The following is a 112,132-nucleotide window of genomic DNA, read 5'->3' as shown; positions in this document are numbered from 1 at the left end:
TGTGCACCTGTAACTGAAAGACAACGTGGCGACTTTTGTCTGAGCATCGTGCGACGCCTGTACGAATGGATACCCCAAGAAGCCTTCTGACTACCTACACAGACCGGCTCTCGCGATGGTCTGCACATGAATGTCCCATGCTTGGCGCTCTCTTCCTGATGACATGGCCTTGTGAGTGTTTAAGAAGTGCCCCATAAGCAATTCTCTGGACTGCACTGAGGACGACCTGTTGAGTGGAATTAAGACAGCCCGGAAGAAGCAGTCGTCCGACAAGATTTCAGACGGCTCTAATGAGCAACCTTAGACAAAACAAGTGCTTATAGCCTCGATAAAACGATTTCCTGCACCTAATTTTTTTTCCTTTCTAGGCCGCAATTGGGTAAGGGGGTCGACCTATGTCCAACAGTGAGTGCCAGTGATTCTCCACTCCTTCCCACACGCTCGATGCGCTCTTGTGATCCAGTGAGTAGTACCCGGGCAAGTTATTGCGGACTCCCAGGTGTTAGTGTTCACGACCTGTTTTCCATTTTGGTGTGTACGAGTGGTTGTATACTCCAGACCGCACACTCATTCCATGCCTGTCCGACCAGTTTCGGTTGGTGGAGCGGGCTGTGGCGGCTGGCAAGGCGTATGGGGTCCTGTACTGAGGACTTCACCTCGTGAAGAGTCCATGCAAATTTTGCCAACAAGAAAGATGTTTGTCCTCCTCCTCCTCCTCCTCCTCCTCCTCCTCCTCCTCCTCCTCCTCCTCCTCCTCCTCCCCCTCCTCAGGCTAGTGAGTACACGCACCCGAGTACCAAGTACTCATGAGTACTGAAGTGCACATGAGTGAGCGTTTACAAATTGCTTCGTACTCCTGATGCCATAATCGTCAACCTGTACTGAATGTCCAGTTGAACGGCTGAGTCGCTTTGCTTTTGCCTCGCGTTGTCGAAGGGCTTGTAATCTTGCTGGTGGAGACGCTTTGCTTCATTATCCGTCTGAACGTTTCCGAATGGCTTCGATCTGTTTACTACCCGCTGCGCCGCTGCTCGTTCTTGCGAAGTATATAGTGGACGAGTTGACGACGACGGTGAACTTCATCCGCGGTGTATTGACGGGGGCGACCACTTCTCGCTACTGCCTAATTTAAGCTCGCGCTGTTGAACGCCCCAGAAAGAGCCGTTTTTCTGGTTACGGATGACGGCTTAATATATCGCTCGGTGGGCCATTCAAAGCTCTCGCCTTCATTTACGCGTGCTTCCCAAAGGGCGTAGGTCCAACGCCAACCACATGGATCAAATGCGCGAATTTTTTTCGTTAATCAAAGGGGTTTTTAAAGCGAAACTTTCCACGCCTTAGTGATGGCGGTCGTTGTTGCGCCAAAACACATTGCAGGGAAGACAACTTTACACAATGGATTTCACACGATGCTGACGATAGGAGAATGCGCATCAAGCGCCTCAAGAAAAAAGCCCACCAAAATCTTCCCTACTTATCATGACAGCTCCCAAAGCCCGTCCTTCCCCCCCAGCCGTCAATACGATTATTGGCGAATGACAACCCCATCCCTCACACTCACGGACTAAGAATCTTGGGTCTATCACACACAACAGATTTACACTCCCCACACTCAAGTACATTAAGAAATACCCAGCCCAAACTATCCACCTCATAAAACGCGTTGCCAACCTCCATCACGGCTTAACAGAACTGGACCGACTACGTTTATTACACAGCTTTATGATCAGCCGCATACTCTACCAACTCCCCTACATGTATATTACAAACACTCAAACAAACGCCCAGGATGCCATGCTCCGCAAGGCATATCGCGCGGCCTTGCTCCTTCCTCCCGGGGCTCCTACCAATCGCCTTATGTCCCTAGGCATCCATAACACAATCCCTGAACTTCTTGAGGCCCACCGGACAGCCCAACTCGCCAGACTCTTCACCACAGCCACGGGCCATTTCATACTCCAAATCACAGGGCATACACCCCTCACAACATCCACTACCCCCCAACCTATTCCACGCAACATCCGAGCTCTCATCCGCATCCAACCGCTTCCCCGTCACATGTACCCCATATTCCATGCCAACCGCCGTGCAGCTCGTGCAAGTCACCATGAAAAACTCCACCCCCTGCCAAACACACCCTGTACGTAGATGCAGCCAAATACCCACACAAACCGGCCTATGCCCTCGCGGTTACCGGACCTGACATCAACGTCCCGAAACACACTGCCACCATCTCCACCTCATGAGCAACTACGGCGGAGGAAGCGGCCATTGCCCTTGCGACCCCAATCACCGTCCTATCAGACTCGCAGCAGGCCATCGGCACTTCACCAAAGGCTTTATATCCCCCGTATCCATAAAAAAAACTGCCACCTACCGTCGCGGGAACCCCTGTGTAGATGCGACGCATAGGGGGTTCACGTTGCAGCGTTGGACAAGGAGGAACGGCGCTGGAACGATGGAGCGGAGCGGCGCAGGCACCGCGTTTTATAGCGCGCATAACGGTGAGGGGACGCGCCGGCGCCAGTGCGCCGGCGCGTCCCCTCACTGCCGCGGCTATGACGCAACACAATCCACTTTAATCCAATCCAATCCAAGCCAAGCCAATCGAATCCAATCCAATGCCCCTCGCGAGAGAGTGTTCGCTATCGGAGAGGAGAGGGGGTGAGCGGCGGAGAGCGCAGCTGGCGCGGCGAGGAGAATGGGGGGAGGGGTGGACGCCGACGACGACGCCGGATGCAGGGACAAGGCGAGTGAATGAGATGCCTTCGCATCTAAAATCTTCTCCAAAGCCCCCCGACCGACCCCGTGCAACTGGTGTGGACCCCGGCCCACACCGGCATAGGGGCTAACGATGCAGCCATGTATATTTGTAAATAAGTTATTTTTATGCCAACGGGCATTCTATCGCAAAAAAACAAAAAAAAACACGCACACGCTCGAGCTCTTACTTCCCGGGCCGCTGCTTCTCGTACACCTATACACGGGCCAGTCTCTCCTCAGTTTCAGAGAAATTGCCCTTCATTACCACCTCCTCCGCCGTACTTTCCCACCCCGACACCCACACCTATCTCCCGAGGCTGCCCACATGTGGCGGATACCACAAGCGCACACGTTCCCTCATCGTACTCAACTAATACATACGCATCCGCATCAATTCCACACACCCCACAGCCCCAAGTGCGGTCAGCTGGATACTCTGTATCACTCTCTTTGAGAATGTCCTGCGGACCCATACTCCCCACTCCCCTCCTCACCCCACTGGGAGCAGGCCCTGGGCAGCTGCGAGGAGTCCAGCCAAGTGCTGGTAACCTCCCGAGCTCTGGCGGTCGCGGCGGACATCTGGTCCTCCGCCATATATACAGGGTGTATATACAGGCCCCTACATACGTATAGTTGAATGTAATGGTGTTCCTTGGTGAATGCCGTGTAGCTTTTCCTCTGAAACCCGTAAGCGTCGTCGTCTTCGCGCCCCCGTAGAGCCGTTCACGGCGGGTGGCATGCCGGGACGCCACGAGTATAAGAGAGAGGGAGAGAGAGAGAAAGCTTTTTAATAGGCAGGCGAGGGGAGTTAGGCCAGCCGCCCGACTAGCTACGCCAGATGAGGGTGAAGGTGAGTAGCATCCACGAAAGTAGCCGGGATAAGTAAGCAACACAGCTCCAAGACTCGATTCCCACGCCATGGTACGGTCAATTGCCATCTTGTGGCCCCATGTTGGCGCTCGACACTGCCACCGCGTGCCGTTTTAGGATTCGGCGCAAGAAGAGGCAGAAGAAGACGTTTGAGGTCTCGCGGTTTCAGCACGCGAGCAGACTCGAAGCTCTTTTCATTCGGGCCTCAAGGACGAAGGTGCCCACAAGCTTTGGTCTCCTCCAGGACGCCTGCCATTTGTGAGGCCGCGAACCCAAGGACGAGCTGAATACCGCGTCAACGGTACGTAGTGCTGACGGCAGCTTTTTCCTCAAACTACGACCGTCTTTCTAACGTGATTGCGCGCAACAAGATTGGGTTCCTGCGTGAATTGGTGTACGCAGTGCAGCGGTGGCCAATAGAATTACCCAGTTTCTTTTTTCCCGCACTCATAGGCAGTATCCTTCAGATAGTACGTTTGTAGGCAGGTTACGCGTCCCCTTAATTCGCTCCTCATGTGAAGCGCCACCAATCATTTGCCTCATCTTCGTACACCGGGAAATGAAAACTCGAAAGGAACTGGACATATTGCCTGCAGCAGGCACTTTAACTGGTGGGGATATTTGCTGGTACTGACTTTTGATATGTTGTTCAAGCTAGCTTTGTTGTGACTGGTATGTCTGCCTCTGCAGGCAGCCAGGACAGCCGTGGTTAGCGTGGTTCCACCTCTGTCTTGTGATAGCTGAGTCACTGGTTCGGTCCCACCATTTTCAATGTTTGTCTTTTATTTTTATAAACTTTGCTCCTTGTAAATGTCACCGCCATATTCCTGATGTTTATTTATACAGAAATTGTGTTCTACTTAATTCTGATCCGCTGTGTGGCGGCATTCCGTCTTCTATGTTTATTGTCGCGTAAGCTAGCGCGAGTCAAGGACCCAGAGCCCTAGACGGAACACTCGTGCTTCTTTATTCGATGTGGTCGAACCACTACTTCATGATGATAATATTGCGCCGCGTGCCCCTGCCCGCTTGTCTACGTAGCGTCACCTTCACTCGTCGGCACTGCAAAATCTTGGGAGCCTTTGCCCTACCGAACGTGACCAGCGTCAGCTCCTCAGTGCCCACAGCAGTACATTTGAGGGCCTTAGCCACATCTTGACGAATGAACGTCCGTTGGCTTCCAGTGTCTATAGAAGTACTCGTACTATGAGACGTCGCCGTGCACCCTCTGCCCAGGCTCGGGCTTTCTGCAGTAATACGGACGTTGCTCCGGAGACTCCGCTCGAAGCCGTCACTGCAGTAGGCGGTGCCCCTTGTCCAGCTTGTACCTGCGGTGTCGATCTGGACTCAATACGGTCAGCCGGTCGGAGCACGTCACACAGCACGGTGAGGTGACGGCCGTTGCAGGTACTGCAGGTCAGGCTGCGCGACGCTCTGCATTGACGAGCCACATGGTTGCGACACGGCACCGGAAGCAGCAGCGAGCGTTGCGCAGTCGCGCCCTCTTCTCGGTCGCCGACAGATTGACCCGGCAGTCCGCCACCTTGAGACCGCGGCTGTCACACAAGGGACACGCCGGTGTGGCTGAAGACTCGGACTCTGCAGTCAAGGCCAACGTTGAGGGACCGGGTGTCTCCGATTGTCCGGGGGGGTCCAAGTCAGCGTTCGGGACAGATCGACGAGTCGCAGTTGATAGAGGCTGTCCTTGCTTCCCTTAATCGCGAATCTCAATTAGGATTCTTAAGAATTCCAGTCTCTTCTTCACCTAGCAAGCTTATCCTTGGCTCATCGAGGATTCCGCGGCGGATACAGCCGTCGACCCTTGGCGCAATTCCTTAACCATCTGCCGGTACATCAAGGTTATGTCATCGGGCAGGCATCGCAGAAGCACACGGTTAAGAACCACGGCATACTGCTCTTACGGAACTCCCAGGGCTTCCAGGGCGCTGACGCGGAAATGTACCTTGTCGTACAACTCACGGAGCCTGTCGATATCCGTTGAGTGACGTATCGGTCTGAATTGCAGCGGTTGATCGATATGCTCGTATAGTGAGCAACTCCGGACGGCCAAAGCGTCGAACGAGGGTGCTCACCGCAACGTCGTAGTTCGCTTCCGATAGTCGGATACCCTCGATGGCTCGCCTGGCATCGCCGATCAAGTACGTAAGCAGGTACTTGAACTTCTCAATTTTTGTCAGCTCAACGTTGTCATCAATGGTCACGCCGTAGTGATCCTAAAAAGCTTGCCACTCATGCAGAATTCCCGAAAACGCTGGAATCTGAAGTTTTGGAAGGGCGGCAGTCCGATTCCGTGACGCAGGCGCGATGCGTGGTGACGTGCCCTTTGGATCATGTGCTTAAACAGTTGCTCCCACGCTTTCGCTGGCTACGGGAGAGTTCGGCTGCAGCATTTCTCAAAAGCAACCGTGCACGAGAGACGACGTACGAAACCTTGCGGCTGTACTAAGCCGCTCCCTCGAGCTCTTGCTCCAGCGCGTCATCATCAGTTTCCTCGGTGATCTTCCCGGTGAGCGCCGTAAACTCAGCGTCTTGCTGCACGATGTAGTCGACGTGGGAGCTCAGGGTCGCCGCGTCGGGAGAGGGCTGCTGCAGCAGGTCATTCAGTGGGGTGAGAGCTCGCGTGACGCTGCTCCTAGCTGAAGCCGCCACGAGTCTTCCGAAGACGGTCGATCGACGAAGCCATGCGGGTGGTGCTCCGAAGGGAGATTTCCCGGGTAGATCGGCACCAAAGATGTCGCGGAAGCTAGCGCGAGTCAAGGACCCCGAGCCCTAGACGGAACACTCGTGCTTCTTTATTCGATGTGATCGAACCACTACTTACTGATGATAATATTGCGCCGCGTGCCCCTGCCCGCTTCCCCATCCTCTTCCTTTTCAAGATTTATTTAATACCTGTTTTTATGAGTTTTGTTTGGTTGGGTTTGGTTATGTTAGAATAGATCTTGGCTTAAAATACATACGAATAAAGCACGCACGAAAAATGCAGCTGCGTGGCAATGAATACCGACTGTAGTAGAAAAAAAAATCTTGCAGGATGGAAAGATGGCCGCCAACAGCCAATGGTGGTGCAGTGCCGGTAACATTTCGCGCAGCCTGCTTTGCGTGCTACCGGCACAATAGACACTCCCTTGTATTTCAGGGTATGGTAACTTGGAACAGGGCGCGCTTCCTTTCTGGGCCATCCTACGAGAACGTACAAAGGTTTCGATATTTACCGTGTATACATAAAGTTGTTCCTCCTCCTCCTCCTCCTCGATATTTACCTATAGGAGTTTTCACTAGTAGAAATAATGTCAAAATGTGCCAAAGCAAAGAATAGACAGTATTCCCGCGTCTTGTGTTCGGCGAAGATTTTCAGAAGGTACAACGTGCGCAGCTGCGGGCAAAATAAATCAGGGTCAGGGAGTAAACAGGAACAGCACTTTCTCGTGGTTAGCTTACCAGAAGGAACTCGCAACCACTCGCAACATAGTTATAGCGGAACATAGCGATTTATGCATCTTGCCGTCTGTTCCACGTGCGCTTTTCAGAGCTTATTGAGGTCACGGACATTGAAGAATCCGCGTACTGCTTGCACCCTCTTTTCACCCTAGAATTTCTAGTGGGGGTATCTGAGAGAATGCCAGACATTGCCTTCGTTGGTATGAAGGGCGGTCGGTGGCGCGATGCCTTAGTGTCCCACTTACTTCTGCCGCAGTAAAAAGCACCAGGCGAGAAAGACACTTACTTTTGAAAGAGTAACAGTGCTGTGCAAAGGTGGACCGAAAGGAAATCACCAGAATACCTTATGCTCACGCGGTTATATACGACGGAAATAACTGCAGGATTGAGTGAGTTAATTCGCTCAGATATGGCATGCATTTAAAAAAAATACTTGAGTTCTTTAAATGTGAGATTCTCGTCTAAGTGACCAATACAAATATTGGCAGATATGTCGTGGTTGTATCCTTTTTGAGGAATAGGATGGATAAGAAAATGTCAAGGTCGGTCGTTTAATTTAGGTTCTAATTATCGCGATACTCAGGAAAGGACGTTCCTCCTCCTCGTACACGTTGAGTGAGGGGTGCGAGGATAATAGGCACAGGGTGGAGGGTCAGCCCTTGGCTACTGGGAAGGTGGACATAATGATGACTATAATGGTGCATCACAGAAAGCTTCCCCTGCAACCGGATAAACATTCTATTCTCAAATAGCCATTTTTCTCTGACGTACATACCACCAGTGTACCCAATATTCACTGCCAACGTATGCCACAATAATCTTTTCAACGTTTTCAATGCTCTCTGGGCCATGGCTGCTATTCGAGGGAATGTGTCGAGCAGAAACCTGCTGTGTTTACAAGCAGGGGGAACTCGTGACATCGGGACGGAGGATAAAGACGAATGCTCGCTGAAACCGAACATTGGGAGATTCCTTCATGTCAGGAATATCTCTTGTATACAGCGCACGCACTCGGAAGTGTATGAGCGGTAGTTTTAATTGAGCCTGTGCAGCATTCGGGTGGCAGAGTTTCACAGGGTGTATACACCTGTACCACATTGCTGTATTTTTACAAGCCCTTTATCAAGTCTCCCATTCGCCAAATGAAAATCTCCAACCTTCTAAGGTAGGAAAATATGGGAGCCGAAGGTACTGACGAGGAATAAGACGTCATCGAACGGGACTTCCACAACGCAGCGGGCATTGCAACAACGACCACCAAAATTGCGGTGATGGCATTGATACCAGGTTAGTCATGTAGAATATGCTGTTGGGCTAGTTGGTGCTTTATGCCTTGCAAAATACAAAAAAAAAATATTGCGCTAACTGGACATTTTTTGTCTTCCTTACTTTGTATGTCCAGTTAGTGCAATATTTTTTGTTCATATACATTCGCTGAGAAGAATGACAAATTGTTCTGGTTGGTTAGATGTTGTGGTGCGATGCCAGACACACGGAATGGAAGAAAAACGGACGTGGGATGCGATAGTGGCGAGTTTTAGCTGACCGGTTTTGATGGTCCACTCCGCTCCGATAGCAAGCGGGAGCGCCATTGCGCATGCGTGGCGCGCATATCCGCGAACGGCGTTGGCTCCGGTTGCGCTGAGCGGGTCGCCGGTATCGGAGTGGAGACGGACCGTCAAGAACGGTCAGCTAAAACGCTCTAGTAACTCGATATTACGAAGACGTGGATCCTTTGCGCATTTCATTGGTCCTGAGCTAACTTTTGTAACAAACGGCTGATACGATTCAGTGGGAGGGCTCCTGTGTGATTTCGGGATCTTATTTTGGTGGTTTTTGCTATTTCGCCTATCGTGTAAACTGGCATCGAAATTAAAATTAAGATAGCGTACACTCAACCGTTTCTCTCTGCATGAACCCTCTCTTTCAGCTTATACTTCCGACCGGTTTCCCAATTTAAAATATCGCGCGCATGTGCGAATGGAGTCGCAATCTGCTTATCGGCTGCGTAGTTGTCTAGGTACAGCAACGCTGTTGCGCATGTGTGGAATCAAGTGCTGTCTTATTTCGCTTTGTTACTTTTTGAGCCCACGGCTGTAATGTACTGGACGTCTGTTGCGTCGTGTGTTTCCATTTGCGCGGTCAACGCAGTTCAAATTACCCTGCATGCAATTCGTTTTGTGATCAATATTTTAATCCATGCACCGAAATCAGATTATCTTAGTAGAGAGAGAGAGAGAGAGAGAGAGAGAGAGAGAGAGAGAGAGAGAGAGCACAAACTTTATGGCAGCAATAGTTGGGGTAACGACTAGCGATTTCCAGCGCTTGTAGGGCGCTGGTGACCCGAGCTGCTCGTTCAGCAAGTCCTCACTGGACTTGACTATAAGAGCTGCCCCGATCCAGTGCTCCTCATAAGAGTTGAAAGGGAATGAGTAATGGAATTATGGCGGTTATCAGGGCATTTGCAAATGGTTTGGTTAGGAAGGCATTTCAAAATGTTGTGGTTACGAGGGAATTTCAAAATGGTATGGTTACGAGGGCATTTCCCAATGGTATGGTTGCGAGGGCATTTCAAAATAATATGATTACGAGGGCATTTTCCAATGGTATGGTTACAGGGGCATTTCAAAATGGTATGGTTATGAGGGCAGTTCTAAATGATATGGTCACGAGGGCATTTCCCAATGGTATGGTTACAAGGGCATTTCCAAATGGTTTGAGGCTGTTTCAGGGAACATATGCGTTCAATCATGGCGTCTTCGCTTCCCTTTGCAGGTTTGCACGTTTGGGCATAAAGTAGCGTTTATCTTTTGCTTGCTCATTCTCGTGCTACGCAAAAAGCGAGGAGGGAGATTCCCAGATTCCTCGAAGAAATGTGTGTAGTATCACGCACTAAACGTTCTCGTTGAACCGCAGCACCACCGCTGACCACCGACACCCGGCGGCAATGCCAACGCGGCAGTGGATTCGCAACGTGGCCTTGCTGGTGTGGCGGAGGCTGGGCGTCCAGACGCTGCGGCGCCACTACGCCTCGCTGGCGTTCGAAGTCGTCTTCGTGGCGCTGGTCTTCTACGAGATAATGGCCCTCGACCGCGTTGACCTCAGGCGCGTTACGCGCCTCAACCGGTCACACGTGTACGTGGAAGAGCCCGTGCCTTTCGCGCGCCTGAGCCGCCAGGTTTGGGGATCGGATGGCGGAACTGGCGCCAACCCGAACCGCGTCGACATCGTGTACGGTCCGAAAAACGCATTCACGGAAAAGCTGCTCAACACGGCAGCCACGCTCTTTGGTGAGGAGAGCGGAAGTTATTTGTTCGGAAGCCGTGCTGTCGCGTAGCGCAGTACGCTAAATATGAGCTCTTTGCTCTCATTAATCGGAACTACATTTACATTGCCCGTACGCCCAGTGATCTCTCTGTCCTTTGACAATGCGTAACCACAAAGCTTGGGCCAGACGCGAAAATCCGCCCACACCGTAAGACTCAGTGTCGTACTTCAATTGCACTAAAAATGTTTTATTAAAAAGCTCTATAGCGACTTTATATACACTCATATCAGACTGCTTACATCGCCCGCACAAATTCTTCTCGGCAATTCATTTCTGCATGTAGTGAAGCGGGCTTTAAGGGCGCCCGGCAGATAGCGCCTCCTATGCCCTATAACCTCGGTATTAGGGGCGAAGCACCTTAGGACCTCGCTTTGCCCGGTGCTTGGCATCCGTGTACACAGTGTTGCGCGTGCGCGAGGAGCATTGGATTGGATAGGACTGGATTGGATTAAATTGAATTATATCGGATTGTATTGGATTGGAATTGTGTATACTGTACACACGCGTTGCCACTAATTTACATGCGCGAGTGGGCAATGCCGCGGGTGATTTACGGTAAGAACGATCCCCAGCGCTTCGCCCACTCGTCATGATCCACTTCGTGGAGCTGCGTGAATTTTTTTGATATGACACTAGTATTGCTACTCACAATGCCTTACCAGCAATGCAGTTGTGTATAGCAGTGAAGCGTACGTTAAAGGGCTTCGGTGCACAGCAGAGCGGCTGGGGAGAATGCTTATGCGCCATCCCGCAATGCCCGCTTGGAAATTTCTGTCAATATTAGCTGTGTTACCTGCTCGCTGAAAGCCAAAAGCTTGCTTTTACGCGAGACAGCATCGCTATCGAGGCGAAGTTGACACGACGCAGCTGCCGTAACGGTTATAATCGGTACCCTGATATGCTTTCGCTTAATTTTGCTTACCTTTGCGTGCAATTTCCAGTAAACCGCCAGGAGTGTCTCCTGATTCAGATTTGGGGGGTTTAACGCACTGAATCCACACCTGGGGTCGAGGCGTGCCGTTGGGTATGGTTAAGCTATGGGTTTCATACCCTCACTGATGACATGTTCGTTGTGCTGGCGGGAGGCTTACACGTGCACGTCAAACATCCTAATGCGACCTGTCTGGTGTCCTCACTGGTCGAGTGGATTGGCTTGTATGTTACACAGACAGTGAGATGCTTATGACGCGGGAGGGAAACAGACAGCCCCATGGTTTGTTCGCTAGAGTAAAGCTCGAGTCCAAAGTTTCATTCAGCTAAATGGCTAGGAAATATGCTCGATCGCAAATTACAAACAAGCGTGCTTTGTTTCGTGCACTCCGTCGACTGCGTCCAGCTTCGCAGGTCATCCATCTTCACAGAATGGAAGGTCACTAATTTTTCTTTTCTTTTTGTGCTTCTCGCAGCTGCCGCCCGGAGAAGCGTCAGATTCTTAGGTTTCGAGGACGCGCGAGGTGTGACCTCTGGTTGCCACAATGTCTGGAAGACGCTGCTTTTGTCGCTCAACTTCGACCTTGTGCTGGACAGGGTGTTGTGCGTCCAGTTCGTGGCCGACACTCACAAAAAGACCAACGATAACAAGAGCCTCTCGTACAATCTGGTCATGTACGTCCCGCCTGAGCTCATGCTGCAGCCGCGACTCGTCCTGGGTGTGCACGGCATGTTCGAGAACAACATGTTCACCGCCAACGCCGAAAAAATGTTCAAGATAACTCGTGAGTACTTATAGATGCAGAATTTTTTTTTGCAATGCAGCTGCGGATGGATAAATTCTGGGGGAAAAATGACGTTAATAATATATAGCCGGATATGTATTAAAATAAGTGCAACCAAAAGCTAGTGATGTGCGTTTCCTATTTTAAAGGAGCCATGAAGAGAAAACACAAGTTTGGTTCATTTAAAAGATTGCCTCGTTAGAATCATACTGACACCATTTTTAACGTAAACTTCGCTCCAATAAGCTACATAATTAGGAAAAAAGGGAATGGCTATGCGACCCACTAGCTCATTTCCTGCAACAGAACCTATGATGTCATACCAGCCAGCTCTGCGATTGGCGGAGGGCGGCAAAAGCAAACGCAAATTAGGCAGAGCTTATAAGCTTGCCGAACGAGCTATTCACGCTTAAATTTAGGGCACATTCTTTTGAAAGCCGTAAGAATGGCGGGACAAACAATGGAAGTTACGAAAGCACACGTAAACATAGAAGTACCGATGCGTACTGCTGTTGGTACTGCGCGCACTATGCTTGGTTTAGCTGCACAGGACTGCGGGGCTTGGGGTTGTCTCAGACGACACTGGCCGATTGACGCAAGCATTTATTTGTCGAGCGAGCACTGTTTCCCGAAACGATTATTTTCTCCCTGAACAAAAACAAGCCAGGTTTAAATACGGTCAAAAACAAACCAAGGCAGAAAACGGCTTGCCACGGTATGGTGGCGCCATCTAGGTTCACTAACGGGTAAACAAGGCTTGCTGCAGAGCGGTGATGTCATTGCAGACCGCGAAAACGCACGATTTAGCGGGAAAATAAAAATTTTAACTAAATAAATTATTTCTCTGTGAATAAAGCATCGTTTGCATTCGGACAAGCGCTGGGGCCACTATAAAACACAAAATCTTTCGAATAACACAAATTTGTATTTTGTTTTCATGGTTCGTTTTGGACAGTGTTTTTGCCGTCCAGATTAAAGAGCTCACGGAGCAACCCTTTGCCCGGTGTGTTTCGCGCCTCAGCGCGCACACATCATCACCAGTTGCCAGTGTTAGAGTGCACGGAGGGGAGGGGGGGGGGGGAACGAGGACGATGCACGTCCTCCCTCTCCACGTCCTCACTTAAGTACTCACGAGGAGCAACTTAAGGTTAAGGGAAAGCGAAACGCAGCTATAATGAAGCATAGAGCTCTGTGGGGGTATAACAAATATGAAGTAGTAAGAGGAATGTGGAAAGGAGTAATGGTTCCGGGTCTCACGTTTGCGAATGCTGTACTCTGCTTAAAATCAGACGTTCTATCACGCCTTGAAGTAAACCAGAGAACGGTAGGACGTCTGGCCTTAGGCACGCATGGAAAAACAACTAACGAAGCAGTTCAGGGAGATATGGGCTGGGCGTCGTTTGAAGTTAGAGAAGCTCAGAGTAAAATATGCTTTGAGATGAGGTTGAGGGCAATGGATCAACGAAGGTGGGCAGCTAAGGTTTTTAGGTACCTATACTTGAAAAGCGTGGACACGCAGTGGTTAAGAAAGACTAGAAGGCTAACGATGAAATACGGAAAGAACAGTGGGGAATCCAAAACAGCCAAGGTAACCAAAAAAGAGGCAAGGCAGATTGAAACAAATAAATGGAGGGAAAAAATGGAAGCTAAAACGTCGTTAGAGATGTACAGGGCTGAGAAGATGAACATCAGAAAGGAAAATTTCTACGATAATTCCCAGGGCAGTGCTTTGCTTTTTGAGGCTAGAGCAGGTTGCCTGCGAACTAAGAGTTTTGTGGGGAAGTATTCACAAAATGATGGGGTATGTGTGGTCTGCGGAAAAGAAACAGAAACTATGCGGCACATAGTGTTAGAATGTTAGGGTATCCATCCAAATCTACATGAAGGGAATATTGGGCTTTCAGAAGCCCTAGGATTTAAGGGTATCAGAGAGGCTGTTAACTTCAAGGCTGTCGAGGGGACGAAAAGAAGATTAGAATGCTGGTGGACGAAAAGCAGAGAGGGGAATATTGCCTAGGACAGTTACCACCTGTAACAGGGAAAAGAAAGTATTTCGGGCCTAATAAGCTTTAGTGCCTGCCCTAAGCAGCACTAGTATTAACCAAGAGTGTAAAATATGGTTATATTAGTCCTTTTTGGTAAGATGACATGTCATCACCCCGCTTCAAAGGGGAAACCAATAGGAAGCATCAATCATCATCATCATCAACGTTCAACCAGGCTTCACGCACTCACCTGTGACATATACCCGTCATGGTGGCGGGATATATGAACGTGGACATTTCACGGCTCGACGCGACCTCACTGCTATCCTCCGTGGCCCTGCAACACTTTCGATAAGCGCTTTCACTATTTCCTTCGCGTCTGGAACCACTGCGAAAGCTATAGTTATCGCCAGCACGGAGCGGCACTGCGTGATTTGCTCGTCGCACCAGATACGCCTTCCATTTTTGCTTTCTTTTTGTGGCCTTATTTTAAGTTGCCATCGAAAAGCGTTCATTGATGCATTCGAAGGAAAACTGGCCAATAGCCCCTACATAGCCTCAGTGACGTAGTTCGAGCCGTGGAATAACGCCAATACCAGAAAAGAAAGAAAAAATCTTTTGGGCTTGTTTACAAGTTATCTGATGGGCATAGAGCATACGTTTTGGCTGAGGTACTTTGCGAGCCCCTAATCTAAGTAGTGGGTGTGTTGGGTGACTACGTTCTGCAAGCATTTAAGATTTATAAAAAAAGTTGAAAAAAGTGTTGCAGGGTCCCTTGAAGCTCATGCGTCGCAATGACAGTATGGTATGCCTACAGCGTGGGGAAGAAACGGGTAGCTGCAAATTACAAACAAACGTGTTGTGCTTCGTCCACGCATTAGACCGCGCCCAGCTTCGCTGTCATCCCTCTCCGTTGATTGAGAGAGGTGATCAGTGCATTGAAATTGATATGATGCATCTCCGAAAATTTCTATTTTCTGGAGGCCAGGGTTTTATGGGTGCGTTGGAAATTGGCCTGCACAAAGGAAGGAGCACGTCTGATCACGTCTTTGCGGTGTGTTCACCAGCACCGCCTCACATATTATGGGAAGCCGCAGTACCGCACTTCTGGGCCATTTGAATGTAAAAATCATGTAAAGTGGTAAAATCAAAGCTTTTACAGAAACTTTGATTTTACCACTTTACATGATTTTTACATGAGCCTCTTACCGTAGTGTGTTCAAAAATATATTACCTTGTGTCTGGCACATTATAGCCAAATTTGGCTGCTCCGCCAATAAAATTCAAATTCATTCACTCATTTGAATGTGCGTGCGTTTTGTGGGGGCCCTGCCAGTGGTCAACCGGCCGGCTTTGGATAGGCCATAAAGGCAGAATACAAAATTGTTTTAGGAAAAAAATTGTGTTCTCTTAGGAACGCTGCCGTTTTTGTGGCAAACTTCCAACAACAAAGGTAAATATCGAGAGAACACAGATGTAGGAGCAGCGACTCGCCAGCCAATTATTTTTTCGCCATGCCTTTATGGCGTCAGGGGATCTTGTTTCTGTGATTCGCGGCGCCGACCACAAGAGAAATTATTGAGTGATTGTAATGGCGCCTCCAGTTCTGTTTTATCGTATCACTTCAATGCTAACGTAGAGTTAACGGGGTGATAAGTTTTCTGTTTTCGCTCTATCGTGTCCCATGCTGACGTCATATAGCGGGAAATTTGAAAGATTTTCGATATTTCTTGGAGTTTTACGGTTAAAGCATTTCGACCACCTTCGCAAGTGAGTTGCGAACAATGACTGAAGAAACAGCGGAGCTGCTGGTCATCACTTGATTTACCTTGGCCTTGCTTAGATCTGCTAAGGTTGGGGCCGAAGCAAGCGGCCTGTAACAACGAAGCAAGCGGCCTGTAAAGGGTGCACCCCTGCACACAAGGTCTTATTGCGGGGAAGCAACCTCTAGTACTAAAGAGTACGTTATACATATGGTTGTTCGTTTTCGGGTTATATATTTTAACACGAAAGCGTTTTATGGCGGGATACATCAAGATTTCACTGACGTCATATCCGTCACAGAAACGACGCCCGTACACCTTTGCCGAAGCGACCCGCCATCAGGACGTCGCTCGCCAAGCACACCCACGAGACGGCCGCCGACCCGCAAATCATGCTCAGCTGCAGATTTCGCTGCACATTTCACTTTCGTGCTTTACCGATTCCTATGACAGAGGAATCAACCACAGTTTTTCTCATAATTCTTGGCCTAGCACCGTCCTCCTTTCCACCTTGCAGCGCCGATTTTTGCGCGATGCCCGGCACGGCTGGAACCCACCACTGTTTAAGCTTGATTTTAAACAGCGTAAGTTTAAAAGTTTAAACAGCTTGACTTTAAAAGTTTAAACAGCTTCACTTTTCCGAGGCAATAAATGAGTTCAGCCACTTTCTCACCTCCCTCTTGACCCTCCAGTCCCTCCTAAGACACCTTTGCTCGTTGCACCCTTTTTGGTTTGAAGGTGAAACTTCCCTCCCCCACCTCCATCCCCCTTCCCACTCCCCGTCCTTTCGTCACTGGTTCCAATTGACGCCCAACCGACGGTGTAACGCGGCTAGATATGTACCGACAGGTCAAAAACCGGGAGCAGTATCCCAAGAATGGTAATGCAGTTATACCTGGATGTGCCGAAAATGACAAAAAATTCAAAATTTTTCGTTACATGCAGGTTTTCGTTGCATGCAGGTTTCGAGTTCAGGCTCGCGTGAATTAAATAGAAACGAAGACAAAGTTCTAGACATCAGTGACGGTGAACTCACCCTTCAAGTATTTATTTAGCAGTGAAAAACTGCGTGATTTCCGCTTGCTGCTTTCCCACACCCTTACTCACTACACGGCACTCGGAAAAAGCGAGGTCACTTGCACCCGTATTCACAAAAGTAGCTGAAGTATCAATGTTGCTTTTGACGCTCTTCGGTGACTTAACGCGTTTCAAGAACCAAGCTCAGGCTGAACGGACGCCTTTTCACGAACTCGGTGCCCTTTGCCGCACTCAAAATTGGTGAGAGGGTGCACCGGGTGGGACGTTCTTCTTTCTCGCCGGCAGAGACGTCATTTAAAATTGCGAGTTCGTCTCTGAAAGACAAAACTTTTCGTTTTCAGGCGGCAGAACTCATCACCGACGAACTGGCACGTGCACAGATGGCAGTGGAGACGAGCGACTATACACGCCAACAAGCAGGCCTAGCAGCTAACCGACAGCGCGCTGACACTAGAAAAGCACGGTAGTTTGCGGTGCGGGCGAAGTTCGCAAAATTAGTGCATTGGTCAAGCCGATTTCTCAGAAAAAAAGCGCAAGAAGCAATGGCTCGTCTTAAAAAGCTATAACGGTAAAATAGAAACATGTGGAAATCGCATAACTACCATACAGAAACATTTGGGGCTCTTTTCAAGAATACTTTACTGTGCCTATGTCGTCCAGTGGGAACAGCTGAGAGCTTTTCTGCTTTAAGGCATACCAACGCCTTTTCGATAACGTTGTACTTCGAACCTCTCACATCGTGGCACGTTTCTTACTGTTGCAGAAACTTTGAAAGCTCAGCAATGGCTAATGGACAATGCCCACATCTACACGCTGAGAAGCAGATCCAACATCACCTACGAAGTAAGTGATTCCCGTTATTATACACGTGTTCGCGGCTGGAGGCGACGGCGGCAAGTTGCAAGGGGCGCCTTGTAACCGAGTCCTCAACAATTACCTCTGAATGCGCTTGGTCTCAGTGCCTTCCGAACTGGGATAATTTTCAAAAGATGACGTTTACAAGAGCGATATGTTGTATACGGTTGACATTAAGGTTTTTGTCATGCAAAACTTCAAATTAAAAAAATTCAAAATTTTTCGTTACATGCAGGTTTTCGTTCCAAGTCAGAGAAAACGGCTTGTTCCTCGTAGCGTCCATCTGATCTTCAAGCTTAGCCAAGGTTAAACCGGCGCCTGGTGCGGTTGTGCAGTGAAAGCACTTATTCGCTCGTTTGTTGCAAGAAGAGGGGGAGGGGATAGAAGAAAATAGTGAAGACGTGTGGCGTCGGAAAATGATATAAGGAGCCGCTGGGTGCATCCAAATTCACTACACGTTCGCGCCTATACTGCGCCGAGCAGCGCCTGGGCTTTGTCCTGCAATGCAATTGTGTGCGTGTTCACTGCGCGCTTTTGGCGCGAAAACAGAGCTATAGCTCGAGATACTTGGCTTCACCGCTTTCAAAAAGTTAACTGCGGCAAATTTACAGCTGAATTCTGTCACTCACCTACATGTCGTGTACTAAAAAGCCTCGCTAATTTTTTAAGTGGATGCTTTCTTGGTGGGAACGATGGCGTTCTGTCAAAAACTAATGCATTTCCCCATAGACCCGTTGGCCGACCGAAAATATATACGACCTCTGCACACACGGCGTGTGCGTGAAACCGGCCTTCCACTGTGTCAAAACAGACACTTGAAAATCGCAAAAAAAGGAACGGTTCTAGATAAGACAAGACAATACACGCATCGAGCATGAACAAGGAGTACAAAAGTATACCTTTATCTCATATCAACTACGTATCGGTGTACATTTACGTCGTTCGTAGATGCGTTTACTTAGTGCGCGAGAAATTACCGCACGGTTTCGTTCTTCCTTTTGCAATTTGGGTCTTTTAAGGTTTAACGATCGATTGGACGCACTTTCAGCGAAAGTTGGACGCACTTAGAGCTTTCGAACTTCTCTCATTTTTCTTTAGGAAGAGATGGTAAGCTTTTGCGACAGCCCTTTTGACACGTCGCGCTGTCTCGGATCGAGCCGAACACAGCTTTGCATCGTGGTTGGTTACGCAGTCCCCGTGGTATTGCTTGGATTCGGCTAGTCTGTATGTTTTGTTATAACAACGAGTAAATACTTCTCAGTGACACATATTGCAGCATTTCCCAAGCCGTTTGTACCCCGCGAGGTTTCTTCGTTGCGGAACCGGTTTAGCGAATTTGCAGAATAAAAGCATTCGCCGAAAAACCGGGCACATTTCCACCGATATTATTGCGCATTTGAAGAAAAGGGACTGAAACGGCGCGTTGTTCTCGATATTGAGCTTGATGTCGCACATTTTCGCCCAGATCCACCATGCTTACAAAGACCGGGGCACGTGGTGCGTTGACCAACATTAACCGGCGCAGGCACATGTATTCATGCCAGTACGATGTGGCGCGTAATTGTATCGGTAAACAAAACTGCGCGGGAATACAACTAATACGATTCGACGTGGGATCTAGCTCGACGCAAGCGGGGTACGCCGGTGAAAAGGTAATTTCTAAATGGCGGCCACACTCGCAAATGAAATTGCGCCGGATACGTGTACTCGACGAGAAAGGGTCGAGTCGACTGGCGGGTTCAGCTACCTCGACCCCTCCCGCATTTATATGAACCCTGGCCAAGGAATCGAGGTAAGGGGAGCGGATCCGTTCCTGGAAAAGGAGTATTCGTGTTTTTACGATTCTAACACGCTCCAAGATTAAAGCACTTGAAATCTCAAACAGCTTCAATGTTCCCCGCTATACCTCTATTTCCAACAGCAGCTGAATAAGCAACCTTATGAAGCACAGTTTATTTTTTGGCTTCCACAGTTGCATACGCCAAATAAAACCTCCTTCTTCCAGGTACGTGGTGTCAGGTCTTTTTCGTCTGCGCGGTAAAGTCAGAGTCAAAAATTTTTTTTTCGTATTTTCCTGCGCGGACTTACCCGCGCGTCACAATTGGGGGTGCGTTAGAATCGCGCAAATACGGTATTCTGCTTTTCGCGGCCCGCCGACTCAGCCTCACGAAAGCGTCAACCTATGCCTACCCCCTGCCTCCGGGTCGACTGGACCTGCCACGACGGCTTTCCGACCCAACCCGTCCGCTTATACATGAGGGGGTTGAGTCTACAAAAACTTGTTTCTTTCGACTCAACTCGCTCTCGTCGTCTCAATGTAAACGGAGCTTACAGTTATAACATTTAGCTCCCTGTATATCCCGAACAGAAATTAGGAGATTCCTAGAACAACTTTTCATTTGCTCATTCTAAGATCAAACAGAGGAAGTATAATTGGTTCGCTGATTGTACACTAAAAGTTTTCCCACCCTTAAAGGTGCCACGAAAACAAACTGCAAATTTGTTCAATTTGAACGAACTAGCCTTTGGAAATTCACTCAGGTCCATCCCAGCCACGAAAGCCGTTTTTCAACAACAAAAAAGAACACAAGAAATATTGAAAAACTTTCAAACTTCGCGCTTCAGTGACGTAACGTGGTTCAGCACTGAAAACATAGTTGTCAGCGTGTTAACTGCGCGTTGGCGCTCAAGTGACTCCATCAAACCGACATAGAGGCTCCCTTTTTAAAGGGACCCTGCAACACTTTTTTCAGCTTTTTTTTTGAAATCATCTTAAATGCTTGCAGGACGTAGTCACCCAACACCCCCACGCTTAGATTTGGGGGTTGCAAAGTACTTTAGTCAAAAAGTACTGCCCTATGCCCATCAGATAACTTATAAACTCGCTGAAAAGATTTTTTTCTCTCTTTCCCGGTCTTGACGTTCTTCGACGGCTCGAATTACGTCACAAGGCCATGTGGAAGCTGTAAGCCGGTTTTCCGTCAGTTCGAGCAATGAACGCTTTTCGACAGCAACTTAAAGGAGCCATGAAGACAAAATACAAGTTGGGTTTATTAGAAAGGCTGCTTAGTCCCGATAACAATGATACCAATATCATCGCAACCTTCGAACAAATAACGGAGATATTAGAGAGTTTTAGTATAGCGGAAAGCTCCACTTTAGCGCGCCCATAGCGTTAGCGGACACGCTAACCATAGCATGACGAGGCGCTATCCGTTCGCGATTGCGGCCCGCAAAACGTTAATGATACAGCTAAAACGCTATACGAAAACTCCCTATTAAAGAAAACGTGTGAAGCAGTCGCGACTCCCTAGCCAATTTCCCGCAACTTTTCTATGACGTCACAGAACCTTGTTTGTGCGATTGGCGGCCGCCTAACTGACCTGTCGCGACGACACATGACTGGACGTCTGTAATGGGGCCTCTAGTTCCATTTGACCGCATCACTTGAATGCTAACGTGCAGTTAACGCACTGAAAATTGTTTTATTGTTGGCCCGTATGACGTCATTCTTGCTCATAACACGTCACTGGGGCGCAAAATTTGAAAGTTTTTAAATTCTTCTTGCTTTTTTTTCGTTAAAAAAACACCTTTTGTGGCTGTAATCGAGCTGAGTGAGATACTGAATCCTAGTTCTTTCAAATTAAACGAAGTTGTATTTTCTCTTCATGGCTCCTTTAAAAAAAAAGCCACAAAAACAAAGCAGGAATGGAAGGCGTATCTGGTGCGAGGAGCAAATCACGCAGTGCCGCTCCGTGCTGGCGATAACTGTAGCTTTCGCAGTGCTTCCAGGCGCGAAGGAAAGAGTAACATTGCCTATCGAAAATGTTGCAGGGTCCCTTAATTGCGATGGCTTAGGTCGGCGGCCACTAACAGCACAAACAAGTGACGTCATAGAAAAATTGCCGGGAAGCGGCTAGGGAGTGGCCACTGCTTCATATGCAATCCTCACAACCTCTGATATTCGTTCGAAGTTTGCGATAACATTGGTATCGTTGCGATTGGGACAAAGCGGAATTTTTATTCAACTAAACTAGCACTTGGCTTCGCGGCCTTGTTCAAGTGTCGCGCGATCAGGGTGCAACGCGGTGACGGAGAACGTACTGAAGGCTGGCGTCATCGACTTGCAGGCCTATGAAGGATCACTACCAGGACTGCCACCGTTCAACGACATGCCCACGTACCGCAGTGGCCTCTTTAAAGCCATGACTGTGGCGTTCTGCCTGCCCTTCATATTTAGGATAAGGGACGTCACCAACGAAATCGGCTCTGGCATGATGGTGAGCCACCTTTGAACGCCACGCGCTAGGCCAGGGGCTTTGAGCGAGAATGGTTTACTCTGTTGTCAGCAGATACCTGTGTTTGGTGACCGTAAATACGAAAACAAACGCCAGCATGAAAATTGTAAGGTGCGAAACAAGAAACTTTTTTGATGTCAAATATTAGCGAGATTTAGCTGACCGTTTTCTACTGTCCGCTCCGGTATCGGCGCCCGCTCAACGCAACCGGAGCCAATCCGCTCGCGGCCAAGCGCGCCACGCATGCGCAATTGCGCTCCCGCTTGCTATCGGAGCGGAGCGGACGGTAAAAAAAAATTCTCGCGCCTTCCCGCGAGGGGAACACGAGTAAATGCAGAGCATTGGGGCCTCAGTACTGGTTGAAGGCAGTGTTGCTTCCATCGCTTCTTCCGTGATGCTGGAGTAGCAGACACGAGTAAACGTGGGAGCGAGCGTCAACCAAGGAAGGAAGGAGCAACGCAGTGACTGAAGCACGAGCGACCGCTAGCGGCTTTATATTTGCAGCGCGCGCAGTAGACGGAGAGCGGTACGGGGGGGAGAGCGCGCATGCGCAAGCAGCGCGCGCTCTTCTACGCCCCACCGCGCTGCTATCACTCACCTGTTACGCCGAGACACGGCCGGACTGGAGGAGCGGCGAGCACGCACTTTCATATGAAAGTGCGCGCCCGCCGCTCCTCCAGCCCGGCCGTGGCCGAGACCGCGACGGAGCGTTCCGGGGGTGACGAGCGAACGGGCTGACTACGACGCATGCGCGCACCTGCTGTGGACGCGGAGCTGTGGACGTCGTCCGACGCAGGAAGAGGCGAGGCTAAGAAATGCTCTGCATTTAAAACGGTCAGCTAAAACTCTCTATGAGCGAGTTCTAGCTGACCGCTTTTTACGGTGCGCTCCGCTCTGATAGCCAGCTAGAGCGTCATTGCGCATGCGTGGCGCGCTTGGCCGCAAGCGGCTTTCGCCGATACCGGAGCGGACCGTCGAAAACGATCAGTTAAATCTCTGTTACTTCGGCGGAAGTACGCTTAAAACCTTGATAACCTTGAAAATCTGGATTTTTTTCTTTAGGTTTATATTGCGGTGTTCCATTTACAAGATGCCGGTGTGGTAAAGACGAAGCAGATCGAGAAAGCCGCCAACTCGATTACGGGCACCGATGACGCTTATCTCATCGGTGCAGCGATGATGATTATCGGAAATTTCTACACGTGACTTAAGCGCCGCGCCTGCCCAGTGAAGTTCGTTTTCCCTCCGTCGGTGGTGCCGCTGATGAGATCCCTCTTTTCAGCATCCGGTGTTGACGAATGCGTGTTGGCACGCCAGGCTCAACTGCAAACCGGTAACCATCAGGGAGCAGCCTTGGCGTGGATACATTCATAATTCTCAAATCTCGGCTGCATCGCCTTGTGTCACAAAACGACTACAACCAACCGTACCAATAAGTTCCTGACTTATCGAATAATGGAACTGACAATAATAAAGTTCTTGTAATGTCAAAGTGTGAAATTAGCAGTAGCCAAAAAGTCCCCGGATTGTCGAATTATTAAATCGGCAATTGTCAACAGCTTCTTGAAATGTCATTACTAAATGACAATTGTCAACATGTTACTGGATTGTCAAATCGCGGCTGCATGCCCTTGCAGCACCACTACCACGCACGCTTGCGGTACTTTTTGATGTGCATGTTTTCGTGTCGCACAGCCTTGTTTCTCCATATTTTAAAGAGATAGCTCGACTACTTTAGGCCGAAACCCAAAAAACGCCCCCTATCGTTCCGTAAATTTGACCTTCAAGCTCAACCAAGGTCATACTTTGGTGCAGCCAGCGCCTCTAGCGGTTGCGGAGAAAAAAACTAAAAGCAGCTTAAGTTCAGTCTTTCGTGCCGCCGCAACCTGAGGCGCTGGCTCCACAAAAGCTCAATGCATGTTCGCACCGAGGGCGCCGACGGTGCCGAGAAGCGTCTGTGGGCTGCCTGCGGTGCAATTCTATAGACACGGAAGTTTCTGCTTAAAACGTGGAACTGTCTGCAAAACAAACAGTCGTGTCGTGGTTATATAAAGGGGCCATGAAGAATGAAGACAAAACGCAAGTTTGGTTCATTCAAAAGATTGCTTCGCTGGAATCATACGGACACCACTTTTAATGTAAACTTCGCTCAAATAAGCTATATAATTAGGAAAAAATGGAATGGCCATGCGACCCACTAGCTTATTTCCCGCAACAGAACCTATGATGTCATAGCAGCCAGCTAGCTCTGCGATTGGCTGAGGGCGGCAAAAGCAAACGCAAATTATAAACTTGCTGAACGAGCTATTCGCGCTTAAATTTAGGGCACATTCTTTTTAAAGCCGTAAGAATGGTGGTACAAACAGTGGAAGTTACGAAAGCACACGTAAGCATATATAGAAGTACCAATGCGTGCTGCTTTTGGTACTGCGCGCACTATGCTTGGTTTAGCTGCAGAAGACTGCGGGGCTTTGTGGTTCTCAGACGACACTGGCCGATTGACGGAAGCAACGGTTTCTTGCGTCGGTTTCTTGCGGGACCATATATGTCGAGCGAGCAATATGTTTCACGAAGCGATTATTTTCTCCCTGAACAAAAACAAGCCAGGTTTATATACGGTCAAAAACAAACCAAAGGCAGAAAACGGCTTAACGCGGTATGCTGGCGCCAGCTAGGTTCACTAACGGTAAACGAGGCTTCGGAATCGGCTGCAGAGCGGTCGGCCCCTGTGATGTCATTGCAAATTATGAAAACACACGATTTAGCGAGAAAATAAAAAAAATTGAACTTGAATTGATTATTTCTCGGTGAATAAAGCATCGTTTGCATCCGGACAAGCGCTGGGGTACTATATATAACACTAATCTTTCGAATAAAACAAACTTGTATTTTGTCTGCGTGGCCTCTTTGGGGTTAAATCGCTAGATACCAATACTCCTGTATTTTACCAAAGCAAGCAAAACCGTTCTATCACTCCCCAAACTTGGTTTAACAGCGTTCAACCACGGTAATTTTTTCGTTTCTTCTCGTCGCAGCAACAGCAGGGGCTGATGGGCCTCTCTCCCAGCCAGTTCTGGCTCGGACACTTCCTGGCGGCGCTGTTTCTGGCCATGGTGGAGAGCGGCTGCGCCTGCTACTTTTTACTCTTCGCCGAGCAAGACTACGAGTGAGCCACTCTTGTGGTGTATGTAAGCACAGGAACGCGACGACGAAGCAGCGTCCGACCTCCGCGCTCCACGCTCCCTTGTAAAGCAGTTAGGTGTCCCTAAAGAAAAAAAAAACCCTGTCCTTAATTAATCCAGCAAGGGTATCCTGAAATGCTGCGAAGGGATGAAACGCAATAGGATGCACTTAAGATATATCTGCAGGGTAACGAGGCTTTACTGACGTAATTAAATGAAGAGCACTTTGTGTTCTTGCAGGTACGGTGACCTGTTGCATATAATGGCGGCTACGGCAAAGTAATCAGTGATCAGGCTTCTATCTTAAATCCAAGCTTTTTGCAATTCCATCAGGTATTTCAAAGGAAGCTTGATGTATAGAATTGGTCCAAACAGTAATCAGCTGTCTGAAAGTACGGTTACGGAAATGGTATAAACGACGGCTTCCCCGGAAGGCTTTCCGAGGAGTTAATTCCTATATATACGTCGCTCAGGCGAGCGTCGGCCGAAAATTTTGGGCTGTTTACCGCGCGTTTGTTTATAATTTACGGCTAACAAAGCAGCGTCTTCGCACCCCTCATCAACGGTGAAAGCTTTTGATATGTCTTTATAACACTACCTGACGCCGGTTGTATATTCAATATTCGCCGTCATGAAGTCGATTCGCCCTTCTGTGTTTGCGTTTTCGTGTCTCTTCACCCTCTCGTAATGCATTAGGACTCAGCCCTGAACAAACGTGTGCCTCGCTTCAGCGCACACGCACGCAGAGAGAGAGAGAGAGAGAGAGAGAGATGGACGGATGGATGGATGGATAAATGACGGACGCGTATTTGTGACGAGGTACCGCGGCTAAGCTGTGTGTAATGGTCATTTTCTGTTGCACGATAGCACACAGGTATGAAGTTCTTGGTAAACAGCACATCAGACATTCCAATTGGTGAGAATGCTGAACAACCCAGCTTCTACATACGTCATTGGAGCAACATCTGAATTTATTGGCTACAGATCACTAGCGCGATTGGTAAACCTGACTGAGCCCCAATTAATATACATCTCCATAGGAATGAAAGGCGTCGGGTGAACAGCGGATTTTCCTCCCAGGCCGCGACTCGAATACTGCGGGGACACCACCTGCGAACACCGTTCGCTCAACGGCACGTACACGAGCCTGTATGACACCGCTCCGGAGAGCACACGGTACCTGCAGAATGCAACATTTTCGCTCGTGTTCGTGGCTCTGGTGATCTTCAATATCTGTCACACGCTGCTCGCCCTTCTCGTCGCCTGCATCCTACCGCTCGGTGAGATTACGATTGTGACGGTGACATCATCTTACGCAAGGGTGTGCTCACGTAAAGGATATCTCCGTGAATCATACTTTCTGATTTTGTTAACGTAACGTATGTTTGTCGTGCACGGCTGTCCCATCCCGCGTTTCATGTGCAGCTCACGTTTCCTTCTTTAGCATACTGCATGGACAATGTTGTCTGATAGGGGAGGGGAGTAGCTTCGCGGACACCACCCTTGACTACTCTTGTCTAGCCGGCAGTGTTCTCGACATAATTCGATGTTTCCAGAAACGACACCACAACAGGTTAATGCGTGCAGAGGAAACGCCAGGGCATTCGATTCGCCGACGTTTGACTGTGCACTTCGTTTCGTAGGCTGCTTTTTCACCGCTAGTGTTTTCCTTTTCTTTATTGCGAAGCACAAGTTCCCTCCGGTAAACGTTAGTTTTCGAAGAGAACCTTGCTTCGTTCTTCACTGGGCGACATTATACGTCGCTGTTACAAAGTCCTTATCTCAGATCTGCTGTATTTGGAGAGAGATTTTAAAGAGGCCCTAAATAGGCTTTCGAAGGTCGCCATTTTAACCGCGCAATCGCTAGAGTACCCCTTCACGACGACGTATACCAAAATATTGCACCTCTGCGTATAGAGCATGGGACGCACAAACACGCAAAAAAGATCTTCCTTTCCTTGTTTACTTACCGATCCTCGTCGCCATTCTGCCACACATTGACGCAAGGTTTTGGCTCTGACGCAGCCTCTAGTCCCACAAAGCACTGAACAGTACGGCGCCGCTATGGGTGGGCCCCTTTGAAGGCTGTAGCCAATCAGCGCTCCCAGCTCTGGGGGAAACGCAGGTGCACGTTTCGGCGGTTGCGGCGACCGGCACTCCGGCACCGGCGGCACGGCGAATGATAGTAGGTACGAATGTCCATCGTCGCCGTCCGTCATACGAGCTTAGCCGAGTTTGTAGATATAGCGCGTCGTTTACAAGGTATGAATAGCGCTGGAAAACACGGAGCGCCCCTGCAGGCGAAAACGCCCACGCACGACCGCGGCAAGCCTCTGCCTGCGCGGTCGATAAGCAACCGATACTGCATACGATACTCCATACACCGCAGCAGCTGAAACGTCACCGCTTTCCAGAGCGGGACTATTGCTGAAAATCAGTTTATAAATGCGTGGAAGGGGGTGATAGTGCGGTGAAAGATTGCGCTGGTGATCGTCGTCGGTGCGTCTTCGTAAAGCTGTGACTGAATAACTGCGGCGAGGCTAATCCTTTTCTGCCCGAACCGGCCTCGGAGGAACCTGTTCGCCATGACAGCGCCGCATGCGGATACGCGAGCGGGCCGCTAGACGTCGGTGGAAATCTTCAATTACTGTCGTGAGCGAGCATGTTAATTGTGTCTGGGACCCCGCTGTCTAGCCTTCAAACGCTCATTTCCCCTATTCTAAAACTGATGCGCCGATGCAAGCACTGCCGGCGTGAGGAACCGCCGACTGGCCCTGCCCGGTATAATAGTGTGCGGAGCATGCGCGCCGGCTGTTTAAAAAAAAGGGCCCATCTCCCCGCGAGGCGGACTCGAGTAAATGCGTCGCATAGGGGGTGGGTGTATTGAGTTAACGGTTAGTGTTTGGGGAGTTGGTGGTAGTGAATGCGTTGTATCAGCAGCTTCTGGACGTAGTTTGAATGAGTCAAGGATATAAGGCGCGTTCGTAGCCTTTGATTCTGTGTCGGTTTTGTGGTGCAGTGGGAAGAGCACCATGTACCTCGCGTTCCGCCCACAGGTAGTGAATGCGTTGTATCAGCAGCTTCTTGACGTAGTTTGAATGAGTCAAGGATATAAGGCGCGTTCGTAGCCTTCCGTTCTGTGTCGGTTTTGTGGCGCAGTGGGCAGAGCACCATGTACCTTGCGTTCCGCCCGCAGGGTCGTGGGATCGAAACCAGGCGCCGGTAAGTATTATTTTTTTATATAGTGTAGGGGGAGGGGTGCGGACCTGTTGTTGAGAGCGAGGAGGGTAGCGTGATGCGTGAGAGGAGGAGTGGGGGAGAGGGCGCACCTGGAACGGCTGTTGCGGACGCCGAGGCACGCCAACGCCGGGTGACATCGTGAGTTAAAGAAATGCTCTACATTTAAAAAAGCGTGGCGTACCACCGAGCGGAGCCAATGGCTGCGCGTATCTCGAACGCGCAAGGGCGTTGTCCAGTTTCTGTAGGTGGTCTTGCGCCGGGTCGATGACGTCATAGCTTCCACATTGCCTTGGAGTTGTGAAGAAAGGGTAAAGGCTCCAGGCCTTATCGCAGGACCTTTTAATGAACGATAACTTTGCTGATACTCATGCATTTAAACCATTTTTGCGGCAGGACATTCCTTGGATAGCACTGCAATGATTGCGCACGTAAAATCGCAATCTTTGGTACCCTGTTTGGGCCCCCTTAAGGTATGCTGCGCCGATTGGGCATGGTGCACTTGCAAAACAGAATGCTGAAAAAAATTTGTTTAGCCACCATAAGTGTCTGTGGGTTGACGTTCAGCCAATAATCCAAGATTCGATGAAGGTGTGCACTAGGAAGAATGTTATATGGCCGCGTTGCACGCACCCGGTTGCACGAGAAACTGCTTTCGGAGCAGGGGGTTGCTTAATCGGTTTGTGCTATGGGTTCGCGATTATGTTTTGAAGAAATTAGAGGTTGGCAGCCCATGTGCAATTGCTACTGAAACATTATCACACCTCGCACTGTTTTTGTGAAACCTTTATTCGTCGATTTGTGTACTATAGCAGTTTTAGACCACGTAAAGCAATTGCAATTGCTTCACGTGGTCTAAAGCCATCAATTCGTGGCGCTTTAATTAAGTATTAATGCTTAATTAAACCGCCACGAATTGATGGCGGCTCATGCTTGTTGGTCTTGCACACTTCTCTGAAGCCGAGCTCAAGCCTGTTACTCAACGTGGACGGAACCTAAAAACGGGCTTTGAGCACCCGGCCTAAACTTCGTTATGTAGGACGCAGCACCGGCGTTCGTTATGAATTTTCGAGTGCAGCATTGACGTCCACGATCTGAGGCCTTAAGCAGAAAGTCCATAGTCAAAATTTAGATGACGATTTTAGATACGAATTGAAGCGTGCAACCTTTTTGATTAAGTCATTCATCCCTGCAGCGAATTCTGCTATACTCGAGGATTCCGTGGAACTACTCGAGGGAGCAGTCAATTTTGTTTGTCTTTGAAGACAAAGTAACGTTGTTTGTCATAACACCGGAACATTGTGTACGAAGCGAAAACGCGTCTGCGTCGAGACTTCGACGCACGTTAGCCATCCCCAGGTGGTCGAACTTAATCCATAGCCGTCCACTACCGCGCGCCCTATAGCCCAGGACGTAGCGACACCCCCCCCGTCTCCAAAGAACGAAAAAAAATCACGCATCTCCACGAATTGAATCATGATGAGTGGGCGCGACGCACTGGGGATCGTTCTTATCGTAAATCCCCCGTGGCATTGCCCACTCGCGCATGCAAATTAGTGAACGCGTGTGTACAGTATATACAATTCCTATCCAATCCAATCTGATAGAATTCAATTTAATCCAATCCAATCCATTTCAATCCAGTCCAGTCCAATCCAATCCAATTCAATCCAATCCTTCAACCTTTTACGGGGGCTGCAGCATACACATATTCGGTTTATAACACTGTGTACACTGACGCCAAGGCACGGACAAAGTGAGGTCCTAAGGTGCTTCGCACCTAAAACAAAACATTGATAGCATCATGGTCGCAAGTGCTGTCACTAATGGCTATTCACCGTGGACACGCAGGACGATGGGCGATGGTGCTTGGATTCGGCGCCTATTTCCTGGTGCCCGTCTACGACGACGAAAAGTTCGGCATCCTCTTCGGACAATCCCTGCTCGGCTACTTGACTGAAAGCAAAGTGGAGAAGCTCCGCAAGGCCATCTACCCGAACGTGGCGGCGAGCACCGTCCTCAAGATAATAGGCATCTTCGACGATTTCGAGAGTGCGTACCCCGGTCGTGGTGAACCGTTAGCGTTTTGTTACGAACTGGAGCACTTCTGCTCAAAAAGTGCTTGGTTTTTGTGCGAAAGTGTCCAACGGCATAGCTATGAACGTATTTGAGTTACCCACATAGAACTACGATCCGAACCTTTCTCTTTTTTTTCTTTTTTTTTTTTCGTTTTCATCGGCTTGCTGAGGGGGTGTTTTCATGAACCGGTGGTGACTTGTTTTGCTGTTCTTCAAATATTTTTACAATAAAAGAAAGGATAAAGCTATAGTGAGAAGAAAACAAAACCCGAAATAAGTTCGATACAGGACGCAAGAGTTTCCAGTAAGCCTTCAGAAGAAAGTCGTAGTCCTGACCAAAGTGGAAGAAACCGTAGATAACCACAGATTTAGCAGTTGACGTATTCAGGCGAGAAGCCCTATCGGAAATTTGTAAAGTGTCTCAGAAAACGAGGAAATGGAATGGATTTATAGGAACACGAAAGCGTCAGCTAGGAAGGAGAGACAGAATCGAACTGGCACAGCTGTAGAAATTGGATAACAGAAGCCAGAATAGTGACACTATACTCGTGACAACTTAAGAACGGCACCGGAAATTGCCGCTGTGCCTTATCACCGTAGCCGGATGTTTCTCCGCGCGGCGCAAGTAGGGCATTACTGGGAATATTTTGAACATGGCGTGAGCCGTTCCCGTATATGCTTATAAACGATTCCAGGGACTACAAACAAACTGCGTGAGACAAGGCAGACGATATCACGCATTCATAGCAAACCCCTTTCAAAACGCGCGCGCACTGACGTCACGGGTCCGGCGCTTTGGCGGAGCGATACACTACACGAGGTAGTGCCGTTCTTGAGTTGTAAGCGAGTATAGGGCTCACAGCGTGGCAACCACCGAAGGAACAATAACTAAAGGCGGTAGCTTAAAGGAGAGAAAGAAGCTGGCTGTTGCTACGTGTAGAGCGTATGCACTGAGAGACCAAGCTTGAAACGTAACGAATAACTTGGATGAGATAAATGAAGCAGCACAAAATGTCCTATGCTGATTTGTACAGCCATGTTGGGAGAGGAAACATTAGTGAACGGAAGAGCTTGGTTTGCGAAATTAACAAAGGATGAGACGGAGAAAGCACTCAATCGAACGAAGATAGGTATCGCCTCAGGCGGCTATGCAACAAGCGTGGATCTGTATTAGAAAAGCTGGCAATGTTCCTTGGTTTCCTCTAAACATTGGCACGATTAGCCTGGAAAAAAGGCAAGATAATTCTCCTTCACGGAAACGGTGATGCTAAAGAGCATAAAAAGGATCGACCTATAAGGCTGCCCCCTTTCGCATAAAAGGTATTTACGAGGGCATTGGAGAAACGCAAAAATGGCCCCCAAGTTTTTGAATTCAGGGGTAACGGGCTGGATTTAAGAAGGCTGCTCAGCAATAGATCACATTCACGCTATCGATTTAGTAATGAAGCAATTAGAAGAGTACAACAAACCTGTTTACATTGCATTTATTATAAACTGCCAAAAATAATTTGATACAATATAAATCCCTTCAATGAACGAGGCATTGCGAGTACGGGGTGTAGAATGGACGTACACAGACCTCATAGAGGACATGCATAACGACTGTACAAGCACGATACCCCTTCTTAAGAAGGTTGTGAGGTAAATGAAGTAAATAAAGGGTAAGTAAATAAAATGCGAAAAATTGAGAGCCCTGCCTTCAGAGCCCTGTGATCATAAAGTCCAGCGAAGCAGCATTGGTGGATGACGATGCTAAGTTATGTATTAGGACTTACCGTAATAAGTTCCTTAGAATGAGTTCTAAAACAATTTTCATATAATGGGACAGTTTCGACCAAACAAGAGTCTGCAACCATATTCCCACCGTAGAAGTGTAATTGACAGCAGACGGGAATTCTGTGAATTTTAAAACTTCCCTGTGAAGTAATCACGACCCGTAAAGGAAACTCGGCGTCAATACAGGTACCACAGATAAAACGTGATCCGATAGATGCCGGTCAGAACTTATGCAAAACAGCTTCGCTGTAACTCAAAATCATTTTTATCCTGAAAAATTGGATAAAGCTGTAGGTGTGATACCTTACACATTGCGTTCGCATGGCGTACCGCGAAGGGAACGAAAGAGTGGACGCGTATTTGCTCACTTCGGTGCAAATGTCGTCGAAAGACTACACCACCTCTCATGCACTTGTCCTCCAGTCTCGCTTCTCCCACGATAAACACGATAAAGATTCGTTCAAGTCAATTCAATTTTCTTGGGTTCCACTGCTCGCAATCCATACATCCGAACCGTTCTTTACAGTTTTACTTGGATTGGCGCCATGATGCCTAGACTCGGACGCGAGCCCTCTTTGTATTTTTTAGCCGAATCATTGTTTTCAACGCGTACCTCTTTATGTGCTACTGCAAATATGAAGCACAGATCTATTTTGAGACAAAATAACGCTGCCTATATAGTACCAAATATGTATAGACTTTTTGCTTAAAGATGCCTAATGTTTTGCTTTTGGTCAGAAATTTTGAAAAGTATTAAGAATATTTTCAGATTTAATCATTTGGAAAAGTTTTGCGTTGATAAACTTGTCAAATAAGTCTGTCACCTTTTGGCCAGATAGCTGAATCGACGGATATACGGACGGATATACGGACGGACGGGCGAACTTAAACAGGAAAACCATGCGTTGAATAGCCAAAAAAAGCCTACCTTTTTAATAACTACGACGGCCATTTTTAATACCCTAGATGTTAAAGTTTATAGTTCCGCCGTCAAACGTTACCAGGAAAAAATACGAAGAAAAAAATCACGCCATATCCACGGAATGAATTATGATAAGTGGGGCGAAGCTTGAGAGGGGGAGATCATCGGTAACCGTAACTCTCCCGTGAAAGTTCGCCCATTACATCATTAAGAAAGACGTAAGACTGTGTGCGTACATTGTACAAATCAACTTTTACTTTCGGAGTCAATGCTCCCAGGCCCAGACCTGGTGAAAGACCCCGCACCTCACCACAATTTGTCACGTAGGATGGGACACAACGGTAAAGAAATAACTTTTATTTAGAGCGAACTTGTGCCCGAACAAGACGAGAGGAAACGAGCAAAGGTCCTTGCGTCTCGTTCGATCTCCGAGAACGACTGCCTGCGTTCGTGGCGTGATCTCTTGCGTGATCTCCCCCTCGCAGTGCACGTGCGCTCGCGCCTCCGTTGGCGAACACAGACAAGCTCGCGCTCCCGGTGCCGAGTTTGCGCTGCCGGTTGCAGCCAGTTCTTGCGCGTGCAACGCGGCCCACTTCGCGACATCTCCGAAGGCATGCGGCGGTCACGTACCACGAGACACAAGGGATGGACAGACCCATGACTTAAGGAGCTTCGCCCATAAAAATACCGAGTGCAAGTGAGCGTGCGTCACGTGAGGAGCGCCCGGCGTCGGCCAGGTCGACCTTCGAGAACACACTCCCAAGCGTTCGTGCCGTGATCTCTCGCGTGCTCTTCGTTTCGCCAGTTCACGCGTGCTTTCACGCCCGAGGTGGGGAGCACAGACGCCGAGTTCGCGCTATAAAACCCGCTGGTTAACAATTGCCGCGGGCTGTAGCGCGTGCTATCGTGGTCCATTTAGGGAGAGATGTGAAAGGCTGCGGACAAAACGGTCCAGGCTTGCCAGTCATGAAGAACTTCCAGTGGCACAGTTCGGAAATGCGTGAGAGGTGCAACAGCCGGGACTTCGACGAAACGAGAGGGGCCGCCAGCTCCGCTGTTTCTCCACCCTTGCACCACTAGTGCAAGCTGCCACCGTTTTTTTTTTATTTCCCCAGAGAACGCCGACTGGAGCCTAGTGGGAACGCCTGCCCTGAGCGTGGACACGGTGACCGTCGCGGAGATGTGGCTGGCCATGGGCGCAGCAGCGCTGTGCAATGCGCTGCTCATCTGGTACCTGTCCAAGGTGCTTCCCTGGACGGCCGCCACACCACTGAGCCCCTTCTTTCCCTGCATGGTGAGCGAAGGTGTCGTCATGGTGCGGGTGTTATGGCATCGTAGGGTCATATTTCCACACACGTATACCGCACTCTCAAGGTGTCCCCTATTTTTGCAAAAAAAGGGAAGTATCAAAATTTCAAGTTTTGTTATCAATTGCACAATGGAAGGCTTTAGCGGAACGTTTTGTGACGATGAGAGAGCCTGCTTTCTTTTAGGAAGCCCTTCGCGGGTGTCATGGTGTCATATTTTCACACACGTATACCGCACTCTCAAGGTGTCACCTATTTTTGGAAAAAAAGGGAAGTATCAAACTTTCAAGTTTTGTTATCAATTGCACAATGGAAGGCTTTAGCGGAAAGTTTTGTGACGATGAGAGAGCCTGCTTTCTTTTAGGAAGCCCTTCGTGGGTGTCATGGTGTCATATTTTCACACACGTATACCGCACTCTCAAGGTGTCACCTATTTTTGCAAAAAAAAAGGGAAGTATCAAACTTTCAAGTTTTGTTACCAATTGCACAATGGAAGGCGTTAGCGGAAAGTGTTGTGACAATAACAGAGCCTGCTTTCTTTTAGGAAGCCCTTCGCGGGTGTCATGGTGTCATATTTTCACCCACGTATACCGCACTCTCAAGGTGTCACCTATTTTTGCAAAAAAAAGGGAAGTATCAAACTTCCCCCTTTTATTTTCGATTGAACAATAGAAGGCGTTATTGAAAAGTGTTGCTACAATGAGAGAGCCTGCTTTCTTTTAGGAAGCCCTTCTTGCCTATCTTAAACTTAGACCAGTGTAGTAATTTGGACGTGAGGGACTGTGACTCGATTCTTTTAGGGTTGCCGTGTAAGCGGACATCACAATTGCCATATTGTGCTTGTTGAGCCAAATAGTACGATATGCGCCTGTTCCTCACGCGTGCCTTTTCTCTGTTCAGTTGCATGTGCTGAAAAATTTGGACTGAGTAAATACACACCCCCACCCCTTTGCTATGCCCCTTAAAAGAATTAAAGCACGCAAATAAATAAATAAATAAATAAATAAATAAATAAATAAATAAATAAATAAATAAATAAATAAATAAATAAATAAATAAATAAATAAATAAATAAATAAATAAATAAATAAATAAATAAATAAATAAATAAATAAATAAATAAATAAATAAATAAATAAATAAATAAATAAATAAATAAATAAATAAATAAATAAATAAATAAATAAATAAATAAATAAATAAATAAATAAATAAATAAATAAATAAATAAATAAATAAATAAATACTTGTTTGTGCGTTTTAGGCTAACTGAAGTAGCCTCCGAAGCGTGGCGGTGGTGGAAGTAGCAAATATCCCAAAACCTTTAAAAGGATAAACCAAATGCAAACCTTTTAATTCATGAAACTGTGACTTCGTTTTCTAGTGAGGTCAGAGTGTATTAATGCCAGTAATATGCCATGACAGGGTATAATATACACACCATGATTACCGAAATCGTTGAGTTATACATTATTGTGCGCTGTATTGCTATGCTTTTAGTACTATCACATTCTGTGATGATTTTTTTTACACTTCAATGTACTTTTTAGCACGAAAGTGTTTTATAGCGGGATACACCAAGATTTCACTGACGTCATATCCATCCCGGAAATGACGCCAATAAAACGAAGCAAGCGGCCTGTAAAGGGTGCACCCCTTGCGGGGAAGTAACCTTTAGTACTAAAGAGTGCGTTATACTTGGGGTTGTTCGTTTTCGCGTTTTATATTTTAACATGAAAGTGTTTTATGCCAGCGCACGCCGAGATTTCACTGACGTCATATCCGTCACGGAAATGACGCCAGTACACCTTTGCCGAAGCGTCCCGCCTGCATGACGTCGCTCGCCAAGCACACCCACAAGACAGCCGCCGACCCGCAAATCATGCTCAGCTGGAGATTTCGCTGCACATTTCACTTTCGTATTTTACCAATTCCTATGCCACAGGAATCAACCACAATTTGTTTCCCAGCTGCTATGATATCTCACGAGATTGGCAGTATTTCTAAATCAAATGTAAATAAAAATAAAGTGTGCGACGCGCAAATGCGAGAAACCCGCCGCGGTTGCTCAGTGGCTAAGGTGTTGTGCTGCTGAGCGCTCGATTCCCAGCCGCGGCGGCCGCTTTTCTGATGGAGGCGAAAAGCAAAAACGCCCGTGTGTACGAGATTTCGGCCCACGTTAAAGATCCCCATGTGGTCCAACATAATTTGGAGCCCTCCACTACGGCGCGCCTCATCGCCTGGGAAGCGTCGGCGCGCTAAACCCCACAATGAATCAATTTAGTGCGGAAGGCCGCACAGAATACTTTCGGTTAAATGTGCCTGATAGTCTCGTTTAGTTGCGGTGTATGCTTCACCAAGCGATGACTCGCAACCAACACCCGAAATTAGCCCAGTTTCACTGTGCCCCACTGTGAAGCGGGCTCTGGGCTTCCCGCGTGCTCGCGGCTTGTCTAGCGCCCGCCGAACAGCGCGGGTTGGCGAAAAGATAGGACTTGCGCAGTCACCTAGCGGACCGTCATTCGGGGCTCGCCACACCGCCGATGAGCGGTCAAACTAGGCTTCCGTACTGTTCTGATTGGAAAGCGTGTGACGTAAGAAGCAATATATATAAAGGCGACGTTGTTCGGGACAACGTGAGGTCCAGGTGGCTGGGGTGGCGTTCGAACATGCGTTAACGTATTCCATCTCCGTTTGCCACCGCACGGACGAGATCCTCACGCGTTTTTAAAGATACTCCAATGGATCGTAAATAAGTTTTTTTTTTTTGGCAAAATATACAGAGAAGTTCAATTCAGCATTCCGTAATGCATTTTGTGAATTAGGTATTTCTTCGTCACTCGCAGCCGAGTTATTGGCATCTTGGACCGGCGATCAAGCACGTAGACGCTATATTGCCGCCAAGCGGAGTGACTAGTCCTAACCGCTTCGAGCAACCACCGACTGCACCAGTCATCATTGAGTGCAAACATCTTGTCAAGGTTCGTACTCCACGTGAGCTTTCTGCATAACCTGGGGCTCAAGTAAGACAAAGAACGCATACAGGATGTAGTTTGGTCTTTGTGTTTTTCTAGTAGAATTTCAAAACGATAGAAACAAAAAATAAGAAACTACAAAAAGAAATGCCGCTCATGGTGCGATTAGAATCCACGTCCATCGGATAATGCGGAGATCCCCGACAAGTTGAGGTACAGCGGAAGCTGCATTCCTCTCACCTTTCGGTTGCATTTAGATTCATAGAAGCGCAGCCATTCAAAGGTTAGTCCTCTACTAGCATAGGTTGCGCAATTTTCAAACGTAGTTTTTAAAGGGACCCTGCAACACTTCTTTCAACTTTTTTTTTTGAAATCTTAAATGCTTGCAGGATGTAGTCACCCAACTCACTCAGTCCTTAGATTAGGGGGTCGAAAAGTACCTCAGCCAAAAATTACTGCTTTATGCTAGCTCATCAGATAACTTGGAAACTCGCTGAAAAGATTTTTCTTTCTTTCCCGATCTTGACGTTCTTCGATGGCCCGAATTACGTCACTTAGGCCATGTAGCGGCTGTTGGCCGATTTTTCTTGAGTTGCAGATTGTTAATTGATTGTTGTTTGTAAGGTTTAACGCGCCGACGCAACGCACGCGATGAGTGGAAGCCTCCAGATTAATTTTGACCACCTGGGGATCTTTAACGTGCGCCGAAATCTCGTACACACGGGCGTTTTTGCTTATCGGCTCCATCAAAAAAGCAGCAGCCGTTGCCGGGAATCGAACCCGCGTCCTCGTGCTCAGCACCGCGGCGGGTCCTTCAGTTGCAGCAATGAACGCTTTTCGATGGCAACTTTAAAAGCAAAGCCACAAAAACAAAGCAAAAATGGAAGGCGTATCTGGTGCGACGAGCAAATCACGCAATGCCGCTCCGAGCTGACGATAACTATAGCTTTCGCAGTGGCCCTAGACGCGAAGGAAAGAGTGAAAGCGCTTATCGAAAGTGTTGCAGGGTTCCTTTAAGTCGTTCTGACAACTGGGGAGCAACTGTGGAGTAAGCGACAGTTAGCAAGCGGAGGTGCTCCTCTTTATAAGCACTGAGGACCTGAGATTGGAAAACGACTCACTATAGCTATGACGCCATCTGAAAACCAAATCAGTGTTTTTGATTTTCCCTCAACCTCTGTCTTACAAATGCTTACTTCACCGTTACACATCATACAAATAATCTCCAACCCGGCTCACCCTTAGTCCCTCGTTCAACTCGGCCTCACCACAACCTCAGCCACATTCGTGATTAATGCAGTGTCAATATGTTTTATGCTCAAACAGGGCACTCTTCAGGCGTGTCAAGCGGACACTTTCCAGAGCTAGCAATAGGTAATAACTTTAACCCACCGCGGTGACTCAGTGGCGAATGCGTTGCGCTGCTGAGCACGAGGTCGCGGGTTCGATTCCCGGCCATGGTGGCCGCTTTTTTGATGGAGGCGAAAAGCAAAAACGCCAGTGTGTACGAGATTTCGGCGCGCGTTAAAGATCCCCCGGCGGTCAAAATTAATCCGGAGCCCTCCACTACGGCGCGCGTCATCGCTTGCGCTGCATCGGCGCGTTAAACCCCACAATCAATCAATGAAATCAATCAATCAGGTAATAACTTTACGTGCTAGAATAAAGTCCCAACCGCATGGACACGTAAAATCGATGTACTGGCGCATCGGCGTACGCCGCTACCTTCACGCCGACCGACGTCGCCGGAGAGGACGAGTAACATAGGCCCCGCAACGCGCGCGTAAGCTCAGCGTACTCCGCTGCGCCATGCAGTGGGGCTGGACTACACCGGCCTAAGCTTTGTGGCCTCCAGTTCAACTACAATTTTACTCAAAAGAAATAACGCAGGCCTCAAACGCCCGCGTATTCCGCGCGGCGAGTCGGGCGGAGGGGAATCGACAGCGAGGGGACGACAAAAAGAAAGGGAGAGGAAGGGATGGTGGGGGAAAGGAGAAAGCGAACAAAGAGAAAGCAAAAAAGAAAAATTTTGTGTACAGTAGGCAAAGGTGTCACATAAACTGGCGAACACCTGCCGCCGCTCCTTTAGCGGAGAAAGCATTCCTGGTCTGGCAACCATGGCAGCCCGGCACCAAAATGGCAGGAAAATTTGGCGGGCACGCCAGCAGAAATGCTACCAAACGTTAAGAATTGATATGATTACTTGGAAGGTACAAAACCGTCCACCTAATTGGGCGTAACTCCCTTCCTCCCATAGTTGCTCGTTGCTTCACGTGTTTGCTCCCGTTATCTGCTCTCCGTGTTTTACAAATGAATTAGTTTTTTCCAAAATCATTAAGACAGAATATTTATCATTAGCTTTACTTGCCATGCGACCTGGCCTCTAGGAACATCACCGCCAGAGGTCGACGTCAGCAGCGTGCGTCCGAGTTTGCGTCGACGTCTGGCTGGCTCTGACTTTGGCGTAACAATCGCGTAGAAATGAATTCGGCGTACGCTGGAGTGCGCCGATTTTACGCGCGCTTACGCCGAGCTACGTCGATGCGCGAATGCGCGAATGCGTCGATTTTACGCGTCCATGCGGTTGGGCCTTTAAACATTACGCATAAGTTTACTGTTCAAACAAAACACGTACCCTCAGGCATGTCAAGCGGACACCCTACAGGTAATAACTGTAATTAAGGCTTGTGTTTGGGCAAGTTGGCTATACATAATTTGAACAAACCGCGCAAGGACGGGGACGAAATAACGGAAAAAAAGACAGTACAAGCGCTGTCTAGAAACTGGACATTGCTACAGAAGGAACGTGACTACATAGATAGAGCATGTCAGAGATAGCAGCGTCAAAATGTTACCCTCAGTGCGGTGTACATTGTCCACTTTTTATCTGTTTTCTTATCCTTTCCTTTTCCTTTTTTTTTTGATTTATTGCAAAGTTGTGACGTCACTTGTGTTTTCTCATATAGTGCGGAACGCAATAAAGTACGCCCAGTTGCTAGTGGGCGCGTGTACTGTCTTTTTTCCGTTCTTTCGTCCGCGTCCTTGCGCTGTTTGTTCAAGTAATAACTGTACGTGCTGATTTTAGACATTAGCGCATAAGCACAAAAACGAGGCGCAATAAGTGCGGCGCAACAAACATGAGGCACAATGCAGAAGGACAGGTCCTGCAGGCTGCCCAATACCCCTAGCGCTCAATGCCGCAGCGTTCCTGAGCTTATTTTGCCATGCAAGCAACGTCATTGTTGCATTTAGAGCCAGGCACATACCGCATTCAATCGCATCCAGTTGTCCAAGGATTGTTGGCGTTGCATGTCGTTCGAGGGCGGAGAGTTGTCGAACCTAATTGACTTGACAGGTTTTGTTATGCCGTGGTGCAGACTTTCGACACGACCTTGGCGTTGGCTGGTATAGACCTGACGATCCACAAGACACAAGTCACCGTTCTCCTTGGGCACAATGGCGCCGGGAAAACGACGCTGATGAGCATACTCACAGGTACGCTCTCTCCGGCCGCTTTTTTATGAACAGTGTGGGGGCAGCCTGGTGGCGGTTACGTGCTCAAAGGGGCCATGAAGACAAAGAAAAACTTTGTTCGGTTCGGACGAACCGAAGAAAGTTCGGTTCGGAAGAATCGGTACGCAAGAACTAGTTTCTGGTAACTTACTCAGCTCATTACAACCCCAACGGATGTTTTTTAACCGCAAAAAAACGGAAGAAATGTTGAACGATTTTCAAATTTTGTGCTACAGTGAAGTGTATGAACAAGAGTGACGTATTATAGACCAACACTAAAATGCAGTTATGTGTGTGTTAAAGGAGCCATGAAGAGAAAATGCAAGTTGGTTTTATTCGAAAGATTTCGTGTTTTATAGTGCCCCCAGCGCTTGTCCGGATACAAGCGGTGCTTTATTCACTGAGAAATTAACCAATTTAGGTTAAAATTTTGATTTTCCCGCTCAATCGTGCGTTTTCGTGGTCCCAAATGACATCACAGGAACCGACCGCTCTGCAGCCTAGAGTACCTTCATTCACGCATCCGCCGTACAGGGTAGAGACACGTATACGCTGGCGCCGCCATTTTCGGTTGCTCGCTCGCCGCCGAAGCAAGTAATTGTGTCAAAACCGCGCTAAAATTATCGCCGCAACGCGGTTTACTGAAGAAGTTTGAATCATATTGTCTGTTTCGCTTTGCTAGGTCTCGCGGGAAACGAAAAGAATAACGCGTTGAACCCGTTGGCCCAATTGCGGCGGCACGGGACCGTTCAAAGCAGACTTACTCAATATAGACAGTTGCGAAACTCCGCTTCACAATCCGGGCGGCGCTAGCCCCCCCACTCCGTGGAAGCTGAGGGGCAAGTCGACGCGCGCGGCACCTAGGAGATAAAAACGGAACTTCGCTAAACTATTATTATTCAAAATGCTTCTGTAAAATAAAGATTGCTTTTTAAATTAAAACACAATAATTACGTAAAATTTACTTGTGTTTTTGCGGCTTTTCTTTTTATGACTTACGGCCGCAGCCGCAAGCACTTGAGTACTGCTTCAACGTCCTGCCGACAGACGACAGGCTAGTCAACTTGCCCCGTGCTTGCCCCGGCGCAGGGGGGCAACCGAAGACCGGCTTCCGATACATAGGGCCTATGGGGAGTTTCGCAACTGTCTATATCCAGTAACTCTGGTTCAAAGGTTGTCTCCACCCTGTACAGCGGTGTTGGTTTGTTCCCGCGTTTCTTTACGTTCCGTAACCTAGATGGCGCCACCATACCGTGGCAAGCGTTTGGTTTGTTTTCGCCCGCATTTAAACCTGGCTTGTTTTTGTTCTGGGAGAAAATATTCGTTCCATGAAACTGCTCGCTCGACAAATGGGGTCACGTAAGACACCGTTGCTTGCGTCAATCGGCCAGGGTCGTCTGAGACAACCCCAAGCCCCGTAGTGCTGTGCAGCTAAACCAAGCATGCTGTGCGCAGTACGAACAGCAGAACGCATCAGTACTTCTATGTTTACATGTGCTTTCGTAACTTCCACTGTTTGTCCCATCATTCTTATTGCTTTGTAAAGAATGTGCCCTAAATTTAGCCCAAATCGCTCGTTCGTCTAGTTTGTAAGCTCTACCTAATTTGCGTCTGCTTCTGCCAGCCTCCGCCAATCGCAGAGCTTAGCTCATGTGACATCATAGGTTCTGTTGCGGGAAATGAGCTGGTGGGTCGCATGACCATTCCCGTTTTTCCTAATTATGTAGCTTATTTAAGCGAAGTTTACGTTAAAAGTGGTGTCAGTATGATTCTAACGAGACAATCTTTTGAATGAACCAAACTTGTGTTTTCTCTTCATGGCTCCTTTTACTGCACGTTTGCATTGAAGTAATACAATCATACGAAACTACGGCCCCACCACAATCGCCCCGTCATGTTTCTTGCGGTGGCTTAGGTTGGCGGCCGCCAATCGCACAAACAAGATCCTGTGACGTCATAGAGACGTTGCCAGAAAGTGGCCGCAGAGTTACCACTGGTTTTATGCTTCCTTTAATATCTCGATTATTAGGGCCGAAGCACCTTATAGGACCTCGCTTTGTCCGTGGTTTGTCCCTTGGCGCCGGTGTACACAGTGTTGCTCATGCGCGAGGAGCATTGGATTGGATTAAATTGAATTGTATCGGATTGGATTGGATTGGAATTGTATATACTGTGCACACGCGTTGTCACTCATTTACATGCGCGAGTTGGCAATGCCACGGGCGATTTACGGTAAGAACGATCCCCAGTGGTTCGCCCACTCGTCATGATTCACTTCGTGGAGAGGCGTGATTTTTTTGTTTTAAGTGTACGATAGAATATTCGTAATTGTTATCGGGACAAAGAAGTCTCTTTTTAATGAACGAAACTTGTATATTGTCTTCGTGGGCTTTTTAAGCTGCGCCAAAGAAACCCATCTAAGCTGACTATATAACGGGCTAGTTGGAGTTTGAAAGGCGCTAAAATAACTGTCCGGAGAGAAAGAAGACACCACCCCCCTGCGCTGAGCGGGGTCTTTTTCCGCGTCTCGTCATTTGCGCGCATTATACTCTATCGTGTAAAAAGAAACCAAGGGAAGGGAACTGGACAGGCACTAAATTATATGTTGTTTTAGGGGCGAAGCACCTTAGGACCTCGCTTTGTCCGGGGCTTGGCGTCCGTGTACAGTGTTGCGCATGCGCGAGGAGCATTGGGTTGGATTGAATTGGATTTGGATTGGATTGGATTGGACTGAAATGGATGGGATTGAATTGAATTCGAATTGAATTGTTTATTATTCCAAACGGTGAGAAATACATACAGATTAGTATACAGACAAGGGTCCCATAGTCAACAGACTGCAACGGGACCCTTGAATAATTAATACAAAATGAAGAATACACAGAAAGCAGCAAAATCAAAAAAGAACAGTAACTAAACGCAATGAACACAGCTTAGGCAGCGCTAAAGTAGAGTAAGAGAATGTGACAAAACCGGTTAAACAAAAATGCAAAAAAATACACGTAACATATTGCGATCACAATACTAATTCAAACAAAGAAAAAAGGTAAAAAGGTTGACAACAAAAAACACATTAAGTATACACTTGCATTACAACTACAATCAAGCTGAACTAAAAAAACTTGGGCAACGAAATGAACAGTAACATAGCAATATAGATAATAAAAACAATACATTCATCGATTCAACAAAAACGTTTTTAGCAAGTGTTTGAAGGAAAAGAATGATGATGAAGATTTTAGTTCTACCGAAAGACTATTCCAGAATCAGATAGCTGAAAAAGCGGATGTCATTTGACCATAGTTAGTATGGACTATGGGTGATAAATAATTTTCGTTGGCTGCAAATCTGGTGGAGTTGTTATTTTGTAATAGTTGCCTGTCAATAAATTGGTACGCTAAATTATTAACACGCAGCTGAAACAAAAACGTGGCTATGTTGTAATAGAATAAATTTTTGACCGATAAGACATTATTCTGTTGAAGCAAAACACAGGCGTTAGCACGAAATGAGCTGTTAGTAATGATACGAAGAGCCTGATTTTTAATATGTTGTAATGGTGCCAGATGACAATCATAAGTGTTACCCCATGCAACAATACCATATGTGATATGACTATGAACGAAGGCAAAATAAAGAGACATAAGGGCTTGGCGTGAAAAAAATGGGCGGGATTTTATCAGAACTCGAATGCCAAAAGCAGTCTTATTTCTAAGGTGATCAATGTGTTTATGAAATTTCAGATGCGAGTCGATGAACACTGCAAGAAAAAGGACGCTGTCACATGGGGTTATGGTACTCGAACAGAGAGAAATGGTTGGAATATATGACAGGCGCTTCTGGGGTGGCCTAAAAATCATAAATTTAGTTTTTGATGGATTGATTAGTAGGTGGTTGATGAGGCACCAATTAGTTACTTTAGCCAAAACAATATTTAGGTTAGACGTAAGATTGGACAAAGATGTATCAGCCGAAGATACTGGGGTGTCGTCAGCATATAGAACACAGTGTGAGGCATTAATGGAATCAGCAAGGTCATTAATATAGATAATAAACAATAAAGGACCTAAAATATAACCTTGCGGCACACCTTGATTAATCGTTTTAGTCATAGAATACGCATTATTAACCCAAACACTACCTTCCCTGTTAATAAGAAAATTCTTTAGGAAATTTAAAGCTGGTCCGGTTAATCCATAGGATTCAAGTTTGTGAAACAGAATATCATGATTAATAGTATCAAAAGCTTTAGTAAAATCTAAAAAAACAGATCCAACAAACATACCTAAGTCGAACGATTTTTTAATAAAATCCGTTAAAGACAAAAGTGCAAGATTAGTCGAACTTCCAGAACGAAAACCAAATTGACAGGGCCTAAGAATGTTGAATTTAGTTAGATAGTTATTTAGTCGATTAGCAAACAACTTTTCGATTACTTTACTAAGAGAAGAAAGGATAAAAATAGGCCGGTAGTTAGATATTAGGTGCTTGTCTCCTTTCTTAAAAACAGGAATAATTTTAGCACGTTTAAGAAAGCTTGGAAAAATGCCGAGAGCGAAAATCTTGTTGATAATGATGGAGAGAGGAAGAGAAACACAATGAGCAACAAGTTTTGTGGATTGAATTAAATTGAATTGTGTCGGATTGGATTGCATTGAAATTTTATATACTGTACACATGCGTTGTCACTCTCATTTACATGCGCGAGTTCGCAATGCCACAGGTGATTTACGCGTGTAAGAATGACCCCCAGTGCTTCGCCCACTCGTCATGATTCACTTCCTGGAGTCGCGTGAATTTTTTTAGCGCCTATCCACTCTAGCGAGTGAGTGACTGAGCGAGTTAGTGGAGCTCTTTTAAAGCATAGATGATACCAACCCCCAGCATTGTGCTCAGAACAACGCTGAAACTGCGGAGGAAGGAAGGAAATATAACTGCACAGAAACTTGGACATTTCGAAGTCCTATTCTTTTTAAAAAAGGTGTTAGATGTGAAAATATTACGGCTTTTATAATCGAAAATAAAGTCAACACATTGTCATGGACACGTTTCGTAGCTTAATTAAGAAACAAAGAACCCAGATTGACGGGAAAATGTTGCCGCTGACACGTTTGAAAAAAAATGGTCGCCATCCCGCCCTGCGAAAGTAGGATGTCCAGCGAAGCTGTTGTAAACCACTACAAATGTTGATGGGGGAGGGTATGAAATGTTTCTCGTCGTCTCGGCGGGCTTGTCGCTTGCGCTCGGCTTCTCTGGCGGCAAATGCTGAATGAATCATGCCTAGCCTGACGCATGCGCTCGACGTCTTGGGCAAGAACTGCTCTAGTTAGTGACACTAGTCCTGCATAGCCTTCAAACATATTCTGCAAACATAATCTTTAGCAGGATCACATGGTGGGGGGGGGGGGGGGGGGGGTGATCCCATTGTTCATAGGCGCCTTATCTATAAGGCGATTCAGATGCTTGTTTTGTGTGTTTTTTAAATGAATACTGGGCCCTATACTGTATGCCCGATTAGCCTGACGCATGCGCTCTGCGTCTTAGGCGAGAACTGCTGGGTCCTGCCTGGATTTTTTGTTTACGACACGAAATTTTCCGACCAACGAGAGGCTAACAGCTTCGCTGTAATAAAATCACAACATTGCCGAGAGCCCATTCGGTAGCCTAATTTAAAAAAAATCACACATCTCCACGCCGTGAACGATGCCGAGGGTGCGAAGCACTGGGACGCAAGTTGTGTATTGCCTGTGTGTGCCTGTGTGATGAGCGCCATCGTCCGTGCGTGCTGATGCACCCTGAGTTTTAAATGATTTTGAGGTGCAGTAAATGCACTGTAAATGACAAGCGCCACACGAAAGACAATTCGCGTCCCAGTACTTCACACCCTCGGCATCGTTCACGGCGTCTTTTTCCGCGAATTATCGTTAGATAGTTCAGGATTTTTGCTTTGTTTTTGCGTTTTGTACCCTTTGAAATGCGCGATCTTTGCTACTGCAGTTACTGACGCTTTCCCCAGTTGGCGCGTGGATTCAGGCCATCGATGGGTTCCAGGACTATAATGGTAACCTTATGGTTGGCCTGACTGAGAAGCTCTCTCTCGAGATAGCCAACCTGCGAGGAGACTGTGAAGGTGACTTTACGTGGTGTGCTCGTAACAGTCGTAGCTGCATTGACTACGCACTGATATCGTCCTCACTGGCAGCACACATCAGACAGGTCCACATCGACGAAGGCGGCCACTTCAGCCTGGGGAGTGACCACAATCGCATCAAGCTGTCACTCTCATCGCCCCACCAAAAACATGTGCGACAGCCTCGAAAACCTGCAAAGCGCTATCTGCCGGCACTTGCATACAAAACAGTTGCCAGCGGATTCGAGTGCAGCCCCATCCAGGCAAGGAAGGCAACGTACTTGGAGTTTGTCGATGAGCTCAAGAGAATCATGCGCAAGCATGAGGTTCGCACAGGCTCTCGTGGAGGCCCTCAGCGAAAGCGGTGGTGGGACAGGGAAATCAAAGAGGCCCTTGAAAAGCAGCGTGCGGTGAACCGGGCACACTGGCATGCAGTGAAAAATCTCACAGCCAGTGGATGCCTCCTAGCCTGGGAATAGTATCTGCGCTGCAAACGAGCAGTGCAACAGCTGGTCCAATGCAAAATCGCAGAAAACGACCAAAGGCAACTGGAGGAGATCACTACAGCAGGCCGCAGCAGCACGCGGAAGTTTTGGACCTATGTTTCCTCACTCGACCGCAAATCGCCACTGCCAAAGCTCCGAGATGAAATGACGGGTGACACAGTGCTTGATATACGTCGGCACCTCACATCGCATCTTGAGAGAATATTTGAACATACAGCCAACCAAGGTGACGTCCAGCACAAAGCCAGCCCGGTAGGAGAGCCGCCAAGTGAACAGGACTCGTACATGGCTGACTGCCAATGGGAAGTGACACCGCTGGCTCTCAAACGTGTTCTTGCTCGCATTGGGGCTCACACGGCAAGCGGACTCGATGGCATCCCTGCGGAACTGGTCAAGTGTCTGGGGGAAGTGGCGCAAGCACACCTTGCAACAATCCTCACCGGCATAATCCACGGCGACCCCATCCCAGAGGCATGGCTACTGGGAAAAGTGTCATTAATACCAAAGAAAGGCGGTGACAGCAGCCTTCTCAGGGATCACAGGCCACTCACAGTCACCAGCGTACTGTATAGGCTTTTCGCCCAAGTGCTTAAGGCCTGGATGAGCGCGTGGGCGGAGCAAAGTGGTCACCTGACGGAGCTGCAAAATGGATTTAGACGGGGTCGTCGGGTGGAGGACAACCTGTTTGTACTCTCCCAGTGCATAGAAATTGCACGGAAAGAATCCCGCGGCCTGGTGAAATGCTTTCTCGACGTCACTAAGGCATATGACAATGTCCCACACGGCCTTATGCTGCAGCGCATGAGCGAGCTGGCTATGCCATCCAAATGGATTGACCTTCTGCGGCGCTTATACACCAGCAACAAGGCAGCTTCGGAGAGGTCCACACGGAGCCAGTGGCAATACACCGGGGACTGAAGCAGGGGTGCCTGCTCTCCCCGCTGCTATACATGCTGTATGTAGCGGGGCTAGAGAAAACCCTTATTGCGTCGGGACTTGGTTTCACGCTGCCCTATTCTGAAGATGGACTCCCGCAAATGTGGACACTGCCGGGGCTGGTCTTCGCCGATGACCTTGTCCTGCTCGCTGGAAGTGTGGCTGAGCTACACGGACTTGTCACCGCCTCGGCTGAGCATCTGTCAACACTGGGACTGGCCTTCAACACGCGCAAGTCAGCGGTCCTGTGCTTCTCCGACCCAGAGGACAAAGCTCGCATTGTGCTGCTGCCTGGCGGTGAAGAGGTTCCATCGATGCACAGCTATTGTAACCTTGGCATCACTTTCAACACCACTGGCGACAAGTATGCTACACACGAGGCACTACTGAAAGAAAAGTCGAGACGCGCCAGCTGTATCCTGCGCAGACGGTGCTTATGGGGGTGCAACCGATACCTGTTGGTCCGTGACCTGTGGAAGTCGGTGCACGTCCCATGTCTCACCTTCGCGAACGCTGTGGTGTGTGTGTCTGCGCCAACACGGGGGTGGCTCGAGCGTGGTCAGCGAGAGGTGGGCCGCCTTGCCTTGGGCTGCCATGGCCGAGTGGCTGTGGAGGCCATACAGGGTGACTTGGGATGGTCAACGTTTGAGGCTCGCGAGGCCACCAGCAAGATTGCATTCGAAGAGCGACTCCGAGTCATGAACGACGAACGCTGGGCGCGGCGATTGTTCCGCTACATGGCATTCAAGGGTGTACGCACACAGCGGTGCAACCGCCTCTACAACCTCCGTCGAAAATTCGGCTTCACTACCAACCCGATCGAGGTGGGCCCGCCGCACAAGATCACGGAGAAGGTGCGCTCCAGGGTGAAAGAAGAGGAACGCGCTCACTGGCAGACCGCAATGCACCAAAAGTCTACCCTGGCACTATACCGCAACCACAGGCAAGATATAGGCCGGATGCGTGTCTACGACAACAGCAGCGGCAGCACACTCCTTTTCGAGGTCCGTGCGGGGGCACTGCGCACGCTGCTGTACTGCCGGAACTACGACAGCACACCAGAGGTTCAAGCAGCAAAGTGCAGGGCATGCGGCGACCACGAGGAAAGCACGGAGCACCTGGTGCTGCACTGCCACAAGCTGCGCCCACCCGCCAGAGTCAACGCCACTATACAACAGGCGCTAGGGTTCGAGGACGGCGTCGACAATGCCCTGGACGTACACACGACGAAAGAGCGACTGCAACTCTGGCAGCGATCGGTTCGGCTGGGTGCGGCTGTGGTGACGGTGCAGTGAACGCACGAGTGAACTGCAGTGAATGGTGACAGTGCAGTAGACGTACATACCCATGCAGTGTACCATATGCACAAGACTGCAGGAAAACTGCTACCTTTAGTTTTCTCGCTGGTGGGGACGGTGCAATGACTTTAGGCATTCAGCCGTTCTTTTTTTTCTTTTTATATGTATTTTGTTAACTTTTTCACCTGGCTTGGACATTTCGGTGTCCGCCCGATACAAAGGGTTTCTGGCCACAACGATCATCATCATCATCATCATCAGATACAGGAGCAAATATTTGTCACAGGATGAGACATGTGTTGTATGTGGCAGGGATAAAGAAACAATCGACCACATAGTAATAGGATGCCAAAAGATTCAGCCGGATAGAATTGGGGGGAAAGTCCTACTTCCTGAGGCACTGGGCTTCGCAATTGTTGGAAGCATTAACTGGTCAGCAGTAGGTATTACTAAGCAGCGCCTAGAGTATTGGTGGAAAACAAGCAGGGAAGTCGATAAAATAACATCCCAGCCAGGGGTAGCGGTAGGGCAGAATTAAAAAAAAAACCCTATTCAGGGACTAAATTTAAATTCAAACTACTAAGATAGGCTAGATAGCGCACGCCGTCACCCCGATTCAAAGGGGAGGCCTTTAATCATCATCATCATCATCACGTTAAGCTCTTGCGCACGGACAACTCCAGACATCGGCACGGACATTGCGAGGTCGTAAAGGGCTTCGCCCTTAAAAAAGCAATGAATGCAGAGGAAAAGACGAGATACGGCGGCTTTTCTATGTGTGTATTGGCTTACGAAGCGGTCGTTGCCTTTCCCCAGGCGTGTTAACGCCAACCAGCGGATCTGTAACGGTGGCCGGGCACGAGATCGGCAGCACTGCTGCCCGTAAGAGCGTCGGCTTCTGTCCGCAGTTCGACGTGTTCTTCACCGACCTTACAGTGTCGGAGCACCTGAGGTACTTTTCCCTGGTGAGTTATCGGCTGCCTGACTAAGGCTTCGTTGCCACACACAGCCACTGTTCGGGTCTTGATAAACTTGCGCGCTTTACGAAGAACTTGTGTCGACTGCGCTGAAGCTTGCAGCCGAGCTATATCTCCGCAAACATCCCCGCAGTAACCATCGCTTGAGAAATGGAGCGGAAAAACAGCGTTAGCTAATGTGTAAAGTGGGATCACTGTAGGCACGGAAGATTGCTTAGTGCTTGGCCAGACTGTTCCGAATAACGATGGGTCTGAATGCGCCAGTCAACCATTGCATTTTGTTCCTTTAAAGCGGCGTTATATCCAAGTCCAACCAACGATTCTATTTTGTTCCACTGAAAGGAGATATAGCCAAGGCCAGCCGTGGTAAGATACCATAGTAAGACTAGAATAAATAAAGAACGGTATTTAGAGACGCCTACACCACGGTAACACGGGAATGAATAAAGAACGGTATTTAGAGGCGCCTACGTCCGAACGGAAAGATCACGTATACATAAAATTAGAGAATATACCTGTAGATTGAATGTGTTTCAATACTCTTTCTTTTCAAACTCTATTAGTGAACGGAACGCGCTAAAAATACCAATATTCTCCGATTCTAATTTCCTATCAGCCATTGAAACAGCATTTTGAGTTGATGAAATAACCCATATATTTAACGTTTGCTTTGTACTTCATTTGGTTGTTTATTCTGGATATGTATACATACTGCTTTCGCCGCACTTCTGTGTTTTTTGCTTTTGTTACAATGCTGTACTGTGAGTGTTTAGTTTTCTCTTGTATAATGTTATGGATGATTTTAGTTTGGTTATAATTTGCTGTTTGTATTCTACTTCTTACTGTAATCCCCCTTCAACAATGCCCAATGGGCGATGTAGGTACTTGTAATAAATAAATAAATAAATAAATAAATAAATAAATAAATAAATAAATAAATAAATAAATAAATAAATAAATAAATAAATAAATAAATAAATAAATAAATAAATAAATAAATAAATAAATAAATAAATTAAATAAATGTATTTCGTTCCTTTAAAAGGGCGATAGAGATAAGGCTAACCGCCGCCACTATGACGTCGCCTTTTATTGTATAAAGAGCCAACGATGTGCGTAAAGCCAGTGTCACTGAGCGCACGGACGAGAGCGCTGAAGAAGCGGCATTTCGTTGCAGCTCAGAGGCGTGGATTACAGCAAAACGAGCAACAACGTCAAGCAGCTGCTCAGCCGCATCGAACTCGAGGACAAGGTGAACGCCTTTCCCGACGAACTGTCCGGCGGCATGAAGAGGAAACTGAGCCTCGCACTCGCACTGGTCACCGGCCCGAGCGTAAGATACGTGTTTGAGCGATGCACGCTTTTGGCCCAACTCTTCGTAATTCTCCGTGACATAAGTTGCATGCATAATGCGGCACTTCGCACTTTTTAAAGGATGCCAAACAGCTATCTTCTTCGTGCATACCCCGCATGATATTTATGTTTAAACGCCCGAAATAAGCTGCACATCACGAACATACATTCGGTGAATCTGCACATGTCCGTCCGAGCAATGCGGTTTCCGAAGCGGCGCATATCAGCAGGCTGGATGTGCACGGGAGTGGCCTAGCGAGTGGTATTAAAGGGACACTAAAGTGATTTGTAAATTAACATTGCGGGATTGCTAGCGCAAATTGTAGTTCGGAGTACGTAGGCCATGTTTCGACCACAGCTGAGGGAGTTTACGCGAATTTATTTAGTAGAAAAATCAACGCGAAAGTGCTGTCCTCCTCTCTGCACCCTCGCCCATTTTCTGTGGCGTTTTCGTGTGACGTCAGGAGGAGATGACATGGCTTGACAGCGCTACTCCACGGCTCGCCGACCTTCCGACAGAGTCAGCCGGCCCAGAGGTTAGTCCGCCGCGGCCGCCGACGAGTAGTCGCAATTCGTTCGCTCAGTCGAAACTAAGCCACGACACGTTTGAGAATGGAAGAATGGGCCTTTCTTTACTTTGTTAGTTTGTACACTGCATCAAGCTCTAAGTCCAGGTCGCTCCAAACAAGCGCTGCACAAGCGCACATTCGACGCTTCGCTGACTGGTACGCTAGTAGGAAAATCTAAGGCCACTTGAAGGCGGTAGAAGAGTCAGCGAAGTCAATATAGGTACTAAGGAAATAAAATCAAGTGAAACTTTTACCGTACAGGCTAAAACTATAGGAGCAGGAAGCACTTTTTTTTTGCGCTGGGTGAGCAAGCACAGCGGTCAGCAGCACGACTACACATCTGCGAACGCTTTTCCGTTTAAGAAATGCAATTGCTAGATGTGAGATGTTGTTGAAATTTGGGGGCCGCTTAGTGCACGAGCGCCATCACCTAAGCTGCCTGCAATGCTAAAACTAAATAAAAGTGTAAACTGGTTATACATTAAGAACCTTATATTTCCGCCGTCGACAGCGCTAGCCCGTGGCCGAGTGGTCTCGAGCACTATATAGGAATGATATTTTGCAAGTCGCAAGTTTGAATCCCCGAGGGCACTTTTTTTTTGTAAGCTGACTTTTTTCGTTTTCGGCCGATGTTTTCTATGATGAGTTCCCCATTTTTGGGCCGTAACGTTCACTGCTCCACGAGCGAGTTCACAGAACCCGCGCAGACTGACACTGACGCGCTAACGAGACCACGTTGGCGTGCTGTTGCCATAAGCACCGACTGCTTGCGGGCAGTGGGCACAGGCCAGAATTAGCAGACCCTTGGCCTGGTGCGCACACGCTTTTTACGATACCGGCATGAGTGAGGCAAGCTCCAAATATGGGGGGGAAACGCATGGAATTTGAGCGTCTGCGGTGACGCGGAGGGCGTTCATTCACTGCGTAGGCCTCGGAGTGATCGCTACGATTCCAAACCATCTTGGGAGGCTTATCTTAGGCATTTCATAGCCGACAACATGGCAGAAGAGCGGTATGGCGATTGAGATATCGAGAATGCCTATCCAACGATAACGTCGGATGTCAAGCATGCTGTTTTACATAACCGAAACCGAAACTTGTTTTAATGCTAATCCTGGACATCGTCCAATCACGGTGCACCTCCTCCCGTCGTCACAGCATTTAGTTGGTGCGGCCGCCGCAGACCGCGCATGGTAGTTTTTCTTCTTTCGGGCTTTATAAAATAATTACTGACTTATCAACCGGATAAACGATGAAAAGTGTGTTAATTTGAGCCAATCGACGCTGTGCAAGCAAACACGGGAGCTTGACAACTTCACTTCAGTGTCCCTTTAACTCAATGGCCTAGCGTCAAAAAATAAAGGCTTTTAGAGTATCGGCACTCTTTTCTCTAATTGTTGCGTGCCGCCAGGATTTTCATTGGGTGGTAGGCACCACGTGATATTTGTTTACATACGGGCGCAGCCATTTTGTTTCTGGGGACACCCCTCTCTCTCTCTCTCTCTCTCTCTCTATATATATATATATATATATATATATATATATATATATATATATATATATATATATATATGCTGTGCGGACGCTATAGTGGCATGTCACGTTCTGCCCGTCACAACCGGCGGCGGTTTCGTTGGGAGAGATGGCAACACTGCAAGCCAGAAACAAAATGGCCCTCAGGGGCGCTTCCGGGTGCACGAGTGGCGGTACTCTTAATCGTAACTTATTTAGTGACGCTAAAGTGGCCCGTGTGGCTAGTACACTCTATATAGTGCGGCGGGCTATTCGGCAGCCAAACCGCTTATCGGGGCGGAGACGCGTGTGGGCACGCGTCCCTTTCTGCTCATGTGTTCGGCCCTTTACGCGCCAACAAGAATAAAAGATGTTAAAAATCTCGCGAGGAAACTGTCAGATCGTGCGCAAGCAGCATTTTCACGGGCTCATATTAGCACGCACAATGGCCATGGTTAATATTGAAGTACGATACATATGGCCATGTATTTCGGTGGAGCGCACTGTGTGACCCGTTACAAACAAACGGGACACGTTTTTGCGGATAGTCGTCTACGAATGCTTACGCTTTGAGAAAAATTCTACGGAGCACTTGAACTTTTCTTGTGATGTGAGAATGCGGGAAGAATATAACGAGCATTGCGCTGCACTGCACCATCGCTTGTAGCAAGAACGTCGGTAGGTCGGAAAACATTTTTTTATGAGAACCTGCTCATTGTGTGCCTGCTAACTACGCACGGGGAAGGGAAGATGTTATTGCAAAACAAATATTTCGCAAAGTTATGCTAATTCCTTGCTGACTTTTTAAAGCATGCGTCGCCCTGCATTTACCCTTTCGTTCCTTACAAGGAAGGCTTCCTCTGTGGAACGGGTCGCAGCCAATGAGAGCTTGATTGCCGTTTTTCTCTCACGGCTTTCCTGTCGAGGCTTGTGCCAACGGCGGGTCTTTCGCGCAAAGCGCCGAGTTACGCTCTCGTGTCCAAAGCAAAAGGGCCCATCTCCCCGCGAGGGGGACTCGAGTAAATGCGTCGCATAGGGGGTGGGTGTATTGCGTTAACGCTTAGTGTTTGGGGAGTTGGTGGTAGTGAATGCGTTGTATCAGCAGCTTCTTGACGTAGTTTGAATGAGTCAAGGATATAAGGCGCGTTCGTAGCCTTTCATTCTGTGTCGGTTTTGTGGCGCAGTGGGAAGAGCACCATGTACCTCGCGTTCCGCCCACAGGTAGTGAATGCGTTGTATCAGCAGCTTCTTGACGTAGTTTGAATGAGTCAAGGATATAAGGCGCGTTCGTAGCCTTCCATTCTGTGTCGGCTTTGTGGCGCAGTGGGTAGAGCACCATGTACCTTGCGTTCCGCCCGCAGGGTCGTGGGATCGAAACCAGGCGCCGGTAAGTATTATTGTTTTATATAGTGTAGGGGGAGGGGTGCGGACCTGTTGTTGAGAGCGAAGAGGGTAGCGTGATGCCGAAGAGGAGGAGTGGGGGAGAGGGCGCACCTGGAACGGCTGTTGCGGACGCCGAGGCACGCCAACGCCGACAACGCCGGGTGACATCGTGAGTTAAAGAAATGCTCTGCATTTAAAAGTATAAGCGCGACCTTTTTCCGCTCGTAGACAGCGTACCGTCACCAGGGCCTACGTTTCGCAGCGTTCCCGGGCCCGGCGGGTGAGAGATATACGGGGCGTCTGGCGTGCGCAGGTTCTGATCCTGGACGAGCCGACCACGGGCATGGACCCCGACACGCGGCGCACCATCTGGCAGCTGGTGCAGGAGCTCCGGGGGAAGAAGACCACCATCGTCATGTCGACGCACGACATGGAAGAGGCCGATGTGCTGGGAGACCGCATCATCGTCATGTACTCCGGTCGGGTGGTGTGCAACGGCTCCCCCAGCTTCCTCAAGAACGCCTGCGGTGAGATTGACGAGGGACGCTGGGAGGGTGGGCCTAGTAGAGCAGTGCAAGAAGGGAAGGGGGTACTTTCCCCTGCGATGTTTTCTCCGTGGGTCGTAATAGCGTCACTAAATAATCTACACTTAACAGTGCCACTACTTCGTGCACACGGAAGCGTCTGGGGGCCATTTTGTGTCTGGCTTGCAATGTTGCCATCTCTCCCAACGAAACCGCCGCCGGTTGTGACGGGCAGAGTGTGACCGGCCGCTCTAACTTCAGAGAGAGAGAGAGAGAGAGAGAGAGAGAGAGAGAGAGAGAGAGAGAGAGAGAGAGAGAGAGAGAGAGAGAGAGAGAGAGAGAGAGAGAGAGAGAGAGAGAGAGAGAGAGAGAGAGAAGAGGCGCTCAGAAACAAAATGGCTGCACCCATATGTAAACAAACATCACGTGGTGCCGACCAACCAATGAAAGTCCCGGCGGCGCGTAACAATGAGAGAAAAGAGTGCCGATACTCTAAAAGTCTTTACTTAGTGACGCTAGGACTTAACATTGCTGCTCTTTAAAAGACGATGGTCTTCTTTGGCTATTTAAACGCGAAACATTTCATCTGCCTGCCCTGCGATTCATTTTTATACAGAAAGTATACATGTCGGCAAAACTTTTCCGAAATACTACGTCTCGTAGCATACTTTACACTCGCCAACACTGTTCAAGAGAAATGAGCATTTGAGGAAAAACACGAATACAGAACTGACACTGGTAGCGTTCTTTTAATTAAAACAGGCGGGGCTTGACTTCCGCCTTCGGAACTGAATAATGCGCATTAAAAACAGTGTTTTAACCAAACAATAAAAACAGTGCTTGCGGTTGAGTCTCGAGTTCGTGGCGGCCCTCCTAGAACAACGGTAAGACAAGGTCCCAACAGGTGGAACCTTTGAAATTGAAATGAATTGAGCAAACCTTTACTGTGCTTATCGTGAGCAGCGAGGCGGAAGGAGAAAGAGCGTGATAGGGGGGCTTGGGAGAGGAGAGAGGAAATTAGGTGACATGGGCAGCAGGAGGCTATCGACAGCAACTACAGCTGAGCGAGCAGATCCACGGCTAATTTTTGCCTTTCGAGTTTTCAGGAGGTGTAGCTTACCTGGGTTTTTATGGCGAAGCCCCTTAGAAGCTGGGGCTGTTGGCGTCTCCTGTCATTATCGGCGTAATCGTCGTTCGTCTCATGTAGTTACGGTACTAAAACACCGGGAAACTCGTTTACGCCTCGCGCTAGAACGCAACGCGTACTAAAAAAGCACCGGGACATTCGCTTACGCCTCGCGCTAGAGAGCTTCGTGCTTCAAAGACAAGAGACTTTTACAGCAAAGCTGTATACCTGTACCTCCCAACGGTTTCATCTCCGTTGGCAAAAACCCCAAGGTGCCAAGAATACACTTATACACTGCATGCTTCGCCCCTCACGAGGATTCATGTTCTGGAGATTGCCCGGGATTTTTTTTACTTCAGTGTGAATCGGCATCTTCGATATTTGTACTCTTAACTCGTTTCCAACTTGAAGACCGCAATTCCCCCTACAAACGCCCCGGTTCATAGTGCTGCAGGTCTTAGGCTCTGCGAACACATTTGACTGGTCTTTAAAAAAAACGCTTTTTATTACCTTTTGTAGTGCGCCAGCTTTCGCTTGTCTTAGTGCAGGGTGTTTGTGCCTTTTGGAGGTGGGTGTATGGGAGTTACTGCGGTCTGGCGTTTCTGCAATAATTTATAGGTAAAGCTTCTGCGTGCTTGATTCTTTTCCTAAGGTATTTTCGCCGCCGTTGTTGAAAGACCGGCAGTATGTTTCTCGAGCGAGCTGATTTGATCGATCGTTGCCCGGTAGGGAAGCGTGAACCCGAACGGAATCTAATACGCATATATCGTTATGCACATCACATCTGATCTCTTGCTTCCGCGCGATATGCGATGTGGGCTGGCTTTCCTCCTGTGTATACTAAGAGCTATCCTGCTTGTGTCAGTAACTTACCGTATTTTCGCGTGTATAACCCACCCCTACATAAATCCGCATCCCCCCTTTCGGCCCGGCGGAAAAGAAAGAAAATCCTCGCGTATTGCCCGCACATTTGATACAGGAACGGCTGCGCCAAAGCTACTGATAAAGCAACACATCACATACTATGTAGACAGGAAAGGCGTATATTTAGCAAGTATAATACACTGATTGCAAGGCGAAAGTCAATTCACTCAGTGTCACTACTCTCCCTAGAGCTCCTTGTTTGCAGTTGCTTTTCCTTAGTTGACATTTTGCCATGTTTGGTTTTCTGTTGCTGTGGAGAATTGGCCACATTGTTGGATGTTTGAGAAGCCGGCCACTGGATTTTTGTCGTGTCTGTATAATTCTCTTTTTCCTCGTAAGGCGGAAAATGTACAGACATGGTACATTTGTGCAGCCGACAGGCTGCAGGCTACGGCCCACCGGGCTCTGTCAGTGGCAAGTGTCTAATCTTTGAGACTACAGTGGCCTTCGAGCTCCGGATCGCCGGGGACATTTACGTACTTTGCTGAAAGTTGGCTGAGAAAAGGTGTTTGAAGACTCAGGTGTATGACCTCTCCTCTTTTAGTACGTTTCGGGTGATGTGGGAAATGTTGTCTTGAAGAGCGGGTAACGTTGGGTAATACCTTGGAATGGGCAGGGGAACGAGCCTTGGTGTTTGCCGGAAGGCCTGGAAGGCATTGCCAGTATAAGTCCGCCTGAGGGTGCATTTAGCAAAGTGGTTTACCCGTGGTTACGCACCTATAACAGACCTGCAACAGAAAGCCCTTCAATTTTTTTCTCCTGCCCTCTTCCCATCTGTGTCTGGCCATGCGTGGAGCCGGCTGTCAACAATAGAAGCGCGGAGAGCAGGTTACGGTTAAAATGTTGGCAAAGCAGGGTGGCAATTATGATAGATGCTACGACGATAATGTTTTTTCATCGTCATCGTTTTGCATCTGCCAGGCTATCAACAGAGTTGCCGCTCCCCTATCTTTTGCACCGAGTGTCATGTGCCAGTGTCGTCACGCTGTGTCAGCATCCCCCACTATCGTCCAGGCGTTGGCTACGAGCTCAACATCGAGAAAGCGCAGACGGGCCTCAACGTCCCCGGAGTGCTGGCCGTGGTACGGGAGGTGGCGCCCGAGGCAACTGTGAAAGCCGAAAAGGAAGGGGAAGTGTGCATAGCCCTGCACACGTTCAAGCGCGCCGGCTTTCCGCGGATGTTCAACGTACTTGAGACCAAGGGCCGCACGGAGCTGGGCGTTCAAAGCCTTGGCGTCTCCGTCGCCACCATGAAGGACGCCTACATCAAGTGAGCGCAAATCGTAGCCCCCGTATGGTCGGAACCCTTGCGTCCACCGAGGCGCTGTATGGGGGATGGTGACAAAGTTTTAAGTGCAGAGCACTTTAGGCGCTCGCCTTGTCGTCGTAGCTCGCTCGCTGGACCCAAGTATAGCCCTACGGCGTCCCGTCTAGCGGCTGTCGTTGCAGCGTCCCCCAGAGGCTTCGAATGCCAAGCAGTTCATATAGCCATAAGCGTTAGAAACTTGTGAACCGCTGGTGCTTGCCATATATCTCCCCGTTGTTTGACGCAAAGAAAACTGCTGGCACATTTGAGGCAAAATATGCGTAATTAACCGGCAGCGCCCCCGTTCATTTAGTTAGGAACGCTCGTTGGGTGTGTTTTTACGATAGTAAGCGAAACAAAAGTGGCAGTGCAACGCCCGCACTTGCGGGACGAAAAGCAAGCGCACACACACAAAAAAAAGCAAAAAAAAAAAACAGAACTCTCGCTGGCGTAGTTTTACGCAGGCCGCGCGCGAGCACTGCGAAGGCGGGAAATTTGAATTGCATTGGGTGGTAGCAGTGAGCGGATAAGGGCGGTACAGCCCATTATGACGAATCACTGCTCTGCACTTGCGGTAGCTTTCACATTGAGTGGAACGGCCTTAATTTTTTCGTCGGAGCGGCCCTTCTTTCCTGCTCCAACCTTATCTGCACGTGTAGAGTTGACCGTTCTATCCTCAAACAGGGGAAGGCAGCAGAAGGAGTTCAGTCTGTTCCCAATCTGTTGTCGAAGTAACCGTTACGAAGCGTACCTGCTGTCTTTAGAACAACTATTCAGACGTACACTGATCTGTCACCAGTGGCCCCTCCGCCCTCGGGACTTCTCCCTTATCAAGCTACCCGCGGGTGGCCCCACACACGCAATGTAGCATGCCATTTAGACGGATGGGCTCTTAAGGCACCCCCAGGCCCAAGGAATATCCAGGACAGGTAATTTAAAGGAGTATCAACGATCACCTTGTGAAAAAGCGGCGTGGGTTCTCGCCCACACGATACATTGCAAACTATACATAATAAAGGATAGGCTGGTGCTGCCTAGAGCTACTCAATAAGCTGCTTAGTCCCTCTACTGCGGTGGCTCAGTGGCTAAGGCTTTGCGCTGCTGAGCACGAGGTCACGGGCGGTTCCCGGCCGTGGCGGCCGGCCGCTTTTCTGATGGAGGCGAAAAGCAGAAACGCCCGTGTGTACGAGATTTCGGCACACGTTAAAGATCCCCAGGTGGTCAAAATTAATCCGGAGCCCTCCACTACGGCGCCCCTCGTCGCCTGCGTTGCGTCGACGCGTAAAACCCTAGAGTCAATCGAAGGAATCAAATACTTCTACTGCTACCCGCCGCCTTCGAAGGGTACAGTCAGGTAGTAGGCCAAAAAAATGCTGCAATCCAGAATTCCCTAATTTTTACTATCTCGCCCGAGCCACAAACGAAAAGCTTCTGACGCCTTAAGTGAGAATTAATTCGAACCCGTAATCGCGGTTCCTAGTTTGTGCTGGCCACGTTGGGGTGAGCACGAGCTTCGGATCTAAACAATGGAACCACGACGTTCTGTTGTCGCTGCAAGAGCGTTCTGGTTCGAAAAAGACCGCGTTGCAGGGCTGGGGTGGTGACAATGCAGAAGTACGACCTTACATCGTTCCAACAATGCCCGGGAGCAGCAAACAAATGATCTCGAATAGCCTGTAGGTTGTATTCACTGGCGAGACACGCATGCAGGCAACCATGTGAGTGCGCCGCCACTGGTTACGTCGTGCTCCGCGGCACGGCGGTACTTGTCCGTGCTAAGCACATGATGTGCGTTGGACGTTCGAAACTCTGCCCCACTGAACGCAAAGTAATGCCTCGATTCCAATGTGAGTGCGATTAATAACATCTCTAGAAACACTTCACAGTGCATGATTACCGCAGCCCAGACAAAATGAAAGAAAATGCTTATCGGTAGTCACGCGGGGCAAGCTTTTGTTCAGCGGTATCGGTTCGGCTCACCCCGGAGCGCCTGTTTTGCCTGTAACTGGTAAGCCTGACCAGTGGCTGCGCGCAGAAAAGAGCCGACGTTAGGAAGCTTGGAAGGCTACGTAGGAAGGCACATCTGTTTCACTAAAAAGAAAAGAGTTCGGTCCCATTCATCTATAGCGTGAAGTGTAAATTGCTTTTTGCATCTCATTCTCCGATAGTCGTGATGATGATGATGATGACGATTAGTGGTTCTTCCTTTGAATAGGGACGTCGGTTGTCAGCAACCGACTTGCCTGTTCTATTCCACTTACTTGCATACTTTTAGCTATCCTAATAAATCCCCCCCCCCCCCCCCCCCGTGCAGACCGTACCTCCAAAGAGTTTCACGTATGTAGAGCGTTGCAATACAGAAGCCGAATAACGCTGGATTTGTTGGCCTAAGTTTGTTGGAGCCGGCATTTTCTTGGCACCGGTGTTCAAGGCCGGCAGCCTAAGCAACCACGGACGACCGTGGGACGTCTGAAATACAGCCGAACATCTAATGCCCAGTTTGAGCGGCCACCGTACGTCCATGTTTGGATGTCATTCTCAACGTGGACATCCAGAAACGGATGTACAAGTCCGAATTACGTCCGCCAGTGGACGTAAAAAGTTACTGAGAGGCTTCAAATAATGGTTTAAATTTAATATAACAGCAAAAACGAAAAACCTACTTACCTTTGCAATTAAACATATTGTACATCAACACTTTGAGTTGTCTATTACAAGTTTCATGTGCGTATTTCTAAAATTAAGCGTAATCTTTTTACTTTTTTGAAGCACTTCACTGACTCCAACGATGATCTCTTTGGGGAACGATATATAGGAATTGAGAACCGCTAACGAATGATGTGAAGGAAGTTCACGGTGTTCATATATGCCGGTCTGCCCGGTAGTGTGTTGGTCTTGTGCGGTGTTAGTATTCATTGTAAGAACATAAGCTTCTCGTTATGTAATTCTGGAAATTTTTACTGAACATCTAAAATACATCCAATTTCTGACGTCCGACTGGACGTACATAAGTGTTAAATCCGGATTTCCCACGGATTTCCCCGCTTTCCCGCGGGGATTTCCCACGGAAGTACATCATGGTACGTACATCGGCCCTCAAACGGACGTCCTACTGATGTCCGCTAGAGCTGGAATGGACGAGCGGTGGAGGGCCGACGGACGTCCGGTGGTTGCTTGGGAGATGAAACTTTTTGCAATGCATCCACCAGCGTTACTTTAGTGCAACTATCACGAACGTTTAGCATACGCCTTACAAATAACAATAACGGGTAGGACTAAAGTCTACCAAGCTTGCCTTCGTCGATGCCAAGTGTTCTTGTCGAAAAATTGGCACTGCAGTGAGGCTGCTACCTTGCCCACAGTTCGGTCTTGTTTGCCCACAATATATAAAGTCTCGTTATGTGTACTTTGAAACTGAAAACCTATTTCGAAGTTTCTGCCCCTCACAAGCCGTCGTCGAGAATTAAACATTTGGTAGTCAGTTTCGGTTATATTTGTACTGTGCACCCTGAATGTGGCACAATAAATACCCATTCAAGTGATACCCCACCTGTCTTCTCCGCGGAAGTCCCATTAAGCACAGAGGGAGTTTAATGCACACCGTGCGACTGCACAGAGATACGACCGCCGCGGGGCGATGGGAAACGACGTTGGCGGAGGCTTCGGGATTTGGGGTGAGGGGGAGCCGCAACTTCAGGGCCATAGAGGTGGCGAAGAGGCGGCTGGAATGGTGGAGGAGGAAAAGCAGGGAAGAGATCGGTACGCAGTGGCAGTAATCATACGGATGAGAATTTAGAACAACGCGGTGGGGGGGATTTTGTGCTTCACTGTATTCCTCTTAATCAGTCCACAGGCATGTTTAGAAGGGTGGTTCAATAACTTACTCCTCTTATCTGTCTGCACATTTTTTCCCTTCCAGGATATATCGAGAGTGGGTTGCAAAAGAATCCAACGCCGTGGATCCCCGCAGTAAGTTGTCCTTTTAGTAGCTGCTTTAATATTGGAAGCTATATATAATAAAGGCTTAAAATAAGGTGCAGACCCCTACGATGGGTTTTAGCACGTACCGTACACGTGTGAAACGAATGGTACTCACTGAGGAGTTCATTTTACGATAAAACTGCCACACGAACCGTGCGATATGGACACAGGAGTTTCCTTCTGAATTACCAAAGCCGCGCACACGTTGTTTACAGCCACTCACAAATATGTGAAGGCAGCAGTGGGAACCAACCGTACGCAGCAATGATCCTGCCTGCCAGTGACGGTTGGTTGAAAGAGCCGCAGCTGTATTAAAGGGGCCCTGCAACACTTTCTTCTACTTTTTCGAAACCTTAAATGCTTACAGAACGTAGTCACCCAACACACCCAGCACTTAGATTAGGGGGTCGAAAAGTACCTTAGTCAAAAATTACCGCTCTATGCCCATCAGATAACTTAGAAACTCTCTTTCCCGGTCTTGACGTCCTTAGACCGCTCGATTTACGTCATTAAGGCCATGTAGAGGCTGTTTGCCAGTTTTCGTTCAGTTGCAGCAATGAACGCTTTTTGATAGCAACTTATAAAAACAAAGCCACAAAAACAAAGCACAAACGGAAGGCGTATCTGGTGCGATGAGCAAATCCCACGGTACCACTCCGCGCTGGCGATAACTATAGCTTTCACAGTGCTTACAGGCACGAAGGACAGAGTGAAAGCGTTTATCAAAAGTGTTGCAGGGTCCTTTCAAACGCAGTATAATTCTCAAATCCGTATAGCCACCTTCCTCCCCCTTTTTAAATCAATCAATCAATCAATCAATCAATCAATCAATCAATCAATCAATCAATCAATCAATCAATCAATCAATCAATCAATCAATCAATTCGAATGGAAGAAATTTCCTGTCGCCATTTGATCCACTCACTCTTAAAAAAAAGGTCGGGGCATTCACTAATGGAATACTAACAAGTTACTTGTCCCAGTATACACTAGGTACTTAGTAACTGGAGGTAGTAAATGTAGCACTTGTCATAATTACTAACCGAAGCAGGCAGTAAGCACCACTACCCCCCCTAGTAAAGTCCCAGAAATAGCACTCTTCTGAGCTACATGCGTTTACTAACTGGCCATGCACAACCTAGTCATAAGCACGACCTAAATCTAGTGCTACCACTTCCTACACTCAGTTAATTTACTAACCATGCAGTTGTTAGTGCCAGAGCCTACGTACAAAACCGCGGGGTAGTAAGGTTCGTAAGCAGTTAGTAAACACGGCCGTTACTACCTTTTTACGACCTTTTTTATTAAGAGTGCTGCAGGATGGTCGGTCCACAGCTGAGATTACCTAGGCCGTAAACCCAAGTGAATTAACAATCGCTAGGGCAGCGTTTTGCCACTGCCCATGAATTGGGGATGTTGCTCGATGCATAGACTGCCGAGGTTACAAAACTGATAGAAGCGACATGGGGAATGCGTTATTTTGGTTGGCGCTAAAGGACTTCAAGCGGTCTGCATTCAAAGAAGCTGTGGCCACCGAGGGTCACGTGTCACTTCACGTTCAGCTCCGGAACGTTAACAAATGGGGCGGAATTCTTAGTTTTATCCATTCGATAGCTCTTTCAAAGTGTCCGTTAGGAGCGAGCCCTCACTGGCTGAAAGCAGACGATCAGGTGTGACGCAGCTCCAACAAAGCGAGGCGTCGGTTTTCTGTGCGTGCCATTCAGGGGCCTCGCAAGTGCGGAAACGCCACGACTGAAACGGATGAGAAATGGACATTTCTGAAACCAGCAAACTAGGAATTCCGCCCGTGAGCTGGGACGTGCGCCGCAGTCGCTTCAGAAGAGTCGTCGGCCGATTTCGGCATTTTAACACGAAAGTGTTTTATTCCCGGATACACGAAGATTTCAATGACGTCATATCCGTAACGGAAATGACGCAAGTTCAGCGAAGCAAGCGGCTTGTAAAGGGTGCACCCTGCACGCAGGGTCTTCTTGCGGGGAAGCAACCTTTAGTACCAGAGGGTTGACGCTACCACTGATGACGCTACCACTGATGACGCTACCACTGGTGTAGTGTCTATCCAGTAAGGCGAATTACCTAGAGTGAAGGAATATAAATATTTGGGAGTGCGGATAAACGAAGGGGATAACTACTTAAGTACTTACGAGGAGCAACTTAAGGTTAAGGGAAAGCGAAACGCAGCTATAATGAAGCATAGAGCTCTGTGGGGGTATAACAAATATGAAGTAGTAAGAGGAATGTGGAAAGGAGTAATGGTTCCGGGTCTCACGTTTGCGAATGCTGTACTCTGCTTAAAATCAGACATTCTATTAGGCCTTGAAGTAAACCAGAGAACGGTAGGACGTTTCGCCTTAGGCGCGCATGGAAAAACAAGTAACGAAGCAGTTCAGGGAGATGGGCTGGGCGTCGTTTGAAGTTAGAGAAGCTCAGAGTAAAATATGCTTTGAGATGAGGTTGAGGGCAATGGATCAACGAAGGTGGGCAGCTAAGATTTATAGGTACGTATACTTGAAAAGCGTGGACACGCAGTGGTTAAGAAAGACCAGAAGGCTAACGATGAAATACGGAAAGAACAGTGGAGAATCCAAAAGAGCCAAGGTAACCAAAAAACAGGCAAGGCAGATTGAAACGAATAAATGGAGGGGAAAAATGGAAGCTAAAACGTCGTTAGAGATGTACAGGGCTGGGAATTGAACATCAGAAAGGAAAATTTGTACGATAATTCCCAGGGCAGTGCTTTGCTTTTTGAGGCTAGAGCAGGTTGCCTACGAACTTAGAGTTTTGTGGGATAAGTATTCACAAAATGATGGGGTATGCGTGGTCTGCGGAAAATAAACAGAAACTATGCGGCACATAGTGTTAGAATGTGAGGGTATCCATCCAAATCTACATGAAGGGAATATTGGGCTTCCAGAAGCCTTACGATTTAAGGGTATCAGAGAGGAAGTTAACTTCAAGGCTGTCGAGGGGACGAAAAGAATATTAGAATGCTAGTGGACGAAAAGCAGAGAGGGGAATATTGCCTAGGACAGTTACCACCTGTAACAGGGAAAAAAAAGTATTTCGGGCCTAAAGCTTTAGTGCCTGCCCTAAGCAGCGCTAGTATTAAAACAAGAGTGCAAAACATGGTTATATTAGTCCTTTTTGGTAAGGTGACATGTCATCACCCCGCTTCAAAGGGGAAACCAATAGCAATCATCATCATCAATCATATCATATCGGTACGTTATACTTAGGGTTCAATGAATGAATGAATTTATTGTTAACAAGGAAAGGAAAGACCACCAGCAGGCGTAGTTTGTCTGTTTTCGGGTTTTATATTTTACCACGAAAGTGTTTTATGCCGGAATACAATAAGATTTCACTGACGTCATATCCGTCACGGAAATGACGCCAGTATACCTTTGCCAAAGCGATCCGCCAGCAAGACGTCGCTCGCCAAGCCCACCTACACGATATAGTGCATGTCGGCATACTTTTATGCCATTACAATGTAAAGTGATGTGATACAATACTTTCTAGCATTATAGGCAAGGTTGAAAAAACTGTTTTACCTTACCGGGAATCGCGTTCTGACAACGCCGACAGCCCCGAAGGCCCGGACTTTGTTTTCTTCTTGAATTTTCGCAGTTATCGGTTATGAGCAGCTGGATGTTCCGTTTGTTCGAAAGACTGCTGAATGCAGAAGCTGACGCCTAGCTCCGACTCTTCGCGCTGCGCACAGGACCGGCTTTTCAAGGAATGGGGCGACGCCAGCAATGTTTCTTCCGGAGCAGTATCAAAAACTGTACTTTAAATCATGCTTTGAGCTAGTGTGCGCGATTTTAGTCTTTTATTATGATAAAAAGTTACGCACATGCAAAAATCTGGTGCGGACAAGCATGAAGAGTCAACCGAACGCAAAGAAACAGCAGGGAGGGCGAGCCCGAGTGAGGCAGACGACAAACGCGAGTATCCTTAAAGGCACATTCCCACTGGCGATTCGCCTCGTCGTGCGACGGCGCGCGTCGCGCGATGAAGCCATGAGGCGGTGCTCGCACATGCGACGAAGCGACGCGACGAAACGACGAAAGCGAAAACGATCGCCACCCTTGCTGTTCACACTTGCACGCGACGGCGATGTCGTTTTTCTGCTTTTCTTGCTATTGTCTCGCGCGCGGAGTGAGACTTCGCGGGAGTTTCGCCGCTTGTGGAGACACAGCATCCGGGAGCTTTGGCAGGATATGACGTCAGGAAGTCTCGCCTCCTGCTTCCGCTTCAAAAACGACGGCGCGACGGAGGCGAAAAAAAATTGGTCGAGACCGATCGCTCTCGTCGCGCGACGAAAGCGATGCCAGGCGACGAAAGCGACAGAAATTTTCGTCGCTTCCGCTCGCTTTCGTCGCAGGTGTGAACGGGCCTATAAGCCGGTGGCACGGAGACGCGCTTCCAGAGCTCCGCCCGTGGTCGCGCTCACCGCCAATAGGTGACCGGTGTAAAGCCCAAAGGCTCATGGGTACATTGTCTGCTCCCGCGCAGTTCCGCCACTTCCGGTTAGAGAGTTCTTCTGGTATTCCGTACGCCGACGGCTTTCACGCGCGCGTGTGCTTGCTGTTCATCTGTTTCCACCGAAAAAAAAAAACGCTCATGCATCGCACATTCATTGTGCAACAACGATGAAACCTACTAGGGCCTTCTCTGAAAGCTAGGCACTGTGACAAATAAACAACACGCACACATGCGCGTCAAAGCCGCCGGCGTACGGGAGGGCGTGGGATCTCGAACCGAAAGTGGCTGTAGCAGATGACGTACGCATGAGCTTTTGCGCTTTTTACCAGTCTCCTATTGACAAACACGGGACTTCCTGCACATCCCTTGAAGTCCCGCCGTTTTCAGGGCGATTACCCGCGACGTGCCCATGTCTTGATGAGTCCCAACGCCCTTGCAGCCGCAAAGTTGACGGATGAGCACGTGTCGGTGGTGAGGAGCCCCAGCGTGCTCCAGCAGACGTGGGCTCTGCTACAGAAGCGATTTAACTACTTGAAGCGGACACCCTTCCTCTTCTTCACTGGGTGGATTCTTCCGGTCCTCATCGCGTATCTAGGCCAGCGCATCGTGCAGACGACCCTCTTTGACTTCACCCCTGCGCTTAGGTAAGCTTGAAACAGTTTACCAACCCGGTTAAATTGCCCGACTATCGCAACGTGTTTCTCCTTTTCCAACAAACACACGTTATCTATTCTGCTTTTCATAACCCAAATATTTTGTTTTTAAGCTGTTTCTCTTGTTTTTTTTTACTTGAAGAGCCCATCAGCTCTTCTCTACGCATAGTTTTATTAATGTACAAAAAACAGTTTGCTGGATTTATAACATGAATAACACGAGAAAATAAGCTTGTTGCAAAGTTTCGTCCAGCGAGATATAAACACAAGGAAAAGAGATTATTTCTTGCTTGTCTCATTTATTTAAAAAAAAAAAAACCTCACGGAAACAAAAATGTCGCACCCGCTGGCCTTACACTTGGCAAGCTGAGGCCCGAAATGTGCTCCTCGCTTGACTGCGCAGTGGCGTTAATAGTCGCTACTGAGTAACGCAATGGCACTGAGCAGCTATTCATGCTAACAATCGGCGTGGCATTCGCAAATTCCTTGAAGTAAAACCAATACATACTACCGCTCACGACATCTGGTGCAGAGACTGACTGAGCGCCTCGAAAGAAAATTGGGGTTGGCCAAACGAGCCATGAAAATAGGATTGATTGGTGGAACGCTCAGGTATCGGAAGCGGGGGTGTTAGATTTGTGACCGAAAGAAAGCGGGAGACAGCGTAGCTGAAACTACTGCGAGAAAAGCGCTAACCACATGGAGCGATTTGTGCGAGCGACGCGACGAGCGATGCGATAGGGACCTGCAATCGCTCGTCCCTGTCTTTCGCTGCGGCAACCAAATGAGAGCGATCGCGAAAGCGACTTCGAAACGCGATCCCAATATTGCCGCACAGCGCCCAATACGATTATCGAAGTACACACGGTCGCAAGGTTTTTTTGTGTGCCTTTGTCACAAAAACTAGAAATAAACGTATTTCAGAGAGCAGAGGGTCGTACTTTTCTAGGATGCACTGTGCCGCCGCTCGCCCCTTCCCCTCGTTCTCTCCCTAAGCCGGAAGTTGCACCCCTTAAGGCTCTCCTATTGGCTTTTCCGGCGACTTTTTCCGGCGACCCAGAACTGAGCGATTCGATGAGCGATTTGGTCCGCGACGAAAAATAGTCCGCCGTTAGTCGCGTCGCTCCCAAAATTGCTTGCAGAATCGCTCCATGTGGTTAGCGCTGAAAAGGTGGAGTTAGGCTAGACATGATTCGGAGTAACCGAATGACTACCGTCGGCCGATACTAGACGTAAAGAAACACGGATAAACTGGAATGTTTGTTTGCGAAGAATCGGGAGAGGTCTTCGTCCAGCAGTGCTCATCACTATGATGATAGGGATGATGATGATACTGATTAGAGCAGCGCACGTGGGGAGCTTGTATGTCCGGCAACCTGACAGCGCAGCATGCGTCGGAGGCTCTCTCTGTCGCCCGCATTTCTAGCTTTACTTCTCGGTTGAAGCTAGGTACCGATTGTAAAGTCTGCAGGCAGTTTGAGCGTGTTGTCGAGCCCCAGTGGAGTCCAATGGCGGGGACTTCGCTGCCGCAGGTACATCGACTTCGACGTACGCTCGTACATCGGAGAACGAGACGGGCTGCAGCAGCCGGCGGTGGGCACCTTCATGCAGGAAACGGGGAGCAGCAAGGCATCCGGCGACTACCGCGTCCTCCTCGAGAGCGCTGGCCTCCACCCGGAGCCCATGAACGACGCGCTGGACAGGCTGCTCCGCAAGTCTCTCGACAACTTCTACGAGTACGCGGAGACATACGCCTTTGGGGGCGTCTTCAAGGGCACCCGGTACACTCGCATATATATAAATATATCGATCAAGATTCATTCCTTCATTGTTAGCTGACATTTTCGTAGCACGGCGGGAACCTTAGAGGAGACATGGACGCAAAATGCAAGTTTCGTTCATTGTAAAGACTGGTATGTCCCGATAACAATGAGACCAGTTTTATCGCGAACGTGAAAAACAGACGTTACGCTCCCTTCCTGAAGCAAGTTCAGAGAAGCGCGAAAGCTAAAAGTGCGTCCCACCTTCGCTGAAAGTGCGTCCAATCGATCGTCAAACCTTCAAAACCGTGAACTGCAAACAGGCAACGAACCGATGCGACGATATTTCGCACTCTCAGTAAGCGCTTCTACGAACAGTCTAAATGTGTGCCGATACGGGGTTTACAAGATAGAGATATACCATTGTACTCCGTATCATGATCGATGCGTACTTTGTCTTATCTAGAGCCGTTCCTTTAGCGCGAAAGTGTTTTATTCCTGTGTACACCAAGATTTGACTTACGTCATATCCGTCACGTAAATCACGCCAGTACAAGGAAGCAAGTGGCCTGTAAAGGTTGCACCCCTGCACACAGTGTCTTCTACGGGGAAGCAGCCTTTAGTACTACAGAGTACGTTATGCTTAGAGTTGTTCGTTTTCGAGTTTTATATCTTCACACGAAAGTGTTTTGTGCCGGGATACACCAAGGTTTCACTGACATCATGTCCGTCACAGATATTACGCCAGTACAGCTTTGCCGAAGCGGCCCGCCGACAGGATGTCGCACGCCAAGCACACCCACAAGACAGCCGCCGACCCGCAAATCATGCTCAGCTGCAGATTTCGCTGCACGTTTCACTTTCGTGCTTTACCGATTCCTATAGGAATAAACCAGTTCTTTGTGATTGTCAAGTAACCGTTTTGACACAATGGAGGCCCGGTTTAATGCACGCGCAGTGTGTCCAGAGATCTCATCGCAGCTCTTGAGTCGACCAACCGATCTATGGGGAAATTAGTTTTTTGACAGAATGGCATCATTTACAAAAAAAAGCTCTCGCTCTAGAATGGGGAATTTGTGATTGAAAAAAAAATGTCCTATCAGTTGACAATTTTAAAACTGTGGTTGATTCCTCTGTCATAGAAATCGGTAAAACACGAAAGTGAAATGTGCAGCGAAATCTGCAGCTGAGCATGATTTTCGGGTCGGTGGCTGTCTTGTCGGTCTGCTTGGCGAGCGACGTCATGCTGGCGGGTCGCTTTGGCAATGGTGTACTGACGTCTTTTCCGTGACGAATATGACGTCAGTAAAATCTTGGCATATCCCGGCATAAAACACTTTCATTTTAAAATATAAAACCCCAACACGAACAATCCTAAGTATAACCAGAGTCCGTCAATGCCTTTATGGTCATGAAACTTAGCCGTAACGCTATGGGGGAGCTTCGTACGCTGCCGCGCCGCGCCGCTGGTGTTGATCGGAGGGCAGCCGGGGGCGTGGTCAGAGCGCGTTTGGCAGAGAACGGACCACGCAGTAAGATAAAACAGACGCTCGCCGCCTTATCAGCAGTGCGCTTTCGCTGTACGTGTCGTGGGCCGCTCAAATGGACTCGTCATTTCGTGAGTGGCAAAAAAATGTGGTGCGAACGGGCATGCAGCTACTGCGTTCCTGCCTGCCGGTCTAGCTACAGAGCAGCGGCGGCCGCCAGATGCCCTCCGATCTGCGGTGGCGCCACTCGCGGTAGCTTTTGTCCCCGTACGAAACTTGGCCCGGAGTTTCATGACCAGAGAAGCATTGAAGGACTCTGGTATAACGTACTGTTTAGTACTAAAGGCTGCTTCCCCGAAAGAAGACCCAGTGTGCAGGGGTGCACCCTTTGCAGGCCGCTTGCTTTGTTGTACTGGCGTCACTTCCGTGACGGATATGACGTGAGTGAAATCTTTGTGTATCCAGGAATAAAACATTTTCGCGTTAATAAAGCGGTGACTCCCGAACTAGTTTCCCGCGGTTTCTAAATGAAGTCACACATTTTTCTTTGGGCGACGGAGGCCGCTCACCCAAGTTGCCTTCAAGAAACGCGACTGGGCTTTTGTAATAGGACATCTAGTTCCGTTTGATCGTATCACTCGCATGCTATCACGCAGTTAGCACACCGATAATTGTGTTTTCGCCGCCGGTAGTCTTTCTTGGGCTGCATAAACCCAGAAATTTTGGTCTGTCTGTATGTCTGTTCGTCTGTCTGTCTCTGTGTGACTCGATTCAGCAACCTGGTCAAAGTGAAACGAAGGCTGCTCAATAGCCTTACATACAACCAAATCTAAAGTCTGCGTCTGGTGTCAACGTTCATACTTCTCAGCACTGTTGAACAAGAACAAGACATTACGCAAAGATAAGGCAGAACTTCAATACACAAGTAATATTTGGATTGTTCCTTTATTGAAAAATTCATGTATTCTTGGTTTTTGCGATAGCGAATGAAATACTACATCAACTGCAGAAAACGCTCGCCTGCCATGTGGCATTTGAGAAATCGCACGGCAACAGCAACGAAAGGTTCCGCGATAGGTTCCACGCTCTGCTTGGAACGCACGTGGAATAGGGCAAACGTTGAAGTAGGGCGCCTCGATTCACGCGCGTCTCCGCCGTACTGAGGCGCTGGCATCGAGGAACCCAGCCTGTAGCAGCAGAATGCGGTAAATTTAAATTGAGTTGAGCAAACCTTAGTGTGTTAACCTTCGCAGGAGCGCGACGGCATAGGAACAGCATGAGAGGTGAGCGGGAAAGCAAAGGGAGGCATTTACTTGGCAAATGTTGACAACGACTATCGTATTTTGTCGACATTGGCAACGAAAGGAGGAGATACGCTCCCAATTTTTTTAGTGCTGGCCTCTATTGCGCCACTGCTGCTCATATTACGTCACTGCAGTGCGATATTTGAGGCTTTCAATGTTTCTTGCATTTTCTGCGGTTACAAAAACGTGTTTCGTGGCTTATGCAGCAGCTCGGCGAGTTACTTGTCATTAGTCCATTAAAATTAAACTCGCCGCGGTGTCTCAGTGGCTGTGGCGCTGTGCTGCTTAGCCCGAGGACGCAGTTTGGATTCCCGGCCGCGGTGGCTGCTTTTCTGGTGGAGGCGAAAAGCGAAAACGCCCGTGTGTACGAGATTTCGGCGCACGTTCAAGATCCCCAGGTGGTCAAAATTAATCCGGAGCCCTCCACTACAGCGCTCGTCATCTCCCGCGTTGCTTCGGCGCGTTAAACCCTGCAATCGATGAATCCTTTCAAAATAAACAGTTGTGTTCTGTCTTCATGCCTTCATGCTTCTTTTAAGAGCTCTTTACCCGGCTTTCTCCTCCCTCCCTCTCGACGCTGGCCCTATTTTCTTTGTCACGCGTAGCATTTTAATAGGTTAAATTACTTGGTAATAATGTGCAGCTCTCCAAACACCTAAACGTCTGCCGAAAGCCAATGAGCGCTTTATTACGCAGCAGGAAGCAGTCAAAAATGGCCACGGCGCGCTAAACCGTAGCAAAGGGGACTTCAAGGCTCGCTCACTCGCTCGTGCCGTCTCGTTGCAGCAGAAGCTGCTTTGTGAGCACGCGTGTGTCCTTTTTCGATTCAGCGCTGCGTAATAAGGCACTGCGGTGGATACTAGAGTAAACCCGTAACCTGTATAACCCGTATAACCCGTCTACGGCCTAAGCGCCCGAAAATCGCCCTACGAGTCCTATAGGTAGCGCAACTATGTCTCAGGCGAATAAAGCGGCAAAGAGCGCGTGGTTAAGGCAGGGCAGTCTCATCTGAAGTCACTTAACAACGTACAATGCGAGACTTGATTCATTTGCCGCCATATATGAATCCTGCCTCGGCATCCGTACGTACTGCCGTGATTACCGTGTTTACTCGATTCTACGCACCCCCTTTTCTCCGTGATGACCCCTCCCCCTCCCTCACCCCCACTTCTTTGCGGAATAACCTAACGAAATGGCTGCAACTTAAGCACAGATTCAAAAAATGGCACACACACACCGATCCTGTTCCTTTCGTGTGATATACTCAGCCACTCTCACTATTACTCGAAACCGTCCCGCACCACGAGCCGCCGCTCCGAGTATCGCAAGAAGGTCGCCTTCTCTTCCAAGAAAGTGGTTTGTAATCGAACATTTCCGGAATGACTTGGCCACAACGTCAACGTGGACCCTTCCCAAGCGCCTGAAATCCACCTTGCGAAGGTTAACGGGGACGCCTTCTGCAGTCGCCCCGTCGTGCAGTGTGTGTGTCGGGTAGTGTTGGAGCGCAGCAATACGAGACACAGCCGGGCTAGGCTCAGCGCTTCCATCTTGCCTGGCCGTGCGCGAGAAGCCGGAGATTTCTCTGCTCCGACAGCTCGGGCTCATCAACACAGCGAGCAAGCGTGGTCTGCATCCTGGGCATCGCGCTCTTCGTCGCAAAAAAGGGGTTGCTCGGATTCGCATGCAAACTCTTTTTCCGAAACCCTACCTGAAGGCTGGGGGTGCTCAGAATCGCGAAAATACAATATATATATATATATATATATATATATATATATATATATATATATATATATATATATATATATATATATATATATATATGCAATATAAGAATTGGCAGTCAAGAAGACATCGGAAAGCAAAGGGGAGGATGTAGTAGCTCAAGATAAAGAAGTTGGAAAATAAGAAAGTGGAGAAAAAATGCCCAATGTCTTGCATTTATCTTATCCAAAGACTATTACCGCTCCCTCTGGTCCTTACCTTGTCAGCTAATTTCTTTTTTTTTCATTCCTTAGCATCTAGCTTAATACTCGCCCGCATCCCTCCAACCTTTGCCTTTGGAATTCGATTTTATTTATTTTATTTATTTCTTTTTTTTTACTCCACGTGGTCTTGTGCCCCGTACGTCACTCATTTTCGTTTTTCAGTTTCAGGACAGGCCTGTTCCAGGAATGTTGCCGTCGGTGACATGTGCTATTTCAGTTTCCGGGTCATTGCTTTTTCTTTTGTGTGTGGGTTTGTGTGGTTTCCCTCCCTGTTTTTTTTTCTCTTTTTTCTTTTTCCCTTGACCTAGTTACTTCCCCCCTTCTCTATCTTTTCTTGGGACCTGAGGCTTGCAGATAGTTTCTGATAAGGACCCCACTCTCTCCGCGTGGTCTGCTTCCGGCGGTTCTGAGAACCTTCCCGTATGCCCCGCGGCGGGTCAACAAACACCCTCTCATCTTTTCTCTCCAAAAATTCCCCGAATATCAACCACCGGCTGACTTCCCTGTGACATACTTCGCGGCTTAAACTATACAACCTTCTTTGCCCCTCGGTATCTCCCCCGACATACTCCCAAACCAATCCGCTTTCTCAATTTCACATCCTTCTTTCCTTCTCCCCTCTCACCTGGGGACCTACCCCTATATAAAGCGTGCCAGCCAGGCGAGAGATTGCCCTGACGAAAGCAAGTCTCTTCGCTGAAACGTTGGCAACAATCGAGCTTTTACCTTGTTCAGTTTTTTTTCTTTATATATATATATATATATATATATATATATATATATATATATATATATATATATATATATATATATATATATATATATAATAACGTAAAATGCTTTTAAATTTGTGATTTCCGGCTTCCTTTCTGACAAGATTATTAGATTCTAGCCGGAGTCGATAGATTTAACTAGAAAATTTTTCAGTCTAGCTAGAGACAATTATTTCCAGCTTGCGGTTTTTTCTTCTTCTAGATGGATTGACAAATGCTAGCTGGAAGTAAATCTCAATCCAACTAGAAATGAACCAGGAACTGAATTTACAGCTAGAAATTCTGCCTCTTTCCAGCTACAATATTTCGAGGTAGAAGAAATTTCTGGTTCAATAATCCAGCTAGAAAAAAAAACATATATTTTCACCTGGGAATCTTATGATCAACGCTGTAGTCGTGCTCGCATCAGCTCTTGCCGCCGTACTGGTGGGCCCTGATATCTGCAGGATCGAAGCGTGGACGAGCGCGCTGAGCCTGGTCGGGCCCAGCGTGCACCTGAATCTGGTGGACACGGCGCTCCTGCGGACGTACACGGGCGTGTCGAGCAGCCGCATCCGCGCCGGTGTGTCGCTGCACACGCTGAGCGCCGCGGAGCTGGGCAGGGGCGGCGAGAGCTACGACCCGGCGGGCAGCCGGAGCGACCCCCGCGCGGCGCTGCTCGAGCTGCTGACCGACGTGAACGCGTACTGGGGCGTGCTGGCCTGCGTCAGCTTCGGCCTGCTGGCCGGCTCCTTCGCGGTGCTGCCCTCGGTCGAGGTGTACAACGACGCGCGCCGCATGCAGCTCATGACGGGCGTCTCCCCGCTCGTCTACCTGGGCACGCACTTCCTCTTCGACCTGCTCTTCTACCTACTACCCATGACCGCCATATACGTCGGCTTCGCCCTGCTCAAGCAGCTCTCGGCGCGATCCAGTGGTGAGGGAGTCCGCGCAGACCACGAGTGACTAATGAACTCATACCTCTAGCGAACTTTAGCACAGCACGAAGAAAGAAAAGACTAAACACACGCTCGACTTCAACTTGGTTTATGCAAAAGGGAACAGGAAAACACGCATAAATGTACAAGATTAAAAAAAAAAAAAAACACACAAGCACATGATTCCGCAGAAATGAAACGGCGCAATGTTTACACTCGCTCTTGTCACTTTTCCTTTGATGCACAAACAACGCCCGGTCACATTACAGGACATGATCTTCACCGACCACGAGTGTTGCTTGTGTATTTCTGGCTTAAAGGGACGCTGCAACACTTTTTTCAACTTTTAACTTGCAAGGCATAGTCACACAGCACACGTACACAGTACTTAGATTAGGGGGTCGCAAAGTACCTCAGCCAAAAATTTCCGTTCTATGCCCAGCAGGTAACTTGGAAACTCGCTCAAAAGATTTTTCTCTCTTTCCCTGTCTTGACGTTTTGCGGTAGCCCGAATTACGTCACTAAGGCCATGTAGCGGCTGTTGGCCGGTTTTCCTTCAGTTGCAGCAATGAACTCTTTTCGATTGCAACTTAAAGGAAAACCACAAAAACAAAGCAGAAATGGAAGGCGCATCTGGTGCGACGAGCAAATCACGTAGATACGCTTTCAGGTGCGAAGGAAAGAGTGAAAGCGCTTATCGGAAGTGTTGTAGGGTCCCTTACGGCTCTCCTATCGGCTAGTCGCCGAGGCCACTTCCGGGAGGTGAGAGATTTTTTCTGTCGACCCAGAACCGAGCGATTCGATGAGCGATTTGGTTCGCAACGAAAAGTAGTTGGTCGCTTGTCGCGTCGCTCCCCAAATCGCTTGCAAAATCGCTCCATGGGGTTAGCGCTTATCACAATGCCGTAAAGCTTCTAAAACGCCATTTCTGCTGCCTATGCAGTAATGTGATTTGGAGATCACCACTGTTGCGCACGCGCTGTCTTTCCCCAAGAAAAACAAGTCTGAGTCGGAACGCAAGCCTTGCCGCTGTTTTATGGTGCTCACTATTGTCTGCACTCGCCTCCCACCAGTGACATTTTCATAACCGCAGAACCTGGGCGCCATAACTGGCATACGCAATGTGGGAGTAACCAAATGGAAGGCGCAAAACGAAAGCACTGTATATCGGAGGCAGTGGCCGGGACAAGGATTGCAAAGCGAGACGAACGTTCATAGGGAGAGGAGTGAAGTAAAGGAGGTGGATGGGGGTGGGGGGGGGGGGGGGGGGTGCCTCAGGATGAGACGATTAATTGGGCAAAATCGCTTGTCTCCCCCGAATTGTTGAGGGCACTCTATCACCGAATCAGCTTATCCCAATAGCAGGGCTCAAAATTTTAATTAAAGCAGAAAAATCGTCGACAGGATCTGTTTTGTTTTCCGACAGAACTGCCAACCAACCAGAACCACAAATTGGTGCGCGAGATTGTTTGTTCGCCGCTACAGTTCTCGTCCTTACAGCCTTGCGATGCTTCAATGAGAAAAATTGGTTTCATTTCAGAGCTGAAGTCAGAGGTGTTTCGTACTCGCAGGTGCAAGGAGCGCTTTCGAACCACAGAATAGAGAAATATGATTTGGCAATACTGCTTCGTCTTTGGTGCCTCACATGTGACGAAAGCTGGGGTCTTTGAAGAAGCTTCTTTGCTCGACATTAATCACGGTCCCATTATCGCGAAGACCACGCTTTGTGCGACCAACGCTTGTTATATAGCTTGTATTCACTGGCGAGGGACGCATGTATAAACCGGAATATAGGTCGAGTTTTTTCCCAAAAAAATCCGCACAAAAGTCACTCCTCGTCTTATATAGCGGTCATTGGCAGAATGTAAATCGTTGTCTGGCAACAATGTGGAAGCGTAGTCCGTCGCCAATCGCCATTCGTGTCGGACTGCTCTCTCGCTCTATCAGGCCTTTATTTGATTTCGCTTTTCTCTAGTTTTTCGTATTTTACTCGTCTATTACGCGTGCGTGGGTACATTTCTGTACGTCTCTGTTCCGAGATGAGTGGCGGCAGTCGACGCCAGTTCACCGCGGCGTTTAAGCTGACGGTGATTGCGTCACCGAGCAGAATGGGAATATGGCGGCGTAACGCCAGTTAGGCGTTTCAGAGAAAAGTGTGCGGTACTGGCGGAGCCAGAAAGCTAAGCTGTGCGCGTGCAACCCCCGAAACCGATCGTTCTGTGGACGTCAAGCGGTGCACCCCGAGTTGGAGAACAAAGTGGCGGACTTCGTCCGGGAACTTCGCTCACGATCGCTCCGGAGGCCATGCGCGGACCGGCTCCGCGAACTGTACAATGAGTAGATAGCCGGCGACAACAAAAAGACCTATACGGGCCGGTTGCGACCGTGTCAAGCTGGGTGTCCTTCTCTGGGCAGTCGCTGCCCGACGACATGGGTACACGAGCGTTCAGGAAGTGCTCCATCAGCAACGCGCCTGATGGCATGGAAGATGACAGTGCGAAGCAGTCATCCTTGGACGACTCTGAGAGCTCGGACGAGTGACTTCGGCAGGCATAGTGAGTGGCAGTGACAGACGGGCGTCGAAAATAAATATAGACATTGTGAGTGCGCTTCTGTGCCAAATTATTTTTTTTGTCAACTTTTCCCACCTCAAGGTAGGGGGTCGACCTATATACCGGGTCGACCTATAATCCGGTTTATACGGTAGACAACCATGTGAGTGCGCCATCCCTTGTTACTTCGGTCTCCGCGGTACGGTGGTACTCGTCCGTGCTAAGTACATGATTTGGGTTGGACGTTCCAAACTCTACCCCACCGGACGTAATATAATGCGTCGAGTCCAATGTGAGTGCAATTAATAACATCTCTCTTGACACCACCGTTGGTAATCGGGTTGAAACGGAGCAGACGACGCACGCCGGTGTTTTTTTTTTCTTGGGTGTGCGGGCGCAGTGGCACAAACCGCGCCACGTCCGTGGGCGTTTCTGGTGTTGCCAAGCGAAGAAATTGACAACGAAACTTTTCAGTGAATACCACCTATAGCGCACTGGTACCGATTCTCGCAAGTGCGGTCATAGTCCCGTCAGTAAAGCACGTTATTCCACTAAACCTCCTTGAATGAGCAGGTGCTATTTCTCTATCGTTCCAGCGGCCCTGGGGGTCATCATGGTCGCGTTCGCACCGGTCGCCATACTCCTTCCGTACTTGGTGGCGGAACACTCTCAGATTGAAGGCGCCGCCTACGCTGTCGTCCTCGGCATCTTCAGCGTAGCAGGCAAGTGGAAAGAATAATTTTTTTGCGAAATAAATTTTGTAGCATCACTAACGGCCACGTCATGCTTGCTTTGTATTTAGCCTTGGTGCGGCGGTCCGGTGCAGGTAATCGTGTCTAACGTACCGGACAAACTAATTGTACCAAAAAAGGTGTGCATCGCTGGCGCGTGTCGCGATGGTTGTCGGCCCATCATCGCGCGCTCACAGCCTTTATATTTATTCTATGCTGGCCTGCCACCGAATAGGAGCAATGGCAAACATGCTGGTGAGAATTTTTCAATGAAATATAACACATACATCGAGGTAATTGCTTCGCATGCTAGACACCGTCCTTATCGTATTTCAGGATAAATAAATTGAGCCTTACTATCACGGGTATCATTGGCAAATCTTCAACGACTGTTGCACGTGGGCTGTCATTTTGCACGTAACCTGGGGAAAGGAGAGTAGGGAGAAATCAAACATCTTAAAAATGAGAGCCAACGTTTTTTCGATGAAGCCGTCCGCAGCTCAAAATGGCAAAGAACCACTTTTGCGCTGAAAATGTTAGCTACTAAGCCAGCGAGCAAGCAAGCGAACAAGCAAGAAAGCAAGCGAGCCGGGCGGTGTTCCTGCGTGGTGCACGGCGCATTTCCGGTTATTCTCGCACGTGAACATGTTAACATATGGCACATGTGTTCGTGCCGAGAAAGCAGTCTTGAAGAGACCCTCCAACACTTTCGATAAACGCTTTCACTCTTTCCTTCGCGTCTGGAAGCACTGCGAAAGCTACAGTTATCCCCAACACGGAGCGGCACTGCGTGATTTGCTCGCCGCACCAGATAAGCTTTCCGTTTCTGCTTTGTCTTTGTGGCTTTATTTTTAAAGTTGCTATCGACAAGCGTTCATTGCTGCAAGTGAAGGAAAACCGGCCAACAGCCTCTACATGGCCTCAGTGACGTTATTCGGACCGTCGAAGAACGTCAAGACCGGGAGAGAGAGAAAAATCTTTTGAGCGAGTTTGCAAGTTATCTGTTGGGCTTAGAGCAGTAATTTTTGGCTGAGGCACTTCGCGTGACCCTAATCTAAGTACTGGGTGTGTTGGGTGACTACGTTCTGCAAGCCTATAAGATTTCAAACAAGCTTCAAAAAAGTGTTGCAGAATCCCTCTAAGCGCCTCTGCAAAATGTTTTTAGCGGCGGATGTGTTGTAGGTGGAGCCTTTTCGTCCGTCTGCTGTAGGTCGGGCGTCACGCATGGTAGGAGCAGGTTCTCAGACCCAACGACAGAGGGTGCAGTGGTCTCGAAGGGGCGGGTTCCTCTTCCTCTCGCTAGGGGAGGAGGATGTGAGGCAGCCTCGCGCCTCTGACGTTTAGCTGCCGATTCGTTTGCGCGAACCGTAGAATTTGCGCGGTGACCGCGCTGCCGTTCTAGGGCGAGCGACCGTTGACGTTCGAGCCGACACAAGTAAGCCACAGCTACGCTGTTTCAGCAGATTTCACACGGGGTGGAATTGGGTTTTTTTTTAAGTTAGCCCATTTAAACCGAAGATTTCTTTGGCTCTGTTCTCATTCTCAAAAATGAGTAACTATGCCACATACAACAGCACCCTGAAAAATGTCACACGAAAGTTCATTTCAACTCAAGTACGTTACTATGAAAGCTTCGTGTAATGTCGATCCTCATCTATGCGTGGGATACGCTTCTTTTACGTCAATTAAATGCGTAAAGTTTAGCCGGCCTGCCTGTCAGTCGGTCACCCGAATAAGCAAGCGATGCCACTGGTGAGCGTGCCCCTCGATTGCTAACCCAGTGGGATATGGATCAGTGGCTCACAGTGGTTGATCAGGGATTATACTCATCGGTGACCAATCAGCGCTCGTCCTGTTGTTCCCTTTCTTTGTCCGTGTCTAATTTGCGCTTTCAGTTCCAATTATGCATCACAAACAGGCCCAAACCATGACCCTTTTGTTCAGTAGGCCAGTCGTGGAGGACTGGTGTGTAACGTGACACAGGAGTGACCCCACATATTTCTAGGGACTGAGCAGGATCAACTAGTGACCTACGGGTGTGTCCCCGGTGGGTCACGTGAGGTGCAGGTGAATCGCGTCACCCAAGCGAGGGAACCTCCGTAGGAAGGCTGAAGGGGAGCAGGGACAATGGTGTGGAGGAATAAAGGGAGGATGTAGAGGAGATTTGAAGAGGGAGAGCGGGGTACAGAGAGGAAAGAGAATGTTAAAAAAATAGTATAGTGATTGAAGGAGAATGTCGAGGAGAGGAGAGGGAAATGGAGAGAGTAGATGAGAGGGCGGAGAATAAGCGATGGTGAAAGGAGTGGGACAAGGAAGACGTAGAAAGGACCAAAAGTTTAGCTGGAGGTGGTCTGAGAGAAGTGAGAGCCGATAGGATGCTGCGGCCAAGAATGAAAGCTACCGTGCGCTTGGCTTTCTGAACTTGCAGCTAGCTGGCTTTCAGTAACGACGGCGTGCATTGCCTGTGCCCTGCTGCAGGCTTCGAGAGGGTACGCCAATTGACTGAGAACGCACTTTTTTTCCATTTGGTCGGAGTGTCACCACGTCATCGAGCTTCTTCGCCCTTCCAGGTCCCGGAGTGACCATCGCGTATCTGCTGGGAAAAGACTTCGGCCGGGACCCGCGGCTGCTGTTCACGTTCTTCCCGCCCTTCGCCATCTCGGCGGCCACCATCCGCACGGTGAACTTGGACTTCGAGGAAGCCACCTGTCACTACATCCGAAGGCAGAAAGTGGACCGCGACATGCAGCGCTTCTGCCAGGACGTCAAGCGCGTGGGCTCGGCCATTGTGTTTTGCTGCGACAGTGAGTGGGCCGTTGGCGTTGTGCGCCCACTACTCGCGCCGCCGAATCTACGTTGCAATTTAAACTGTTCGCGTCAAATCTGGAGGGCATAAAAGGGCACGCTTCGGCAACCAACGAACGTAATATGCGTGTAAAGAAAGGGACGGGCGAAGAGAAGATAGAGACTGGAGGCCACCGTTCCGAGATTCTGCTTCTTTGTTACTTCTTCATCTTCTTCTACAATGCGTACATATCTTGAATTTCGTGCGGTGAGGAAGTGGCGCCTATAGACAGAAAAAAAAACGATTGAATGTTACTGCGCCGATTTTAGACTTGTAGGTAACAAAGGAGGATTGAAGTGTGCGTGCGTGTGTGCGTGCGTGTGTGCATGCGTGTGTGTGTGTGTGTTGATGATTTCATTGTAGGGTTTAACGCGCCGACGCAACGCAGGCGATGAGGCGCGCCGTAGTGGAGGGTTCCGGAATAATTTCGACCACCTGGGGATCTTTAACGTGCGCCGAAATCTCGTACACACGGGCGTTTTTGCTTTTCGCCCCCATCAGAAAAGCGGCCGCCGTGGCCGGGAATCGAACCCGCGACCTCGTGCTCAGCAGCGCAACGCCTTAGCCTCTGAGCCACGGCGGCGGGTTGTGCGTGCGTGCGTGCGTGCGTGCGTGCGCGTGTGTGTGTGTGTGTGTGTGTGTGTGTGTGTGTGTGTGCGTGCGTGTGCGTACGTATGCGTGTGTGTGTGTGTGCGTGCGTGCGTGTGTGTGTGTACGTGTGCGTGCGTGTGTGCGCGTGCGTGCGTGTGCGTGCGTGTGTGCGTGCGTGCGTGCGTGTGTGTGTGTGTGTGTGTGCGTACGTGTGTGTGCGTGCGTGCGTGCGTGTGTGTGTGCGTGCGTGCGTGTGTTAGGCCCAACGCGAGCAATCGAAATGGAGTGTGCAGACTTACGGTGACTGTTCGTTGATGGGGGCCATGCCAACCTACTCTAGCTTGGCCAGGAAAGACAACTGTTAACGCGTCATGCGCGGTGTTAGCAACAAACAGGTAGTCCAGATATTTGTCCGAGTGAAACAGAACGCCAAAAACAAGAAACAACGAAATACCGATTTACACGCAGAGTTGAAGGAACACATCCGAAGCTGACTACAAGTAAGCAAAGTAGAAAAGTATTGGAAATTGGAAATGGATGGTGAACTGTTTATTGTAGTTGTAGAAAACGGAGTCACTCAAGATAGCTTATATGTGAGAAGCTGAGGATATAATGAACATAAATGCGGAGAAGACCAAACATTGAGTAAAGTGAATTGAAAAAAGATACAAAGGATTGCTTTGTTAGCATTTCAAAGTGACAGTGCACGAACAAAGGATAAAATGAGGCCATTTTCATGACAAGCTCACAGACTTGTTTGCGTAATAGAGTTAGCGAATCATTATATATGTGAGTACTGATTGTGTGTATACACTGCAATAAAAACATGGGGCACAAGCCACGCAGACATTTGGGAATAAAGAATGTACCGTGTCTTCTAGTTGACTTTGCGGCGCATGGAGTGGAACATGTCGCATTATCTCACCACAAGACACTGTGCTGTGAAGGATTTTGAATAGGAAAAGAATATCCGCCTTAGTATGCCTGGAAGTTAAGCATGCTAGCATTGGCACAAGATGTGATCAGGAATTTAATCGTTATGGGTAGCACAGCGATGGTTAAAGATGGATATAAACTTTTTCTGGACACTACTAATAAGCATAGTTTGTTTTGCATGTTTGTTTGTTCCACACCACCACCACCACTATCCCCACTACCACCACCACAACAACAATAACAGCAATAATAATAATAATAATAATAATAATAATATTAATAATAATAATAATAAGTAAAGTCTTAATATTTTTCCCCGTTTCCTTCTATTAATGCTTTTCCTAATGTGCTGCAGCTTTGTTTGACTGCATTTTACGTAAACAAATTTACCGGACATGCTACAGGAAAGTTCGCTGTGGCGGACGGGTCCGCTACATTTTATAATATGCTTCGTTAAAACGTTCACGTGTTAAAGAACAGGAACTGCTGCCAAAAAATATTTGTGCGAAATTGCCGCTTCAATTTCAAATTGTCGCGGTTAACTTCACTGTTCTATCTAAACATCCGTAAGAATGTTCTGATTCTGTTTTCCCAGTGAATCTAAGAAGTGCTTACCTTTGCAGCATTACTTGTAGTATAACGTGTAACTACCGTACATAACCGCATTGACTAGGCCACTCACTACAATGACTTGTCCTCAAGATGGATGCATTGTAATGCGACTTTCACAGCAATGGCCCCACTACCCGCGTATGAAATATTTAACACATTTAGAAGTACAAGAATCTAACCGAAATACGAGGATTTGAAGCCTGGTCTTCTGAGTGTGAAAAAATATTCTGTGAAGGATATGCATTGCACGGTGACCTCGATCGCCACTTCTGTTAAGGCTGAAAGTTTGGCTAGTTGGTTTTGACTCGAATACATTCTACCAGCGAAAATAACACGCCAGTGAAGAAGGATACATCGTCCTGTATGTACCTTTCATCGTCCGTGCCTTGTTTTCCCGGTAAAATATATTCAAGTCACTTCTGTACCTAATGTAACCAACTGTGTGGGGACTCACAACCTATGTAATCAAGTCACTACTTTACGTGTGCGCCGAAACGAAACATCTTATCAAAAGATATCGCCTACAGCCCTCATTTGGAACTGATGGAGGCACACCACGCTTGCTGGCTCCCCAGTGCCAGGAAGGACGAAGTAACTGCACAGTATTCCTCACTTACAGTCGTGCTGGGCAGGACGACCAAGTCGTGGCGGCCCGTTGAGCTCCTGTCCACCTCCGAGTACGGAATCCTACCGGACGTGCTGATCATGTTTGTCGAAGGCCTCCTAATCTTCGTGTACCTCCTATTTCGCCTGTCTGCCGGATTCTTGCCCAGCATGCAACCCCCGAGGCGCAAGATCACGCAGCAGAAGATAGAGCAGGACGTGGCGGCCGAGAGGTCGCTGGTGCTCAACCTTTGCGCCGCCTCGACGTTCTCCCAGCACAGCATGGTCGCCAACAACCTGCGCAAGAACTTCGGCGACCTGCAGGCCGTCAGGGGGATCTACTTGGCCCTGCGGCCCGGGGAGTGCTTCGGCCTTCTGGGCGTCAATGGCGCGGGGAAGACGACCACGTTCCGCATACTGGCGGCGCTCATCAGCATGAACGAGGGAGAGGCCTACATGCCGGACTTGGTGCTCTCCAGGAACGCGCGCACGGTACGAAGTCCGAAGCTTGATTCTCAATTAAGGGAGCACATTGGCCTTAGATCAAAAACTTAATTTTTACAGTTATGAAAAATTGGAGGACATATGCAGATTTTCATTCTGATTGTAGATATAAGGAGGACATATGCAGATTTTCATTCTGATTGTAGATATAAAATATTTGTTCTTGTGTAAAAGAGATGCATTCAAATTTATCCGCATTTTTACATTTGATTTTTTGACAGCTTTTGGAAAAAACTGCTAGAATGGCGCAGCTGAACAAGGTACCAGTGAACTGTGCACAAATCAAAGAGTGCAATAAGACTAATAGTATTATTCTATCTGGTCTGTAGCAGAAGTTACCACCGTTTGAAGATTGGGCTTGGAAGGCAAAACCGGTGTTTCTGGTTTCCACCTTTCAAGCTCAAACTTCAAACAGTCATAACTTCTGATACAGACCAGATAGATTGATACTATTAGTCTTATTGCACTCTTTGATTTGTGCACAGTTCACTGGTACCTTGTTCAGCTCCGCCATTCCAGCAGTTTTTCTACAAAAGCTGTAAAAAAATCAAATGTAAAAATGCGGATAAATTTGAATTCATCTCTTGTACACAAGAACAAATTTTATATCTACAATCAGAATGAAAATTGCATATGTCCTCCAATTTTTATCATCGTAACTGTAAAAATATTTTTGGTTTAGGACCAGTGTGCCTCCTTAACGGCGCTTTGCGGTTTCTTGCGGGTCGGGAGGAGTGTTGGATGGTAGCGCTCATTGTCGTAGTAAAGTTTCTGAGAGGCCATGTAAAGCCACAAACGGTCACACCTGGCATTAGAAAAACCGAATGCCTTCTCGATCACACGGTGCGTCAACGCTTCTGTGGTGCCGTTGGCCTACACATGCACACGGTGCGTTGTCGCGGTAGGGCAGTTTCGCGAGCATAAACCACTGTGCCCGAGTGGTAACATTTATCTGCGGCGCACAACGGTAGCCCATTGTGGCAGGTTCGTCGACTAGACCAGGAAATTTTGCTTTCCAAGGGTCCTAACCGTAAAGAGCTGTAGTCATTCACGAAGCATAAATCTAAGATCCTGTGTTCAGGTTGATATTTCGAGTGAATTGAATTGATTGAATGTGGGGTTTAACGCGCCGACGCAACGCAGGCGATGAGGCGCGCCGTAGTGGAGGGCTCCGGATTAATTTTGACCACCTGGGGATCTTTATCGTGCGCCGAAATCTCGTACACACGGGCGTTTTTGCTTTTCGCCTCCATCAGAAAAGCGGCCGCCGCGGCCGGGAATCGAACCCGCGACCTCGTGCTCAGCAGCGCAACGCCTTAGCCACTGAGCCACCGCGGCGGGTGGATATTTCGAGTGTATTCGGTTCCTAACGGTACATAATTCTACATCGAAAGTTCACTTTACGGGAGTCGAAACCCTGACTACGAGCCACATAGCTTGTAAAGGTCACGCAGAATATATTTCGGTATACGTTGTAACTAGCCTTCGAGTCACTTGGATTTCCAGGTTGTATAGAAGCTGTCACTTGAGAGCCTCCATAGGAATGTTCTCAGGATGTTCATTCGCCCCAGACGATTTTATTCAACGCTGCAACTGGTACCCATACACACAAATGGCTATTCACAGACTACGTGTATGGACGATCTGTTTTCAAATAATTTTAACAAAGCGACATCAGCCGGCAGCCAGGAGATTCGATACAGATCGCGCCCGTCCGCAGCCGAGTAACCCGTTCTCCCCACAGGCTATACGCGCCAGCTTGACTTCCGTTTCCAAGTGTCCAAGAAAATGTTTTTTTTTTTCTGCTTTTCGCTCTTTTTGCATCGTTCAGTGGCAGTCCAAGATTGGATACTGTCCGCAAGTGGACGCGCTGCTCGAGAAGCTGAACGCTTTCGAGACGCTCTTCATGTTCGGGCGGCTCCGCGGCGTGCCGGAAAAGCGCCTGGGCGCGGCTGTCGATCTCATCATCGACATTGTCGACCTTCGCGAACACGCGCACAAGACCTGCTGCCACTACAGGTGAGGGCTACGCTACTAAGAGAGAGAGAGGAAAAGAAAGGTGGATCCCGCGCATATGAGGCCATATAAAGCGAAACTTTCGGCGAGGTTCACATCGTCATTAATGTCGGTGCCCTCAGTTGCATAATGGAGTTCAAGTAGCAGTGTTTGGAATGATTGCACGGGCGTCGTGGCATAACTCGGTTGAGACGAAAGTGTGTGGGGCACGTTTGCTCGCTCGTCACTTCTGGGCCTAGTTCGAACGACGCTCGCCGTCTTTTATTGCCGGCCACTTTGTTTCCCTAAGTTCCCCTAATACCTTCGAGCCAGCATATATACCCAGCATACATACATTTGCGGTGTACGCGACGTTTCGTTGTTGGTAAACGCGCTCTGGTTCCGTGTGATAAGTTTATCGGGCCTGGGTGTCCTGGGCGCTGCGGGAGCGCTTTTGAGCTGTTGTGCTAGCGCGGGTTCTCGTGGTCTCGCGGTGGCGGGGGCGTTCATGATTTTGTCAGGAGCCTAGGATGCTCCTTTTCGCCACCAGAGCGGCGGGCAGGTGGAGCCGCCGGGCATGAGCCACGCATTCGCCCACGGGAACAGAAGGCAGCAGCAGACCCTCGAAAGGCCTCCAGAGGCAAATAAAGCATCTCTTTGGGGGAAAAATGGCCGACTGGCGCCTCTGCCAAGTAAAGGTCTCCCTTCTCTTTCCCGCTCACCTCTCATGCTGTTCCTTTCCCGTCTCGTTCCTCCCAAGATAACACGCTAGAGGTTTGCTCATGTCAATTTACATTTACCGCGTTCTACTGTTCCAAGTTGGGTGTCTCGATGCCAGCGCTGCCGTACGGCGGAGACGCGCGTGAATTGAGGCACCGTGCTACAACATTTATAGAACCACGCTTCCCTACTGCACGAACGTTCCAAGCGGACCGTAGATCCCATTTATACGTGTGCCAACATCTTGGCGGAAGGCGTTGGTGTTTTATAATGCAGAGACCCTTAAACTTATGGGCTTGTTTCCGTAGTTGCTAGTTGTTACCTGAATTGAGTATAGAAGGGGCATTGCGTTGACCATTTGTGTACCTTCTCTGCCGTGTACGAGTGTGGATGGTGTCACTCGAGTTGGTTTTTTTCCCTGAGTGGTGTGTGCAAACATGATGTGCCGGCGGAACTGCACTCAACGCCCGGTGTATTATATCACCGTACATGGTGCGCATAAGCGATGGTTTTGTTAATCGTTCCTTCAAGCCACTAATTTACGCTACTGCGTTTCATACATCAAGTGCAACGCTGTGAAAGGAGCCATGAAGAGAAAACACAAGTTTGGTTCATTCAAAAGATTGTCTCGTTAGAATCATACTGACACCACTTTTAACGTAAACTTCGCTCAAATAAGCTACATAATTAGGAAAAACGGGAATGGTCATGCGACCCACCAGCTCATTTCCCGCAACAGAACCTGTGATGTCACATGGGCTAAGCTCTGCGATTGACGGAGGCTGGCAGAAGCAGACGCAAATTAGGTAGAGCTTACAAACTAGACGAACGAGCGATTTGCGCTTAAATTTAGGGCACATTCTTTACAAAGCAATAAGAATGATGGGACAAACAGTGGAAGTTACGAAAGCACATGTAAATATAGAAGTACTGATGCGTTCTGCTGTTCGTACTGCGCACAGCATGCTTTGGTTTAGCTGCACAGCACTACGGGGCTTGGGGTTGTCTCAGACGACACTGGCCGATTGACGCAAGCAACGGTGTCTTACGTGACCCCATTTGTCGAGCGAGTACTGTTTCAGGGAACGAATATTTTCTCCCAGAACAAAAACAAGCCAGGTTTAAATGCGGGCAAAAACAAACCAAACGCTTGCCACGGTATGGTGGCGCCATCTAGGTTACGGAACGTAAAGAAACGCGGGAACAAACCAACACCGCTGTACAGGGTGGAGACAACCTTTGAACGGTCCCGTGCCGCCGCAATTGGGCCAACGGGCTCAACGCGTTATTCTTTTCGTTTCCCACGAGACCTAGCAACGCGAAACAGACAATATGATTCAAACTTCTTCAGTAAACCGCGTTGCGGCGATAATTTTAGCGCGGTTTTGACACAGTGACTTGCGTTCCGACGTTTATTTTTATTTTTTGTCACATCGTCGGCGAGTTCAATTCTAAATCTTATTTCTTTCCCAGTAACTTAAACACTACGCGCATGCGGAAATAAACTGCACTTATGGGTTCATTGGATGCACATCGTGCTCATTTGTGCGGGCCGATACAAGCGCGCACCGATGTTTGACCGGCAATGGCAATTTGACGCGGTTCTGCAGCATCGTCAGTTTACCTCGTTGATTCTAGCGAGAACTTTGTGTAAGAAAAACGCGTTATTCATTGATTAGTTAGCACAGCTGCTCCAACCAGGGTGAATTACCAACATGTGTTCACTTTCAACTTTCGTTTTCGCCGTTGCCGTGATGATCCACTTCTTTCTGGGCCTCTCTTAAAACACTCACCATGTTATTAATTCTACAGGGCCGCCAGCAGAGCAACGGGTTCAATTTTTACTGGAACAGTTTGGAACCGACTTTGGCACTGCACTGTGGAGTAGCCCGAAGCACTTGGTGCGAATAACGCATCATTTGTTATTCATGGGAAAGGCCAGAAAGCAGATTTCTGTACCTTAGAATACTGATTTCTGGCACAGAAACGCATAATACATATTTTAAATTTGTTATTCGCCCCTTTTTAGCCCAAATATATGCAACATTTTTGTGAATTCTTGTGCGTGATTTATTTATTTCTTCACTACAATGTTTCACCCCGGAAGCAAGAGTTATATTTTATTTTGGGATTGAAAAGAGAGCTCTTTAAGCTAGGCTCTTATTCGCAAGAGAATCGTGGATAGGTAAATTGTTTTTACATACGGAACCTTGATATGGCCTGTTTTTCTGTGGTAAAAAAAAAGGTGTATGGTATAGGTTAATGCTGTGACAAAAAACAGTACTAGCTCATGAGTTGGAGATTTGTGGCCATACATAAATGCATACAGAGGCAATACGGATTGTGTGTCATACACAAATATTGCAAGAGGAGGCTGACTTTCGCGGTTTAAAAACAAACTTTATTCATAGGAGAGCACCTCTGGTCGATTTCCTGGTAGGTTCCGACTTCTTCCTTTCGTTCCCTTCTTCCACCCAGTTTTTGCAGAAGTTATATGACTGTTCCGGCTGTATACACTTCACGACTGAACAGGACAGCACTACAATGTAGTGTCTTTTATAGCATGGGACACTTGGTGACGTTAAACCTTGCAAACAAAACCACACGACGCGGAAACACAGTTTGCTTTGTCGCGGTAACAAAGCCTTCTCGGGGAATCGGCTCAGCATGAAGCAGCGCGAGCAGGCTGGATGTAAAGGTGTCCACGCGCCAGCTCTGCCAGTTGACCATAGTGTACAAAGCCACCACTGACAGGTCACACATTCCTGGGAAGTTCATCAACGATTCCCCCCTGCCCTGTCTTCGGAATTCCTTGATCACCCGCAGGTACCTGCGGAGCCAGACAATGATGCCAAGATTCCGTATTCTCTCATCATAGGTGAAGCCCATGTCCTTCATTAACGTCCACAAGGTGGTTTTCGTGAAGTTCGGCAAGTCGTCATCTTCGTTGACAGCCTTTCGCACACAGTCCAGTGTCGGAATCTCCCTCTTGGCGTACATGCTCTGCACTTTCAGACGGATGGCATGGACTATGAAGCTGTCATGCTTGACGGTTCGCGTGCTTGATATCGTCACGTCGCGAGATCTTCTCTTTGGGGACACCAAATTCCCACGCAGACACTCCGCCTTCAATTTAGCCACGGTACGGGGAGATACTCCGGTGTCCTCGCTCACAACACTCAGTACTTCCTGCACAGATTTTGCCGGGAAACGCACCCTGGTACGGGCGTACACATTTGCAATTACTTGCTTGGCGTTCTTTGACAACTTTGATGTGCAAACCCTCGAAAAAATGCGTACAGGAGTCGTGGTCGAAGCTCGAAAGTTGGACGCCATTTTTTCAACGCTGCCTCAAAGAGTAAACAAAAAACGGCGTTCAAGGTTTGGCGGAGACCGAAAACCTGATACGAAAGCGACAAACATAAAATACAAAATCGCATATTTCGATCGTTTGTCCGGCAACACGGGCGTTTTTTGTCAAGCTGATGATAATTATTTATGCTTAAGGTTGCCGGAGAAGCATTTATTGTTTCTGCTTCACCGCAAGCAACCCACTACTTTTGGTCGCGGAAGCACACAGCGCAAACAAGAGCGCTAGCTTTGTCAGCGTTGCACTTGATGTATGAAACGGAGTTATAGTGGAACCTTTCATTGCTGTTGCCGTTTGATTTCTTAAATGCCGAGGTAGCGCTGGCAACAGCAGGCGACGGTTTTCTGCCGCTGATGTATTTTATTTGCTATAGCAAAAACCAAGAATCCATTTTTTTTTAATAAACACTGCAAATGTCACTTATGTATTGATTTTCCGCCTTATATTTGCGTAATGTGTTGTTCTTGTTCAGCAATGTTGCCAAGTATGAACACTGACACCAGACTTAGACGTTTAGATTTGGCTGTGAGTGTATAAGACTATTGCGCAGATTTTATTTCGCTTTGGCCGGGTGACTGAATCGAGTCACAGACAGACAGACAGACAGGCAGACAGACAGACAGACAGACAGACAGACAGACAGACAGACAGACAGACAGACAGACAGACAGACAGACAGAGACAAATTTCTGCGTTTTAGTAGCCCAAGAAAGACTATCGTCTTCAAAGAAATCGGTGGAGACGCTTATGCGCAGGAAAGCAAAATTGTACTGGCGGTGAAATGCCTTTGAGTACGGCAAAGTTGTTTCTGTCGGATTTGTGGGCTCCGCATAACCCACAGCGACGAGAGGAGCAGAAGCGGTTGCGATGCCTTCGGGGAGGGCGGCCGTGCGCTGCGGAGAGCACCCTGGCTCGCTGATGACTGCTGCGCCAGTGGGCGAGTCACCGGGTGTAGGGACCTTCGGCCGGACGACTTTGGTATGGTACCGCAGCTGGAGGAGCCGGCCAGCTGTGCTACAAGGAACTCGATGGGGCGCTCCCCCACGGCGTATATCTGGGCAAATCGCGTGTTCTGTTTCTTCTCCGTTTCACTACCGTTCCTCCACTGCCGTTTGGCGCTCGTGCCACTTTTATTTCGCGCCAACAATAAAAACAGCAGTTCCCAACTTTAAGTTTGAAATTAGATAACCATCAACGCTTATCTGTCTAGGGAGATATATTATAGCGACAATTGAATGTTCCCCTGAGGACTCGCCGGACTCCCTCGCTGTGGTGCGCTGACGGAGTGAGAGTGCTCTTGCAGTGGCGGAAACAAGCGTAAGCTGTCCATCGCCGTGGCCCTGATTGGCTTCCCCGAGGTCGTGTTCCTCGACGAACCGTTCGCCGGCGTGGACGTTGTGTCGCGCGCTCGCATCCACAAGGGGCTCCGGCCGATCAAGGACCGCAACAAGAGCACCATTGTCCTCACCTCGCACAGGTATCTGTCTAACTGTCCGCACTTGACCATGGTAAACACCGCAACTCTTCGCCGAAACGGGCACCCCGACGGTGAGCGGGAAGGGGGTGGTAGTCACTTGAGAGCGAAAGCCCTCTTACTACGGGTACCAACCCGGAAGGAGAAGAAGAATAAACACATTTATTTGGGAGCGGAGTTAGTTGGTGGTGGTCATCAGTTTGGCGGCGACTGCGGCCGCACGGGCGACCAGTGAAACTTGGGCCTCCTGGTCTGGTCAGCGCGACGCCGCCTCCCGCGGCTCACATGTGGTTATTTCTGGATAGGGATCTCTCGGGCATCCCCTCGTAAGGTGCTGAACGCCGAAAACGGCTCGGAAAGTGAACCTGACCTTCAAACTCAGTTAAGGTCAAGCCAGCCAGCGCCTCTGCGGTTGCGCTGTGAAAGCGCCGAATCGTTCGTGCCAAAAGGAGGGCTGCGGAGAGGGGATGGGTGGAGAGAGTAGAGGCGTGTGCCATCATAACAGTATTAACTCTATGATCATAACATGATACGAGGAGGCGTTGGCTGCATGCAAGTTTCCTTTCACGTTCGCGCCCAGGTGGGAGAATTCGCCGAGCAACGTCTGCGTTTTTTGCTGCGGTACAAATGTGCGAAAACAGAGCTACCGCTCGACAAACTTCGTTTAACCGCGTTCAACCACAAGAGGATGAGGAAAAGTACACGTTGTTAATTCGAGCCTTAAAAAGACACTGAAGTCAAGCTCTTGGTTTTGCTTGCACCGCGTACACTGGTTCAAATAAACCCACTTTTCATAGTTTATCCAGCCGATAAGGCGGCGGAGGAGTAGGAATAAGCTTTATTTCTATGTTCCGGAGTAATGGCAATGAGGGGGTTTTCTCAGTCCAGAAGTCCCTGGGCGGTCGCTGCCAGGCGGGCTGTTTCAACCAGCCGAAGCTGATCGCCGATACATGGCGTCTACGGCAGGGAAACGGAGAGCCGGTAAGGCGGTAGTTATTTTATAAAGCCGGAAAGGATAAAAACTACCATGTGCGGTCTGCGGCGGCCGCACCAAGTGAAGCAGTGACGTACATACGAGGTGCTACATGATTGGACGATGTCCACGATTAGAATTCAAATCAGTTTCGGCTTCAGTTCATCATACGAAACGTCATAGCAAATATCTAGGCAAGGAGGATGCAGAGAGGACGACATCATTTTCAAATTGAATGTTCTACTGAATGAAATCGCGTAAACGCAGCGAGAGTGGTCGAAACATGGCCTAGACACTCTAGACAATATTTTGCGCTAGTAATCCCGCAATGTTTATAAATCATTTGTGCCCCTTGAAGTACTGATGTCTGGGAACCCGCCTTGTAGGGGTTTTCCTCTAGTACGGGATACCCTCGCCTGCGCTGGCCTCCCGGGCCCCGTCCATCAGGGGACGCTGGGAGGAGAGGTCAGAGCTGGTCAGCCGTGCCACCCACTTTCGTATGTAGGTTGGGGACTAGGAGTAAGGGTCGGAGTTTGTGACACCCCCATACAGATGGTATAGGGTACCAGGGTGGGGCAGCATTTGCAAGAGGCGGGGTAGAGGTGTGGTGCGTTGCACGAGGCAAGTAGGGTATTGGGGGTGAGTGTTTGTAGCCGTCGGAATAATGTAGCTTCGGTTGTGGATAGGTGTAGGTGGGGTGGTGGGTATTGTTGGCGCCCGTGCCGGTAGTGGGCGAGTGTGGTGGCCCCAGTGTCGTGGGCTTGAGGATGTCCTTAGCTTATAGGTTATCTCCCTTTTGCGAAACGGTGCGGTGTGTACGGGCGCAGGCAGCGGCGTGTGTAAATTCCTTTCCTTTGAGGCATTCGTGGCCAGGGGATCAGACAGTCTGCAGCTCCGAAAGCTGTTTAATGTGTTTTAGAATATCGAATGCTGGTAGCGATATTCGATCAATAAATTGCGGCATGCAGCTTGGGAGTCTGTCAGTATAACTGTATGCTCTTCGCAAGTGGTGGAGGATATGGGGATAGCAACTTCTTGGATAGCAATATCTATGGATGTTTAAAAGGAACTCTGCAACACTTTTTCCAATTTGTTTTGAAATCCTAAATGCTTGCAGAATGTAGCCACCCAACACACCCAGTACTTAGATTAAGGGTTCGCAAAGTACCTCAGCCAAAAATTACTGCTCTGTGCCCATCAGATAACTTGTAAACTCGCTCAAAAGATTTTTTTCTCTCTTTCCCGGTCTTGATGTTGTTCTACGGCTCGAATTACGTCACTAAGGCCATGTAGCGGCTGTTCGCCGGTTTTCCTTCAGTTAGAGCAATGAACGCTTTTCGATAGCAACTTACAAAAAGCAAGAAAAACAAAGCAGAAATGGAAGACGTACCTGGAGCGACGAGCAAATCACGTAGTGCCGCTCCGTGCTGGCGATAACTATAGCTTTAGCAGTGGTTCCAGGCGCGAAGGATAGAGTGAAGCGCTTATCGAAAGTGTTGCAGGGTCCCTTTAATGGTCGTGGCTTCTTTCATTTATTTTCCGTTGGCGTCGGTTACACTGGCAGCGAGGGGAGATACGCCTGCATAGCGAGTGAAGGGGAGAAGATCGTACTATGCATGGATTGCTCGTGCCCTTGCTGCTCTTCGTGCCTTGCTATAGATAGGGTGCATGTTACGTTGGATTGGCGGTGCTTTGATGTATTGTCGAATGGATAAGGGAGCGCGTGTCTATTGACCTGGTTTTTGTGGGGTCGGAGGGTGGCGGAGGGTGGCTCTTTCCGTGGTGGTGAGTTGGAGGCGTGTAAGTTGTGAAATTCGATGCCCTCTTGGATTTCTTCCCACGTATTGTGGACGCCCAGTGGTAAGCTTTTCGTTGCCACTTTGCGGAGCAATTAAAGTGCTGTTTTGTAAGCTCGCCATATCCCGCTGTTCACTTTGGGTTGTTCGGAGGGTTTTGGGGCTAGGTACGGAGTATGGTATGCCATCAGGCTGATAAGGACGACTTGGATTATGCTGACAGGGTCTGATTCTTGGAAGCCAAATCATTAGTGAGCGATTCGATAGAATAGGTTCGTTAGTCGTGAGAGAGTGTTGGATTGGGAGGATTGCTTGGGCACCCAAACCGTCTTTCGGTGTGATGAGCCTCAGAACATTAAGTGGAAGGGGGGGGGGGGGGGGAGGGGGCGGCGTTAGGGACGGGTTGATTATTGATGCTGAGTTCAGGATCTGGTATGGAGTTGGCGCGCTGTTTAGGGTTTAGGTGTTCCTTCGTGCAGTGGAAGTAAATAGGATTTTTCGGGGGCACATTCCATTTTTCGGGGGCTTGCGAGTATTGTGGCGCTACTTGGATGGCACTTTGGAGGGAGCCTTGTTGGTCACCCATGGAGCCCGTAGGAGTCCAGCGTGTGAGATCTTTGGCGTATATGGCGTGTCGCAGGTTGGGCATAGTTTTCGACAGAGGAGGTAGGCCTTTCATGCTGATGTTGAACAGTAGTGGAGATATCACTGAGCCTTGTGGGGTTCCTTTAGACATAGTTTGGAAAGTGTCGGAACGGGCGTGCGCGATACCCGCTGTTGCAGTGCGACTGGTTAGGAAAGGGGCAATGCAGCCGTAGAGACGTCGGCCGCAGTTAGTGGAAGCGAGACCTTGAAGGATCCCTTGATGAGAGACGTTGTCAAATGATGCTTTGATGTCTATTGCCAGGGTTGAGAATTTGTGGTGATTTGTTAGTTTGTTAATATTCTCCTTTCAGTTGAAGTGAAAATCTTGGGGTGAAAGCTGTGAGGGCAATCCATACATTGTACCCGGGAAGTAACCATTGTTCTCGATGTGGGGTGAAAGTGGGTTGTTGACCATGTGTTCTGCGAGTTTTTCTACAGAGGATGCGAGGGAGATAGGGCGTAAATTTTGTGTGTTCATAGGGTTTACAGGTTTAGGTATGAGGGTTATATCTACGCGTTTTCATTGTGGGGTTAGAGTGCCAGATGACCCTTTGTTGTTGATGTAACCACAGAATTCTTTTTCTACGGTTAGACTAAAGGGCCACAAAGTTTTCATAAAGCAAAATATTGTGCGCGCTACATATTTTGAACAGCGTTCAATTGTGAAATGAGAATGCGCATGAGTTTGTGTAAAATTCTACACCTTCCAATGTCTTACACAAACTCATGCGCAACAAAACGGCAACAATTGATACTTTATGATAGGCGCCGTTTGGCTGATCAGGAGTTACCAGAAAAAAACGCAAACAGGGCGCATTCGGGATCTTGATGTTTAAACGTTGTGTCTAAGGAGGTGTCCTATGGCACTATGAGCATTCCATCACAGTGCCGTCCATCCGCATTTTCTTCGCCGCATCTGACACTAACCCAACCTGCCATAGCATAATTTAACCGAACCTAGATTAACCTAACTTAAGGGAACAGCACTGACAAGAAACGTTTAAATCTTCTAAAACTAAAACATACCTAAAAACCATGATAATAAAAACATAACAAAACAAAACAAAACAAAACATAACAAAGCGGCGGAATGGAACTACCGCAATTTGTACACGAAGATATATGACGTTACCGCTTCACCATAACTGCACGCATTCTGAACGGTCACGGCGGATATACGAATGCCGCCCTACGGAAAGACAGTCGTGGCTCTAGCGCCGAGTTGGAGCACCGCTGGGTGGTTCCCTAGACTCTACGTTCTGTAATCGTCGCATGCAAACTTGGCCTATATATATAGTTGGTACATTACGACGAGGAAAAACTGCGCAAGAAAACGAGGACAAAAGAAGGCGACTACACACACAGGGTGCAACCTGCGCACTGTGTCTCTAGTTTTCTTCTTTTGTCCTCTTTTTCGGCGGTTTTTTTTTTCCTTTCCCTAATTGTACTTGGCGTTATTTGATTCTATTTGACACACCCACTTCAGACCCTATCTATGAGTGCAGTTGTATCTTCCCTGTTCCTTCTTCCTCTTTCGACCCCTGGCCAGCAGGTCTAAAGTGCGCGGTGTTACCTGCCAAGACTGCGGGAAATACCAAGCACCCATGTGGAGTGACAATGGATCAATACGGAAACGGTTCGGTGCTGCTGATGTATGCCTTCGTTGAGATCAATGAAGCTGCTATAAAAAGGCTTCTCCACGATTTGCGGTTGACTAGCGAGTTTTCGGTTGACGGAAATCTTGCTTTTATTGTTGCCCTGCCGAGGGCGATGACATCACTAAGCTTTTAAGGCGAAGCTTTATATGGTTACGCGAAAGGAAAATTCGGTCCCGTGTACGTAGAAAGCTGTTTTTAAGGCGACTGCAAGCACATACGGAAGAAACTGGTTGGAGAGGAGTTAGGAGAGAGATCGTCTGGGTTTGTAGACAATGTAGCTGCACTTCCGTTGCTACCGACACCGTTACGAGGGCACGGCGCATCGGAGGGAGTGAAAAGGAGTCTATAGCAGCAGAGCGCGCACGCAGTGAGGTAGCACGTGTAGCACAACTCAAACGATAAAGGTGGGTAGAAGCGATGGAGATGCGGGCGGAGAAGCGTCAACGTGGCAACGGCACCGGCCGCACGTTACAACCTCGCTGGTTAGGCACCTAATTCTTTGCAGCCCTTTGATGGCTGTCTCTGGACTAAGCCGGTTGTCGGCGTAACCGAGGGAACGACGGCCTGGAACCGACGAATAAAAGAAAAAGCGAACGATGAAAGAAAGCAAAGGAGGAGAGTGTGGCGAAATTGGGAGGGGAGGGCGGTTCGCCGTGGCGGCGCGAGCCAGCGCTCTCCGAAAGTGTGCGGTGGGGCAGGGGAGGGAGCAATATATGCTGTGCCCGCACGGGGCGCTCGAGGGCGCGACGCTTGGCGAAAAAGTGAGGGGACGTGCGCGTGACTATGATGTGCGTTCGCTTAAGACGCTTTTCGCGGTTCCTTCCTGAGACGCACTTCGCGCCGCCGACGCAGATTCTCATCATTGCTGTCGTCAAAAGAACCCACCAGTGATTGCTGCCTCGGCGCACTGCTGCTGCGCCTAAATATCGCATTAGGGAGTATCGTAATCACCAGCCAATTTTTTTTTCATTTCCATATTTTTCCGTGGGTTAAGTAGCCGATATTTGCGACGGTCTCTCGTGCGATCACATCCGTCCTCTCTTTCCCGCAGCATGCAGGACTGCGAGGTGGCGTGCGACCGTATGTGCGTCATGGTGAAGGGCCAAATGGTCTGCCTGGGGACCCTGCAGCGCCTGAAGGACAAATTCGGGAAGGGGTGCACCATCCAGTTCGTGCTCCCGCACAAGTGGACCGGGAAACCGGACGCCCTTACCAGTGCGCTCGTCGACCAGTTTCCCGACGCCCACTTGACCGAAGTCCAACAGGTGCGCAACAGCGGCACCACATATGACATGTTATTTACGTATGACAATTTTGATGCCATCGGCGCTAAAGGAATCGCTTCCGTATGTTGTACGTGCTCTGCGTTTTGAGGAGAAACACACACAAAAGAAACAACTCACACGCACACGTGGTATATTGAAACGGGTTGCAACCTAAACGCCGCCGGAGGATCCACGCGGCAGGAGGATAAGGTTGGCTGCCGGCTGGCGCAGTGCGTTCATTTCTCTAAATAGTATAAATACATATCTGCGCCCGTACTGCCTCGTTGCGCTTTCTGGTTGAGGTGCCGTGTCGATACCGCCAGAAAACATGAAACTTTGCGGCGGCCGGCGGGAAGTTCGGATTGGTGGAACAGGTCGGAGAAGCGAGTGCGATAGCGGCGATGACCAGGGCCGTAGCCAGACATCTTGTAGAGCGAGCTACACTGGCCGAGGTTGAGCAGTTTCGCGTGGCTCCGGGAGAGCCGTGCTGAGCATGCGGGAGGAGCAGTGAAGTCACACGGCACACAGAACGTTGCTCGCTGCCCGGCGTCTCTCACACCCCACGCGCCCAGCGTCTTCGCCGACCTCCGTTAAGCACGTGGCGGCCCAGTCCACTTGATGATCATGCGAGGGGTGGCTGGGTATGCAACCGATGGCTCGGGCGTCGCAGCAACACCCGCGTGCGCCTGTAGAACCAGCTTAGCTCTGGGGCGATTGGTGACGCTGCGCCGGAGCCGCTTGATAAATATGTATGTGTCACATAATCCATATATCGTGCGTGTGTCATTGAAGCAGCAGTAAGCATGATAATCAAGCTAATCCTAGACAACTAGGAAAGATAAGAATAACCAGTTGAACCTCAGCTCACGCTACGTATATCCGGGTATATAGCAGAGCTGAGCCACCGCTAATTTTTTTTTCGGAGGGGGTTATGGATTATGCGAAGGGAGGAGTTTTGTCGAATGGAACACTAGGTCCCGCTTACGACTGCTGGAAAAAATTTTGGGAGGGGTTAGATCCCCCAAACCCCCCCTCTGGCCACATCCTCCCCTTTGCTTTCTGAGATTTTCTTGACTGCCAACTCTTATTTCTGTGTTATTTTCAACGAGCCCCTCATTTCCTATTCTGATTCGCTACATGCATATCGAGGGCCTCTGTTCTGGCAGTCTTGGTGCCATAGAAAGCTTAAGAGGGTTCAACGCTGATCGACCACTCTCGACATGTTGTAGACACTCGAGTCACGGCCCGGGGGTTAAAAAGAAGGTCCCCCTCACCCCGAGTAGTTCGAAGTGGCGCTGGCTACCAACCCCAAGCACAGGAAACAAAAACATCTAAACATAAACACCCCAGAAAGTGGAGGGGAAAATCGCCCCGCCGGTAGCGTAGTTGTTATCGCACCAAACCGGTATTCTGGAGGTCGTGGGTTCGGATCCCACCGGGCGAGCATTTTTTCTCCACTTTCTTTTTTTCTTTCCAAATTCTTTATCTGTTTCAATGACCTGCCACATCCTCCCCTTTGCTTTCCGAGGTTTTCTTGACTGCCAACTCTTATTTCTGTGTTATTTTCAACAAGCCCCCCATTTCCTATTCTGATTCGCTACATACATACATACATACATACATACATACATACATACATACATACATACATACATACATACATACATACATACATACATACATACATACATACATACACGCATGCATGCATGCGTATATGCACACGAGGTCGCGGGTTCAATTCCCCGCCGCGGCGGCCGTTTTTCTGATGGAGGCGAAAAGCAGAAACGCCCGCGTGTACGAGATTTCGGCGCACGTTAGATCCCCAGGGGGTCGAAATTAATCCGGAGCCCTCCACTACGGCGCGCCTTATCACCTGCGTTGCGTCGGCGCGTTAAACCCTACAAGCAAGCAAAATCAATGCATACATGCACGCATGCACACATGCATACATACATGCATACATACGTGCATGCAAGCACGCATGCATACAGCCTGCAAACGCACGATGACTGGCCTATGAATAGCTGGCTGCAGGCAAATTCACTCAAGCGATACATGTAGCAGATAGAGAAATCCGGAGATACTACGCAATGCGTGCACCCATTGATGGAGTCGTTGATTGATGTACGTATATCGCCTCTTTTGTACGCAGCACTTGCTGGAATATGGGATGGACACGAAGCTTCCCTGGAGCGTCATCTTCCAGAAGCTCGAAATACTGGACGTATCATTCGTGTTCGACCACGTGCTTGTTTCGGACAGCACCCTGGAGAACATATTCATCGGGTTCGCCCAGAGAGCCCAGGCCGCTGAGAGAGCGAAGGCGGGCTCGCCGTCGTCCCGCTCACGTCATGTTTTTTTTGCTATGAGTAGCAGGGCAACGACGACTGTTACAATAACGCCAACGACAGCAACCCGATTGTAACGGCGCGCTTTATGCTACGTAAATGTTTCTGAATTTTAGTTCGAATGCAACCTGAACGATTTATTTATATAAATGATACTTTGAAATCTGCTGGACAGTTAAGTCCTAACCACGAATGACAAGTTCGCCAGTATTCTACTTCGTATGTCTGCGTTGCTCAAATGATTCTTATGCATGATAATACCAATACAGAAAATAAGTCGAATAAACATTGACTTGTATTCCTTGCCTGGATTCGCAGCTTTCTTCTAACCGCTCGCAATACGCATGGCCTAAACATTCTGGCTTCTTAGTACAACGTTCCGATGTTAAACAAGAGTATGTTCTTGGGTCCTTGCTGTTTTTAATTTACATAAACAACTTGACTAACAACATTAATCAGAAAGTGCCCAATTCAGGACGATTGTTTTACTCATCGCAATATATCTACTGATAATGACATCGCTAACCGCCCAGCCTTTTAGCGCTTAACTGGTGTAAATTATCGCAAATGGAACTGAATTATAAATGTAAGTCTGTGCGCATGTCTCGCCGGCCTTCCGCATGTCCCAATTATTAAATGTTGTAATGTTGTAAATGTTGTAATGTTGCAATGTTATAAGTCCGGGGTTGATGGCCGCCGTCAGGCAGAGTTAATCTACCTTTTGCCTCTCTCCCGCAGTGGCGGTCCCAAGGGGGGGGGGGGGGGGGCGATGGGGGCGGTCGCCCCCCCCAAAGAGGTCCTCAGTTTCTTATTTTTAGTTTTTTTAAGCATTCTACTTGCGCGAAGTTAAATCCCTGCGGGTTGCACCGCATACGCGCACACGCCTGCATGGTTATCACCACCTCCGCAGAATTGGCGCAAGGAGGGGAGCGATTCTTTATTCGCCTCGCCTCCCTCTCCCCCCCCCCCCCCCCCACCAAAAAAAAAAATCGCCCCCCCCCCCAAAACCGATCTCTGGGACCGCTACTGCTCTCCCGAGACATGGTTTGTGTAAATAAATAAATGAAATGAAATTAAAGCAAAGCTTTCTACCTCTACCGACCAGCGGTTCTTTCGTGGCGTACGGCACAAGAAACTTTCACCCGCCGCGGTGGCTCAGTGGCTATGGCGTTGCGCTGCTGAGCACGAGGTCGCGGGTTCGATTCCCGACCGCGGCGGCCGCTTTTCTGATGGAGGCGAAAAGCAAAAACGCCCGTGTGTACGAGATTTCGGCGCACGTTAAAGATCCCCAGGTGGTCAAAATTAATCCGGAGCCCTCCACTACGGCACGCCTCATCGCCCACTTTGCGTCGGGGCGTTAAACCATACAATCAATCAAGAAGAAACTCTCAACGGTGCTGCGGAGGGAGAGGGCGGTTTGCACTCACGGAGCACACTGTAGATGGCGCGGCGAATTTACCCAGCGTTTGCCGCGCGCTCATGCCGGCGGGCACTTCGGCGCGACCCTGCTTTGTCGTCTGCTTTAGCATCGGTTGTTTTGGGCCTGTTTTGGCGCAGCTTCGCGTACATTGCGCGCTTCTTTCGCCCGGCTTGATTCAATTCTTCGACAGCAACCTCCTGGGTGACCCGGACACGACGGAATTAAGTGGTGGTACGGCAAAGATACGTTAAATATTGGTTTGCAGGGCAGGAAAACAATGTAGAGACCACATACAGACATCTGGCGGCGAGACAAACACTACATTTTGCGCACTGCTTGCCACGAATGGGACACCGTTTTCTAAATTGGTGAATAGCTATTCAGTTGTGTTATAACTGTGTTATAACACAACTGTGTTATAACAGTTGTGTTATGGGTTGTGGTATTAGAAAAGGCGAAAGGAGCGACTGGTCCTGAGAAATAGCGATTATAAGAGTTTCCTCAGCTTTCTCGCAATTCTCAAACTTACTAAACCAGTTTAAAACGCTATAAATAGGAATAGCTAAGTTCACATGCCGAATTGTTTCGGTGTCCGCGCTTGTGTCGCGCGGTGGCGTAGCCCCGAGCTAGCACATCTGGATGGCTAGGTTCCGCTGTTTCACCCTTCGAATGACGCTCCTCGCCGTTTTCTTTCTGGCGACGCAAGTCCGGGCTACAGCGGCGGCGTCCGCCACTCTAACCCTGCCATGGTTGACGCTTTTGCGTTCGGGACGCCGCCAGGTAACGGCATGCACAATCTCTGGTTTCACTCTCTGTAGAGCCACGTGTGTGAATTCAAGTGATGTCGCATGGGCAATTGTCGTGGGTGTCGCTTACAGCTCTGCTTTCCAACCATCTTCACAGCATGAATTGGAGCCGATTTGTTAGATGCGACGGCATCTCATTCACTCGCCTTGTCCCTCCATACGGCTTTGTCGTTGTCCGTCCACACCCCTCCCCCATTCTCCTCGCCGCGCGAGCCGCGCTCTCCGCCGCTCACCGCCTCTCCTCTCCGATAGCGAAAACTCTCTCGCGAGGGGCATTGAATTGGATTCCATTGGATTGGCTTGGCTTGGATTTGGATTGGATTAAAGTGGATTGTGTTGGATTGTGTTGCGTCATAGCCGCGGCAGGGGGTTCACGGCACGTTTCACGCGATGGGAGAATCAACCTAACGGAAACAACGGAACCCCCTATGCGTCACATCTACACAGGGGTTCCCGCGAAGGGAGGTGGGAGTAATTTTTTTCTTTAACAGCGCTGTTTGTGATGCGGGTTCACCTTACAATAACATTGGTGTTCATATTAGTAACAACGCATCTTGTTAACATCATGTTATGTTTAACACACGTAAAGCAAAGCGGGTTCTGGGATGCATGGCAGGAACTTCATGGCCCATGCCAAGCTAAAGGAACTGCTCTACACCTCGTGCATTCGTGCGCATTCGGAATACGCATCATCTATCACGGACGCTGGAAATAGTTTAGTTACTGAGTTTGAGAGCATTGAGAATCGCGCCATTTTATGCAATTGCAGCCGTGCCGCGAGCGTGACAAATATAAAATGAAGCCTTTATATTCCACTGCTCGCTCCTCGCCGCAAGATATCTCGCCTCGCACTCTTCCATAGAATTAATCATAACTCGCATTTTGGTTCGCGTTTAATAAATCCACAGTGGTCTGCTAGCCGAGTGTAGGTTGCCGCTTTCAGAGACCGTCTGCATGTCTGAAAGTCTGACCCACGCCAGTCTGACCCAGTCTGACCAGTCTCACCCACGCACCTTTTGCCGCAAGACAATGGGTAGACTATACCGGTCTTGCGATGAACAAACCTTGACGTGTGTTGGACACCACAACTACCCGGCGTACGATTTTTCTCTACGCGGCCGTGAACTTAATTGGGCACGCATTTTGGCGATTTTTGTGGCGCAGAACAAATTTAGACGAATAGCTGATAAGCAGAGGAAAGTTAGGCAGAAGGCTGTTGCTTTGCTCATTGCCATTAGCCTAGAAGACCTGGCAGTCGATGATAAGAAACCCGAGAAGTCTTGCCTAGACATCTTTTTTCTGCTAAAACCCACAAGTGTAGTCTGTCCTTCCGCGCTGCAGTGGTGGAAAGAAAAACGTGGCAGCACGTGCATCTGGGCTTCCTCCAAACTCATTTGAAGCTTTTAAGGGTGGAAGATGTTTTTCAAATGAATTCAGAAGCGCTGGTGCACCAGCTTCCGGCTGACAATCCAAGGTTCTGCGAAGCCATTGGAGTTTATATTGCTGACCTTTTATGAGCGAAGCTCCTCGGGGGCTGGGGCTATTAGCGTCTCCAGTCGTCGTCGCTGTCGTCGTCGTCGTAATCGTCGTTCGTCTCATGTAGTCACGGTACTAAAACACCGGGGAACTCGTTTATGCATCGCACTGGAACGTAACGCGTACTAAAAAAAAACACCAGGACACTCGTTTACGCCTCGCGCTAGAGAGCTTCGTACTACAAAGGCAGACTTTTACAGCGAAGCTGTATACCTGTACTCCCCTACGGTTTCATCTCCGTTGGAAAAAACCCCAAGGCGCCAAGAACATACTTATACACTGCATGCTTCGCCCCTCGCCGAGTTTCACGCTAGTGGAGATGGCCCGGGATTTTTTTCTACTCATTGCCTCACGATCAACTTATGGAAGCTGCATCATCGCTCTGAACAATGCATAAACTACCGTCATAACCATTCCGCTCTTGATGGAGCACCTGTCCTCCTACTTCAAGTGAACGCTTGTTGGATACGAAGGAGCTCTTTTTATGCAACAGAAATGTGTGTGTATTAGAGTTGACCCAGTGCTGAGCGACATTTTCTTGAACATAGTGGTCATTAAGCTTGCCGCCAGCCTAGAAGCAAAGTCTGCTCACGTGGGCCGATACGTTGACGACTTTCGCGTACTATTTGAAAGATTACGTCTATTCGGTATGATCTTTCCTCGACCTTTTTCGTGAATTAGGCCTTGGATTTGAGTTTACGTTTAAGTTTACGCCAAAATGTGTGCTCCAGTTTTTTTTTTTTTTTTTTTTTTTTTGTATGAACCTGACATTTTTGCCATCGCACGTTTGCTGCTAGCGCTGAGCCACCCCTGCTTCCGCACGCTTCTAGCCACTCAAAAGTCAAAAATCAAGGCATCGCCTTTGCATCACTTAAAACTGCCGTGTTGAAGTGATGCCTTGATAGCGCTCAAAGAAGCATTTAACAGCAAGCTCCCCGACTTCAGTGTGGGGATTTCCCACATCACGTAATGCCTCGCGCATGCGAGAAGCTGATCGAGCGCCTCCTGATCGGCCTCGGCTGATGTTCCTGGTCCTGCTTCACTGTCGAAACGGTTTGCCGTTGTCCTTTAGGCGCATACGCTGTCCCATTGGTTAAAATACGCAGTGCAGCTCTGTGATGTCGGCGTTTTTTGTAAGCCATGAAAACTCGCCAAGTACGCCCAAGTACCCGAGTACGCAGCCGTGTAGGCGGAAATCGCGTCCGGGCTAAGGCGTTGCGCTGCTGAGCACGAGGTCGCGGGTTCGATTCCCGGCCGCGGCGGCCGCTTTTCTGATGGAGGCGAAAAGCAAAAACGCCCGTGTGTACGAGATTTCGGCGCACGTTAAAGATCCCCAGGTGGTCAAAATTAATCCGGAGCCCTCCACTACGGCGCGCCTCATCGCCTGCGTTGCGTCGGCGCGTTAAACCCTACAATCAATCAATCAATCGAAATCGCGTCCGACACCAGCCAAGGTGTGTTCCTTGCAAGACAAGTATAGTCTACCAATTCTCTTGCGGCGAGAGCTGCGGGGGTAAAAAGTGGTCGGTGCGTGAACACCCGCCTAAATGAGCACAAATGGCATCTAAAAGCGACAACCCACACTCGGTTAGCAGACCACCGCCTCGTAAGCGGCTGTGGCAGAATGAAACAGCCATTTTTTCCAGGCATGCTGAGCAGACCGGCAGCGTTCAACATTCGGAGAATGGGAGGCGATTGCGTTAGCCAAACATCGGTAGCGCTCTGTGAGATGGAGTTTGCGTTCTTGTCCAGCATATGCTGTGAAACATGAGTGCTGGGTTGAACATGTTGCCCTCCCTTGTGCTGTAACTGTGGTTCGTACTGTAACTGAGGAAGTGGTTCGTTGTTGAGGCTTCAAAAGATGATTAGGATGTGGGAGAACGGGGCGCGAGAGTTTGCTCGAGTGGATTGCAGAAAGGCTGTGAATTGCGAAAGTTGGTACTGGTCCATTTGACAATGCCGGATAGTGAGACAGTGCTCTGCTCAGCCCGTTCTTTGCGACAGTTTGCTGCGTGCGCAAGGGCTTCATCCTGTGCTTCGCTTCGCGATGCTGTTGCAACAGGAGACGTGCGCCGCCTGGGCGAGGAGCCTAATGAGTGACCTTGTTTATGGCCGCTCGTAGATGTGGTTGTATTTACAGGAGGAGGAGATAGCCTTTATTACATCAGGAAGACACTAGGTTAACTGGGGGATGAGGGAGTAGAGGGTGGGATGTTCGTAGCTTGGGACATCTTGAAAATAAACCGTTCAAGTTGAAGCTGGTTGGCTCCTCACGAAGGCGGAAGAGGCCACGTGGGGTGAGGAGAGCAGGCTCACAGCTCTAAACTGCTCGCGCTAGACCGCCTTCTAGAGAGTAGCGCGCAATTAAAGTCAGCGTGGAGGGTTCCAGTGTTCGAGGGTCGATGTATGAGGAGGAGGCATTTGGAGGAGGGTTGAAGTTTCTGTAACGCGTAAATTTCGGACAGTGCCAAAATAGGTGCTGCAGATTGGCGGGTGTAAGGGACGCGCAGAAGGGACATCGAGGCGGCAGAGATGGGGTGTACCATTTACGGAATGTCTCTGGGGTTAGGCTAGCTTTTGCAAATTTGTTCATAAAAATTTCGGCTGATCTTCGGAGCGGGGGCAGAGCAGATAAAAAGCCGGTTGGAGTGGGGGTCTTGAGGCGGTTTTTTTTTTTTTTTGTACCGTAGAATGTATGGCTGGCGGTAATGACTCAGGAGGCGGAGGAGCCAAGCCGGGTAGCACCGGAGGACTGGAGGTTATACACTCCCGTGCAGCCGAGTGGGCTGCCTGGTTTCCCGGTGATGACTCCGTGTCCAGGCGACCAGTCGATGCGAAGATGGATGCCGCTAGATTTTAGGATGGAGATCTGATGCAGGATTTTGTTGGCAATGGGGTTGGTCGATGTGGGACTTTGTATAATCTTTAGGGCTTCGGATGAGTCCGTCAGGATGCGTATTTCTGAAGGGACGGAGGAGTGAAAGTCGAACATGAGCAAGTCGATGGCTTGAATGATGGCATGGAGTTCCGCTTCCAGGATGGTAGCACATGGAATATCAAGGGTTCATTTGCCTTGGATGGAGGGGAGATCAGGTGATGTCCATGCGGTGCCAACTAGTGGATGAGCTATGCTTGCGTCGGTGTAAATATCAATTTCGTGGGGGCGTTTACTGTTCCGGAGGGCGTTGATGCGGGCTGCGCGGACGGGGTGGGCGTTACGCGGACGGGATGGGTGGCCGCAGAGTCCGCGACATAAGGGCGGTTCCAGGGAGCCTAAGGCGGTGACATGTCGTGGGGTTGTAGCGGCTTGATATTGTCCCAAGCGATGATGGAGACACCTTGATGAGTTAATGAGCGTTTATGAAGGTATTGATGTACAACAGGTACTGTTACGTCGTCTTGCTACTTGCGGCTTCTTGTCGCGACAACCGTGCGCCGATGAAAAGCAACTGCTAGAATCGCTATGCCATCTGGAAGCTCTAGATTCTTATCGTTTGAGTAAGTCGGCGCAGGGCACAACTGCCCAGCGTGGGGCATGGATAGTGCCCCGCTTTGAAAACACTTAACTGGCCGGCAAAATGACAAGTCCAAATAAGGTTACCTTGGAATGCAACGTTTTATGACGCGGCCACAGTGCTCATCTGTGTTGCACGTGTCCTGCTCCTTGACTCCCCGAATACGCGTTCGGTGCGTAAACAGACGAAATGTGATAGGGCACTACTTGTGTGTTTCGCGTAGTCTTCACTATTACCATTCGACACTCCCTTCCTTCTCCAATTTTACTGAATCCTGGTGGGCTAGTGTAGTTCGTTTAGGGTAGCGTAGTGGCGTACTTATACAAGGCGGTAGTTAATACGAAATGACCGCCGTCCCGAAACCCTTAAGTGTAAACGCAATGCACAGAAAATAAACTGCGGAGCCGTGAAATCGATTACAAGAAAATAGTGGGAAATGTAACGAAAACCTACCGCCTGTGACGAACGTGAAATTTTTCCACCACCTGACATCTTACTCGAAGATGTTTCGTGCATGTTCCACAAATGTAACAATATATGGTGCAGAATTGAGCTTAGGAATGAAGTCGAAAACCAGAGACCCCCTCAGAAAGCTCAGCAAGCTCCTCACGCCCCGAATTTAGATGCTTCTGAGTCATTGCTACTTAGTTTAGATAGTTATTAGCTTCGTAGGGCGTGAAGAATACACAAAACAGACTAGGTTTCAGATCTTGAAGATACGAACAAACATTACTTTTTTATCAATATTCCAGCATTACCACATATGTTTAACTGACGTTGTATAGGTTGAAACGAACGTATCGAGACTTTCGAGGTCAACTTTGACGATAATATCATAACCAAGGCCATCTGGTCCGGAGAGTTCATTTTTCTGACCTTGCTCAAGGCCGAAAATAGCTCATTCATGTCTATTGGAGCACCTAGGACAACATGTTCGGAGCTCGGCATAGGCACTGTGATAATGTACTTTTAAAGCTATGAAACCTGGGTCATGGCACGCAGCCACGATTCCTCGGAACGACACAGAATCTCCGGAAAAGCACCTTTACTGGCCGTCTCGTTTTCAGGGCCCGATCCTGGGAGGCCCCACCGCGCACTAGATGAGTCGGTCGGTCAGTCGGTTGGTCGGTCGGTCGGTTGCGCGCTCCAGGGCGTAACTGGTTGCAACGTCCTATACCACCGACTCACTCCCCCATATCCGCCTGGAGCCATCGTAGCCAATAATTTTGCGCCAGAACAAACTAAACGTGGAGATATGAGCTCGCCCAAAAGCAAGTGTTTTTTTTTAAACGAAAGTGTTTTATTCCGGTGTACACAAGGTTTTACTGACGCCATATCCGTCACGGAAATGACGTCAGTACAACGAAGCAAGCAGCCTGTAAAGGGTGCACCCCTGCACACACGGTCTTCTTGCGGGGAAGCAACCTTTAGTACTAAAGAGTAGGTTATACATGGGGTTGTTCGTTTTCGGGTTTTATATTTTAACAAGAAAGTGTTTAATGCGGGGTACACCAAGATTTCACTGACGTCGTATCCGTCACGGAAATGACGCCAGTACATTTTTGGCAAGGCGACCGGCCAGCAGAACGTCACTCGCCAAGCACAACCACAAGACAGCCACCGGCCCGCAACTGCACATTTCACTTTCGTGTTATACCGATTCCTGTGACAGAGAAATCAACCAGAGTTTTTTTTTTTTTTCATAAGGAGTCATCTTCACCCCAAAACCAAATGTCCACAAGCGCTAATTCGTTCAACTGTCCTAGCTTTTATTACTCTTGCAGGAGAGGGAGCCTCAGGCAGGACGACCGTTCGTCGCAAGTCAAAACCAGATTCTATTTTTGCGAGCACCAGCGGGACTCCCGCGTCCTCGAGAGCTCGCGCGGCCGCGCAGCCTGTCGTGTAGGCTGGCTTGGAGGGGGCAGTGTTGCGGTGAACTGGTCGTGTGGTGACGTCGGAGAAAGGCTTTCCTTGGGTGTAGGTATAGGCGGCGCTGTCATCCGATGAGGAAGGGAGGTTGCTGCTTCAGTATTGTTTGGCTCACCAGTGCCTTCGCGTGGCGTGGCAGAAGCGGGCGAGGCGGGAGGTGGTCGGTGAGCGCGTGTGATGCCGTCGGGTTCAAGTCCGGTCGGTGAAGGTGAGGCTGCCGTGCTGCAGATGGAGACCAAGGTGTCGGCGTCGGTGGGAGCGAACGTCGCTGTGCTGGGTTACACGGAGGGTACCGTGTGTGGCGGCGTAGTATGTGCGAGCC

At 48.8% G+C, this 112,132-nt stretch overlaps 1 protein-coding gene across 1 annotated transcript; it reads left to right on the top strand.

Moving 5' to 3' along the window:
- The first annotated feature begins 25,101 nt into the window (after positions 1-25,101).
- Positions 25,102-103,298, top strand: LOC144146249 (phospholipid-transporting ATPase ABCA3-like). Its single transcript, XM_077678213.1, has 21 exons — positions 25,102-25,243; positions 26,340-26,539; positions 30,348-30,548; positions 34,388-34,566; positions 37,426-37,560; positions 40,932-41,049; positions 50,754-50,902; positions 52,092-52,247; positions 56,045-56,258; positions 59,320-59,575; positions 63,531-63,580; positions 68,541-68,745; positions 70,287-70,535; positions 76,513-76,982; positions 80,132-80,257; positions 82,774-83,070; positions 85,870-86,345; positions 88,189-88,376; positions 93,746-93,919; positions 100,040-100,253; positions 102,409-103,298. Exons 1-21 carry the CDS (start codon positions 25,128-25,130, stop codon positions 102,679-102,681), a joined length of 4,446 nt encoding a protein of 1,481 aa, XP_077534339.1. The 5' UTR covers positions 25,102-25,127; the 3' UTR covers positions 102,682-103,298.
- Positions 103,299-112,132: the final 8,834 nt, after the last annotated feature.

The sequence above is a fragment of the Haemaphysalis longicornis genome, unplaced genomic scaffold (genome assembly GCF_048455015.1).
Source record: "Haemaphysalis longicornis isolate Haplotype H1 unplaced genomic scaffold, Haemaphysalis longicornis Haplotype H1 scaffold_7, whole genome shotgun sequence".
Classification (NCBI taxonomy): Eukaryota; Metazoa; Arthropoda; class Arachnida; order Ixodida; family Ixodidae; genus Haemaphysalis; species Haemaphysalis longicornis.
Note: the sequence above shows the minus strand (reverse complement) of the source record. Positions and strands in the feature narration are given on the sequence as shown.

What these genes read in the sequence shown, in the direction of transcription:
- LOC144146249 (XM_077678213.1), top strand. Translation starts at nt 25,128, where the DNA reads ATGGGCCTCTCTCCCAGCCAGTTCTGGCTCGGACACTTCCTGGCGGCG. An exon ending in GCTGATGAGCATACTCACAG is followed by an intron (nt 41,050 to 50,753) that starts GTACGCTCTCTC and finishes GCCTTTCCCCAG; the next exon opens with GCGTGTTAACGCCAACCAGC. An exon ending in ATTGTCCTCACCTCGCACAG is followed by an intron (nt 93,920 to 100,039) that starts GTATCTGTCTAA and finishes TCTTTCCCGCAG; the next exon opens with CATGCAGGACTGCGAGGTGG.